Source organism: Andrographis paniculata, unplaced genomic scaffold (assembly GCF_009805555.1).
Source record: "Andrographis paniculata isolate CXL003 unplaced genomic scaffold, ASM980555v1 Contig46END, whole genome shotgun sequence".
NCBI lineage: Eukaryota > Viridiplantae > Streptophyta > Magnoliopsida > Lamiales > Acanthaceae > Andrographis > Andrographis paniculata.
In genome coordinates this window covers 1,014,114-1,141,226 of record NW_026137580.1, presented here as the reverse complement: position 1 = coordinate 1,141,226, position 127,113 = coordinate 1,014,114, and the positions used below count along the sequence as shown (strand labels likewise).

The window sequence follows — 127,113 nt, the reverse complement described above, 5'->3', positions numbered from 1 at the left end:
AAATACCCTTACTTTACATCACATCATTACTTTTATACCAAAAAATAAAGGCAAAAATATTATTATACTACTTTTACCTATCAACTATAATTAAAATATTATTATTTCTTAAACTCCGCGCCAAAAAGTAAATGTATACTTATTGTTTGGACGGAGGAAGTAGTATTTATATAATATATTGAACATTGTAATAATATTTCTTATGTTAGGTAGATTGTAAAATTATTAAATTAAAAAATGATATTTGAATTTAAGATGAACAAAAATAGAAAATAATAGTATCATTTCATTTGATGATCGAACTAGCTTCCCGACTCGGGAGGGAAGGGGGGAGCAAAATTATTATGTGGATTTTTTTTTACTATATTTTTAAAATTTTAATATACTTAAATTTTCAATTTTTTGTTTTATTTTATAAATAATTTGACTTTTTTTATATGAAAGAAAAAAATAAAACTGTAAGAACTAATTTTTTCCTTCACTTCGATTTTGAGTTACTTTATCTCATTTGATTCCCCTTGCTATTATAATGAATCATAAAAAAGAAAAAAAATATAATATAACTATAGTAATATTTGAAATAAAAAATTATATTTTTTATATGAATATTTATAATTAAAATTATTATATAGTATTGTAAATTAAAATAATAAAATAAAAGATAAATAGAGTAAAAAATTTGGATTGAATAAGGCAAAATTATATAATTGAATTAAAAATTTTACAAATAGTAAAAATATTAAATATTTAATAATTTTTTTAAAAAGAAATATTTTAAAAAAATTATTAAATATTGCGGAAACTTTTAGGGTGTGTTTATTTATGCTATTTTTATTTAACTATTTCAAAAAAAGAAAAAATTTTAAAAAAAATATCTAATCAACCATCTACTTTTTATTTATTATATTACATTAAAATTTAATTTTATATTTAAAATATCATATTAATATATATTTATATCATATAAAATAACTATTATAATTTAAAATTTTATTATTTAAAATCTGTCAATAAATAAAATCGTATTATATATAATATAAATATATATTTTTTAATATATATGTATAATATAAAGAAACTATGGATTTAATGTAATACTTCATCCGTCTCGTAAAATTAGTCCAATTTTCATTTGTTGACAATCCCATAAAAATTAGTCACATTTCTTAATATAATAATAATTAGTAAATACTAATTACAATTATAAATTTAACTATATTTAATTCAATTACTAATATCTCTAATTTTTATTGTTTGTTTTATTTTAAATTTAAAAGTAGGGTTAGAATTTTGGATAATAAAAATTAATAAATATTCAATATGATATAAATAAGCAATTATGTGATGTCTAAAATTTTTAATTAAGTTTTAATATTATACAAAAAATATTTGATTTGATATTTTACGATTGAAAATTAATTAATAACGAAATTTGATTTAGAATTTGATTTTTATATTTCATTAAAACAATTCATTTATCACTAAGATTGAAAAATATAAATTTGCTCAAATAACGCAGGCACTGTATGAAAAAATACTAAAGTGTCAAAAATTATTGTATATCGTAAATTTTTATATGGTATGATACCGTATCGAACATTTTCAGTACGACAATTGCATATACTTTTAGCATTGTTGGTTTAATATATACTGAAAATATCAATATAGTTTAATATTTTAGTATTTGATATATCGATCTATATCAATAATTTAGTATATTGATACTAAAATAATTAATCTTCTAATATATTCTTAAAATTGTAATATTATTTTTATTTTTATACATTTATAAATAAGTCATTATGTGTTATATTTTAATAGGTTAAAAAAGAATCAATTGAGGTGGCAGGCCATCTATAATGCGACCATTGTGTTTATTTTTTTTTTTTTATTTTTTTTTTATTTTTTTTTATGAGCATTATGAATTCATTTGGTTGTATTTTAAAATTAAATTTTATTTTATTATTATTATTTTTTTATATATAAATAGCATTACCTTCGTCCCACGTATCGTGTTTGTTACACTGTAGACACGGTATTTTAGGAGATATGTAATTAGTAGATAATTAAAAATGTATTAGTAAAAATAATTATTTTATAATATAAATAATCATTAATTAAAATTAAGATAACTAATTAGTTTAATTAAAATTTTAAAAAAAATAAACTTAAAAAGTGTAAAATAAGATTAAAATGTATAATCATTTTCCGAAAAAGGAAAGTAATATGGTATATAGAACTGACAAAAACGACAACGTGGACATAGTACGTGTGACGGAGAGAGTAATACTTTTTATTTGAAATAAAGAAAAGAACAACGCCTTATGATTAACCCCACTATGAAGCTTCAAATGTGCCTGTATTTTATTCCATGCCATGCACCTTGCATATAATATTTATATATATATATATATATTTTATATATATTTATTAGGTGCACTGCACATTCAATAACATAATATATACTCCCTTAGTCCCATATATTATGACCGAATTTCTCTAGCTACAGGAATTTAGATAAAGTATAATTAGTAAGTAATTAAAAAATGTATTAGTAAAAATAATTATAAATTAAAATTAAGATAATTAAATAATTTAATTAAAATTTAAAAAATTATAAAATTTAAAATTGAAAATAAAATTAAAATGTATAATTATATTTTTAAAAAATAAATTGACAAATTATATGAAGTGGAGGAAAATAAAAAATAAAAACGCATATAAATGTGTTAAATGTTAAAGTTAGTAGAGTAATAATGAAGGTCTAATATAGTTTAGTAATATCAGCCACTCATATGTAAAGTCTCTCACATGATGTGTCTTAATTAAATATCATGAAATCCTCTCAACCATCTAAAAATTTACTCATACTTTTGGGAATAAATTTTAATGTAAATAGATCATAATTGATATTTTATTTTTTTATAATAATAAAATAAAACAACGAAAAGTAGATATAATATTTTATTAAAAATACAAATAAAAAATTAGATCACAAATAAATAAATAAAAAAAAAACTAAATATAAATTTCGTTGACAAGGGAGTACATAAATATATACTTATATCTAATATGCTGTTTAAGTATAATAGACATGTTTTCCTATTTAATAAATATAGATTCATAATATATGTATAAATAGATTTATAATATTAATAAAATATTTCATTATTTCATATAAAAAAATATCAAACCATCTATAGATATGAACTCCACTTTAATAGTATTTTCGGGTGTATATTTTGTGAGATAATTTGAATATATATTTTTTTAATATAAAGTATAAAAAATGGTATAAAAAATATAAAATTAATAAATATGTGATATATTAATTTTTTGAAAAAATACATTTTTATTTTTAGTTGGAAGAACACACGTTTATCTTTAAATACTTATACTATACTATAAAATATTAAATACTATTATTTTTAATTAATATAAAAACATGAAATATATTTATAAATAAGCGACTGAATAAATATATATTTATAATATTTAAAAATTATTAATTATTCAAAATATTATACCATTATATCAATTTGATTTTTTCTTTTTTTACTACTAACAAATAATAAATTATATATCAAACTTCCATCCAAACTATTGGATTTCAAAAGAATTTCAAATTGTATATAAAATGACGAAATTATATGCATCATATAAAAATAGATATATTCAAATAATAACAAGGTAAAAATGCACGAAACTTATACGTGGTTTAGGTAATTGTACGAAACACCTCATAGTTTATAAATTGTATCAAATATTTTTGTAATTTTAAAAAACCTGCAAGTTCGCTCTTCAGTGTCAATTTTAAATATAAATTTTTCGTTATGCCCTTAGTATTTTAACCGAAGCTGTAAATTTTTAAAAACCCTTACGCGTTCCTCACCCCACTGCGTTCTTCACCCGACGACGAACAAGTCTGAAAAAAAGAGAAACAACCGTCCATGTCATTTTATGTGTTTTTTTTTTTTTGTTATATTGAACGATTGTAGTGGTTGGAGCGATTTTGGCGACAAACATGACCCTGTCGCGATTTCCGGCGAAGGAGGAAAGATATTCGGAATCAGAGTTTTTCCAACGAGATATCGTGTAAAGTTTGTAATTTTTCAGTAATTTTGAAGATTTAATTCAATAGAGTAGTGTTGGATTGATTTTTTAGTGTTAGTTTTCTCGCTTGGTCTATGATTTTAGGTTCTTAATATTTTGTTCGATTTGGTGTTTTAAAACCAAAAATCCTTGTCTAAGTAAGTGTTGGGACCAAAACTTCTACCGGTTTTATACTATTGAGATAAATTGACAAAGTTGTCAAATTTCCAACTGATGGTGATCTATGATGGGTTATTGTATAGTCCCAACTTATGTCGTTTATTTATTTATATTTAGTTAATAATAGTAAAAAAAACTATGGAATACGACATTCTACCCCTTAGATGACTAAAACTTATATGCTGCAAGGAAAAGATTTGAATTTAGGTGTTAACTAATAGTTACTTTTTTATTATTATATTCTACATCTATGGTCTCTTGCAAATGGATGAAGAGACACACGTGACTAAAGGACAACGGGATGCAATGTGTACTAATTTAGATAAATAAACGGAATGTGGAGATAGGTAAAGATGAGATTGCACAAAGAAATAAAAAGTATTGTCACGTCCAACATTGATAGAGACCGAATAGATGAGGAATGTGTGGCTGATGAGGCTGGTTTTGCCTTTGTGTTCACTCACATGAATGATTTAGAGGTTGGTTAAGACATAAGAAACGGCTAAATCTGTGTTCTAGGTTTGTTATTAAAATATTTGTGTTTTGCATTGGTAAGCGATGCAACTAGTGAGGATGATAAATTCAATAAGGATTCCGATTTTGATAGTGTGGATGGCGTATACTCTGACATTTATGTCGATATTCAAGATGACATTCAAAGGGGAAGAGACGTTGGAGGACCTGCTGACCACACCGAAACTGATGTTAATGACTGGAACAGTGATGGTTGTAGTGAGGAGGAAGGAGGACTACGGAGTCCTGTAGATTCAAATGGAAGCGTGGTCCTTCCTACGATTAATGAGATTACTCCACAGATCTAGAACAAGTGGACTTGAATGCGGGATTAAAATTTATGAACCTGGAGAAATTTCAGGAAGCTCTTAAGGATTAGGTTGTCTGAAGAGGTTAGGATTTGCGTTACATCAAGAATAAAAAGAATAAGGTTTCAGCGGTCTGTAAGAAATGGTGTGAGTGCGCATACATGCTTCATGCATTATGAATGGTCCTACGTTTCAAATTAAAACTTTGAAAGGGTTATCATAATTGCGCACATCAAATAGAGAATCCACAAACTAATTACCGATACTTAGGACTATGAATCAAGGACGTGGTGAGCGATGACCCATATATATCAATTCAGGCATTAAAGAAAAAAAGTAGATATGACATGCGAGTGGAGATTAATATCCATAAGGTGTATCGCACAAAAAACTACGCATTGGAGTTGATCAAACGAAGCACAAAGGAATAATACACTTGCCTTTATGACTATTGTGCCATTGTGTGCAAGCATAACTAGGGTTCTAGTTGTATATTGGATGTTGATCGTTTTTTAAACCTGCCTATGTTGAAAATGATGTACTTCTTCTTAGCTGCACTGAATGAAGGTTTTAAAGTTGGTTGTCAGACCATTATTGGACTAGATGGGTGTTTTTTGAACGGTATTTATAAGGAATAATTGCTAACAGAAATCGAAAGAGACATGAATGATAACATGTACCCACTTGCTTTTGCATTCGTTAAAATTGAAAATTTTCAAACATGGAATTGGTTCCTAGAGAGATTGTTGCGAGATCTAGGTCTACTATGAGGGAGTTGGGTTTTATTTTGCATAGATAGAAACAGTTGGTGGAGGCAATCGCGGACATAAACCGAACATTGATTCTGCCTTTGACGTATGGACAGCAACTTCAAGGTTCAATTTAAAGGTTTGGAGTTGAAAAAATTGTTTTGGGAGGCTACATCTACATATAATCTTAGAAAGTATGAGAAAGTGATGCAAGAAATTCGGAGATATGATTCGCCATCCGATGTGGGTCAGAACACATATGTTTGGTTGAGTAGGGTGGCTTAACATCATTGGGTAAGGGCTTTTTTCCCAACACAAACGAAGAGTGACGTATTGGTGAACATGTACGAGACATTCAATTACTACATTTTGGAAGCGAGAGATCTTGCATTAAAGAAAAAAAAATTATATATAGCATGCGATGGGAGGTTAGTCTGCATAAGGTGTATCGTACAAAAAAGTACGCATTGGAGTTGATAAAAGAAAGCAAAAAGGAACAACACGCTTGCCTTTATGACTATTGTGTCACTGTGCGCAAGTGTAAATAGGGTTCTAGTTGTATATTGGATGTTGACCGTTCTTTAAGTCTGCTTATGTAGAAAATGATGTACTTCTGCGTAGCTGTATTGAAGAAAGGTTTTAAAATTGGTTGTCGGACCATTATTGGACTAGATTGGTGTTTTTTGAACGGTATTTATAAAGAATAATTGCTAGCAGAAATCGGAAGAGACCCAAACAATAACATGTTCCCACTTGCTTATGCATTCGTTGAAGTTGAATAATTTCAAACATGGAATTGGTTGCTTAAGAGATTGTTGCGAGATTTTAGTAAACTGGCTGTTGGGTGAGAGTTGAGTTTTATTTCAAATAGACCATTAGGGTTGGTGGAGACGATCGCAGAGCGAGCGCCACAATCCAAACTCCTTTCCTCGGGGGAACCACCCCTAACCCCCCGAAAGAAATCCCACAATAATCTCCCTCTTCATCACGTTAGCCCTTTTACTCTTCACGGTTATTCTCTGCTATAGCGCCACTTTTCACTTTAATCCTAAGAAACTCTCTATCGTCGATAATGCATTCCAATATCTATCCGTAAATCGCTCCAATAATTCTGTGCCGGTCGCCAGAAACCACTCAATTGATAATTCGAAGACTCCTCATAATCGAGATATTAATAATAAGAATCCTGCTCTGGTAGCTGCCGGAGATGATAAGGGAAAGAGTGAAGAAGTGGTTATAACTAATATGAACTGCGACTTGTTGACCGGCCAGTGGGTGAGGAATATGGGTGAAGGACCGTACCACACAAACACGACTTGTCCCGCAATCCTAGAGCACGAAAACCTCCTCAACATCTGATAGTGTGGATAACGTATGCTCTGACATGTTTGTCGATGTTCAAGATAACATCGAAAGGGGAAGAGACGCTGGAGGACCTACCGACCATACTGAAATTGATGTTAATGACTAGAACAATGAGGGTTGTAGTGAGGAGGAAGTGGGACTATGGAGTCCTGTAGATTCAGATGGAAGACGTGGTCCTTCCTACGTTGAATGAGATTACTCTACAGATCTAGAACAAGTGGACTTGAAGGCGGGATTAAAATTTATGAAGCGGGAGAAATTTAAGGAAGCTCTTAAGGATTAGGTTGTCCGAAGAAGCTAGAATTTGTGCTACATCAAGAATGAGCATAATAAGGTTTCAGCAATTTGCAATAAAGGGTGTGAGTGGCGCATATATGCTTCATGTATTATGAACGGTCCTATGTTTCAAATTAAGACTTTGAAAGGTTCTCATAATTGCGCACATCAAATAAAGAATACACAAACTAATTACCGATACTTAGAACTATGAATCAAGGACGTGGTGAGCGATAACCCAGATATATCAATTCAATCATTAAAGAAGAAAATTAGATATGACATGCGAGTAGAGATTAGTCTGCATAAGGTGTATCACACAAAAAAATACACATTGGAGTTGATCAAAGAAAGCACAAAGGAACAATACACTTGCCTTTATGACTATTGTGCTACTGTGTGCAAGTATAAACAGGGTTCTAGTTGTATATTGGATATTGACCGTTCTTTTAAGTCTGCTTATGTTGAAAATGATGTACTTTTGCTTAGCTGCGATGAAGGGAGATTTTAAAATTGGTTGTCGGACCATTATTGAACTATATCGGTGTTTTTTAAACGGTATTTATAAGGGATAATTTCTAACATAAATCGGAAGAGACCCAAACGATAATATGTACCCACTTGTTTTTGCATTTGTTGAAATTAGAAAATTTTAAACATGGAATTGGTTCCTAGAGAGATTGTTGTGAGATCTAGGTAAACTGGCTATTAGGAAGGAGTTGAGTTTTATTTCGGATATACAGAAAGTGTTGATGAAGGCGATCGCGGATTGAACGCCACAAACCGAACATCGATTCTGCCTCTGACATATGTACAACAACTTCAAGGTTCAATTTAGAATTTGGAGTTGAAAAGATTGTTTTGGGAGGCTACATTCACATATAACCTTAAAGAGCATGAAAAAGTAATGCAAGAAATTAGGAGGTATGATTTGCCATCCGGTGTGGGTCAGAACGCGTTTGTTTGGTTGAGTGGGGTGGCTCAACATCATTGGGTAAGAGCTTTTTTCTCAAAAAAATGAAGAGTGGCATATTGGTGAACAATATGTGCGAGACATTCAATCACTATATTTTGGAAGCGAGAGATCTTGCAATAATTGATATGTTTGAATGGATTCGAAAAAAGCTTAGATCTTAGATGAATATCTAATTTCGATTTTATCATCTGCACAATTGAAGGATATATGTGTGTTTGGCAAACAATATAGTGAGCTAATTAATTAAATTGTTATTTATAATTTTATTTATTTATTTAACATTTATTGTATATGAATAGAACTAAGGGTATGGCTGATGCACTGCCATTTTGAGAGGCATATAAGTTTGGGAGATTGAGATAGTGTTCATTACCAGAAATGAAAAGAATGTTACAATATCTTCTCCATTTCCAGACTTCTCCGGATGCTGAGGATTTAAATTCATATAATTATTTTGCACTCAAATTCTCTATATATACAATATTGTATTTATATAAATATATATATATTAAAAAGGTCATAAAAGGGTGAATTGCATTAGTCCCAATTGCAAGTACAAGTACTGCAAACACTACAAATTTCAACATCATAAATCTTTGATTCAATGTTTTCATCTCTGCGTTCAATTCTTTGTTGTGAATATTAACTTCATTCAGCGCTTAAAGGTCGATGGATGACGAATTAAATTAGAAAATTGCATAAATGCATATATGTTTAGAGTTCTATTTTTTCATGGAAATTTTTTTAGGACAAACTGATTTGTGCTTGGATCAATGTTTGAACATTTTTTATTACTTATAAGCTGACAATTAATTCTTGCAAAAAGTTTTCAAGTATTTAGAAAAATAGAATAGAGTGTTCACACTATCTCAATAACTAAAGTTGATTGTGGGATTTCCTTAAAACCACTATGCGTACTACTTTTATGTTGTAATTATGATAATTTCTGGAACAACTATAAGATTTTACAAGAATAAATTGGTTTGGCCTGCAAAAATTAAAAAATATATATAAAAATACAATTGCAAACAATACTAAAATAATAAGTGCAAAGCGAATAACAATAAATGAGATTGGAAAAAAAAAAAAAAAGAAATATATGGTATCAATGGTATATTATTAATCTTATATATCTAATTGTAAATTCATTTTGCACATACAGTGTGTGTCGTCAACCACTAACGGAATAGGTTTAGAACATAAGTTTTTTAAAACTAAAGAGGTATTTGATGCAGTTTACAAACTATGAAATATTTGGCGCAATTACCTGAAATCACATGTAAGTTTCATGCATTTTATAATTTAAAAAAATATTAACAAAATATATAACTAAGTATGTATAGATCAACACTTATTCAAACTTAAGGTGGTGTGTTATAAAGTCGATTTGAATTTGCACAAATAGATTGAAATGAGTATAAAGATGAGATTTTGTAGGACATTCATAGTATGATCCTCATAAAATACGGACACACAAATGAACATTGATCCATACAACATAATAATGAACAAGATGTCAATCAATCTTGATATGTTTGGTATTTTTTTTAGAAAAAAAAAAGAAAAAAAAAAGAAAGAAAGAAAGATATCACTACGAGATATTGAAATATCATTCTTATTATTGTAATAGAGAACAATAAAATATTATTGAGTGCACCAAGATCAACAAGTAACCAAAGAAGCTATAGAAGCTATGATATGTGTGCAATATATTATTATTTTGTTGATGTATTTTTTCAACAATAAAAAGTAAAATCCGAAAATAGAAAATTATCTTCGAATTTGATATATTTAGTGCCTGAGACACTGTACGATACAGAAATAAACTGGAAATTAAAAGACTTAAAATTAAAGGATGATCCCCGAATCACTGACTTTGCTGTCGTTTGAAGATGATTGAAGATACATTGCCAGAATAAACTCGAATCCTTAAATACTCCTCAGAAACGGTATTTGAAACCGTCGTCCGAACGGTTACAACGCCTCCTCTCAACTGCCTACTAATTCTTCTCTTGCTGACACGTGTTTCCCAACCGTCTTACCAACCGCGTCATCCAGCCGACTAAACCACGATTCTCGCTCGCTCTCCGCAGCATCCGACCTCCACAGCAGCCGATTTACTCGTCTCCCTACGGACCAACCGACCTGCCTATCCGACCGCAAACAAACCGACCTGCCTATCCGACCGCAAACCAGCCGACCTGACCGTCCGACCGCAAACCAACCGACCTGGCCGTCCGACCGTAGACCAACCGACCTGACCGTCCGACCGCAGATCTTTCGACTTACTTATCTGACCGCGGGCCTTCCGACCTACGGACCATCCGACCTGTGGACCATCCGACCTGCGGACTATCCGACCGCAGACCATCCGACCTGCGGACCATCCGACCTGCGGACTATCCGACCGCAGACCATCCGACCTGTGAACCGTCCGACCCACCTATTTCCTTAGAAATACGTCCAGTTCACCTCATTATCTTGAAATACCCCTTAATTAGTCTAACAGCCCCAATTATAGGCCCACATCTTCATCTAATTTGGGCCTTTTAACCTAATTATAAATTTCATACGTAACATATTCAATGTTGAAACGAGAGACAATATATATATATATATTTTACATCAAAAAAATAAAATAAAATAACCTAAAAAGAAGTAGAAATCAATGTTGAACAACGATCCACAAGAAGACCCACCTAATCAAAATAAGAATAATCAGAGAGAATTAAGAAAGAAACTAATAGAGAGATGTAAGTCACACAATAGTTTGCCCTTAACAAAACAAAATAAATAATGAGCAAATAAATAAAGTAGTTGGTAATACGAAGTGTAACCATGAAATGACTAACAAGATGAACTTGTATAAACAATGTCAAAATGTGTGGCAGCCAAATAAACCAAATTCTCAATATGCTGATAAAATAGAGAATAATCTTCAAGAAAAAAACTTATATAACAGTGTAAGATGACAAGTAACATCAAGATGTGTCAAAGGCATCTTATAGTAAGTGAGGTTGATATAAGAAAGGAGATCAAAAGCATACTTGATCTAAAATATATAATACCATCAGAACTGTCAAAAATCTCAATATTGAAAAAGTACCAAAATTTTCAAAAACCCTTCATATCAAAATGATAGTGGAAGTAGGTTTTTATGATCATATCATCATAAATAAATAAAACAATTATCCTTAAAGCAATATTATGGAAATAAGAGTCTAGTGTGCAAAATAGAAAGCAAAACTAAATTGTAAAAGAACATAACTTAACTTGGCAAAATGAGAATAAGACACTTGCTTAAACTATAGAGTGCTTTGTAATTTACCGACCACAGAAAGTGAAGATCAAGAACATAATGTTTTATAATAAAATATATTACTCATAGCAAGCGATCCTTAGTATCCAACTATAAAAATGACCATCAACAAATGAATACAATGGAGATTAAACATCAAACAAAGATAAATCGTATAATAAAAATAAATATTTTCTCATAATCAATCACATTCATATAATTATCATTTTGAAACGGGACGTGCCTTATAATGCTCAATAGACCTATTAAAGTGATTTTATTTTATTTTATTTTTATTAGAAAGACTTATTTGCAACCAATAGATACTTTATCATATAAAATAAATTATTAGATCCGATGTATGTATTATAACATTCCGGTCAGCTCAAGTCGGAGTATCACTGTCATACCATATTAGAAGGTTCATTCATTCACTAACGAGCCTTGTATTGTGACGCTAAAGTTAAAATATCCAACACATGCAACTAAAAAGAAACTTAAAAAATAAAGTGCAAACTTATCACATAAATAAATAAGGTTTTCAAAGTTATAAGCAAAAGAAATAGCTCTAAAATAGTACTCTCTCTCTCTCTTTTGAATGTACTCTTGAGGTTTTATAGTAGATTAAAAAATAATAATATTTTATTAGTTAATTAAAATGCGTAAAATATTTTACATTTTTGTCATTTGACTTTATGTATAAAGTAATTTTATGTTTGTAGTTTAAGAAAAAATTGAAAATATTTTGATATTAGAGTATGATTATTTTTATTTAAATAATAAAAAAAGATACTTTTGAATAAAAACAAACAAAAATAATAAAAATTGTACTTTGTATTGAAACGGATGGAGTATAGTTTATAAGACATTAACAAGAACTTCAAAAGCATCATAAGAGATGAGACAATTCTATTTCCCCCAATGGATCATGCTACGTGAATACATTATTTAGACTTAGTTGGAGTACCCTCGTCTACAAAAAATTGTAAAACGGAGATCAGCGCAACAATTGAGTGAATACAATGAGTAAATTAATGCATAGATATGCCAAGACTCACATGTCAATATTACAACATCTTTTGTAAATGATAAACTAAATGAAATTACACCTAACACATAATGACAACCCAAACACACAAATCTTTTAGTGCATCTCTTGTATCTCTTTTTAATTCTCATGAACACATCACAGAGAAAACTCCACTAAGTCTTAACTAGGGCCAACTCGACCGATTTATCAATCTTATTACTTCGTTTCACACAAATACACATAGCAAATATAAAATTAATTATGAAAATTTCTTTATCTGTTAATTAAAATGATGCACAATTTATTTTTGGTAAAAATTTTATTTACTTATAATTTTATTATCATTACTTGAATAAATAATGTTAATCAATTACTTTTTTTTACTCTGTTATTTTTTATTAATTTTTTAATAAAGTTCACGTAATACTAATTTTATTCTTTTTATATATTTTACTTAGATATTAAAATTCTAGCCTTATTATTCTAATGTGAAAATTTCTATTTCATTGGTATTATATTATTTTGGATTTATTTAATTATTGTTTTCGCTAAAAAATATTTTGTATTTTGTATATGAAATAATCAATTTACAATAATTATTATAATTTTTTTTAATAAAATTAAAGAAAAAAACAAAAACAAAACGAATATATGAATGACTTATAAAATATGTTGATACCTACGTCGTCAAGGGAGATGGATGATATCAAAATTATGTTGGTCTAGTGGTTTGCATTCCATACTGAGTTTGATTCTAAAAGTGAGTATGTGTGTTATTTAAAAAATAAATAAATAAAAATTATTAAAGGTAAATATATAAGATGACATTCTATATATTGCCTATGAATTTCAATTTTCCTCAACAATCCTACGATGAAGAAGATCCGGGCCTCCAAACTCCCTTCCTCAGGGTAACCACCTCTAATACCCGAAAGAAATCCCGCCAAAATCTCCCATCCATCACGTTTTGCCCTTTTACTCTTTACTGTTATTCTCTACTACAGCGGCACTTCTCACTTTAATCCCAAGAAACTCCAATAATTCCTTAATCGCTCCAATAATTCTGCGACGGTCGCCGGAAACCACTCAATTGGTAATCCAAAGACTCCTCATAATCGAGATATTAATAATAAGAATCTTGCTCCGATCGCTGCCGGAGATGATAAGGGATAGAGTGAAGAAGCAGTTATAACTGGTATGAATTGCGACTTGTTCACCGGCCAGTGAGGGAGGAATATTGGTGAAGGACCATACTACACGAACGCGACTTGTCCCGCAATCCCGGAGCACCAAAACTGCCTCAGAATCTGATGGTGTGGATGATATATACTCTGATATGTTTGTCGATGTTCAAGATGACGTTCAAAGGGGAAGAGACGCGGAAGGACCAACCGATCATACCGAAACTGATATTAATGACTAGAACAGTGATGGTTGTAGTGAGGAGGAAGGGTGACTACGGACTCCTGTAGATTCAGATAGAAGACGTGGTCCTTGCTACAATGAGATTACTCCACATATCTAAAACAAGTGGACTAGGAAGACCGAATTAAAATTTATGAACCGGGATAAATTTAAGGAAGCTCTTAAGAAGTAGGTTGTTCGAAGAAGTTGAGATTTGCGCTACATCAAGAATGAGCATAATAAAATTTCAGCGGTATGTAAAAAAGGGTGTGAGTGGGGCATACACGTGTTGTGGGGCTAGGGCCGTCCCTGGGCCTGGGCGAAAGGGGCGACTCGCCCAGGGCCCAATCTAAATTGGGGTCTATTATTTATTTATGTTATATATAAATATTATTTGACATTAATGTATTTGTACATGAGCATGGTTTGGTGATTAAGTTCTATTTATATTATTTTTAGGGTTTTTTATACATTAAAAAGAATTAGACAAAGTTAATATTAATAGTATTAGTGATATTTTGCATATAAAAATATTAGAAAATTTATTTTATTTAATTATTTATATTTTATTATAGATAAAAAAAATTATTATTTATACATATTTATGGGTCCCTAATTAATGTTTTAAGATTGTTAATATTAATACTATTTTATCTAAAAATTCTAAAAAATTATTTTATTTAATAATTTATATTCTATTATAGGTAAAAAATGAAGTAGATCATTTATATATATTTAGAGGTTTTTTATTTTTGTTTTAATTATTTTTTTACACTAAAAAGATAATAAATTTTAGATAAAATTGTTATTATTATTATTATGCAAAATTATCAATAACATCTTTATGATTTCGAAACTCAGTGTAAATCCTCTATATACAATATGACATAAACTTTTTATACTTTAAAAAACGTTTCATTAAACTCATTTTTATATTTTTTTTATGTTGAGAAGATGATTTTTCATCTATATTTTTTATACGACGGAGTTTCATATCGCGTTTGTTAAAATATAAGGGAGTCTTACGCAATTTTTAAAATTTATGCTAGAAAAAATATATTTTTTTTATTTATATTTTATTATAGGTAAAAATTATTATTATTATATATATATTTAAGGGCCTCTAACTTTTATTTCACCTCGAGGCCTTCGAAAGTCTGGAACGACCCTGCGTTGAGCATGCCATACGGGTGTCACGCAGGCCATCTCCGATGCTGGGAGGATCAAATTTGCTAAAAATTTTCACTCGAGAAACTATTTTAAACCAATTACAAAATTAAAACAATAAAATATGGTCCGTTATAGAACTGAAAAATCAAATTTTTTTTAAAATATAAATAAATTACTAAACAACCAATATCTCACTAACTAGCTTAAAAACACAACACCACCACCACCGATACAGCAGGACTTTATCGTGCTTAAATTAAATAATTTCGGTACCACTAGTACAGTATCCATACAGTTTCTTTTTAAATTTCTTATTTATAATTTTATTTTTTTAATTAGTTAAATTATCGTGTATACATTAATTTTGCTTTTATAAAAAGCAAAAGTCTATTGAAACCCACGTATCACATCACATTGACACATTCACATCCAAACAAAGCATGCCCAAAAAGTGCATACCAATTTATTTAATTCTACAAAGAAACCAAAACAATATGACAAAAGAAATCTTTTAACAAATTACGTGATGTGACATGATCATTTAAATAAAAATTTAAAATTGAGATGATAGTAAAACACACACACCCATATCAATCAAACATATGTGGTAATTCATTTAATGGCAACAAACTCTGAAATGTATATTTGAAATTTGTGAAGCCTAACTGAACTTGGACTGAACTAAATGCAAATGAATAAATATATATATATATATGTATGTATGCTCTTCAAAGAACACAGCATACCTACCATATGAGACTCCAATGTTGTAAGAAAAAGGCTTGTTTCCAAAGGCAAAAAGCATGAATGAATATGGCTCAAGACTACTTCATTTCATTTCTTAGAAAATAAAATAGAAGAAATAAAATAAAAATACTGGCCTTCGCCGACGACCGTCCCGTTCGTTCGTCACCTCGGGTGTCCGAACCTGTCCCTTCCCCTCGACTTCGAATTAAGACACGCTGCGAGCCAAGGAAACCGCGCGCTGTTGTTCTTGCGCGAAGAACGCAGATGAGTCCCATGTTTAGCCTGTATTCATAAGCACACGACAACGATCATCGAATCGCATTAATTAACCGGAAAAGGTGTTTACTTGTGAGGTTTTGGTTTTGAATTTTGATTTTGAATAATAAAATCTTGAATTGAGATAGTTGTTTTGATGTGATATAAATATGTATTGATACGAATTTTGAATACAAAATTAAATTTTAGTGTAATAAAATAAATAAAAATTAGTTGTTTGATTTGATATTTTTGAAAGGAAAATAAAATTAGAATATCGTAAAATCAGGATAAAATCTCACAAGTAAACAGAGCCGTAAAACCCTGATTGTTTTACCTTTCCCCTTCGCGGATTTCTTGCATTGTTCCAGCATAAGCAACTCGAACCACCCGCCCCCGACTCATACCCCCTGCATCGAACAAACTTGTTAGATTACGGCGAAAATTCCTTACAAAGCGGAGGGATTGGTTGTAATAGCTACGAGGTTTGATGCTCACATGTTGTCCCGGTTGCAATTGTTGTTTCCCAAGCTGATGTTGTTATGCAGCAGGCTCGGTGAGATCGGGAAATGGTTGATTCCTTTAGTAGTCTGTTCTTCCGGAGGGGCCGTCCCGTCGGCGAATCTCCGGGCATTGATTTTGTCGCTTAACGGCGGTGTACCGGAATTCCGAGCCTCGACTTCGTTAGGAGGACATGTGACGTCCTGCGGCAGGACTTGGTTCCGCTCGGGTTTGGCCCCCGGGTGGGCTTTCTCCATCGTCTGCAGCCAAGCTGTTTCGAGTCGCTGCTCGCGGATGATCGAGTCCATTCTTTTTGCGGGTGCACTAGCCTTTCCGTCCTTTGAACTGTTGGTGTCGATTTTACCGGGTACGATGGGTTCGTCGCCGTCGGGAGCGTTTGATCCGGTCGTTTCGTTTTCCTGACGCAACTTTCCCGAATCCGGCAACAGTATGATCTTGACCTCCACATTTTGTCGTAAAACAATTTCGAACGCGTTCGTTATGCTGCTGAGGAAGCCTTCCGCCCTTCTCTTGATATTCCGGTCGTCGAACGCAATGTGCGCGACGAAACTGCCTGCACGGAGGAAGCACGACGATAAGCTACATTGCGTTTAGTTCCGAGATTTTTCGGAAAACGGTTTCACTTGCCTTTCGTTTCGGTTATCGACACGAGTCGTCCATGGGAATGGAGGAGTTGCCTAAGGGTCTTGGAATGGCACTTGTCGATGGACTGAAGCCAGGTTTCCGTCAACATTTCCGAGTTCGCGCATCTCAAAGACATCCTTGTACCTGCTCGAACGAGATTATCTTTGCTCGAAGAATTTCGCTGAGAGGTTTTCGAGAAGGATCTGTGAGAAGTCGATTCTTCGGTGGTCAACTGATTGTCGATTCTGTGTTTCTGAGCAATCGTTTCTCTGAGTGTGTTCGAATGATCCCCGTCTGCCGTCTTAGAGCTTTCCCGTCGGCTGCTTCCAGAGTGGGATAGTTCCGGCGACGGCATCGAACCTAACTGCAGTAGCGTTGCGGTGAACCACGTCGATCGTTCGTTCGAAACTCTCAGGTGCTTTTCAGCGTCGGAGAGAAGTGTCAGGGCGTGCTTCAGCCTGCCGAGCTCCCTTTCCGACACTAACAGAAAAAATCAATGAATTATCAGCCAGATTGACGCAAATTACACAACGTAAAATTCGGCATATACTCACAATTTCTCCCGCCGAGGAAAGAATCGAGCTTTTTGTCGACGTTCGAGTACGTTCCAGCAATAATATCCACAATAAGCGTCGCCAGTTGAGACATGAGAACTATCGGGTCGACTCCAGAATCCAACAATTCTCGAGCCCGTATCACCGTCTCTGTTGCATTCGACGACATGGCTAACTCCAGGAGATCGAGTAATTTCTCGTCCGAAACAACCCCAATCTACAGATGTTTACAAGAACAGAAAAATCTTTATAAAACGTAGATAAAAAAAAAAAAAATCGAAGGGGAGCGAACAAAGAAGAAAAGTATACTCACAAGCTCATTCACCAACGAGACCGTGATTCTTTTCCCGAACAAGCTCAACTGATCAAGCATGGTCTCCGCATCGCGCAGCGACCCATCTGCATTCGAGGCGATCAACTCCAAAGCATTCGAGTCGACGTCCAATTTCTCATCATCCGCGATCTTCGCCAAACAAGCCACAATGTCGCCGTGGCTGATCTTGTTGAAGATATGTTTCTGACACCGCGAAAGGATCGTGCGCGGCACGTTGTCAACATCCGTCGTAATGAGTATGAACACAACATTAGGGAGCAGTTTCTCGAGAAGCTGAAGAAACGTCAGCCAAGTCTTCGACGGCAGCAAGTGGCACTCGTCAATGACGAAAACCGTGAACTGCAAAACGGCGGAGAGGCTTTTCAGATGATTCTTAATGCTGTTCACTCCCTTTTTGTTCGAGCCATTCACTTCCACAAGATACCGACTCTTCCCCGATATGAAATCCGCGCATTGCCGGCAGACGCCGCACGGTTTATTCTCGTTAGAGCCAATGCAATTCAGGGCAGCCGCGAAAATCCTAGCCGTTGAAGTCTTTCCCGTTCCGCGAGGCCCCTGGAAGAGATAAATCGGGGCGATCCTCCCTCGGGAAATCGCACTCATAAGAGACTGAACAACTATGTTCTGGCCGATCACTTCGTCGAAAAACATCGGCCTGTATTTATGGCTCAAGCTTTGGGCATTCTCCGGGGAGCTTTCGCCGTTCGTCGCTATGTTCTCCAACCCTTCTTGGCTCCGGCAGCTCGACGACCACCGCCTCCCGTCAAGCCGACTCAAAGCTTCCAAATCGAGCTCCCCGAAATTCTCGGAATTTTCATCTTCGCTACCAACGGACGATCCTCGATAGGCGTTGGTAAGAAGAGGGACGCGGTATTGGCTAGCGATCCGAGAATTGGTCAATCCCCTCTTGTTCGAACCGAGAGAATGTCCTCTCCGATGACGTCCGCAAAAAATGGCGCCTCCTCTCCGACGTAGCGTATCCGAGAGCGATGGAGAGCAACAACTTCCATACCCACCTCGTGACTTCGGAGTCGACTTTCTCGACCAACAACAAGAGATTCCGCATCCCTGACGCCCCGGAAAATCGAATCGATCGTCGACCTCGTCATCGGCGTCATTCAACGATCCCGTCGCCACATCCCATGATCCGGCCACACTCGGATTCCTAACGCCGTACCGGTTGTAAGAACTCGCCGACATTGCAGGCGTGCTATGCGAAATCGAATCGTCCCCTTTCCTAACACCCCTCGATACCACTTTCGTCGAAGAACACGGCAAACCGCTCTTCTTTAGCCTCACGAGCAACGGCGAAAGCGTCGACTCCCTCCTCAAATCCTCCGAATTACTATAATCGTCGGTTTCATCCGATCGATCAACTAAACCCTCGAGAACTCGCCGCTGGCCTACGTTCAATTTGCTATTTAGCTTCAAACCTACACTACAGCCATTGCCCCTCCTCGACTTCCGCCTGACCGCCGCCACCGCGGCTGCGTCCCGACACTTTAAGATCCTCTCACTCAAACATGTATCACTCTTGGAATCATCTGCGGCGGCTGCGCCGCCGCCTACACTTAAATCAGAACTATTTCCCGCGGCGGCGTAATCCTCACTGCCGCCGCGGTCGGATTTCCGGCTCCTCCAATTGTACAGAAACACTTTCTTCTCCTTATCCCTCACAGTCACATTGTTTTTATTATCCACAACGCCATTGCTACCAATGTATTGACTATTATTGTTGCTACTATAATGAGAATAATTACTATGACCATTAATTTGAACTTGCGGAAACTGCTCATCAGGCGAAGAAGTAGAAGTAGATGAAGAAGCAGCAGCGTTACCGTTACCGTAGTGATGGTGGCGGAGAGATCTCGCGGAATTGATCGGCGACCGCCACGAAGTGGTGGTGCCGGGATCGCGCAACGCCCGCGCCGCCTTCCGGATTTGCGTCAGTTCCTTCTTCAAATGCAGCTTGCTCGGATCGATTCTCCCCCCGCCGCCGGAAACCGCAGCTCCTCCGCCTCCCCCAATCTCCATCGCCGCCGCCGGACTCACTAACCTTCCCCTGCGCAGAGAATGGACAGAATTGGAAAATTAGGCTACAGATCTGAGGGGCTTAGAACTCCATTAATAGGCGGTGGGCAGCTGGCATTAAGAACACACAACGAATCCAAAATTGGAGGTAGGGTTTCGAAAAATCGAAGAAATTACTGCTGCGAAAACGGTGGGTGAATCAGAATTACCCGAAATTACAAAATGTGGAACAATCAGCGGGCAGAGTGGAAGAAGAAGAGCGGGGAAATGTGGGTGAAGATTGAAATGGACATGGGAGGCCGCGCGGAGAATTTTGAGGCTCCAGAAATTCTCGTCTTCTCTTGCAGGCAGCAGTAATTATGATTGGATTTGTTCTTCTTTTCTTGGTCTCAAGAAATACCATTGTCCTTTTCCTGCCGTATCTCTCTTTTCACACTTACATTAAATTTATTTCATTTTATTGAATTGAATATAATAATTATATTCCCTAAAATATTATTTCTAATTACTCACTCGTAGTTACCGTCTATATATACATTTCAAATTATTTTACAAATATTATTAGTGTTTGTATGTACTTTGGAAATCGTATTATTTTTATTTCTAAATTTAGCTGTATTCAACATTTTTTCAAAATAACGAATGTATTTTTTCACTAAAAAAAATTTCGAAACAGCTTTTAAATTAAAATACATAATATATATTCTATCTATTTAAAAAAATAATGATAATTCAACGTAATATTATTATTTATATTAATAATATTTTCTTTGTTATTTTACATAAAAAAATATTTTAAACTAATAAAAATGGTTTTATGCTGTAATAAATAAATATTAATGTAATATTTTTATCTAAAATTTATTATTAATAGAATATATAAAATAAAATTTTAATTTGATGTTTTTTCAAAAAAAAATTAATGAACAATTTGCCAAAGAACACACCCTAAAAATACAACTCAAACACACCCAATATACATTAAAAATACTAATAGGATTTATATTAATAATAAAACTCTCAATTATATCTAAAAATGAAACATTAAAAAAAAAATTGATTTAACCGTAAGTTGTTGATTTATAATACCCTCTTCGCCCGCTAATTTTATATTTATTTTTTTTAAATTATAAAAGAAAAATTTGCATGTGTAAGAAGTATATAATATATACGTGTCATATTAATTGATATATATTTATTTTTTATTCATGTGCTCTAGGTAAATCATCGGTCGAACTTAATAGTATGTAAATTAAATCCGATAAGACAAGTCATACTAAGAGAATCATGTGTGATATGATCGCATGACGTCACGATCATGAGTCTATCCCCACGCCAACAGGCACTGACGGAACCAACAGTAAAAATTCGAGGGGTGCAAAAGATTTAATGTTGATTCAATGTTGCTTTTTTAATTCATAGTACACTGCGGCAAAAGATTTAAAAAAAAAAATTGGAAAATTTAAATGTTTTAGAAAAAAATTCAATAAAATTACATAAAATTTAATATTTTTTTATTATAAAAATAAAATTTAAAGACTAAAAGTATAAATCAAACGTACAGATAAAATTTTTATAATTTTTTATATTACAAAATAAAAAGTTAAAAGATGCAAATTACTATAAAATACATAGTTTTATTTTTTTTTATATTAAAGGACTGGGGGTCGTTGATACTCCTAGTCTCACGTACTTCCGCCCATACCAATCGGTCATCCTTTACCAGATTTTTTTATCTTTATATTTTAATGATATTGATGTAAATAACACAAGTTTAAGGATCATTGTAATATTGTCAAATTTACTAAAGATATATATATATACACTTTTACTCTAAATATTCACATAATACATTTTTTAACTTTTTTACCTCACACATCACCCATCCGGAAATAGAGAAAGAGAATAACGGATACATGTGTTTGCGTTTAAGCCAATAGTTTTAGTTTCATAATTTTGTGTCAAATTTACTTTAGACGAATGGACTAGCTTCTCACAATACAAATAATTAATTATTTCAACAAAAATCATCTTCAAATATATTAAAATAGATTAAATATTATTTCACATATGATTGAGTTATCCTTTAATATGACATGATTTAAGTTATTTGTTACAGAACATAAACAAAATTGTCCATAAATCCCACGTAATTTCGAAATTCAAAATCCCACGTAGTTTCGAAATTTAACGTAAATTTTCTCTGTACTTTAGAAATTGTATGACGTCCCCTTATATTTTAAAAAACGTTGTATAAAATTTTTGTTATGCAACGTTTTTTAAAATGTAAGAAGATGCCATATAATTTTTAAAGTATTGCAAATTTTAAGATGAGTTTGGAAACCATGTAGGAGTGCTGGACAATTTTGTTTGTAAAATATGCTTATTATATTATTATACTATCTCATTTTGATTTTTTACCTTTTATTATTCTAATTCTTATAATTTTTAGTAAAATATAATATTATTTTTTAAATAAAAATGCTAAATCAAAGCTCAAATTCAAATTTTTTTTTTCTTTAATGGCGCATGTACTCCGATAATTTATGTTGCTATATGAAAATTATTAACATTTTTATGTAAAACTTTAAGGGTGTGTTTGTTTGGGGTTTGGATTTTGAGTTGGGATTTGAATAGTAAAAATTTTAAATTTGAATAATTATATGATGAGATATAAATAGGTGTTGATGTAATATTTTGAATGGAAAAATTGATTTTTAGTATAATATAAAAAATGAAAATTGGGTGTTTGATTTGATATTTTTGAAGGAAAAAAATTAGATGAATAGTGTAAATACAATCCAATCCCCAAACAAACACGAAGATTTGAAAAAAGTTTTAACAAGATTATGATGTTTTTTGCTTATTTGTATTTTGAGTTTTGGAGTAAAATATATTTCTTGAATTTAATGTTGTATATAAAACATTAAATATATATTTATACATAAATATCCACCAGTTTCATTACAAATGACTTATTCTTTTTTTTTTCTAAGATTTCATAAAAGATGATTTATTTTTATTTTTAACAAATTTATTTATTTTAAATATGCTTAATAAATATAAATCAAATTAATTAAATTTATAACTTCTTACGTATAGGATGCACTCAAAACTCTATTATTTCTATTTTTTCCTCGGTAAACAAATAATTTTATTCATATTAAAAACTTCTCATTTTTTATAAAATTAGTTTTAATTTAATTATTACATAAATAAATATATTTTAATTTATTTGCATTATTTAAAATTTTATTATATTCAAAATGATATTCATATTATATATATTTTATTGTGATATAATTATAAAAATATTTTAAATATCAACAATATTAATCATATAAAAAATAATATATATATATAATAATTTATTATTAATAATTTACTAATTTATATTATCTAAAACATACGATGTTGTTAACTAAATGGGTCATCTAACCCGGTACGGAGTGAGTATAATATAGTAAAATTTTTGAAAAAACAATTTGTTTGTTTATTTTTTTATTTGAAATGATAAAAATATAATAAAATTTCATTGTTCTCAATAAATATATATTATTTAATTTCATAAAATATAAAATAAAAATATCATTTAAATCAATTTCAAATTAAAATCTCAAACTCAATCAAAAACCAAACAAAACTGTAAATGCAATAAATAATTTTTCCTAAATTATTTGGAATGCAAAATCTTCCAATTTTAAATGCAAATTCTAAAATTTGAAAAATCATATATAGATAGATGGTAACTATTAGAGTAATTACTTGTCATTATTATTTACTCAATATTATCAAATTATTCTAAATTTTAAATTTTCAAAAGTTAAAAAAATATCAATTTCTCAAGCATCTAATGTTTTCCACCATTCCATGAATGATCATTTAAGAATCTTGGTCCCTTAGAGTATGAATTTCAACAATATTTAGTTAGATGTAATTTAATAAATCTTATCTTTAAAAAAAAAAAAAAAAAAGGCAATTTTTTCATTTTCTTTTTAAAAAATAAGGTGTTAGTGATGTGTATACATTTTACTCCACATATACAATTTTAATATTATTTATTAATAATACTTTTTAAAAAAAAAATTATCATATTGTTTTTGTATATTTTTCATAAAATTCAAACCAAATATTCAATTTTTTGTTATTTAAAGAAAATTAATAATTCAAAACCTCAAACATCTCCAAGGAGATATTTGCAATGAGTATTTTATGTAATAGAAATTAAGCATGCCGCCCGCTAATTATAACCAATAAATAAATAACTTATTTAAAAATAAAATAAGGTTGTGTTTGTTTGAAGGATTTTGATGGATTTCCACTGTTCATCCAATTTTTTTCCCCCAAAAACATCAAATCAAACACCTATTTTTCATTTTTTATATTATACTAAAAATCAATTTTACATTCAAAACATCACATCAAACCCTATTTATATCACATCATACAACTATTCAAATTCAAAATTTTTACTATTCAAATCCCAACTCAAAATCCAAACCTCAAACAAACACACCCTAAATGAATTTATTCAATAATAATATATTACTATTATGAACATAGCAAACCGCATATATCAGAACAACAAACTCAATAATATATACGGCGGCAATTAGGATGCTAAATAATACATAGTGTGCCAACAGATAAAACACGATAATACTAGCACATCATGTATATTAATATACTCCCTCCGTCCATTTACAAGGTTTACATTTACTTTTGGCGCGGTGTTTAAGAAATAATAGTATTTTAATTATAGTGAGTAGTTAAAAGTAGTGTAATGACATTTTTGCCCTTATTTTTTGTGTAAAAGTAATGATGTGATGTAAAGTAAGAGTATTTGTGGAAAAAAGTAGGGTATTTAAGGAAATGTTAATTTTGCAATTGGACGTCCCAAAATAGAAATATGTAAATATTGTAAGTGGACGGAGTGAGTATTATAAACACAATATACTATCTCCGTCCCAGAACTATAGTTTGGGTTGTGTTCAGCACGGGATTTAAGGAATATTGATATTATATTGGTATTGGGTAAAAAGTACGGATAAAAGACTTTTTTGCCATTGTGAGTATATTAATGTAAAAAGTAGTGGCAATTGTGTAATAATAATGAAAAAGTAAGGGTAGTTTTAAGGTGATATGATTATTTATAAAAATGAGACTATTGTTTTTGTACGGATAAAAATGGTAAACATGACTATTGTATTGGGACGGGAGAGTATAATATAGTCTCACACATCATATGCAATATACTTTTTTACGATATATATTGTAATTATAAATAGACAACACATGTCTTTATTACGTGCAACGTAATAAAGAAAATGATGTTTGCATATTTTATGTTTAGTGATTTGAATATATACACACATAAATAAATAATACTCTCTCCGTCCCAATACAATAGTCTTGTTTACCATTTTGTTCGTCCCAAAACAATAGTCTCATTTTCATAAATAATCATATCACTATAAAACTATATTTACTTTTTCATTATTATTACACAATTGTCACTACTTTTTACACTGATACACTCACATGGGCAAAACTTTAAGGGTGTGTTTGTTTGGGGGTTTGGATTTTAAGTTGTGATTTGAATAGTAAAAATTTTGAATTTGAATAGTTGTATGATGTGATATAAATAGGCGTTGATGTGATGTTTTGAATGTAAAATTAATTTTTAGTATAATATAAAAAATAAAAAATAGGTGTTTGATTTGATATTTTTTGGGGAAAAAAATGGGATGAATAGTAAAAATCTAATTCAATCCCCAAACAAACACACCCTAAAAAGTAATCTATTTAATTTATTTGGCATAAATATATTTAATAAGTGGTTTTAAAAATTTATTTAGATTATTAATTGGATAATGATGCCAATTAATTATATATTATATATAAGGTTGTGACTTGCGACTCCAAGTCCAAATGTTATATACATACTTTTACCTTTTTCATATTTAAGTTTTTTCAATTAATTTGAAGATTTGAATTCGATTACTATTATAAAATTATGTTAGATTTATTTTATCGTTTCAATTATTTTTAACAAGTTAGATCTTGAATTTAGTTTAATTCCTGTGAGTTTGTAATGTATATGACTATTTCCAACAAATTAATTCGAAAACTGAAATTAAATTATATGACATTTTATTGCTTTGAATTAACATATTTTTCATTTTTAAAAAAAACACATGTCACATAATGAATTTAGGGTTAATTTGGTATAGAAAAGGGAATTATAGATAAATGATAATAAAGAATGAAATTTTAGAAAAAAAAAAATTAATAGTGAATTAAAGAATTGATTCTTTTGCTTGGTAAAATCGATAATTTAGTTGAAAAGGCATAATGAGAATACACTTATATTGCTAATCGAAAAAATAAAATAAAATAATTCTATTAATAAAAAATGATAAATTGAATAAGAAAAATATTATTGTATATTTTAGTTATATCTTTAGTTTGATAATTTATTTTTAACACAATATTTTATAAAATTTGAATAATATAAAAATTCTATAAAATAAATAATAATAAAATATAAAAAAATAACAACTAAACACAAATTAAATCGTAAAAGCTAAATATAAAGAAATAAATAAACACACATGGTATTCTCTCAATTTCATTTGTCTAAAAAAAAATAAAATTATTATTACTTTTAAATATTAGAATAAAATACTACTCCATTAAGCGCGGATTAAATGGTTCATTTCATTAGTAACTCCGTAATAGTATTTAATTAGTTAATAATATTAAATTAAGATATTATTTTATTATTATTTTTGTTATTATTAATATGCTCTGTATTTGATTAAAATAAATTTAAATATTTTAAATATTATATTTTAATAAATTACATGTAATATTATATCATTTTATAAATAATAAAATTTTAAGTAATATAAATAAAGAAAGAATTATTTACTTATTTATAATTAAAATAAACTAATTTTATAAAAAAAAATTGAGTTTTAAATATAAATAAAAATACTATCTCCGTTCCAAAATACTTTCTCCGTCCGCCTCTAAGGGTCACATTTATCTTTTGCGTCATTCTATTTAATATTAAAAATATTCTTATATTTGTATAGTTTTTGTTTTTACAAATATTAAGACACCAATGTAAGTATTTTTGCAATTTTTCTTAATTTGTACTATATTTTGATATACTAATAATTAGTATTTAAAGATCAACACAAACAAAATAAATGAAATAGCCGGACGGAGATAGTATATATCAGTGAGCACTGAATATAAGGAATAATAATACTATTAAATTTAAAATAGATATAAAGTATAATGTAAATTACTTTTACTTTATGAAATATATTAAAGTGATAATTTTATGAAAAGTAGAGATAATTTTATTGTATAATGAAAACCACATTTACTAAATAATAAAATAGAACAACTGATTTGATACGGACGAAATGGAAAAACAAAATAATTTTTTTGAGATAGAAATAATATTTATTTTATTGCACAGACGTATGATGTTATATATTTTAAAGGTAATTAAATTAATTTATATTTATCGATTTAATACATTTAAAAAAAATAAAAATTAATAAATTAAAATGATAATAATAATAAAAAAAAAAATGAACAAAGAAAAGCCAAATTAGAAGGGAAAGAATATATATATATTATATGTGATTTGATTATCTTCATTTCGATTTCGGGTGTGTTAGTTTGTAGGATTTTGTCAAAATTCTATTATTCATTCAAAATTTTTCTCCCAAAAACATCAAATTAAACACCTATTTTTCATTTTTTATATTATACTAAAAATCAATTTTACATTAATAATATCACATCAACACCTATTTATATCGCATCATACAACTATTCAAATTCAAAATTTTTATTATTCAAATCTCAATCCAAAATCCATACCTCAAACAAACACACCCGAATCATGTGGAGCCACGTGTGTCGATTGTACTTTGAAAATGCATGGTCAATCTAATTAAAAGTATGGTTACAATTTACTATATATTTTTCTTTTTTTTAAAAAAAAATATTTGAATTTGAGTTTTAAAACTTAAAATTAATTAGATTTAATATTAGAATTATATTTAATTTAATTAAATATATTTTTTATGATATTTTTATTTCAAATAAAAAAAATATTCATTTTGTCATCTACCTGTAATTTTATATATATATTTCGAAAAATAGTAATATATTTTTTATATTCTATAAAAATAATTTTTGTATGACAATTTTAAAAAATAAAAATAAAATTGAATGACATAAACAATAAGTTTTTATAATATATAAAATAATAATATATGTTTAATTTAATTGTATGAAACAATATTAATTTATACTATAAAATAAAAAGCAGAGCTAAAAATTATTGTTGCTATCACGATCGTTTTCACGTATAAATTAATAAATTATATGATTTATTTGTTGATTGCAACTCTGCCACTTTTCTTCACACATTATCATATGTTTTGACTTCGACAAAAACACAGATTACTATATTATATACAGGGATGGGCAAAAAAATCGAGCCGGAGCGTTGAATCGAATCGAATCGAATTTTTGGTTAATCGAACAAATTCGGTTCGAATACAAATATTGTTCGGTTCGGTTCGGTTTCGGTTTTTTATTTTTGTTTTTCGATTCGGTTAACCGAACCGAATATATTTATATATTTATGTTATTATATTTTAAAATTTATATTAATAATTATATTCGATTCGGTTTGGGTTCGGATATTTGAAATATTTGCAAATATTTTGATTTAATTAGAATTTTAATTATTTTTTAATTTATTATTTTTTTATCTATTTCATTTATATATACATATGTATTGTTATTTTGTTTGGCACAAATTACACATCAAATTTTGCATCACAATGGTTGAGCACAATACACTGAGTGAAACTCCCACATTTGAAGGTATGTTAATTGTGTTATATTGATGATTAATGATTCTATTAATCAAGGGTTTTCACCGCATTTAACAAGCTTAGCCTATGCAATTACTTAATAGTCCCTCGAATTATTTATAATTTTTAATTTTCACTCCTTTTAATCAAAATTATATTTTTCCCTCATTTTTTTAATTGTCTTCAGTCTTGTTATCATCCTTACATTTTTTGTTGTCGTATTATTTGCATCTCGTCTTTTGTTGTACGCAGTCATATTTAAAAAATAAATAAATAAATAGTTCTTATATATATATATATATATATATGGTGCAAAGTAATTTTTTTTAGATTTATTTAGTTTATTCTTAAATTAATGTCATTTATTTTGATTGATTTTAATATATATATATATATATATCAATGTATAAAGAAGAATAAATAGGTAATTTGTTTTTCGGAGGTTTGGATTTTAAGTTGAGATTTGAATAATAAAAATTTTGAATTTAAATAGTTGTATGATGTATAAAAGTACGTGTTAGGCCATCGGCAACGGTGCATCTCCTCCAAGAGAAGATGCAATTTTATTGCCATTAGAATGTATATATTGGGACACATGGCATTAGAATGTATATATATATTATATATTATATATATATATATATTTTTAATTTATATTGAATTTATTGTTATATTTAAATTTTGTAGTATTTTTATAATTCATAATATTTTATATTCTACAAATGATATATTTTATCAATTTGAAATTTAATATATATAAATACAAATTTGATATTAAAATTAAAATTTTAAAATAAATTAAAACTAAATTTAATTAAATAATAAATAATATAACTTTTTTTCATAATTTATTAATAAATCAAAATATTGACAAATAATAATATAATATAATATAATAATTAATTAATTAATTAATATTATAAATTAAAACTATAATTAAAAAATAATATATATAATATGAAAATAAAAATTTATTAAAAAATTATGATGAGTATCTTTGTTGTGAATATAAAATAGAAGAAAGTATCTTCGCTGACGTGGCAGGCAGAGAGAGAATGTGACGTGGAGAAGAAAAAGTAGTGGAGATATCTCAATTGCGGATGGTCTTAGATGATGTGATATTTTGAATGTAAAATTGATTTTTTTAAGTATAATATAAAAAATAAAGAATAGGTGTTTGATTTAATATTTTTTTGGAAAAAAATGGGATGAATAGTGTATTTAAAATCCAATTTCCAAACAAACACACTATTGATTTGTTTTGTTAATTCATGGTACAATCAATTTTATGTAGTTTAAATAGGATGCATTATTAGAAAAAATAATGGAGTATAAAAAATTATCACATGAACACAACTTATAATTTTATATTCCTAAACTTGGCTTTGTTTGTTTAATATTTTATTTTATTATATATTCTTTTATGTGTAATATTAAACAAACAATATTTTATAAAAAATAGTTGATTTTTTTGTGAATAAATAGACTATAAATATTATATACTTTGATAATGTGTAGTGAAAAAAATTAACTAGGTGAACAAATTCTCTATTTGTATAGATTTTGTTTCAGTGTTAATCTGCATATATAATAATATTATAAGATAACAGTAAATAATAATATAAATATTCTGCAACAGATATAATTATCTTAATCAAATAATACATACATACTTTTATACAATGTTGTTGTATCATTCTATTATGTACTGATTTGACTCAATCAATATTTTATCCTAATTGCGGTACTGATTAGACCCGATCGGCTCATATCATATGACATGGTAAGGGTGTGTTTGTTTGGGAGTTTGAATTTTGAGTTGAGATTTGAATAGTAAAAATTTCGAATTTGAATAGTTGTATGATGTGATATAAATAGGTGTTGATGTGATATTTTGAATGTAAAATTAATTTTTAGTATAATATAAAAAATAAAAAATAGGTGTTTGATTTGATGTTTTTGGAGAAAAAAATGAGATGAATAGTAAAATTTTATCAAAATCCATCAAACGAACACACCCTAAATGTATTGCTTACTCGGAGTTTTGATTATAAAAACTCTCACAACTTAAATTAATAAGATCAAAACTGCCAAATATTGCAAGTTGCAGAACTAAAGTTACAATCTTACAAAGTCACACAATAAAATGCCATAATCCAAAGTATATACAATTTTCCCTACTTTGATAATTTATTACGACATAAACAGGCAATTCCATCGTTTTCCAATAATCAACACACAACAGTTTCCACAAACGTACCTAGAAAAAGTTTAAAACAAAAAAAACAAAAGGGGGGTGTCGCCGCCCCGCCGGACAAGAATCCGGCGACAGTTGGTCCGCGAAAGATCAATATTCCACCATAATCTATAACTCAAAAACAAGCGCAAGTTATAAACTAGCTGCGGGGATTGCGCGAATTCGATGCATGTGAGATTAAACTCGGGCTCTTTTGCTACTGCAGCCGGGGCATTTGTAATGCTTGATGTGTTCGGCTTTGGCCGGAGTAATCTTCACGCACTTCCCATGGAACCATCTCTCGCAGATGTCGCAGCAGATCCAGAATTCGTCGTTTGCGTAGTTGTCTCCGCAAGCGCCGCACAATGTAGCTCCCTGTTCATCGTCATCTTCGTCGCCTTCCTCATCATCATCCTCGTCCTCTTCCTCTTCTTCGCCTGTCTCATCGCCCTCGTCCTTTGCTGGGCCTCTGGGCTGCTGTTGAGATTGCTAAAAGGAGTGAATAATTGTCGAGGATGAAATAGTTTTATAGAATTTAAATATATATATATATTTGGTTAAAACATGGTTTACCAATCTGCCGCCGGCCTTGTTCTTACTGCTGTTATTTTGAGCAGCAGACTGTTCCTTTGAAGGTTTGACGACTCCAGTAATGACCTCGAATATAGTTGGCAGTTCATTGATCATCTGAAAGAGCCTCTTCCTACAAGAGACCAAATGTCGATCAGCCAATATAGGTGTCTTGATGTCCAAAATGAACATGACATATTTATGACATTAAACAAAACAGACATCCATGAACAAGGAGAACAGAAGTTGACAGAATACTGGTGCCATATTTATATATATCAGGTAAGCAGAAGAAATCCAGTTAACACAAGACAACAGCGACTTAGTTATATATTTATCCTGCAAGAAAGACTCAGCTTCGTTCTTAGCCTCTTACTTTCACAAAAACGATGAATTCCTTGACGGCTGTTATAGAATGTCATAAATCTCTTTGTGGAGCTTAAACTATATAATATCTTCGGGATAAAATTTCCAGTGGAATCAAAGATTTAAATAAAAACATACAGCATTTAGCACTGACAGTACTATTTTTGCCTATGAACAGAACCCATAGAGTTGCACAGACGTCGGGGACAAACTAGAAAAAAGGCTACATGTGCAAGTCGGGACTTACCTTAATAACACCAACAAATCAATTGCACATACTATTAGGCAACGGAATAATAGTAGTTGTTCAGGAACAGGTATCTCAAGATTATTGAAACTTATGGATTTTAAAAAGGCATCTGCCGGGCAAATATTTACCTCTCACTTTTACCAAATCCAAATCGAGCACCAAAGTAGAAAGAAACAGCAAGTAGCCATGAGTCGCTGTGAACTGCAACGAGAGATAACCAGTCCTTCTCTTGCATTCCATCTCTAGCAAAGTTAATCCCAAGTGCTGGCTCAGGAAGCTCGGGAGGCACCTCCTCAACAGGAAGATTGACTTCCCAAGTCTCGTTTGGGAGTCCATACAAACAGAGGTTTTCTTTTTCTGCAAAAAAAACAACAAATGCAAGAAACCATTCATCTCCAAATAGCTCATGTACATCTGTCTTGGAGCTACTCCATATCATCCTTTGGAATGTTCAGATAATCCAATCATAATAAGTTAACATCAAACAATGGAAAATCAAATATTGTCAAACACCCAAATCTTGTTACCACTAGAACATTTGAAATTCAATAAATGACATTAATTCAACAATTGAAGTTTACAGAAGAAACGAAATCTTGTACAACTAGTGAGACCATTATCCATTCAACTATCAGTAAAAGTGATGATCAATCAATAGGTCTCAATCTTACCATGTTCATCAGCAGGCATTAGAAGCGACAGCACGGAATGATACATAACCATAGGAAGAAGAAGCAGACGATAGTTAAAAGCTTTAAACTAAACAGTCTAGTGGGAGGTGAGACACTTTACTTTTAAAAAGACCATGACCAACCTGTTAAGTTCACCCGACTAAAAAAGATGATGGAATTTACAATTCTTCAGCGGCAAAACCTTACATCTCTGTAGATTTTTTTACTGGAGATGGTGCAGGCCATGAAGATACTTGAGGTAACAAAGAGATTGGTGCAAGGAAATGCAAGTTTAAGGCAAAAATGTATTCTTTGCAAAGCACTCACACATGGTTGCATTAAGTTGCCAATGGTTCTTGTACCAAATTTAGAAGTTTCTCTCAATCAGATTAGCGACTGCATTGATCCGATAACCAAGCCTAAATAACAGCGGGGCCCAACAATCGCCACATTCGGGTATTCCAGCACAACATTGGGAACAAATCATAATGTAGCTAAAAGCCAAACTATCAAAGCAAAAGATGTCGGGCACCAACAAAGATACATTAAACTCTAACCACTCGACACTAAAGCCAACTGAATCTGTTTCAACTAAACGACAAATGATCGATCTAAGTTTCGACCAATCACCACTTCTAGGAAGCCATGAAAAAATCATTCTTTCACCAGGAATGGCACAACAGCACAGCACTTTTGATGACGTAGTCACGGCAGCATCGGAGAAGTAAATAAACAATAAAAACACTAAGAAACAAGAATCAACAGAGCATAGAGCATCATCCAATGAACCCTGAGGAAGTTAATCAGGGCAGTATTAAACCATAAAATAGGCAGCCACACTAAACCATAGCATAGCTCAAAACACATAAAACCGCCAATTAAACCTCGGAATGCAACTATCTGCACTCACAACTTTCAGACATAAAAACAGATACATACCAGACAAAGGTTTAATGTTAGGGCAGACGGCTCCCCATCACAAAAACACGCTTACAAAATATCACCCCAACTTACAACTGAAAGCACTAAATAAGTACTCACCAGGATCGCACAGCTGAAACAATTTCTCTACATCTGCAAAGGCCACAACAGAAAATCAACCATGAAACGCACCAAGGAACCAAAGACGCACAACAGAGACTCGACGACGTTCATAAACACATAATTTCGAAGAAATTGAACATGGTGTATGATTAAACTCGCGAAAGAAAGCAGGCTGATTGGACAAAGAAGAAACTCAGAGGAGAAGCTGAGAATTAAGGAGGAGAAATACCAGTGGTGAGGGCTTTGATGAGACCAGCTCTACGGCCCTTGAAATCGTTGAAGACTTCCTCCACAGTTCTCGGTATCGGATGCCCAGTCCCCTCCATTCCCTATCTGTTTCAACGCCAATTGGGACGACGCACGAAAGTACCCGAAAGTTAAACGACAAACTCGCCGCGAAACTGAAATGGGGATTCGCTGAATTAGGGTTCCAAGCGAGTGCTAGGGTTCCTTCTCCATTATCAGTCCAATTGATTTCAGAATTGAGAGGCGGAAACTACGATATTTGGTGTTGGGTACTTGAATTTGTATCAGATGAAAGAGAAGAGGACTGTGTATGTGTCTGAGAGAGAGGAGGAGGGGGAGAGAGAGAGAGAGAGAGAGAGAGAGAGCAATGGACAGATAGGAAAGAGGAAACAATGGGCGAACGTAAGGAGGGAGGAGGGGTTTTACTTTTATACTGACAATTTGCTGATGGTGATTATAAAGGAATAATTAATTTTGGATCTGTTTTCATTTTTATTTTTATTTATTTATTAGTTTCAATTTAATTTTATATACTTTCAATTAGAAAGATTGTCTTCGTCACAGTAAAATTAAATAAAATAAATTAACTTTTACAATAAAAAATAGTATAATTAAAATAAATTATTTATTTTAAAATAACTTTTTTTTTATTTTTGATTATTTAATATTTATAGATATAATAGAATGAGATTTTGTAAATTAGAAAAAAAAATTAAAAATTAAAAATTTATGAAAAAATTTTACACCTCAAACTTAAATTCAATAAAAATATATTATTTGCCTCAAATGTATTCATTTTTGTAAATAATTAAATATTAATATCAAAATATCATTTAATTTTTACATAATTTATAGATACACGTACTATTTTAATCATTTTCATATGTTTCATTTAAAGTACTCCCTCTGTCCCAAAAGAGTCGTCTTATTGGGTATTGGCACAGAAATTAATGGGTATAAAATAGAATATAAAAGACTAAAATGCCCTTATTTATTGAAAGATTTTAAAAAGTAAATTAAAGTAATAATTATGAGTAATTTGGAAAAGCAAAAATAATTTTGTTATAAAGTGGGGACCACGATTACTAAATAAGGAAACAAGACAATTATTTTGAGACGGACAAAAATGGAAAAGCAAGACAACTCTTCTGGGACGGAGGGAGTATATTTTTTTAAAAAATAATCATACACTAATATTAAAATATTCTTAACTATCATTTAAATTACAAGCATATCATTATACATACAATTAGGTTATACAAAACTCTTATACGTTTCTATCAATAGATAAAATGCGATTATTTCTTATTCTACTATAAAATCTCAAAAAATCTCATTGAATGGAGACGGATGAAGTATTATTTTTTAATTTAATAAAAATTCCAAAAGATCTTTTAGATTGAGATCAAAGCTAATAAATCAACACTTTATTTCAAAATAATTTTAAACTATATTTGTTTTGATTTGAAATTGGGGCAGTGGATTTGAATTTTGGTTTAAATAATATTTTATTTTATTGTGATATTTTAATGAAAAATTAATACTGCTTATATCCAACTAGAAATATATTGTATTTGTATTTTGACTTATCCAATTACAAAGTAATCATTTTATTAAATAAATACTCCATAAATATTTCTGCTTTACATAACATCGCTACTTTTATACCAAAAAGTAAAATAAAAAATATTTTTATATTACTTTTAACTGCTCACTGCAATTAAATCAGTAATGAAAATCATATGTCTACTGACCAATAAAATATTATTCTCTCCGTCGCACTTACATTGTCCACTTTAGGTTAGACACATAGTTTTAGGTATTGACTAATTCGTAAGTAATTAAGAAGTGTATTAATAAAAATAATTATAATTTGATAAAAATAATAATATATTAACATTAAAATGACTAAATAGTTTAATTACAATAAAAAAAATTATAAATTATTAATTTTAAAATGTGATTAAAATATATAACTATATTTCCAAAAAAAGTAAAGAACAATTTATTTAGGACGAATGAAAATACAAAGTGTGGATAAATTAAGTGGGACGAAAGAAATATTATTTTTTAATCTATTAATAAACCTCAAATGACCCATTTGAATTGTAACGAAAAAATATATGATATTATATATTTCATGCGTGTTAATTTTTCAAATCATTGGTCCATAATAATAAATACCTAATCATCAAATTACATTACACTACAAAAAAATAATATATTTGTAACGGAATTCCGTCCCTAAAGTTCACGTAGCTAACGTAATTCCATTCCTATTCCGTCTCTAATGTTATTAGTAACGGAAAAAGTAGATTTAGAGACAAAAAAGTTTTGTTACAAAAATGATTTTTTCTTATAGTGAAATTATAATGTAATTTAAGACTCCTTCCTTATATTCGAGGTTTAGCATCAAACAATTATAATGATTTATATGCACGGACGGAGCTACGCTGGGCTTGGGGTCACCTTCCAAGCTAAATTTTTTTATGATTTTTTTAGTATTAAAAATATTAATTTTTATGTATTTATATAAAATTTATCCTCCAAAATTATTTAAATTTATATATAATTTTGTTATTATTATTTATTTAAATTTATTAGTTAAATATTAAATAAATTATAACATTTTGTCCTCCGAAATTTAGATGTTATTTTCGTCATTGAATGACTATAATAGAAGAGTGTTTACTATTTATTTGATATTTATTTAATATTCAATTTCTCGATGTTTATTAAAAATATATATATATATCAAATTCAACAATTATTTATGAGAAAAAAAACAAGTAAATAAACTCTACTATAGTCACCCTTAATACAAATTTAAGGGTTGTGTTAATTCTTTGATATTTTATTTAATTATGCACCATCGTATAAAATATTATATAAAAAATATCAAATTGATAGAATATGTTTAGATGAGATGTGTTTTTCTTTTTCCTTAATTTTTTCTATTTATTAAAATTTATCTTTGAAAATATCAAATCAAATATATATTTTTTATTTTTTTATATTATATTAAAAATTAATTTTATATTTAAAACATTACATCAAAATTTATTTATATCACATAATATAAATATTCCAATTTAATATTTGTACTAATCAAATCACAAGCTCAAAGTCCAAACCATCGAACAAACAAATCCAAAGTGTTTGGTAATTTGATTTTTATTTTTTATATAAAACGATAAAATAAAAAAAAAAAGAAAAAAAACCTATCACTCTTTCAATTTTTACTATTGCTTGACCCAAACCCACTTCCAAAGTCCAAACAACTCAAAACAACTAACCAATGTGGGTTTTTAAAGTTTGTAATCAAATTAGTCTCTTATTTATTTTTTTTTAAATTTTATAAAATATATTATTTTTTTAATAAACTATTATATTAAAATACCATATAAATAATAATTTAAATGAAAAATAGAAATTAAACAAACTTCTTGTATTTAAATATATTTTAAAAATTAAACAAAAATGAGATACTCCCTCCGTCTTAATACAATAGTTTTATTTATTATTTTTGTTCGTTCCAAAACAATAGTCTTGTTTTCATAAATAATCATATCACCATAAAACTATTTATATTTTTTCATTTTTATTACACAATTGCACTATTTTTTACACTAATACAGTAACAAAGAGCAAAAAAAAAATTTTATCTATATTTTTTACTAATTACCAATATAATATCAATATTTTTTAAATCTCGTATTTGGTATTATATAATTAATATTGAATATAAAGATTTAAATAAAAAATATCTTTTCTATAATATTTTTAATACAAAATAAATTTTATATACAACTATTTTTAATAAATAACTAAAAATTAAAATTGGAAATATTTTTATTTGTCTTTTTAGTGCGTTAAAGTGTTGCCAACCTTTCGAAGCAAAATGGCGCGGACGAAGTGATGAATCATTTCTTTTCCGAGACTAGATTTTGGGTTTAATTTTGGTGGGTCGTGTGTGAGTGTGTGGGCTAAAACAAAATTTTTGGATACAAAATGACTTATCAAGAAAATAGGAATTTATTTATGCATATGACAATTTTGCCATTACATCAAATATTTTTTATTTTTAAAAACATATTTTTTTATACAAAATATCATATTTAACATCTAATTATATTATAACAAATACTAAAATTTATATTTATCATTTTGCTATTACCAAAACTTTCTAAAACTGAAAAAATCTACCAAAATTCTTATACCTAAATAAAACTTAAATTGTATACTATGATACACCACCCACCCACCCGTCCTCAATTGATTGATCTATTTTGTTATTTTGGTTCGTTTAAAACTAATCTATATATATATTTTTTAATAAATATAATTTTTGAATAACTTAAAAAAAAAGAAGAAAACTTTTACAATTTATATATATATTATTCCCTCAGTTCTAAGTAATATGAGCGTAGTAACGTAGATACGAGAATTTAGGTAAAATGTAATAATTAGTAAGTAATTAAAAAATATATTAGTAAAAATAATTATAAATTAAAATTAAAATAACTAAATAATTTAATTAAAATTAAAATTTATAATTTATAATGCGGTCAAAGTGTATAATTATTTTTTTTAAAAAAATAAAGATGGGATGGAGGGAGAGTACAAAATATTATCTTTATTATTTAACTAATCTATTTTTTTATTTTCCATTATATTAATTACATATAAAATATTAATAATTTAAAATTTACATATAAAAGATAAATAAATGACTTAGGGAGGAATACAAAGGGTTTGTCAGCGCTTAGATTTTAAATTGTGATTTGAATAATAAAATTTTTGAATATTAGTAAATTAATTTTTAATATAATATAAAAAATAAAAAATAAGTATTTGATTTGATACCGGAGAGGTGAAAAAAAAATGAATGAATAGTAAAATTTGGACAAAATCCCCCAAACAAACAAACCCTAAAAGGAAAAAAGAAAAATTAAATAAAAATAAAGCTTCATTAACTCCATGTCCAGAAGAACAAAGTTAAGAAACCTAAATCAGATGATATATATAAATATATAGTGAGTGAGTGATCGATGATAAGCATAATCAGTACTAATTAGACACATTTATTCAAGTATATATATATATATATATACATACATACACACACACAGATAGAACATTCAATCAATGATCATCAAACTTCACTTGAAAGGGATTCAAGAAGTCCTTGCAGCTGGCATCCGAGATGGCATTCCAATCCCAAAATCGATCACCGAACAATGCCGTCGATCGAGGAGGAACAATTTCAGGCGGCGGCGCCGCCGGAGGCTGCAGAAAACCGGCCGGAGCATTGCCGGCGTAGCGATGGAGATTATCGTTGTGTGGGAAGTCACTGATGTTATAATTCACGAGCTTGTGGAGATCATCTGCTGCAACATTTGATGATGAAGAGCTTCCAAACATGGGATTATTGGCGATCATGGCCTGTTTCGATTGCAGAAGCATCATCGAATGATCATCTTCTTCGAGAACTTGATCTACTGAAGTTAGAGTGTCGATTGACATGATTTGGGGGTTCGATCTGCTCGATTTTCCGGCCCACGAAGATCCTCCATAGGCAGTGGTGCTGGTTTGGATGTATGATCTTTGCTGCAGGTTCATCATACATGTAGTTTTGGATTGTGGCGGTTGTTGCAGAGGTCTTGGCGATGGAGACGACGTGGCGACACCAGGGCGCTTGTAGACTCGGCAAATCGCGATTTCGGAAGCCTAAAATGGAATGAAAAGATTGGAATTCTAAGGAAAAAAACATGAATAATTCAAGCTGAATTAAGTCTACTACTAAAAAAACAGTCAATAGTTACATAAAATTGTCGCAGATTTAAATTCTACGATAATTAGAAGTCACTGATAGTAATTTAGTGACAATATTATGCCATAACTTCTTTATTCTGAGTTCTAAATTATTTTTTACGGATGTTTTAAAGTAGCAATAATTTTCTACTACCCTTATTGAGTTAAATCGATAATTTTAGAGCATTTTTTTTCATACTCAAGCACAACTTGTGATTAACAAGTCGATTTTGAGCTATGTTAAAATGTAGATAAGGTGCCTTAATTACACTAAAATGAGTTAATTAATTTAATTCGAATTTTAAGTACATAAGTTAATTACTCATTATTGATCATGTACTCTAGTTAAACCAAAAAATTTGAAGCAAAAAAACCACAAAAATGTGATGAACTTTAGATCTAATCTATGGTGATTGACCAAAAAATGATGCATGATTATTTTTTTTTGTGTGTGTCAATACAAAATTTAGTTATAAGTTCAAAGATCCATGAAAAGATCGATCTTCAATTACCTTGTGGAGGAGGCGCTGCGTCTCGTGGAGAGGCAAGCGATACTCGTTCATGATCCAAGTGGTTCGGATTCCTCTCGGGGCCTTACCCGAGTAGAAAACAAGGGTTTTCTTGAGGCCAATGGGCATCAGATTAGTCTCTCCTCGGATAGTTCTATCGGCACCGGTCGCCTTCCAATACCCCGACTTTGTCACACGGTTTGGCCGATCTCCGTTCTTATATTTTCTATCTCTCGGCACATAGAAATACCATTCCTTCTCCCCTATAGCTGCCAAACCTGCAAATTCATTCATACAATACACGCAAAGATCATATCGAAATTCCAAATTTCATATTCTCTGTGTCCACTAAATTTACGTTCATTTATTTTTTTCAAAATATAAAGAAACAGAAAGATATATACATGATTGTCTTTAATTATAGCCCCCCTCCCCCCCCCCCTCACCCTCTCTCTCTCTATCGATATCTATCTCTATCTATACATATTATGCATATAGATTTTTAGGGTTTTCTTGATGTATTACATGAATCTATAAAAACCCTTTGAGGTAATTGAAGGAAATCCAAAAGGGTTTGGGAATAAATTTTTAGGGTTTTCTTGATGAATTAGATGAATCTACAAAAACCCTTTGAGGGAACTGATCAAGGAAATCCAAAAGGGTTTGGGAATGAACTTTTAGGGTTTTCTCGATGAATTAGATGAATCTACAAAAACCCTTTGGGGGAATTAAGGTAATCCAAAAGGGTTTGGGAATGAACTTTTAGGGTTTTCTCGATGAATTAGATGAATCTACAAAAACCCTTTGGGGGAATTAAGGTAATCCAAAAGGGTTTGGGAATGAATTTGTGTATGTATAGGTGTATGTATATGTGTGTGTATATATGTACCAGGAAGCTCCCAAGGGTCGTAGCTATAGAGGTCAAGAAAAGTGATGAGCTCGACATTGAAGGGTTTGCCCTCCACCTTACGGCGAAGGTAGAACTCCACCAGCTCTTCCTCTGTCGGATGGAATCGGAATCCCGGCATCACCATGCCGTCATCGTCGTCTTCATCTTCTTCTTCATCGTCGCGTTCTTGCAGCGGTTTGCTGCTGCTGTCTTCTTGATCTGCACTGTTCATGTAATAAAAACCTATGGTCGAAAAACAAACAAAAAAACAAACCCTAGCTACCCTCAATGATTGAGTCGATGAATCGCGTCGATTCTTGGATGGCTTGTCCTTATTAAGCTTCCTTTGCTATACGTACATAGTTACGAATGTATATACGTGTGTGCACGTGCGTGCGCACACGTTCTTCGTAATGTAATAGTAACTATTCTTCGATCATATCATGGTTCAATGGACTACGAGAAATGAAAAAGAGGGCATTAATTAGGGATAGGGTTTCCGAATGAAAGAGATGATATATCATGAATAGGGTCGAGGACAAGCAAATTGCTGATCTCGACATTTCGATGATCAGTTGTTATTAGAGCTGCAAACGAGTCGAATTCGAACTAACTTTTTAGATGGCTCGATCAAGTTTCAATTAATATATAAAAATTTGGAGCTAATTAAAGTTTGAAATATGTTTAATCGAATGTTACTTCAAAATTTTTTTTGAATGATATATATATATATATAATTGGTTGATTAAATGAAATAAAGTAGTAGTCGTTGATTCAAATTTAGGTCATATATATTAAATGATTCAAATTTGACGAGAGGTCGAATGAACCTTTGACTGAAACTATTGGTGAGCAACTCACACATACCTAATTAATTCTCATCATTCATTGCACGGTGGGTTTCTCTCTCTCTCTCTCTCTCTCTCTCTCTCTCTCTCTCTCTATATATATATATATATATTATAGTACAGTTGTAATAAATTGAATCGAGAGGTTTGTGTGGTGGAATGATTTATTGGGATGTATTTCAAAGATATATTTTAGGAGTTGTCGTAGATAATTTCAAGACAAGTAAAAGAATTGAATAAACACCGTGTGTTTCTTTTGATGAGTTTGAAAAAAAAAATTATTTGAATTTGGTAAGAAAATAATGTTTGATGAAATGTTTTGTGAGATAAAAAAATATACTTCTTTTAAAAAATCGTATAATTCAAATAGTAAAATTCACGGAAACTGGCTTAAAGAAACATAACCATACGTATTGTTATTTTCTATCCATATAAAAATATATATGTATTTTTAATATGTTTGATCATAAAATACATTATAAATACGGTTAAATTTACATTTATTCTCATTAATACAATTACTTTAAATATAAGAGTAAATAAGATATTACATACAGAACCCTCAAGTACTATTTAAATACTCCATCATTCGTGTAAATGTGTCCTCATTTGACTGGACATAAATTTTAATAAAAATGAATAATAATTGTTAATTTTTCTTTTATAGTAAAAAATAGTACAAAAATAAAATAATTTTTTTATTAAAAAAGAAATAAAAATATTTTTCGACGACAACCCAAAAAGAAAAGTGAGCATAGATTTTAACGACGGAGGAGTATAATACTAATTGTTAAATATGTATATCATGTGTAAACGTGCTAGCTATTGTATTTTGTATAGAAATATGTTTTTGATACAATGTTTCAAATGACTAAATATATATTTTTATTTGAAAAATATATATTATTAATGAATATTATTGAAAGTAATTTGAAAATATAAGTAATTTTGGATTGAATTTTTCAAATACAAAGTGAATGAACATAGAGACAACGTGAGATATTGTGAGGTGAAATTGTAACCTAGTCCTATAAATAAAATTATTTTATTTTATTTTATTTTATTATTATTATTATTATTTTTTAAGAATAATAATGTAGAAGACATAAAATAAGAAACCAGATATGTAAGTTGAATAAAAGATAGGGACTTGACAAAATAAGCATTGGCCAATGGCCACCTCTTTTCTTTAGTCCTTCGCTTTGCGGTGGCTTTTATTTCCACCTCTTTCCCTTCTTTAATGCACTTTCTATTTTATTTTATTTTATTTTATTTTTTCTTACTAATTAGTTTATTTTTAGAATGGATCATATAATTATTTTGATGCAAAATTTATTATTAATATATAAAATTTATTTTGTAGAGAACAAATTTATATAATGCAGATGAATAAAAGAAATTTATATATGATCACTATAAATCAATTTATAAAAATAGAAATTGTTGAATATATAATTTTTTTTAAAAAAAAACTTAAATGAGATAGAAATGATAAATTATAAACTATAAATTAATGTCTCCTAAAATATTTTTGAGAAGTATATAAAATGATTACTTTGTACTTCTGATTATGATTACATCATGATACTTTATTTTATTATTAGCGGATATTTTGTTTTCTGAGTATATTCTTTCGTCTTTTTCCGTGGACGAAGTCACCTAACCACATGTCCTTTAAATTTTTTGTCTTTAATTTTGTCATCGATAATGTTTTGGATCATATTTCTAACAGAGAAAATAGTAAAAGAAATCAAAGAAAATATAATCCGGAGATATTATTGAAAATTAATAAAAATTTAATGATCAAAGTCATAATATGATACTTTATGCAAGGAGGCTTTATTAAGACAAAGTTACAAAGGGAATCAAATTTCTTAGTTTATACTCTATTCTTCAGGATATTATGCCTTTTTTTCAGGCTAAATTTATATATAATTTATTTATAATAGACAACTTATCAATCATAATTTCATTCCTTTTATTTTAAAATATAATAATAATAATCAAATTGTAATTATTATTTTTTTATTGAAATTGAAGTTTTTTCATTTTGTATTTTTTTTAATGTTAGAAATGGAACATTATTTTGTTTTTTGAGTGAATATAATATATACTATTTATATTATATGAATATGTATTCTATATTTTTAAATATTTTATCAAAAAAAATTATATCACTAAAAAAATTATTGGGTGAGCACACTCTAATATATATTTTCTCTTATTGATTATTTTTAATGACAACAATAGATATATGATAGTCATTTCTTTTTCTTCTTCTTTTTATTATTACTATTATTATTATTATTATTATATTATTATTATTATTATATGAGTTTGTTTGGCTAATAATTTTTTTTCGATAAAATTTTTAATATATATTTAGTCTTTCCATAAAAGTTAACCTTCAATATAAATTTTTTATATTTTCTATTTTTTATATTAAAAAATTAAAAAAAAATATATACTAAACCAACAAATTCTATATTATATATATTTGAAATATTTTATCAAAAAATCATACTATCATAAAAGATTATAAGGTGAACATACTTAATATATATTTTTTGTTATTGATTTTTTTTTTTTTAATTGACAACAATAGATATATAGTCGTCATTATTTTATTATTTTTCTTATTATTATTATTATTATTATTAATTTTTTATTCTTTTTTGTCAACAATAAGATGATGTAAATCCACTACGGGTGTGTTTGTTTGAAAGATTTTGGTGGATTTCTACTATTCATTTCATTTTTTCCTCCAAAAACATCGAATCAAACACTTATTTTTTATTTTTTATATTATACTAAAAATCAATTTTACATTCAAAACATCACATCAAATCCTATTTATATCGTATCATACAACTATTCAAATTCAAAATTTTTACTATTCAAATCCCAACTCAAAATCTAAACCACCAAACAAACACACCCGTAATTATCACTTAAGTTTAAAGAAAATAAGACAGTTCTCCTTGACATTGATTCTTCCCCTTTAGACAAGAATTATTTTTTTCCAGCTACGATCGAAATAAACCTCTACTCAAACAATAATGGCCTACAAACTAAATAAGAAAACAACAATACCAATTCTCCATGTTTAGGTCATCTCCGACTCATCAACAGTTTTAACTTTAATATGCTGCAGTAATTTTACTCAACCATAACTCTAATTTTCACTGTTATTTTTTAAATATTCAATTTTTTCTATTATTTTAAACAAGTTTTTATTTTTATAATTTAAAATAATTTTTTTTTAATTTAGAAAAATAAAAAATAAATTTAAAAATAAAAAAAAAATTAAAATTAAAATTAAAAAAAAAATTGGATTGGAGATGCCCTTAGAGAAGAATCCTTCTTCACTTATAATAAAAATAAATTTTTCAACAATCAACACAAATGGAGAGAGTAAGAAAACAAGTCATGAAATCCTAAACTTCTGAGAATACACACACAACATTCTGTATAACAAGAAGAAGAAGAAGAAGGCTTTAGCAAGTAAACACACCCCATGCATGCATGCAGCAGATTCTACTTCGGCTCGACGACGGATTCCGGATACGATCCGCTGTGGCTAAACAAGCTTTCATTACTATACGGGTGCCGGACAGGTTTGGGTGCCTCCTCATAGCTGTTAGAGGTCGACGAAGATTCAGCATTAGGATTCAGCCCCGCGAACTCCATGATGCTCTCTATCTCCTTCGCCACTTCACTCATCGTTGGCCTGTTAATGCCCGAGTCCTCCACGCACTTCAGCGCTAGATCAACAAACCTCTCGACAGTTCCTGGCGCCGGATTGCTCACAACTATCGGGTCAAGAATCATCTCGAGGTTGTACATATCCTTGCCCTTGTCCATTGCTTCCTTCACTTCCCGCACGATGTATTTCCCTTTTTCTATCGGACTTCTCGCCGTCAAGAGCTCCAATAGCAATACTCCGAAGCTGTACACGTCGCTCTTTTCTGTCAGCTGCTGCGTCATGTAATACTCAGGATCCAAGTACCCCTGTTTTTATTTTTTGTTTTTTAGAAATGAATTGTTATTAATAGTTGTTTCACAAGTAAATGATTCGATGTATATTCGATTGGAAGAGTTCCAAAGTCTAGTACTGACCATGGTGCCTTTAACTTGAGTGGTTACGTGATCTTTTTCAGAGTCGAGCATTGACTTGGAGAGGCCAAAATCGGCGACTTTGGCATTCAAGCGCTCGTCCAACAAGATGTTGTTCGACTTTATATCCCTGTGTATGATAGGGGGGTTTGCCAGGTCATGCAGATATTGCACCCCCCGGGCTACACCGAGAGCTATGCGAAGCCTTCGAATCCAATCCAGCCTTATTCCAGACCTCCCTGCAAAACCAATGTATGTAGTTTTACTAATGAGCAATGATTATAGGACTAATTGCTGTATTCTTATTTTTTTGTTGAGCTGAAATTGTTTTGTTCAAAGATTATGATTTATGAGTACCTATAAGGCTTTCCTTCAATGTGCCATTTGGGATATACTCGTAGATCAGCATCTGTTCACCCTGATCGAAACAAAAACCGACAAGGCTGACGACATTTTTGTGATGGACCCTTGAGAGAAGCTCAATCTCAGTTTTGAACTCCAGTGCTCCCTGCATTGATCCTTGCTGAGCTCTTTTAATGGCCACCAGTTGTCCATTAGGAAGAGCTGCTCTGTATACCTGAGGCAATATTAATTGCCCAAACACAAATAAAATGTTCAATTGATGGATTAATTGTCTGGGAACTAAAGAGAACTAAGAATTTCTATTTGTGTTTCTGTTCTATATACCATGTAACCAATATCGAAACTTTTTTGTGAATCTTCCCACAATAAGTAAAAAACAAAAGTAAACAAAAGGGTCAGCTCAGAAAACAAGAAGTGATGCAGCAATGAACCTTGCCATAGCCACCAGATCCAATATCATTGTCGTCAGAGAAGTTTTTTGTGCATTTTTTAAGTTCATGAAACGAGAAAGATCTGGCCCCTTTTAACTGTGGAACACCGCCACTATTGCTATTTGAATCCCAGGTTGCTGCAAATAAGAAGAGAGTCCTGTATGTTAGAAATAATAATAATAATCTCAAATTCAAATAAATCTGTTGGAACTGAACAATCTACAATACCGAAAGGATTGCTCTTCTTTGTAGCTGTTTCAGCTCTTTTCTTCTGACGGAATCCGTAAACTCCTGCAAGAACTACTAACACCACAAGAACAAAGCCACCGACTGATGTTCCAATAATTAAGCCCACATTTGAAGACTTTCTTGATCCTACATTCGGCGACATACAAGTCCATGAATTTCGGGGTCAGAAGTGGTCGATTATCGTGCTTTTTTATAAAGTTGTTCATGCAAGCTAAGTTAAGTTACCTTCAAAGTAAGGATAAATGTTGGCCACAAAGTAAAAGGGACCAAATCCATGAGGGGGCTTAAAAGTTTGATTGCTTAGAATAAATCCAATGCCAGAAATCCCTGATCGATTGAAATAATCTTGGCCAGATGGAAACACTCGAACGTTCAGTTCCAGATTGCCGTCGCTGTTCTTTGTGGGATTACTTAGATAAACTGAATCCACAGGTTGGCCATGAGAGCTGAATGTCTTCATCATTTCCTTCTCTAGAGATTCAAATAGGCTTTTGTTTCCATAGCTTGAGAAGGAAGGAGAACGAAAGAAGATGTTTCCTGAGTAAGGATATGCACATTGGCAGGTTGGACTAGATATTTTACTTGAACGACAGGAAGGAGGTATGCAATTCCTCATAGGTGTTGAGTAAGAGGAATCAGACAACTGATGGGGGGAGCAGTAACTCGGTGTTCCTTCTCCATCACATACCGGATTGTCGACAAGTCTGTTAATAAAACAAAGGCACATGAAGAGGAAGTTCAACATAACTACATCACTTCATAGATTAAAAATTGAAGTAAAACACTTAACAACCAACCTTAACACAGGTACTAGATGAACATAGACTACTCTCACAAAATTGATACCCCGATACCCATGCTGTGATTTTTAGGATGTTATATGATCATAGGATGGCCACATATCAACCCCAAATCCTTTTCAGTCTCACTCACATTCAACTTGGAAAACTTCCTACTCAAAAAAATTATGCTCAACTTTAAACTTGTTTCTTGTTGACTTCCGAAAAAGAAAAAATATGCACCTTATTAGCATGAATACTCTAATCAAGGTTTTTAAAATTTTCTTATATGTTGAGTACTACAAAAAAACTGTAGTTGCTTTATGCCATTGATTCCCATGGTGAAATAGTTTAATTTACAATGATTTCTATTAAGTGACACATAACTAAGTCAACATTACACAAGATTCAAGCAGATTCATAATATACTATATACATCAACATATAGAACTCTCAAAATTATCTTTTTTCTTTTTTCACCTCGAATTTTCCAACAGATTGACCTGTTATTAGCCCAGAAATATCCTATCAAGTAAGATCCCCCAGTGCTACAGTAAGTGTTTCCCCAAGGAGCATCAGTTACAACATGAAAGGGCGTGTCATAGGATGGCTTCTTGTTGTTACATTACACCTTCCAGTCACTCTCAAATCTACATATGTCATGGTGTGTGTGTCCTGTGGTCTCCTTTGTGTTGATGAGATTACCCAACTCTCAGATAAAACTACAGCCCATGAGTGTGCCAATCATACTCAATGTTGAGCTGCATGGAGACATTCCACGAGCACCCTCACATTAGTCCTACTATGATTAGTGATTCTAATACAATATTGTGCCACTTCTAATGTCGAGAGAATGTGGCTAGTGAGTCACCTTACATGTAGGCCCCCTAGTGTCAGAAATTATAAAAAGCAACAAGGTTCCAACCTTATTCCCTCTTTAGGTGGCATACATTGTGATATATCTTAACATGGACAAGTGGTGAAAGTCTCCTATCAAATGCACACCTCATAGGCTCTCTACCACAAACTAATGACTCTCTACCACAAACTAATGATCATACAGAAATCTCAATCCTCTAGAGCATATGTGCTTTATTTCATTCCTCCCAAACCTCCCCCACATAAGTAAAAGGTGTCATCAATAATATGTATACTTTATGGCATCCTCTGTTTTAGGCATACAGTAACAATTGTGATCATAATAATGTCACCACTCCTTGGGGGATGAGCAGTGACACTTTTTGCGAGTCGCCTAACTCAAGTGTTGTCTGATTCCATGAATGATCATCTCACTTTAAAGCTAAAACTAATAAAGAATACATCACTTTATATTTATTTGCATATCAATTCTGCGAACAATTGACAACATTATAACATTGGATGTTACATTTGTTCTCTGATGGTCTATCACCATGTATGCAAACCACTAAAAGTTTTAATACTAAGAAATATTAGGCAGCTAATCATTATTGTTAGCCAAATTTTATAAGACAAGAAATGCAATTATGTATCACTGATTTTGTTACTAGAGTTTTTAGATATTTGCATACCATTAACTTTCATGAACTTGTATGATGGCTTGAGTTAGATTAAAAGTTTTAATACTAAGAAATATTAGGCAGCTAATCATTAGATTAATATGGTCTAGTAATGCTAGGAAGGAATTAGGGAAGAAGAGGGAAGAGCTTGGTATGGTATTCTTTGATTAAAACTTTCCAAAGAGTCGTAAAATCAATGTAACTACTGCTACTCTTTGAAGGTAGGCTCTAGCAGTAGTTCAAGTATTAGATTGCCTACTTAGTGAACAATTAGGGCCACTCCCTAAGATCCTCGTTAAGTGCCACTCAAAATATGCCTTCGGTGAGATTTAAGGTGTGTGCATCAGCTTTGTGGAACTGTAATTATGATCTTAATAGGTTTTGTTAATCCATTACCAAATGCCTGTTAGTATTTTCCATCATACTCCTAGAAGTGCTAATGAACCTGTCAACTTCCTTGCTAAATATGGTGCCTGGGGTGGTGAGGAAATTTCTTTCTAGCAATAGTTTCGATTACTAGAGCTCCAACTGCTTCTATAGTTTGCACAATCTCTCAAACTATACTTTGTACTCTATGCATATCATTACATAATATACATTTTTTTTTTCTCTCCAGACATAAAAGCAAGGTAGTCTTGAAAAGCTTAATCTAATAAGGATGTAGCCACATAAAATATATTTTCAACAATTCGAGTTCTCTCCAGAAAAAAAAGTTAATGTGCTCGTATGCACAAATGAAATTTCTCACACATATGAAACGTTAATATCCAGTTTAAATAAGAAAAGAAGAATAAAATAAAGAACATGTATATATGCCAAAAATTATACATTGACCAATTTTAGTGAAAAAAACAAATGATAATTTGATTATGTGCCATAGCAGCAAGCTGTGATGTTTCGATCATGGATCCTACAAGAGTCGTAACTTGAGAGGAATCTCAGCATAGATTGTTAGTACAACGATGTTGTTGGGACATTTTTCTCAAGTAAAAAAGAGAAAACAATATAAATCACAATATATGGAATGAGTTTGGAAATAAAATAGTGCAGGAAATGCTTCAAATTGAAGAACAACTTACACTATCTGCGCTGTATAACCACCTCCTCTTTGAAGAAATGCATCTATACGATTGTTTTGTAGATCAATGAGATGAAGGCTGCTGCCATAGCTGGAACCAATGTCCAATGTTCCATTGATTTGATTGTTCTTTAGATCGCTGACGAAGGGAGGAAATAAAAATTCAATTTATTATTGAAAAATAGAGACCAAAAACTAAAGGTGTTTATGAGCTTGTGTGCTCATGTTCCTAACATGCTTTATATTGACTATGCTATGCATGATCAGAATTTATTTACACTGTTTGCAATTGAGAAAGGGTGAATAAAGCAGGTGGAAGCTCCCCTTGAATATTTGCCTTTTCAATTATCCTGTCATTTCAGTATCTAAGTATCAACATTTTGATTGGTTCACAGATGCAGATATAAAGAAAAAAGAAACTGCAACAAAACTTACAATGAAGTCAAAGACTGCAAAGTTGAAAACCATGGGGGAACTTCTGTTAAATCAAACGAATTGTTGCTCATGTCCCTGCAAAATAGTCAGTCCAACGGTATCAGGAAAACGTGGATGTTCTGTTATAGGTTTGAAGAATGCTCAGTTGTCCAGGGAGAGATCAAGATCTACTACTTCCTACCTACAGTAGGGTTCAACAATTACAGACTTACACATAATAGAGAGCATCCATGCCAGTTAGATTGGGTAAAGGTCCCGTCAAGCGATTATTTTCTAAGTGCCTGAAAATTTCAATCAGTATTCATGTATAAACTTCACCACCAGATGTTGCATTCATCAAATGAATTAATCTCAGTATACTTACAGTTCCTGGACAGAGGTGAGGTTGTTCAAACTTTTGGGAACGTGCTCACTTAAAGAGTTCCGATCAAGCCGTCTATCACATAAACAAAGCACACTTAGCTAAAGATTCCATTGGGAATATGTTAAAATGAGACTTCTGGTGTGCTGTTACTTACACAACCTCCAGAGATTGCACAAGCCCCAGTGTGGAAGGGATGCTTCCAGTGAGCTGATTGTTGTCCAGAAGCCTGTTTGAATAAAAACCATTACCATAGAGCTAATATGGACACATCATGGCGGATAGTTAGGATCAACATTTCATTAAGGCAATGTTTGGAATAGCAAGAAAAAGCACTTCTGCTTCACTTTTTTGTTCCATTATTAGCGAAGAGTATTTGCCAAAAAAATGGAAATAATATTTTCCTCCACTTTTTCTGGATTACAGACACATATTGAGAGAGGTGCTTACAGATGGATAAGAGACATATCTGAGCTCAACAGCTGGGGTGGTATTTCACCAGACAGTTGATTCTTCCCTAAGTGGCTGCATAATGCCAAAAGGAATGAAGTGAATAAATATCAGTGTTACCCATGCAGAATTTACCACAACTTGATATGAATGTAAGAGTGAATACATACAAGTGCTTTGTGTGGAGAAGAGAATCAAGACCAGGCGAGACAGGGATACTTCCACTGAGCTGGTTATCAGCCAAATCCAGCCATTTAAGATTTGATAAATTGCCAAGTTCTGGTGGTATCTCACCAATGAATTTGTTTAAATTCAGAGACCTTGATATGCATGGAACAATGAATCAGATATGTGATCCACCAAAATAAAATTTTCCCAAACAATGTGTTGGATTGAATAGTGTATGTATTATAATCAGACTCTGTGGCAATGCAATAGAAAGTAATAAACATTCTAATATAATCCATCTCAATCTTCCCTGCTAGATCTGCAGTTCGATTTGCACAATTTGAACATTTTACCTATCTATATCACTCTGAAGCACCTGACTCACATAAATGAACTAGGTAAATCTTCGAAGCCTAACTGTATGTTTAAAACAACCAACAGCTTCAGCAATGCTCCTTCAAATATAATTTTGGTGATTGATTATCCTAAAGGCTTTAATTAATCGAAACATATCATTTTATATTTATCTACTTTTTAATTCATCTAACACACTTCTTCGCATGGATATGCTATTCTTTTTTGTCAACTCTTGCACCTGAAACATTTTCATATATGAATGGCAGTCGAAAGGATCTTTAAACACAGAGTTCTCCGCTTTAAAAACCATATTAATTGACCACCTCACTTATATACTTACAATAATTTCAACAGTATAACATGAAATACTTACAAAATAGCCAATTGTTCTAAAGATCCAAGAGATGCCGGAATTTTTCCAGTAAATCCACAGCCAACAAGAATTCTGTAATGCACACAATGGCAATTCAATTAAACTTGTAGAAGTATTAATATGAAATACTTAATAGCTAACTAGAATCGGTCACTGATTATGCTATAAACTTATAATATTTCCTCACAAGCTCTTCAGGTTCTTCAAGTTTCCAAGTGACGGAGGAAGTGATCCAGTCAGCTCTTTGTTATAGGACAGGTCCCTACAAGGAGAAGCTTTAATGAGTCCTACACATTATAGAGCAAATAAATAGATATGTGATTCTTATAAAAAATAAACACAGATTAAGAAATGATGCTCAGAAGGTCAAGCATTCACAACACATCATAGGCCACGGAGTGGGGAATGAATAGAAACTTACAGAACCTGCAATTCAGTTAATCCTGAGACATCCGATGATAGGTGACCTTGCAAGTTGTTGCTTGCCAATGTGCTGATAACACATATATTAAGTGAGTAGATGCACAAGAGCAGTAATGCATAACTAGCTGTTTTTGTTTGTACAAATTTACATGGAAATAACACGACTGTTGTTGCAGCTGATTCCATCCCATTTTCCACAAGGATCGTCACTTTTCCAACTTGGAGGTGCATTACGCCACTCATCTTTTAGAGACTTTAAAGCAACAACTGCATTTGATTCCGAGCATAAATGTATCAAGTTTGCAAGCCTATACATGAAGATACTGTCCAGACCTTTCTCAAGAGGATGACTGCACATACTTCAGATAGAAAATCCGGTTTTTAAAAGCTGGGAGGAAGTTTAAGCAAAAAAATGCATCTGGAAATTCTAATAAAGAGAATACCAGATTTTATTTTTGTGGAAGAAGAGGAACTACATGAACTAGTATGCCGAGAAACATAAATAAAGGATTGGAAGATCAAAAAGGAAAATATCAATAATGAAGTGCAAGGACAAACAAGCAAAGCAAACTTGACACTTAGAACTGCTAATTAAGCTGCTAAGTCCCATAAGCTTAGATCTGTTCTTGCAGCTCCCCATCAAAAAGACAACAGAAACCACTTCTCACATTTAGTATGTTTTACTTGCCCTGCAGCCTCTGTACACAGGCACGATGATCCCTCTAAAAAAATTTAAGAAGACCGAGACTACACACCAAATTTGTAGAACCAGCAGTAGTTCCAGGTCCTTTTTTGTATGATTGAAACACAAGAATAAATGCATACCTCTTTTGGAAAGCTGATTTAACTATGAATTCCCCTTATAAAAAAAAATAAAAAAAAAAATTCAGACCAAACCAGACTGAAAACTAGTAAGAACCTCTGACTTACAATCATCGTTGTTTGTGAATCCTGTAATGCCAAAAAGTTGGATTAAAGAAACCAGCAGAAAGAGGTAAACCCTCCAAGTCATCATAGCTCAACCTTGTCTGGAACCTTTAATCAAACACTACATAAATCTAAGCCCAAAAGAAGAGAAAGTACTTCATGAAACTACCAGAGGAGAAACCTCAAAAAGTCTACCTAAAGCACACCATTTGCTTATATCCAACTACTTAGATAGTTAAAAGCAGGCTGTCGTCTCTCTCCACTGCAAATTCATCCACAATGTTTTTTAACAGTTTCTGATAGCAACGTGAGACCAATTTTTACTTGCAAATTCCTTAGTACTAACGTGAATTGACTGCACTTGGATACAGTCTTCTCTAACATTCAATTATGACTCGTTGTCCTAAGCCCAGCTACATGACCAACTGGAATTACACGAATTATTAAAAGCTAAATATAATAAGCACAGCGGTCCTTATCACTCAAATCTGTACAAAGCATTCATTTGAAAACTCAACAAAAGCTTAGAATCAAATGCAAAACAGTATTGCAGGCGCAAAATTATGAAATCGAAGATTCGCCGCCCTAAGATAGTTACAGCAGAAGATTAGCCAGTCAATCGGTCAATCAATCAATCAATCAAATTACCGTTTCAAGACATAAATGAATAAATAAATCGAGAAACTCACAGAAAATATGCATTGATTAGGGGTACACTAACAATGCCCCAAGTTGCAGATGGTTAGTTGAAACCGTATTTAATTCGGGATGAGATATTTAGGAGGAATCATCAATACTTTGGGGTCCCTTTCTGATCCAGCTTTCAATGGCACGCAATTATAGCACAGCTAGGTGCAAGTCTAGACTCGGGAAGAAAGACTTTGAATCGAAGATGGAGATGGAGATGGAGGAGCCAAAATGGCCACTGTCAACAGCAACAGCAACACAAAAATACTAAGTGACAAAATTAAACGTAACGTTCAAGTTTCAACGGGAAAATAGTAAAAGCGCGCGTGAGTTTTCAGGTAGCCTTGGCGGCCAGTCCGGTCCGGTCCGGTTCAGCCCCGGGCTGGACAGAATTGAAATAGTCCCGGATGGATGGTCTCGATCGGGCTACAGTAACAATATTTGTAAACTAGTCTGGTTTCGGATTATTAGACTGCCCGTACAATTATATAATTTCATATGAAAGAAAAATTAATAAAATATTTCTTTCATCTTGAAAGATAATATATAATTTTTTTAAAATATTGTATTTTAAATAATTATTAATTAATAGGTTTTTTTTTTTTTGTTTTTCTGGTATAAAAGCTTTCTTCCTCTTGTATAAGTTTATGTAATAGTATTTGAATTATTGATGTAAATAGATTTAAATTTAAAAGGATTTATAATGTATAATAAAGGCATACCTACTAAAAATAATAAAATATATGTTTGTGTTTAGACGAATAAAAATGTTAAAATGTATAATTTTGGATTGGATGAAAGGTGAATAATAAATAAGAGTTTGTTTCTTTAAAAATATATATATTGTTAAAAAAAAATTAATATATTATATACTCATTATTTTAAAATTATATTTTGTGAAAAAATAATATATTTTTATTAAGGGTAAACTGTTTTTTTAGTCCCGACCCCTTATCATTTTAGTTCCGTAAGTGAAACATGTCGCAAACTAGTTCCATAAGTGAAAAATTTTCGTTGTTTTAGTTCTCCGACGCCGGAGACGCCCGCGTGGCTCACCGGAGATGACGTGTCCGCCAGGTCAGCGACACCTGGCGGACATGTGGATTTATTTATTTTATTTTATTTTATTTTTTTTTTAATTGAACCAAATAAAAAAATAAAAATAAAATTAAAAAAAATTAAAAATAAGTTTTAAAAAAAATCAAAAAAATAAAAAAAAATTAAAAAATTCACGTGTCCGCCAGGTCAGCGACACCTGGCGGACATGTCACCTCCGGCGAGCCACGCGGGCATCTCCGATGCCAGAGGACTAAAACAGCGAAAATTTTTCACTTATGGGACTAGTTTGTGACATGCTCCACTTACGAGATTAAAATAATAAGAAGGTCCAGTTACGGGACTAAAAAAACAGTTTACCCTTTTATTAAAAATTATAGAGGGTGAATAGTTTGAAATTAAAAAAAAAAAAAAAAAAAAAAAAAAAAAAAAAAAAAAAAAATCTAAAGAAAAAAAAACTATCAAATTTGAGTCTTAATTGAAAGTATACATGTGCCCATTTTGTACTAATACAAAAATTTATCAACAAAAGCAGGTCGATTTCAAAAAATTATAATTCATCAGGTAAAATCAATTTGAGCCTATTCAACGTGATCTTGTTAGCATTCCGTCTAATATACAAATTAATCTCACAATATGGCTTATTTAAAGATTTCAAGTTCAATAAAAACGATGATTCAACTCAAATTCAATCAATAATACTCTCTTCGTCCCATAACAAAGTCATGCTAGGGAAATTAATTATCATCTAGGTTGTTCGGAGCTCAAAATAACTCATCTTGCGTTTGCGGATGACATTATCCTCTTCTCTAGAGGTGGTGAACATACGGTGGGAATTCTTCTTGATTGCGTTACTCAATTCGGTCGAGTTTCGGGTTTGAAACTTAATATTGCCAAGTCTAATGTCTTTGTTGTTGGGGCCTCCCATTTCTTAAAAGATGATTTGATTAATGCCACTGGATTTCCTAAAGGTTCAATCCCATTTAAGTACCTTGGTGTTTGTGTGGCTCCCGGTAAACCCAAGGTTACTCACTTCGATGGATTAATCACGAAGATTGCTAATATTATTCGGGCCTGGGGCAGCTGCTCTCTGTCCTTTGTTGGCCGGTTAGAACTCATTCGATCGGTTATTTATGGTACTTGTGGTTTTTGGTTTTCTATTTTCCCAATGCCTCCGACAGTCATCCAACATATCATCAAATTGTGTCGGACTTTCTTCTGGCATGGTAGAGGAGCTGCTGTGGCATGGAAGGTTATCTGCTCACTTAAAGCCGAAGGTGGGCTTGGCCTTCGCTCTCTCCCGGAATGGAACGAAACTCTCTTCATTAAATATATTTGGCGATTTTCCTCCGATAAGGAGTCTCTATGGGTAAAGTGGATGCACAAAAAATACTTCCAGGGGCGCAGTATTTGGACTCGACAAGCTGAACAACAGGATTCTTACTTTCTCAAATCTCTGTTGCTGATTCGCGATAAGATTTTGTCTCATTTAGGGGATGTTAGCAGCGCACAAGCTGGTATTTCGCGTTGGTACTTCCCTACTAAAAACTCCATGGATGTATACTACTGCTTTAAGATTCCAGACCCTCCTTGTGACTATGCTGGTTCTATCTGGAATGCACCAGCGTTGCCCAAGCACAAGTTCATTCTATGGCTTGCTGTCTGGGGTCGATTGAAAACTAAAAATCGATTGTCATTCCTCGACATTGATCCCCTTTGTGTTCTATGCAAGGATTGTGTTGAAGACATGGACCATATGTTCTTCAAGTGCTCGTTTAAATCGAAAGTGTGGCTGGACATATGCGCTTGGCTGAAAATCCCGCAAAATCTCGACTCCATTCAGAAATCATTTATTTGGCTCCAAGGTAATCGAGATCCAGACCCTAGCCTCCAGTTTATAAGACAGGCTGCCTTTGCGGCTACTGTTTATTATATATGGATCGCTAGGAATAAAAGGGGTTTTCGAAAATTTCTCTTTAGAACCGAGTACTTCCTCTAAGAAAATTAAAATTTGTTGTTATCGAAATTTCTTAATGGTAAGCACCTCTGTGGCAAGAAAAAGAGGACCAGATCCATAATTCCTCTGCATTGGATTACTTCAGAATTTTTGCATTGTAATTATTAGTTTATGTTGGGTTGGATTGTAATTATTTATTCGGTTAGTGGACGCGTAGCTACAATTGAGGTAGTACCTCATTTTTGGTTAGTTTTTTTATTCCCCGGGGATGCCCGGCGTATTTGTATATATCTCTATATTTTATATTTATAAAATCCTTGATTTCCGATAAAAAAAAAATTATCTATTTTTTTCATTTTAATCCGTCCCATAACAAAGTATCCATTTATTTTTTTTAAGTAACTGTACTATCTATCTAACATTACAAATATCCTTACAACTTACAATATATTACACAAATGTCATTACATTTATATCACACATACTAATAAAGTTATTTTAGTCATTTTTACTTTATTCCTACTATATGCAAATATAATACTAATATTTTTAAAACTACATGCAAAACGCAAATGAATATTTAGTTACGTGACAGAGAGAGTACATGAAACATGAAAATTAGAAAATAATCAAGCAACTATGTTGATGATAGACTAGTTGATCATTTAACAAGATTTATTGTTTTGCTTCTAAAAATGTCATTAAAGGTCTTGGCAATAGAATAGAGATATTGAAAAGTAAAAAAATAAAAAATAAAAATAAAAATTACCAAAATAATATTAAGGCACTTGTATGTAAGTTGGATGAAATTGAATGAATCATTTTTCTAGTGTGCATTTTTGGGCAGCGGATGCGAATTCTCACGTTATAAAAAAAAAAAACAAAATTATATTTTCTTTTATCTTTAATTTTTCTGCATTTTGTCATTAATTTTTGTAGAAATAATGTATTTGGTGTTCAAATAGATTGCAACTCATTTGTGTCATTTGCTTTTAATTTTTTTTTACTCATCTATATTCCTAAATATATTATACTATATTGCTGAGCATTCGTATCGAGTTTTCCGAGAATGCATCAATCTTTTCTGATGAGAAATTCTAAATTAAAAATTGGTTTTTAAATATAACAATTGATACATCCAATAGAAATCAACAAAAAATAATCAACATTGCAAATCAAGAAAAGAATGATGACGAATTTTCCAATGCCATCCAAGATAATGCAACTGCTTTGCATGCAAAGGGCGATACATTGTCTTCATTCGTGAGGAGATATCATCGGTGACGTAAATTAGCTAACTATTATACCATGGCATTCTGGGTGACCGAGAAAATTCAACAAGATAATCATAATCAGCCAAAGGATCTCTACTACGTAATGCTCATGCTAAAAAAGACAAATTGCAAATTAAAATTTAGGGTAAACTGTTTTTTTAATCTCGTAACTGGACACTCTTATCATTTTAGTCTTGTAAGTGGAGCATGTCGCAAACTAGTTCTATAAGCAGAAATTTTTCGTTGTTTTAGTCCTCCGGCGCAGGAGACGCCCGTGTGGCTTGTCGGAGGCCACGTGTCCAGCCAGGTTAACGACACCTGGCGGACACGTGAATTTTATTTTTTTTAATTTTTTAATTTTTTTTAATTTGACCAAATAAAAAAATTAAAAAAGGCAAATAAAATTAAAAAAAATTACAAAATGAAAAAATAAAATAAAATCCACGTGTCCGCCAGGTGTCGCTGACCTGGTGGACACGTGGTCTCCGGCAAGCCACGCGGGCGTCTCCGGTGCCAAAGAGCTAAAATGGCAAAAAAATTTCACTTATGAACTAGTTTACGACATATTCCACTTACGTGATAAAAAAAAAAAACACTTTACCCTAAGATCTATAATGCCATGGACCTCTGAGTTCATTTGTCGAAAGCAGAAAATTTACAGGAATGTAGAGAGACAATGAGAAAGAGTGAAATTATTGCAAGAGTTTTATCCGCATCATACAAAAAAAGTAAATAGTATTACGTTAGATTTGATAATAGTATAAAAAATAATCAAAATAATATAATATAATAAATTTAAATTTAAATTTAAATTTAATTTTAATTATTTCATATTTTTTATAATATAATAAATTTAATTTTATTATTCAAAAATATATTTTAAAATATTTAATATAAATTTTTAAAAATATATATAATAATGATTATTAAAATTATATATTAATATATTGTTATTTTTATATATTTTTTAAAATATTAAAAATTGATTATTTTTTATATTATGAAATAATTATAAAAAATATTTTTGTTGAATTATAAATATATATTAAATAATTTTAACAAAGAAATGAAAATAATAATTAACATGACATACAATATGAACATGACCCAAAAAAACATGGTCTAAAATATGGTTGTGTTAACATTAGGGATAGAGAAATTTACCGAACATATCGAAATATCGACTTATCTTACCGTATCGTGTCGAAAATACCGAACATTTTGGTATACCGAAAATTTTGGTACGATATGAATATCGTACCGAAGTTTTCGGTACGGTATCGGTATGAATTTTCGGAAAGTTCGGTATTTTGGTATGATACCGTACCGATATTAGTTTTATTAAATAATTTAATTATTAATATAAATAATAATTATTAATATTTTTTTTTAAATCATAACAAAAAATATGTAAACTATTAAAAATTTATTAATTTTGTCATAATAATTTTGCGGTCGGAGAATAGCGATATTTATTAATTTTTTTAATTATTTTAAAATTTAAAATTATATTTTCGGTATAATCGGTGTATACCGTTTATACCAAAAATACCGATATCGTACCGAAATTGAAAATTTCGCTTTAAATAGTATATACCGGTACCGTACCGAAAGTTTCAATATACCGAATTATATTGAAACTTTCGGTATGGTACCGATATGTATTTTCGTCATATTGAAAAATTCGGTACGGTATCGGTATCGACCGGTATTTTCGGTACGGTATGGTATGTTATCCCTAGTTAACATGGGTAGGAACATGAACATGAATATAGTTGTGTTCAGAACACGGATAAGAACACGACCGTATTCAGAAGTCTTGGTTGTATGGGAGGCCCAATCACCTTCTGAGTCATTCAACACGGCGGTGTTCGAGCCAACACGGCCGTGTTCAATCCCAATTAACCATCTTAGACTAAAATTTATAAGTTTTCATTTGAGTGAGACCAAATTGATAAAACTATTTTGAACGAGACAAAATTGATAATGATATATTGAATGGACCAAAAATAATTTTTGGTCTTATATTTTGGATAAATAAATAAATAATTTTTATATTTTGGACGTAACCGCCATAGATAACTTCTTCAATTCATGAGCATTATCATGTACCCAGCCAGGTCCGTGCAGTGCTTTCTGCATGAATAAATATTCTTCACTTCCGTACGTCTCTCCACCATTTGCCTCTTCACCACTAACTCCAGCCACAGTCGTCTCTGCTCTCTCCTCTTTTTTCGTCTCATCTCGATCCTGCATAATGACTCCGCCGCCGCTAGAAGAACTTCCAGTTGATGATTGCTGCGGCAGTACTCTGCCGGAGATTCCGTTAATGGAACCTATTGAAACTTTTGACGATGCTTGGAAAAACATCACCCGCGATGTTGTGCGTTTTATGTCGGATTCCGAAATCTCAGCAACCGGTGGCGACAAGAGCGACAATTCCTTGACCGATAAAACGAACAGTAAGACGGCGTCGCCGAGTCTCGCCTGCAGTGGTGGAGGAGCGGAGATCGGAGACTCGGATGTGGCGCTAACTAACAAGATGTCTTCCATTCTCAAACCGTCTCCTAGCGTGGGGATTTGTCTGCAGAATCTTCTGGATACAAATAACGGTGTCTCCGGAAAGAATGGTGGAGCAGATAATGGCTCAAATACGTCAATCATGGATGAGGCGTGGAAGCAGCTTAGCATGTCCTACGTTTACTTTAAAGGACAGCGCGTAGGTACAATAGCCGCCATTGATACAGGAGGTGAAACCTTGAATTATAATCAGGTAGTAATGCATCATGCAATTTTATTTTTAGTATTATTATTGAATACATATTGCGATTCGTTAGTTCTATTAGCCATTGTTATCTGTTTATCTTTCGCTTTTGGAAACTGATGTGAAGCAAATGGATGACCGGGGACGACGATAAGACTTAGGGTCTTCTTTACTCCGTACTTAAATTTCATATCAAAATCATTCCATTTCTTCTTATTAGAATGGCTTATTTCGATTATACGATGTGTTTAAACATCATTTTCATTTATTTTAGCGTAGATCTGACTAGTTCTTTCCACAATAGTGATGTAAGTGCTGGAGGTCTTTCTTAAGAAGCATTTCCTGGTTAATTTTCAGATTCTGGTTGAGAAGCACCTGATCATCAAGTTATGATTCCTATTACACAATATACAATTTTGGTTATGCAAGTTATGTACATGGTGACTCTTGCTTCTCAAGTTTTGGATATTGTATTCGATAGTTCTCTTTCTTACCATTGCTGCTCTCTGTTTCATCACTGACTTGTTTGTATTCAGAACTTCACCTTAGCATTGTTGCAATTCTAACAGTTGTCGGTTTGGTAGGTTTTTGTGAGAGACTTCGTTCCCTGTGGATTGGCGTGCCTGATGAAGACCGACGCAGATGTCGACATAGTAAAAAATTTTCTGCTGAAGACTCTGCACCTCCAGGGATGGGAGAAGAGAATCGATAACTTTACACTTGGGGAAGGCGTGATGCCAGCCAGCTTCAAGGTTATCCAAGACCCTATCCGTCAGAAGGAGGTTCTACAAGCCGATTTCGGAGGCTCTGCAATCGGAAGAGTTGCGCCAGTTGATTCTGGTTTCTGGTGGATAATATTACTCCGATCATACACAAAATGCACGCACGATTATTCGTTGTCAGAATTGCCCGAGGTGCAAAGAGGAATGAAGTTGATACTTAACCTCTGTTTGTCGGATGGATTCGACACATTCCCTACATTATTATGTGCAGATGGATGCAGCATGATTGACAGGCGGATGGTAAACTCTTCACTTCTGCCACTGTCAATTTTCACTTATAATTTGCATTAGCTTCTAGATACTTGTGATCTGCAGGGGATCTATGGATATCCAATTGAGATCCAGGCATTGTTCTTCTTTGCATTGAGGTGTGCAAGACAATTGCTGAAACCTGAACATGATGGTAAGGAATTGATCGAGCGAATCGACAAGCGTATCACGGCTCTGAGTTACCATATACAGAATTACTACTGGCTCGACTTCACTCAACTCAACAACATCTACCGCTACAAAACTGAGGAGTATTCTCACACTGCTGTCAACAAATTCAATGTGATTCCTGAATCCATACCCGATTGGGTGTTCGAGTTCATGCCCTTAAGAGGAGGTTATTTCATCGGAAATGTAAGCCCGGCGCGCATGGATTTTAGGTGGTTCTTGGTCGGAAACTGCATAGCTATTCTAAGCTGTTTAGCAACGCCGGAACAGGCTACAGCAATCATGGATTTGATCGAGGAGCGATGGGAGGACTTAATCGGGGAAATGCCCCTAAAGATTGCGTATCCAGCACTCGAAGGACATGAATGGAAGATAGTAACTGGATGCGATCCGAAGAACACGAGATGGAGTTATCACAACGGTGGTTCTTGGCCGGTGCTCATATGGCTGTTGACGGCGGCGAGCATCAAAACAGGGAGGCCGCAGATTGCGAAGAGAGCGATAGAGCTGGTGGAGCAGCGGCTGGCGAAAGATGGATGGCCGGAGTACTACGACGGGATGCACGGGCGGTACATCGGAAAACAGGCAAGGAAGTATCAGACTTGGTCCGTAACAGGGTATCTAGTGGCAAAACTGATGATTGAGAATCCATCGAATCTCCTCATTATATCACTTGAGGAGGACAAAAAGATAGCAAAGCCAAGGCTCACTAGATCTGCTTCATGGACCTGTTAGAACTTAGAACAAGAAGAAGAAGAAGATCTACAAGTAAGCCTGGCATGACTTCATTTGAAAATTAAATTTGAATTGAATTTATTTATCATTAATTCATTTGTTCATTTTGTTTGCATATTTGGTGTTAAGATGATGCCCCAACAACCTGAAGCCGCTGCAACATACTACTGCTGCTACATGAGTCATGAGATTTGTGCTGGTACAAAGACAGACTCCACTATGAATAAACAGGTAAGTAAAAGGGGGAGGCAAATACAATTCAGTAATGTTTTTATCAGTTTGATCTTGCATTGCATTTGCATCTACTTTTATAGCTGAGGTAGCTGGTGGCCCTTTGAACCTAGCTAGTTAAAAGACATGTAGAACCAGAAACAACTAGTATTGCAGCCTCTTGCTACAATCATAACAACATCAATAATAATAAATAATAATAATAAAAGAAAAAATCAATTTTGGGCTCAATATAATCAAAATTGATAAATTTTGTTACAGGGCCATGTAGCTTTCTGTTTTCGTTTTTTGTTGTTATATTTTTTTTATATTTTTTGAATTTAGGTCATGTATAATTATACGTTGAATATATACATGGTCGTGTAACAATATGACCGTATATAATTGTATATGGCCGTGTAGTTTCTAGGTCAGTGACCACGTCACCTCCGTTATGTCAACGTCAGCAATTTTTATTAATTTTTTAACGATGGACCAAAATAGATTAAAATTGACTAAAATTGATGAATTTTTTATATTTGAACCAAAATTGATTAGTTTTGATTATATTGAGACCAAAATTGATATTTTTCCTGATAATAATAATAACAACAATAATGAAAGAGAGGCTAATATATGTGCATTATCTCTAATAATTATACTTCAACAGGATCAAAATGGAATCACACGTAGTACAGCCCAGCCTTGAGTTTTATACTAAGGTCGGACAGAAGTGAAGTTCACCTATAATTATATATATATACATATATTTATACAGAAATAAATATAAAAATATTATATGAATACTTTTTAGTAATAATATCAATATTAATATTCTTTAACAATAAAAATTTTACTATAAAATATATTTAAACTATAATAGTATTTGTTTTCTAAAAAATATATGACTATGAATAAATTCATACTAATTTTTGCCTCTAAATGTATTGTTAAGAAACACAAATAATTAAAATGTTTATATAGTGTTAATTCTGAAAAATTAACAAACTAGAGTAATTTTTTAATAAATATTAAAATTTGATTTTGTGAATCCTTGCACTTCTAAATTTAAAATTAAGCTACACTGGTGATTCTTATAACAAATCTTTTCAATTTTTTTTATCAATTTAAGATGTATTAAACCATGAAATTTAAGATCGATTTAAATAAGATTGGTATGATATAATTGCAAAATTTAACTCCTTTAAAAAAATATATTTTGTACGAAAGAATTATAAAGCTCTAACTTCTTCTCCGATTAAATCGAGGAACTCAGTCCTAAAATACTCGGCAAATGAGAAAAATATACATCAAATATTCAAACAGATTTTCTGTGAAAAAAAAATTCCAACTCTGTCTATGCAATTTCAAGAGAAAAACTTCAAATACTTAATCAAAAGCAGTGTCTTTTCAATCTAAAAGTCATTTAAAAAATGATACAACTTTGAAAGACACACCTACAATAAAATAAAAATATTTTGACAAGTTTAAATTGTTATAAAATCACATAAAACACTTATTCCCTTATCCAATTCTTTCTTGCACGTTAACATCATTTCCAACTACAAGCATAGTATCATCGTCCATCACAAATCCCCCGTTGTTGACCAAACTAACATCACTTAATTACTACCACCACCACCCCCCCCCCCTCCCCCCCTTATGGGTGGTCAAACAGACAAAATTAATTAAACAAGCATTATACTTTGCCCAAAATAAATTTTCAAGATGCATTAGGGATGTCAAGGTTAAACGGATAAGGTTAGGTAACTAACTTTCCAATAATTTTTTGTAGATAAAATGGTTAGGCATCCCCATTCGAGGGGTTATAAAACGGAAATGATCTAGTGTGAATGTGTATGAAAAAAGAAAAAAAAACTTTACCTCCTTACAATAACTTAAATACCAGTCACGTAAGGAATGACCTGGTGGCGTAGGGTTTGAAAGTGTGACCGTAAAATCATAAGTTCAATGGAATCTCGACGCCTCAGATCACCTGTCACATATGGTTCACCTAGTGTGACTTGCCTGGTATCAGTTACGGATTCCTACGTCAAAAAGAAAAGAAAAATTAAACACCAATGAAATACAATAAAAGTCCAATGATTTATAATACAAAGGTGAGAGTCTTGTGCCCTTGGTCGCGAAAATATTTAAATAAATTTAATTAAATTAAATAATTTTGAATTTCTAAAATGTTGTACACAAATATAGTACGTAGCACTTCGTTGGCATACACTTACCGTAGGTGTGGATGTTTGTGATTGGTTGGAAAACCTATATATATATATGTATACCACGATGTATTGAAATGAAATCAATTCTCCACACTTAGTCTTCCCCCTGCTCCTTCTCTCTGCACTGCATTAATTAGATTAGAACATATCATATTTAATATATATGCAAAGATAAATATAATAATATATACTTACAATATACATACATATACATATATTATATATATAATTACCAACTTATATATTACACTTATTATATAACATAAAATGCTATTAAATTTAATATTTAAACATTTGAATAATTTTTAAAAACATCTTAAGTTATATTAAATATAATATTTATTAATTTTTTCAAAATAAAGAATTTTGAATTTATTCCCACGAGTGCTATCAATCTAAAAGATTCTAAAGTTGTAGTATATAAATAACATTTTTAATTATCATTAACATTGGAGGTTTTCGACTTCATTCAAATAATTAAATTATCTTTTATTTGTATTAATATATAATAATTTAAATTAACAATATATTTTTTAATTAATTAATTTTTTTTTAACCTAATAACATTTCAACACGCAGCCGCCACTAACCCCTTCTTTCTCTTCTCCTTCTTCCTCTTGCTTTTCTTTCTCTTCGTTCCGTTCCTCCGTTCACCAACCGCCACACAGGAGATGTCGCTATGAAGTCCTCGACCTAAGCTTATAATTTTAAATTTAAATATATATACATATATATATATATAACACATAAATTAAATATTAGTCTACCTGTCTTTAATTGATATATTTTTCATTTTTGTTTATCGTATAACAATCAATACCTATTTTATTTTGTTTTGTAGTAAAATTTACTAAACCAAACATATTTAACAAATAATATAAATTAAATTAATTAATTAAATAATATATAACATCGAATTTATTCAAAAAAATTTTTATTTTATTTTTATCTTTTCCAAAAAAATAAATATTTTAAAAACATTACTTCTTCTATAAAATTAATTTAAGTTAATTATAAATAAATAAAAGTATTTTCAAAATAAATAATCAAACTAAATAACTACATAATAAATAAAAATATATAGAACACAATAAAATAAGCAAATTATACTATAAAATAAAATTAAAATTAAAGAATAATATTAACTTAAAACACACATTTAAGTTTGCCTGGGAGGGGAGTCATTGTGGGCGGAAGGACGAACGGTTATGTGGTTTTTGTGGAACAAATCCTTAGGGCAAGTGAATTTGGGCATGTTGAAAATTTGGAATAAATTTAGGGTGTGTTTGTTTGGGGGTTTGGATTTTGGATTGGGATTTAAATAGTAAAAATTTTGAATTTGAATAGTTGTATGATGTGATATAAATAGGGTTTGATGTGATGTTTTGAATGTAAAATTAATTTTTAGTATAATATAAAAAATGAAAAATAGGTGTTTGATTTGATGTTTTTGGGGGAAAAAATTGAATGAATAGTGAAAATCCTCCAAAATCCTTCAAACAAACACACCCTTAGTAATTATGTGAATTAATATTTTGTGGAAAAATAAAAATAGAATTTTGAAGTTAAAAAAAAAATATAATGATGTAAAAATAGACTTTAGGGAAAAAAAAAAAATAAAATAAATATTCGATAATTTAAGTTTTTATGTTGAATTAACCCGTTGAGAAAAAAAGTAAATGAACAAATCCATTTAATCCACGTCAGCTGGCCAAACACGCCCTAGTCATTTTGAAGAACGAAAACCCCCTCGCCATTCGCCATTTCTCCCTCCCAAAAACCCTTCGCCCCTTCATTTCCTTGCTTTCTCTGCTGCTGCCTGCTCTACTCTCAAATTTTCGCGATCTACGCCGGATTTTCTGCCGCCGGTCACCTCTCGTTACTCCGGCAGTGTCAATGGGGAGCTCTAGTAGATGGCGAATGGCAGGGATGGAGGCTCCGTTACGCAATACTGACTCCATCGAGTGGCGGCAGGTCTCCGTACCATCGTCTTCTTCAGGTTCTACACCCAGCACCTTGGAAAATTCAGTAGCCAAGGATTTCGCCTCCTGCTGCGCCATTGGAGATTCACCTACTTATGTTATCTGGTAGTTTGAATTTGCCGTGTGAATTTTGGATTCCGTTTTGGTCCGGATAGTTACCTATGGATAGCTTGCAATTGCATTTTTGTTTCTCTCAACAGGAAAACGAGTAAGGCTCAGCCAAATTTTCTGGAGATTATCGAGCTATCGAGTTCTAAAGAACTGTCGAGGAGTGGGCTGCGGCTCATCTTTCCTGACTCTATTTTCCCCTTTGCTTTTATCTACAGAGATGAGGTTTTGTCTATAACCTAAGTGTATTAATATTTGGTTGCTGAGATTGTTGTGTCACTGTTATTTTGTATATTGCATGCAGAGCAACTCTTCTGTTTCGAGAAATCACTTTGTGCTTTATACTCTGACAATCTCGGGGGTAGCATACTGTATTACATTAAAAAAAATTTTTGATTATGGAACTTCTTCACAAGTCTCCGCTGACGACATTATTGAGTACAATACACAAATTCAACCTGGTTGGGGTACAATAACAGCAGTTACAGCTGCAGAAGGATGTATGTTGATTGGGAGGAGTGATGGATCTATTGGTTTTTTCCAGCTCGGCACACTTGACCCAAGCAATTCAGGTCTATAACAGGGTTTATGTTTATTGTATTTTGTTTGGGTATCAGAATTTTTATTTCTTAGACTTAATTTTATCAAGTATCAGATTTGTATTTTTCTTATGAAGAAGAATGAAAAGAGGTCGTAATCATGTCGTAGTTATCATTATAAATTCCAAAGCTCTCTGTAGACGTCCAATATATTGGTTCCTGAATGTTTTTAGAAAAAATGTATAAATATCTTACTTCTATGATAGTTGCTGAAAATTTGTATCTGTAATTCATATTGCTGCCATCAACTTGGTGTTATTTAACGTATGAGTGTTTTTTATTTGTTAAATATAACCTTCATTCTTTTTCCTTCGTCAAATAAAGGCTTTGTTTATGAGTTACGGGATGATGCTGGCTTTGGGAGGCTATGGGGTATATTGTCAAGGTAATTACATTTTTTCATCTTTTTGGAGTTAAGGAATTTTGCATTCCTAATTGTGATCTTCTCTTGGAGGAGCATACACTGATTCTATATGTAAGTGGATTTTCAAATGTTCCTTACAAGGAGTTTACAGTGGTCCTGTAACCTTTCATTTCATTTTTTGTCTTGGTAAATGCTCATTCATGATCTCTTTCTTCTGTTCTTTCCATCTTGAGAATGCAGTGTTATTTTATTTATTCATAATTTTATTGAGAGGAAGACACTTTTATTTGTGTAGATGAAAGACCAAGGAAAATAGACAATAACTGTGGCTATATTGATAGATTAATGTTTCTGCTGGTGTGGTGCTTAGTGAAGTAATCTAAATATAATTATTGAATGCAGTTATTACTTCTAAATAAACGGGGAACTTCTGATAGAACTTTTTGATTGTTAGAATGGTAGGGAATGATATTTGTTTAAACTATCTGAAGTCTTTTTTTCTCCTCTCCTTTACTAGTTATTGTTTACCATTATGTACTTAGATTGTTTAAGCATTTGTATAATAAGCACACAAATTAAGGAGGTGTTATCAATTGTAGTAATGCCATTCGGATTGGTTGAAGAATATGTCATATGATGATGGAATGATAAAGGGGATAAAACTGGCATAAATCTTGGTCAGTACAGACCAGGTAGATGCTTATTGAAGATTGTCATCCTACATTGAGTGAAGTGAAAGAAATTGGTAGACAAACAAGTTGAGATATTTAAATAGATTCTATAAATGTATGCTTATGGATGTATTCTTGAAATTAATGAGAAGAAGGTGTGATCTGATTTTAATTTCTTTTAAAGCAGTTCATTTTATAGAAATTATATAGTTCGGTTAAACTCTTTGGATAATCTGATCAGTTCAGTGTCGTAATACTTCTATCAAAATAGTTGTTAGCATACTGCCGGCATTGATTCTTTTGTTGTTTATGGTGAAATCTGGAAGTCACAAACAAGATTAGGAAATCACTGTTCAGATAACTATGAATGGGATTAGAACCACATTAAAATCATTATGGTTTTCTCTTATAATTGTTTTCATCAATTTTTATCCAGGTCTCCGACGCTAGCTGCTGTACAGGATTTAGCATTATCAGATGTATTACAGAGAAAGCTGCTTTTTGTGCTTCATTCTGATGGAAGCTTTCGAGTTTGGGACCTCTCAAGCCGTAGTAAAATTTTCAGTCATGCAATGACCATCCCAACACCATCAGGCAAGTTTCCCATCTTATTTCTGATATTGATCTCTCAAAAATGACCTTTTGACTTGCTCTGTAAATTCTAATGATTACTGTTTTGATCTTACACTTGCTTTGAAAAAATTTCTTTCAAGCTCCTTGCTTAAAATGCTATTCAGTCATTTTTATTTGTTTCATTCCTATCCATCTTAAACATAAGTTTCCATGTCTACATGTCACCTACCACTGAGGCTTGATGGTTGTTTGAATGATTGATGTTGACTAAATAGATAAACATTCGTGTAGATAGAGACTAATAGGAGATATCCGATTAGGAGAGGTTTAACTCACATAAATATATATGTGTGTAACCTTACCTTGTGGGACATGGAGAATAATATTCACATAATTACATGTTATCGGAGCCATCATATCTTGAATTCCTGATTGCCTAGTGAAAGGCATTAGACTTTATAATGGTTGCTTGGGTTGGGGAATTGGGCAGGATCTTTTTATTTGGGTATGAGTTTGTATTTGAATTTGGCAAGCCGATTCTGATTTGCATAGTAACATCCTACTTATGCCTTTAATTTAGTCTCATCTCTCCTGTTGACTTGCCTACCCATCATTGACCTGCCAAAAACAGAAAATGCACCATTGGAAGTGCAAGCATGGTACACCCATTTGTTCAAGAGAAATTTCCCATAACACTGTCTCTTCACTGTCCTGCTTCCATCTCCACTGTCGGATTCATCTCCCCCTGTGAGCTTTGATGCTCGTCACCATCCCCAAATTTGTTAGTTTCATCTTCTGCATGGGCTTGTTCAATTGGTTGATCCAACTTTTCTTATGCTCTAGTCCGCTCAACGGTGTTTTGGTTTCCTATGCGTAGTTCGGATGTCTTAGATCATTTGGCTGCAGTTAGCTTTAGGTTCTGATTTGGGTTGCAGTTGGGTGATCCGACTGTGCAAGTTGTTTTGCACTTCATTCAATTTGGGTAGGGTTTCTTATTTGGGTTGCAGTTGAACGATCTGATTGTGCAATTTGTTATGCCCTATATTCGATATTGGGGTCACAATTGAGAGAATTTTTTACCCTCTATCAAGTTTAGGTAGGGTTTGTGATATGGGTCACACTGATCTCTAATTTGGGTTACAGGTTTTTATTTAGGCTACTATTGGTTTATCTGATTTATGAGATTTGTTTTCCCCTTTGTTCGATTCTACCAAACTAGAGAGCCAATGGCTGCATGGTTGCATCCTGTTCTAGTTCCTGGCTTTGTGTTTGTGGGATGATTTTTCTGTTCCGTGCGTTTGGGTTTCATTTGGTTAGATTTTTAGGTGAATTTGTTGGGAAAGTTGGGTTGCTTTGGTTGAGAATTTAGGTTTAGCAATCACTTGGAACAATTTTCATTTTGGAGGTAGGTTCCAATTTTTGGCATTGTGCTTGCTTTGTGCTATTTTGTTTTATTTGGTATGCTAGGCACATAAGATATTTGATTCTGACACTTTCGGAAAAATCTTTAAAAGGTCATTTGTTACAACTGCATCCCCCCCCTGGGACCGCATTATCTCGACATAAGAATATGTTAGACTTATTCGGGTTTTGCATACTCAATCTCTTGTGACGTACTTATTGTGCTTATGAAGCTGTGAAATGGTGTTGTGCTATTGTGTATGACCCTCTTGTGTTGTGTCACACATAATGCGAAAGAGGGGAGAGTGCTAATACTTAGAATATGTTGGTTTTGCATTATGTGTTCCATTGCTTGTTTGAAAGATGTTGTAGCACAACTGAAGTAGTTGAATGAGAAAAAATCAATATTTGAAACAAGTTCCAAGGAGAGTTAATCTCTAGTCTATACAATATGCCAAGTCTAAATATCAAATTTGATGTAGAGTCACCAAGGCACTAAATGGAGTACGGATAACAAGATGGGCATGATAAATTTATATGCTTCAGCTTGAAGAGTGTAGTCTACATGGATAAAACATTGGTGTAGAGAGGAGATAGAGTTGAATTGGGGTAGGATTATTACTCCCATATTTTTGTAACCTTACCTCGGGGAATATGAAAACAATATTCACTTATTTACTGTTGATTTTTCAATGAATTATAAGAGCTGAAGATATGATGCCGATAATATAGTTACTTAGTTTTCCCATTATACACAAATGTCTAAAGGGCTACACTTAGACATGTATATTCTCTCTTATATTTGAAACACAGTAACCATTTGTAATGGAATATATATCCATATAATCAAGTCCTATTATATGCAACTTGGTTTCCAGCAATTAAAGTGATGTACTTTGTGGTGGCATTGCCTAATCATTTTGCTTTTTGTAGGTACATAATTCATTGATAGTAATGCATTTAGGGCATCATGAAGAACAATTATAGCATTAAAATCGAGTATTCCTTGATCCATTTCCCTCAATAAATCTAGTTTTTACCATGTCGTTGTCATGTTGGTGAAAGACTAGTCATTGAAAGAAATAATGGTAATTTTTAGGCTTGATAAAAATCTTGCTATGAGCATCATATTTCAAGGAACACACTTTTAGCTTCTCTTCATTATCCTTTTAGGAACTTTAGTGACTTGATTGCTATAATTATCGTACATTACAAGTTATAACGAACATTTTTTTTCTCCACACATTGTTTTCAGGTGCATTCATAAATTTGTGGGTGGGTGAGACTGCTAACAATATTGACATAATTCCGTTTGCAGTGCTACATAAAGAAAATCTGGTATGCTGCAGTTAAGGACCACATATTTTTCTTTTTTAAACTAGTATTAATCTGCTTGGTATTAATTCTCATGCTTATTTTCCTTTCTATTAAATTATGATTAATTTTTTCGGTTTCTATGTTTACTGATGTCCTAGTCATGGAAAGGTGATTGCCTACATACTAGTTCTGACACGTAAATAGACCTTTCAGCTATTTGTTCTTTACTCTGTCTCTGTAGATTTATTTCTTCTTCCATTTTTTTGCCTGATATTTTGGCCCTCTATAAGATCATATTAATAGGGTGTGATTGCGTAATACCTTCATTTTAAACAGGGAGATCATATCATGTTAATGCATGTATGTTTTGTTCACACCTATCATATAAATCTGTCGTTGTGTATGATTGTTAGAAAACTATATATAAATGATGATACATTTCCCTTGTTAATGTATGCAAATTTTTTAGTTTGCACACCAAGTATATTTAATTATTATTATTATTATTATTATTATTATTTTATTTTATTTTATTTTCAATGAAATGTAACTTTAAATATAAGTATGTACAAATTTTGATATTTTAGCCTTTGTCATTTTGGTTGATGGGGTTTCATTAAGCTGCTGGTCAAATGGTTGTTTCTATTTGGTGATATGGCTCTTAGGAAATGATTTTGTCAGCTGAAATTGAGGTTTCAGATCATTGTAGTGCAGATTTAGAAGCTACAGAGAAATTGTGAGTTGTGACAGTTGTGATGTGCAACTACTATTTTTCTTGTGGTTGAGTGGAATAATAAATGTTGTACATATGATGGTGGAAAGGGGTTTTGTTCCATGTGAGCTTGATAACAATTGTCTTGCAAGAAGATCAAAGTCTTAGAGTCCAAGCACAATCTAAATTTGGTCCATTAATTCATGAATGCCAAATCTAGGACATCATGTTTGATGAGTGGTTCATGGTTAAACTGCATTGTGTTTTTTCACTGCTTTATATCGACAGTAAGATTTTTTCTAAAATAGCAACAGAGGATGTATAAGATGGAATGTTGAAGCAAAAAGGAGAGCATAAGAACACAAGGCAAGAAGTGAAAGAGAAGTTTGTGAAGGATTAGCTAATTACCCATGGAGCAAGAGTAAGCTGCAGCCAATTTCATCCTCTTAACTAATTGAGGAAGAATTTTCTAAATGCATCTTCTCTAGTCTTTGCCAAAGTTAGCGGGTTGGAAACACAATGAATTCATGGGAATCCTTCTGTCAGAGAGAGGGTTTGGTCCTTATAGTGGGCTACTGCTGCATGAATTTATGGAACAATACTGAACAACTTTGATCCAAATGAAATTTCTAACTCATAATAAAATAATAGTACTCTACGTTCCAAATTTTGTGTTGCGCTCGTGTGCTAGATTGCAACCAGTGGTTACAGTTTTGTGGTTGTAAATGTGAATTGTTGAATCTTTCTTCTTCTCTCTTTTATAGTTTTCCCTAATAGAATTCCCAAGCTGTGTTAGAGAGCATAACATGTATTGCCCTGTCTGTCTTGGTGGAATTCATGATGCGGGGCATTAAATTTGTGCAGTGGTTTAAATTTAGCCATTTCCATTATATTCATAGTGGCTGTAGAGTGTAGACAGCAAGGTGAAACATGATCATCCTGACATTGATGCTAAGTAGTCTGGTGTTATTTTCCGTGTCATGCAAAGACTGATAAATGAGAGCTAATTTATGTTGTTGGACTGAAACATTTTCATCATGCATCTGCATCTGTTTCTGTGATACTCTGCATTAGACCAGACAGAAGGATATTACATTTATAGAATCGTTTGTTTCCATTATCAGCTGCTGCACAATATATTTGTGGTTATATCTTTGTGAAGATGCTTGATTCACATTCTATAAGAATATTGTTTCTATAGTTTCTTGTATTTCATATTTTGATTGACTATTTTTTCATTTGGACTTCACTGAAATTAGGTACATTTTTAGTTTGGGATTATCTTTCTCTTCATCCTTTCCCCCCCTTTAATGTTTTATTAGTCATACACAGACAATATGAGTAACTGTAAGATGTTTGTTTCTATTTGTCCAATTGTTAAGGAAGTTAGCACTGCCACACTATTTCTATACTGCCTTCGTTGCCATGTGGGGAATAGAGTACCATTGTCACTTGAGACTTCTTCAAGAAAAATCTCTTTGGGAGAGGTAACTGGTCAAGTTATCTTTCTTTGTACAGCTTATAATTCACCTGCTTGTTTCAAAATATTTCATTAAGTCTGCTATTTAAAATTTTAAGGGTGAACTTATTGATGTCAAAGTTACTTCGGACAAAGTGTGGATTCTCAAAGAAGAGGGACTCATAATGCAGGATCTCTTTTGTGATGATACCACAGAGTAAGCCACTCAATGCTAGATGGATTTCTCTGTTAGATCCTGCCTTTACTGATTACTTTTATTTTAGATAAATATTTTCTGATGTACTTTGGATCTTTTTGTTACTTTTAATGATGACTTGTTTGTGACCTTCCACACTAGTTCTCCTTGGACAGACTCTGCAATGGTTTGAACAAAGCTAGTTCCTGTAGCACTCATCACTTTATTTGATTTTGAGGAGTTTATCAAGCTATTTCTCCATGTTGACTAGTTTTAAAATTTTTATTGTAGGGGATTATCACATTACTATGCTTTGCAAGAAAATTTCATTGCCGACCTGCTATTTCAAAGTTCTGAGCATTCTCCAGATGATCTTCTTTGGCTTGCCCATTCCACATTTTCATCTTCAAAGGTGTGCTATTACTGATTTATTCTCCTGCCTATACTCTTATATATTATGAATCCTTTCTATTCATCCAACTGCAAATGCAATCTTGTTGCACAAAGTTTGAGCTAGTTGGAAGAAGGATTAAAATTAGAAAATATTCATGTGAATTGATGTTTTTAAGTCTCCTGTTAATAAGATAAGGGTAAGTTTTTTTGCATTTGCCATGCTAATGGGTTTGGTACGTGAAACTACCAAATTCAATGTGAAGTTTTGAGATGGAATGAAGCTAAATACAGCCAAAAGACACTTCCTAGGCTACTTGGTTTATTTATTTTGTTTGTAACACTGTTCTTTCAAAAATCTAATAATAGAGTGCATGACAGTTCGAATTCTTTAGGTGAAATTTCATCCCCGTCAAACCCACCCCCTGGCCCTTACTATTTTGTCCTATTTAAACTGTAATTGCGAGCTTTGACCAGGTAGAGTATTTATTTAGTTGAGGGAAATAAAAGTTACAGAGATTGTGATTCACTGATAATGCTGCATGGTTTATTTTAGTACTGGGAAATGGTATATTGTTAGATTCTTAGATTGTGAGGTTTAAGTTCATTAAACACATTAACTTACACTTACGAGTATATTTAGTTCTCCTGCATGTAAATGTATTTGGTATATTAAAACACATTCTTCTGCAGGAGGAAGTCATCCCATTTATATCTTCAGTTTTTATGCGCGTCTTGCTTTTTCCTGGGGTATATTGTGGAACTGTGCTGAGGCGAACTTTGGAAGATTATAACAAATATTTCACTGATTCAGAGTTTGTTTCTTTCACTATTGGTGGTCTGAAGGCTGAGATTTTGTCAATCATTGAACATCAGGTACTTTTTCGGACATCATGTTAGAAGTAACTATTTTAAAATGATGGTTTTCTTGTGGTTGTGGTGGAACTGCATGGTAGACGTGACACCACAATGCTTTACCTTTCAATGTTTTTTGTTTTCTAAGCTTAGTTTCCTTTATGGTCTTTCTACTTGGATTGAATACATATTCAAGAATGTATTGGGAGCTTATAAAATGCCTCTTCTGTTGTAGAGTGGAATTGAAAACCCTGTTGCCATTCTTCAGTGTTGGAAAAATATGTGTTCCCGATACATTAATAATTGGCTCAAGTACAATGCATCATGCGGTCTTCTGATGGATCCATCTACGGGTGCAGTTGGTGTAGTTCGGAACAACACCATCTCTCTCTGCCGTGGCTTAGAGGATGCTGAACATATAATCTACGGTAACCTGATTTTGTATTGAAGTCAATTAAGCCTGGGCTTTTTAGAATCATATGTTTGACCTGTCCATTTTATTCAATACTTGATTTTCTCAACTTATATTCTTCCAGGTTCTTTTGAAGAGAGAAACAGTTATTTAAGCCCTGGATTGGTTTTCTCTGATGATAAGTTTAACCAAAAGATTCTATTTGAATTACTACAATGTGTTAGGAGTGTAAGCCAGCAGCTGGGCAAGGCTTCATCGGCTGTATTTTATGAGTTGCTTGTTAAAACACCTCAAATGTCACCTGAGGATGTTGTTGTTCGTGTTCTTAAGGTCCTAGAAACTGGACATGGGTCTTCAACTTCTGTACGAATATCTGAACTTGGTGCTGATACAGCTTGGGAGAAAGAATTGTCAAATCATAAAAACCTAAGAAAATTTTCCGCAAATATGTTTTTGTCACTTCATGCACTGTGCCAGAAAGCTAACTCATGGAGCAATGTTTTGAATGTGGTCGAGAGCTACTTAAATTTTTTAGTGCCTCAAAAAGTTGTACTTAATGTCGATGCTGAAACAATTCTGGGGGTAAATTATTCTGCAATAGTGCAGTCTGTCTCTCAAATCTCAAAAGTGATGTTTGAGTCTGTATTGGACGTTTTAATGCTGTTAAGCTACATGACTGGCATCAGCGGGCAGGTAAGTTTAATATAATATTACATTTTATTTCTAGGGAAACCTAATGCATTTTACATTTTTTGGCACCTGGTTGGCTTAAAAAGTTCTCATTGACTTATATTGTTGTGTGGTAGAAGCCCCTAACCATGAGCCCTTGAACAATGTAACTTGTATTTTCGACCTCTATAAAATATGAAGACCCACTACACTAGGATGCTTAATGCAAATTGCGTTTAATGATATGTTTTTGGTTAAGATGTATAGTAAAGTATGAAAAAGAATCTATGTTTTATTATTGACCACTAAATATTTTGATGTTCTGTTCTGGATTAGCAGATCTGCTTTATTTTCCTGCCAATGCTTGCGAAACATATCTGAGAAAGTTGGTGCCCCCTTTCATCTTTATATATAAATATGTATATATATATATTGGTGTTAGAGTATACTTGTTTTTCAGTTTATATTTTTCAGATAGGGTTTCTATTTTCTATACTTGGTTCTCTTGAATTCCAAATTCATCCAGCCCTTTAATGGATGTTGATAAACTGATTTTGATTTGTCACTTATTAACCATGGAGAGTTAAGGTTTTCTTTTATGTGATTTTGTTGAAAGATTGAAATCATGTATTAAATCCTGTAAGATTTTTGTTCTCCAATGCTCCCTGGATGGGATTAATACCCCTGTATATTATTTAATAAATTATTTATCTATTGTGTTTAGTTTCAAACTATTTTGTTCTTTAAAAGCACCTTTAATGGGATCTTCCTTTTTCATATGATTTCTGAAAGTTTCAGTAAACTTTTTTATGACTTTGATTTTAATGTTGCAGATTAACATGTCACAGGAGGATGTTTCTAAAGTTAAACTTGAGTTAATTCCGATGATTCATGAAATTGTTACAGAATGGCACATCATCCATTTCTTTGGGACGACTCCTTCAGAATCACTTGCAATTGAAGATTTTAGTTATCAGCTATCATCCTTACAAATTGGTAGGTCCAATATCTATATATATATATGCATTTACTTATTATCCAGTTGGCAGCTTGACAATCTTTTCACTACCAGAATGATAAACTAATTTTTCTACCTTGGGTTTATTAATTTATGGCTGATGTTATGCACTATATTCAGTGTTTTTATGCTTTTTTGCTTTTCTTTTTTGGTCAAACATAATTGCTGTTAGTCATGTAGTGACGATGGATAATATGCTACTCAAGTTGCTTTTCTCCTGCTTTATAGCTTACTTTTGAGCACAGCTCAATCTACTTCCACATTGTTTCCTTTCTCATGCTTTATTAATTGTTTCTTGTCAGACAGCAATGTGGACAAGCGATTGTGGAATGGAAAGCTTGGGAAATGCGAATATCCATTGGCATATGTCCTTTTATTGAGCATGCAAAGTTCTTGTGGACAAATGAGGACCCTTCCCGCCAATCGATTTCAACATCCCAGCACTCTAATTAGCCTGACTCGAGAGTTTTCCAGCTGGATAATTTGGGGAAGCACAGATGATTCTTCCGTATTCTTCAGCAATGCAATTGATCTTGCACTGGTGTTACTTAGACATGGCCAGTACAATGCCACAGAGGTTTCTTGCATTTATTTCTGTTGTTACTCTGGTGCTTATGTTCTGTTTTGGGAACAGGGCTCTGAGGTTGCTGTGTTTTATTCTTTCCTAGTATTTGCTTGCTTTGGTGGATGCATATTCGCGCAAGGAGAAAACATTTGGAAGCCTACAGTCTGTGGATGACAAATTGTCTGTACTTCTACATCTTCTTGGATGTTGTCTTGTCGCTCAGACACAACATGGGTTGCACGGTCCAGTTAAGGACAAAAAGGTTGGGGAAGCACTTCGCTGTTTCTTCAGGTTTGTAAAGATCTTTAGACATGATTTCATGACATTTATAGAATTTGAATGCAGAGGTGTAAAAATTAATAGAACCTATCTCATTATAATAAAATTAATTGTCCAAAATTTAAGGGTGTTTCACATTTTATGCTTATCACTTTATTTAGTTTGCAATTATGGTTACTTGGGTCTGATTTTATATTTCTGTGATGTATAATAGTGAGACCTATTCAATTTAATTATTGAGTTTTTTGTATAATTTTGTAAAATAAATTGATGATGTATAGGGGTTTTAGTGGTGATAGTTAGGTTCGGTGATGTATAGGTACAGCTTGAATAGAGGATATTAATTGGATGATTAATAACTTGATATATGATTAATGTAAAAGATAAGATTATTTTTGTGCAAGTTGTTTTGATTAATCTAATACTTCTCGTTCATGAGTATGGGTGTGGATGACTAAACAAGCAAAAGTCCATAGGTTTATTCTCTCAATTTAGTTACCCATCATTGGGACATTTTTGTGCAAGTAGGCTGATATGGCTGGATCCTATTTGTTCATTATTACATCTACTTATCTGAATACATTCTGTAAAATGATGGTCTAAAAGGTAATATCATAGAACTTCTCTTTGGGATCAAAATTTCAATGGCAACCATCAACTGTATAAAACAAAAATAATGTTAATCTCTTGTAACATTTCTTTTATATTCTTTATGCAGAGCTGCATCAGTGGAGGGATCTTCTGAAGTTTTGCGGAGTTTGCCACATGAAGCAGGATGGCTGCGAATTGACTTCAGTTACTCATTCTGTTAATCATAATTTTGTTAAGTTTTGCAGTTTCTGGAGTTATTTGTGAGTTTTTCTCTTTTCTGAGTCATTTATTCCATCAACAGGCACTTCTGCCTCAGTTGCAGAATGGAAACTCCAATACTACCAATGGGTGATGCAGCTTTTTGAACAATATAATTTGAGTGATGCTGCTTGCCAATTTGCTTTAGCTGCGCTTGAGCAAGTAGATGAAGCTCTTTCCACTATGAATAGTAGCTCCAGTGAGGATTTTCTGGAAACAGTTACTACTGTGAAGGGCCGGCTTTGGGCTAATGTATTTAAATTCACCTTGGATCTCAATAATTACCATGATGCATATTGTGCAATCATTTCAAATCCAGATGAGGAAAGCAAGAATATAAGCTTGAGGCGTCTTGTCTTTGTGCTCTATGAACGTGGTGCAGTTAAGGTGGTTTTCCATTCTTTTGTTTGCCATGTTTGATTTTCTTCCAGGCCTATTATGTCCATTGCATGTGTTATGTTTATGATCACAATCTTTTTGAGGGTTGCAGAGAGAATAGACAAATATCAAAGCTGCGAATCTTATTTCTAGAATTAGAGCATTGCTCCAAGTCCATATCTTTCTGTTATTGTGCCCCTTGAGTGTATGCTTCCATTATACCGGTTTTTAGGTTTATGATTCTTGTGATCTCAAACCTCTTGCATCAGCCAAGTTTCAGACATATGTTCTAGTATAAGCTACCTTGAGATTTGAGCATAACATTGAATTATATTATGTACTTCAACATTGAATACTGCCCATTTAAATATGGTAGGTGTTAATTCTCCTCTTGTTTGCAGATACTATGTAATGGCCAGTTGCCATTAATTGGTTTAGCTGACAAGGTAGAGCGAGAGCTTGCCTGGAAGGTTTGATATAATTTCTTGGACATATTTCAATCTATTTGATTTACTACAGTAAATTGATGATGTCATCAACTTGCTTTGCAGGCAGAGCGGACTGATATTTCAACGAAGCCAAACCCTTTCAAGTTGCTTTATGCATTTGAGATGCATAGACAGAACTGGCGTAAAGCTGCAAGTTACATATACTTGTATTCTCTGAGGTTGAGAGCTGAATCAACCATGAAAGACCACCAAACCAGGTCTTCTATGCTGCAAGAGAGATTAAATGGGTTGGCTGCGGCTGTTAATTCTCTGCAGCTTGTCCATCCTTCGTACGCTTGGATTGACTCTCCAGTTGATGAAACATTACTTGGCACAGAAAACTATCCAAATAAAAGGGCTAGGATTACAGAGCAAGGACAATGTAAAGCATATTCATTTACATGGAATTTCTGTTAATGGTTGATCTCATTGTAATTTTGTTATGCAAATCACTTATCACCTCCCTGTCTTGTGCTTCAGCTACTGATGATATCTCGCCACAAAAGCGACCATCTTATTTAGATGTTGAGAAACTTGAAAAGGAGTTTACTTTAACATCGGCGGAATATGTACTCTCATTGGCAGGTGTCAAGTGGACTTTTTCTGGTAAGATAGTATGTTGACTTTGGTTTGAACTTACCATTCTTGAAGGATAATTGTTTATGTGATGTAATTAATTTGGTGTTACAATTTAATGATGGTTTGATTTTATCTTCTGCTGGACATGATTTTTAAATCCATTCCATGCAACTAAACTGCTGAATTATCAGGAACTGAGAAACCATCAGCAGAGCTTATCGATCAATTGGTTGAATCAAATTCATATGATATGGCCTTCACGGTGATACTCAAATTTTGGAAGGGTTCTGGCCTTAAAAGGTTATGCACTGTCTTCTTGGACCCATGTTCTTAGCTATACCTTAATTATATTCGTTTTTCTTATTAGCCAATATGATCACAATTCAGGGAACTTGAAAGAGTCTTTATTGCAATGGCATTGAAATGCCGCCCAAGCCGACAAATCTCATCAATGTATGGGTAAGTACAAATACGTCTATTGCTGCTGTTACAGCCTGTAAACTGCATGGTGATTCTGTACTGTTTATCCCTTATCTATACCTAGACATAGATTCTGGATATTTCTGTAAATCCACTGAAACGGAAGTCTTTGTTTTTCTCAGGAAAAATCGTAAAATGTATGGGTTATTGTTGACTTCATCAGAAGATGAGGCAGTTCATGATTCGCTTGATGCAGCTACAACTGCGCAACAGTTTGAGGGCAGTGGCCACTGGGAGACACTTGAATTCTACCTTGTCCGTATCTTTTAAAGCCCTCTTTTTTGGCCTTAAGAGAATTCCATACTGAGTTGCAATATATATTTTCCCTAGAAAATAGTTTACTGTTTGCTTATTATTGTTCCAGTCTATGCTGTCAGGACTATAACTATATGTTCTATTCATAATTTCAGTTTCTTTCCACCAATAAATTAATGATTATGAGACTATGATTTCATGTGCTCTGCTCTAGCACTCTTAGCCGCATCTTGTTGGAAGTTAGAACCTCTGTATGTTACCTTGTATATGTACATTTACTGTTCTTTGCACAAGCATTTTAATTTTCTTGATTCAACTGTGAAGGATTTGAAAGAGGCACAAAATTGGTGTTCATCTTCCTACTTAATGCGTTTCAATTTCCACATATTGTATTATCTTCGACTCCCTTATGTTTTCATTTTTAATTTTTGTTTGAATTTGAGGTACTAGTTGTATTAAAGACGGAAGTATTTTGCTGCTGTCAATAATTTCAAACACTATTTCTGTGTCCAAGGTGTTTATTATATTACTGGTTCAAAATTGCAGGATAAATACAGGCTATTTCATCCCAGGTTGCCTTTAATAGTTGCTGGAACTCTTCTCTCAGCAGATTCACAAATTGAGCTGCCGCTTTGGTTGGTTCGACACTTCAAGGTAAACTTTAGTGTTCCATCTTCTCATAACATAATTAGTATTTAGAAGCTCTCACTTTTTTCTCAGGCTTCTGATGGTAAGAGTGCTATAATATATTAAAGCATCTGTATTGGACAATGCTTTTCTAGCTACAGAAAATAAGAGTCAAGTTGAGGAAGCCATCATGTAAAATTGATTTTCACTTAAGCAGATCTTTATCGGGGGTGTGTGTTTGTTGGCTTAAGCCCAAATCATAGTTGTCTGGAGTAGCTGGAATTTTTGCATCATGTCAGGATGTAAAATGAGTGCCAGTAGATTTCTACGCCTGACGCAAAAAAGAGTTTCAAAGAAATTTCAGCATAATAAACTGGTCTTGTGGTTGGCTTGTCCTCACTTAATTTTGTTAAATCACTGATTGAAAACGTTCCCAAGGGATGTGTTTTCCAGATTTTATATCACCTTCAATGTCAGTTGAGACCTGTAATTAGCAATGGCCCATATAGCTTCTGCACCTCTTGATAGCTCTTTTGATATTTGCATTCCTCACTACCAAATACAGTTAATTTTGGCCATTTCTAATTCTTTACTGGTTCTCATAGGGTGATCGGAGTGGGAGTGGTTTTGGAATGAGTGGTGGCGAATCCGATCCAGCTTCCCTTTTCCGCCTGTATGTTGATTATGGTCGACATGCAGAGGCTACTAATTTGCTGGTTGAGTACATGGAAAGTTTGGGAGCACTTGTAAGTTGTGTCTGCATATTCTTCTTTGCATGTTGAACTTTAGAAAATTGTTGTAAATTCCAGAGCTCCTTCCATCTTTCGATCCTCTTTTCAGCATGCCATATTGTTCGCTTTTATTAGAAACAAAATTAATTAATGTGAAGGAGTAAGACAACCCAAAATTGATAAAAGACACCGATTGTGACCTTGGTACAAATTGGGAGTCATATATGATCATGCTTTATGGTGCGTAACAGTTTTAAGTAATTTTTAGAACTAAGAAGAAAGAACAGTAGCTGATTGCATTGATTCGGTGTCATTATATTTTTGGGTACTTACTGAATATATTACCTGCAGCGACCGGCTGATGTTATAAGACGTAAAAAGACATTTGCTGTGTGGTTTCCATACACATCAATCGAACGCCTGTGGTGCATGCTTGAGGAATCAATCAAAGTGGGCCACAGGATTGATCAGAGTGAAAAGCTGAAAAAGTTATTGCATGGGGTTTTGTTAAACCACCTCAATCTGGTACATTACATAATTCCTTTACATATGTTATCAAGTCAATAATGCATGGATAAAAATAATGAACCATTGCGCTTTTTCCTCTCTTTATTGAAAATCCAGCTGAAAGTGGACTCTGATGATATTCGATCCTCAGCAAGTTAGAGCTACATATCCGGTGTAAGCTCGTAGACCTATGAGTGTTTCCATTCCAGGTTTCATCCATTCTGGGGTACCCTGTTGTGCATCAAAATGCTTTAATCAACTCCCACTATCAAATTCAGCTAACGTTACCAGATTTGTTGCTTGCAGAAAGTAAAAAATCGATCCGAATCCACTTGTCTGCTCGTTTGCCTTATTTAAATCTGATTGAAGGCAATATGAAGATGACCCTGATGGGCAAGTAAGCAGTATTCGTATTTCATGTTTGTATTGGTTGCTTTGCTGTGTTACATTTTTGTTGTGTATGCAATGCAATGCAATGGTGCAGGCAGAGCTGAGAAATAGTCTTTTTATTTTACAAGTGAAGTGAGTGGGGGGGGTGTAATATGATGATATGCTAATTCTATTGGCTATGAGCATGATATGACTAATTACCAACTGGTATTGGTAATAATTGACCTTTGGGGCTGATACAATTTACTATTATTCATTCTTATTATTATTGGGCGATGTGCTTTGTGCTTTTGATTTTATCATCTTATATTACATTTCCATATGTAGTAGAGTATTGATTTTGTCATGACAGGCAGGATTGATTGTGGCTAGTCCTTATGATTATTGACCATATTTGTTTTAGGCAACGTTGAAATTATGGTGTATGGACGACGGACATGTTAGTTAGGGGGCTGATTGGGGTTAGTTAATACAGATAATACATGCAAACAATTCATATAGTATTTGTTGGCTGTTCTATTATATATATATGTGTGTGTGTGTGTTTTATTAATATCTTTTGTGTTCAATTAATTATAATGCTTTCTTTGTTGGGCAAAATTAGCACACTTTAGTTCTGTACGGAAACTGATAAAAAAGGTAATTGGAGGTTTGGAAATTTGGTTAGAAATTAAAGAATATGAAAAGAGAATGTGTAATGTGGGGTATTTATTACATGTGTTGTATTCTTGTTATATAAATATATATGTCGTTGTCAATTTACATGTCATGATACATTACCTGTATATTTAGGAAGGAAGAACTAGAAGCTATGCGCCAATAGATCAGTCACCGTTCAATTTTATCATATTCTTGTGTATGTACTTCTCCCATAGTACATAAAGTGTTAAAACTTTTATGGATGTGAGTAGAGCTGTTAACGATCCGAGCTGAGCCTAGCCAAATTTTAAGTGTTTATTAACGTTCGCGAACAAGGCTCGTGTTCGTTCGTTAAGTTTACGAGCTCGTTCGTAGTGTTCGAGCTCGACTCGTTAAGAATTTTTTTGTTGTTTGAGCTCGTGTTTGTGTTCGGCTCGTTTAGGTTTGATTAAGCTCGGTCGAGCTCGTTTGTCTTATTTTTTTTAAATTTATATATAAATTATAAAGAAAATTTTAAATTATTTTATTTATATATTTTATATTAATATTTTATTTATTTATAAATTATAATTTTATATGTATATATAATATTTATAATGAATATATTATTTAAACGAACATTTGTGAATAAAGCTCGGGCTCGTTTGTTAACTAAATGAGCCTGTTTATGTTCGGCTCGACTCGTTAACGTTCGCGAAGGAGCTTTAATCGAGTCGAGCGGTTTGATTTGTTTAACAGCTCTAGAGTTCCACAATGTTTTTTTTTTCTTTTTTTTAAATAATTATATAATAAATTTTACATTCTATATCTGTTTTTAAAAAAATTTAAATTAATTTAATTATCATAATTTAAAGTTATAATTATTTATATTATATCATAATTATGTTTAATAATATATTTCTTAATTATTTATTAATTATAATTTTTTAAAGTTTTTTAGGGCGTAGAGAATAATATTTTTGTATATTATAATAACTTATTTTATGTAATTGATTTATATAGATATATATATATATAAGTCTTTTTCAATAATGTCAGCAACTCGTAAAATATAGACAGATAATGAGGATGTGAATCAATGGGCTATATTTGTTTTACTATACAAATCTTAGTAAACTATATAAATAAAATCTATTTAGTCAGATTTCTAAAAAAAATGCCAAAAATTTAATTCTAATCATGATTTTTAATAATAACTCTCTCAGTAAATATATATTTTGTCATTTTTAATTGTTAAAAAAAATACATTTCTTAATTTTAGTAATTATGTACATTACATATTACAAATATTGTCATTTTTATAATTATTTATATTAGTAATCTCACAATCACTTTACACATTATATATATAAAACTATCTTTGCATACAAAATTATTACAAACTATCATTAAAAATATAAATACATAAAATAAATGTATAGTTACGAAGTGGGAAAAAGGAGAATTATAGTATTATGATTTTTAATAATATTATCATAATAATGAATTAATATAATTTTAATATTATACTCTTCAAAAATATATAAAAAATCTATTTGTTAAACCATACTTCGTTCGGATTTGTTCTTCCAAACTAATATTATTTTTTATATGATTCTTAATATATATATATAATATATTTATATTCTATTCTATCAGAAAAATTAATAATTTAATATAAAATATTAATTTTTAATAGATATAACCAAACACCCGTAATTTTAAACTTGTGAAACATAACCAAATACACCCATAAATTTTGTTCACTTTGTACTTCTTCTATTTTCAAATCTTTTTCCATAAACTTTCACAAGTTGGTATGGTTCATAAAATATCATCTCAAATAATTATTTAAATTAATAATAAAAATTAAGAAACTATTTTATTTTTTTTAATTATAATCCCACAATAACTAAATCTTGTATTGGATTGGAAAAAAATAGCCTTTGACACTGATTGCACCTAGGAGATCCTGCCGTTTTTTTTTTTTTTTTGTTTTTTTTTTTTTTAAAATTATGAAACTAATATAATGTAAAATCCAATTATAATTCTTAAAATAGTTCTCAAATAGATATGTTCACATGTAATCTTAGGGTGGGTTTGTTTGGGGATTTGGATTTTGAGTTGAGATTTGAATAGTAAAAATTTTGAATTTGAATAGTTGTATGATGTGATATAAATAGGTGTTATGTGATGTTTTAAATGTAAAATTAATTTTTAGTATAATATAAAAAATGAAAAATATGTGTTTGATTTGATGTTTTTGGGGGAGAAAAAATGAAATGAATAGTGAATTTAAAATCCAATTCCCAAACAAATACACCCTTAAATGATTTTTGATATGCTACTCCGGACAATACATGATCAAAACAATTTTCTCTAAAAACTAACCAAAAATAAAAATAAAAAAATAAAAAAAAATCCCAAAAAGAAGACAACCTAAACTTTTACATGTTACACACATAAGAATTACGTGTACAATAGATGCTTTTACATAGAATAAATGTATGTAGTGTGTGTTTGAACAGTGCATATTGATTGCCATAATTTTATTTCTGAATTGCCTATAAATATGAATGAAATAAAGGACAAAACTATTTACCTCTCATTTTTTGTCGCCTGTCTAGTCTACGTCTCTCTCCTTCACTCCTCACTCATCATTATCTGGCTCATTGCATAATATTTTACTATATACAATAAATATACCTTTACATATATCATAACATGTATTTGCTCGTAAAATTTTGATTTTTTTTTTTAATAGTCAAATTTTGAATTAAAATAATTGTTTGAAACGTAATATAAATATGTATTGATGTAATATTTTAAATGTAAAAATAAATTTTAATATAATATAATAAATAGAAAATAAATATTTGATTTAATATTTTTAGAAAAAAAAAATTAAAATAATAAAATTAGATGAAAAATTGTACAAGTAAACACACAACGTAACTATACATAATAGAAATATAAACACAAGCTATATATATATTTAGAAATATAAACACAAGCTATATATATATAAATATATCATGCATACATACCTACTATCTTTCTATATATATATATATATTATATACTAACACATATATTAGCTAACAATTGAAATAATTAATAATTCTATTGAGTACCTCCTATCAAATTTGATAGATAAATATTAATAGTCCATTTGTCTCGTAAGAAAAGATACTATTTTTCATTTTTATCCGAATACAATTTTCTTATTTAGTGATTGTACTACTAACATAATTAATATCCTTAAAACTTCTAATATATTACACAAATATCATTATTTTTACGTCACACAATTGTCTTTTTTATTATAAACCAATATAATATTAATATTAACAAATTTACGTACAAAAAGTAAATGTTACCTTTCTTGCGTCGGTAAACATTACTCTTCCTCCGGACGGAGGGATTGTGAATATTACCTAATCATTTTTGTATCAAGTTAGCAATCAATATCCAATCTCCTACACAACACAACAATGGTCCTTAGTTTGCTGTGTGTGCATCCAAGTACAAGTTTAAGGTTGGATATTCTATAGAATATGCCCTAACAATTATCACAACTATACATACAAAATATGCCTCAATAAGAGCTGATAACACCACAATCCTCAACCTTCTACATCGTATAATCGAAACACACATCAGATGTCTTATGTAACCACAACTAAGGTAGATCAAAACTATGACTTCTCCAACCCCAATCTCCAGAGGTTTGAACAAGAGGCATCAAATCAAGTGAAAAAAATGGCTCCATGTTCAAAGGGGTCTTATAGCTAAAAAGCTAAAAACAGAATTACAAATCAATTTGAAACAATGCGCCACACACGACAGACAGACGACGGCTGTTTTCGCGAAAATTCTAAGATTTCATAATTTTCCATTTACAGATTGAAGTATGATGATGACAGAAAAAAAAGCCACTAATTTTGCCCTTATCAAACAAACATGCTGCATTACTGCAGTTCATATCCTCAACCTAAGACAGAGAGAGGTTTCTCTAACGACATAAAATTACAGTAATACAAGGACTGGCGAAAAAGCATTAGTACAGACTCCTATCGGCATCAAAAGGTTAAGAAGCATTACCAGCACCAGAACCAGGCTCGTCTGACTATCTTTCATGTTCTGCTGTCGCCATTCCTAAATTTTCAGCCTACCTACAGCCAAAAAGAGACTGCATTTGTTAAATTTTGATGAATATAAATCCCAACATGCTATAAATACTAATCACCTTGGATCATTGATGTGACGAATGTCGAGGTTTAGGTGGAGCATATAAGTTGTTCCCACAGCCATTTGGAGTATGCATTAGGGGATTCCACCTGTCGAAAATTATCCTACCACCTCTACCGATTCGTCCACGAAAGTTCAACTGGCCAGCAAATGCTTCTTTGGGAATTGAAGAATCTGATGGAGGTAAAATTCCTGCAGCAGCTAATTTATCTGGAAGCACTGGCTTTGTGAACAGCATTACCGGCTCATTCGGATCCTGCAAACAATTAAAATTACATCCGGCATAAGCACATGTGACAAACAGTATCAAGATTCAAATCCATGGCAACATTCTTCATGGCAATTATGTTTTCATACAAGTATTTAACTAAGGCACTATTCACTCAACCTTTGTAAATCAAGTTAAAAGGGAAAGAAATTGCTCTATCAAAAAGAAAGGTGACAGATAGGTACCAGTTTATTCAACCAACTGTGAGGCATGAAACGCCTCCTAGCTTCCGGCCTTGCAGTTCCTACAGGTACTGTAACCAGCTTTGATTCAGTGAAGGGTGGATTTTGCACCATTATAGGTCGACCGCGTGGACGACTGTTTGCCACATCGTCAGAATCAAAAAACTCTTCTTCACTTGACTGAACCTTGCTTGGAAATGATGGCAACCCATGGAAGGCCATGGAATCTTCAAGGAGCTCTGTTTCATGCTATATGTCCACAGCATAAATGAGCATTGGTCATATATCATAATAGACTGAAAGGTCTGATTGAACTTTGAAGTGAAGATGCATCATTAACCCATTGAAGCAATGGGCAATATTAACGCAAACTATACATATCTCGGGACAAACTCAGATCATGAATATCAACAACATGATATGATTTTCCATTCTAGTTACCACCGAAAACCTTATTAATAATAGTAAAAACATAAAAAGAAAATAAAAACACACTGTATTCGACTCACAAACACAAATAATTATTCTGAGAATCATTTTCTGAAAAACAAAATCCCTAACAAACTATCAGAGAGGTATCGTTATAGGGGGTCATTGAAATGAAATAGTGATCTGAGCAATATATTGCAAACATGTTATCTTGCCAAGTATTCTTCATGATGCAAACTTAAAATATGAGACCATGTAAATGAAGGATCACTAAATGATATTATCAAGTCTACTGATATGTTAGCTGAATAGATATGAATCAAATATTAAGCACAAGAATGGTATAACTAAACATAAAAGCTGAATAACAATCTAATTCTATATTTGGGATTAAATAATCATTTCGAACAAATTCCATCAACTAAAAGAAAACATGGCTTGCACTGATAGGACATTTTGCTTTAATTTACTTAAACAAACAACTCTTTTGTAGCAATGTGCAAGACCTATCTACTAGTTTCTCAAAAATTAAAACTGAAGGCAGTAACAAATCATCCATAGCAGCACATGACAAAGAAGCAAACCTTATATTTCAATTGAATTCTTTGGAGAGTGACCTCACTCTCTACAAGTTCTCGCTTTTTCTCTTCTCTCTACACAAAAACACAATGAAGGAATGAGCATTAAAATTACCATTGCAAAATTCCACTATATAAGATGGAAAGCTAATCTACTGTATTGAGATGACAGGATGTGGCAATACCTTGATCAGAGCCTCTAAAATGGTCTTTGCCTGGTCAAGGTTGCGCCTAACCTGAGGATAGAAATAAGAAAACCCAACGAAGTGATAAAATACTCCTGAGAAGTATAAATCTATATATATAAACTCATCATTTCAGTAAGACAACTCTTAGCTGTCAAACAGGTTGAGGTCCAGCTAATGCTCGCGCTATCAGTTCACAATAAAGATTAAATAACTTGTGATGAGTAACATTTCAACCAAAGAAATGACGATGAATCAGAAAACTAAGGGTGTATTCTTTTGGAGTTCGGTTTTGTTTTTCTGTTTTGGCTTTTGGGTTGAATAGAAGCTTGAATGTGATGTTTTGTGAGAGAAAAATAGTGTGTTTTTATTGGTCATCGCTATGGTTACATGGATAAAAAACTGAAACCAAGTCCAGAAAACAGAACCCAAGTGCAAGAATGGCAATCCCTAGGAGATGGCATTGATCACCAGAGTTTATTCCACAGAATACTAAGCATGTTGAAAAAAAAAAAAAAAAATCTGGTGAAATTACATGGAAAATCAAATACCAAAACCTGATTTTCAATTGTGGTTTTGAAGGTACAAACTCACCTGACGAAGCTTTTCAAATGACTGGACGTTATTTTCCCTCCGTTGCATCTGTTTGGAAGGAAGTGATCATATAGAAGAAAATAAGTAGGCAATTTCCATGATCAGTCTAGTACACAATACCACTAAAAAAAGTACAATATAGCTGTTAGATAAACCATCTCATACCCTTCTTGTGTGAAGTCTGTGAGCTTTCTCCCTTGGACGGAATACATTGTATGGATTGGTATCGTTAACTGGTGGAGGTGGCTGTAAAAGCATTGTAATGAACCGTCAATAGCAGGTAAATAGTACCTGTTCTAAGAACGAAATCATTTAACCAATATGACCACTGGAGATAATGCTTGGACAACGATGGTAAGGCTAAAATAGTTTAAAAATAACAAGCAAGAGGCCCTGATCCTTTCAAGCTTGCAACAACATTTTTAGCATTGGCAGTAAAATTGTTGTCAAACACATCTAAAGAGACTAAGATGGTGAGACAAGATGAGAAAGAAGTAACTCATCTTTCAAGTTCACAACAACTCTAGACAACAAATGAAAATGGTAAAACAGTGAGACAAGATGAGTCAATAAACAGAGGTCTTTCAAGCTTGTTTCAATTTTTGAGCAATTAAATTAAGAAATAGGGAATGGTGAACAAGATTTTTCACCATGATGCGGAGAAACATCAATTTATAATTTGGAAGCAGCAGGAAAAAACAGTGACTATCAGAAAACCAAGATCCTTGTACTACAGAAAACTTCAAACTAATCAGAACTCTACATACGAATCCAATCAAAGAAATACCCAAAACTCACCTGTAACCGTCGAAGGACCGGCTTCTGCCAACGTATACGCTGTCAAGAAATGAACATGAGAAAGCTAGAATGGCATAATTTACTTATGAGAGCATAATTTAAAGCATTCTCTACTTAATGAAAGAAAAGTTAGCTATAAATCATAAAGATACCTGAACATTTATCTCACTCCATAATTCCAACTGAATGCAAAGTTTGGTTCCACATTGATTCTAACAAACTCAGTGGATCAAGCAAAAGGTTTTGTTTATATTTTTCTAAATTAAGAGCACAAAAGTGCACACTTAAATGTCTGTGTGGTGACAGGATACAAACTCTGCTGCAATAAAATTTCTTGGACAAGTTGGTCTAGTTATGTTATCAGTTTTGCTTCGCAATGAATATACATAGCAACTTGTGTATTTAGATACAGAAAACACTTCATGCATAACAGGTTGCAGGTCTAATTAAAAATTATATATTTTGAGGTTACAAAATAACATCAAATTATACCTGTAATTTAAATTTGCATCAGCTACCAGTCTTTTATTTACCATGTCAAGCAATCCTTTAAAATGTACTTTACTAAAATAGTATATAATCCATGCATGCTCGTTTCTGAAGCAAATGCAATGAAGGTGAGAGTTTAGTTTCCTGTTTTTCCTATGGTTAAGGTGACATTCTGCAAATTGCCAGTACTGATCCAGTAATTTTTATCTAGCCATTAGAAGTTAGAGATCTTGAGCACATCAGAACCCTCTACACCATCTTTTAGAAAGTCGATCTCACTTAAAAGGTGTCAGCACACAAATTTGCAAAGAAGCTTATGAGAAAAGAAAATGGTATAAGATCATTTCATCACCCCAGAAGAGCAATGTTACCATATGGTTGTGGGAAACATAATATAAGGCCGCTGCATACCTTTTCTTTCCAATAATTATAAATGGACTGGAAAACTCCATATTTGATTGAAAGATCTTGTAATGCCTGTCACATAAACGAGGAAAAAAGTGCAGTTGTAAATATAGTAGACCAAATGAACATAAACCAAGAAGAAAATCAATTTTACATTCAAAACATCACATCAACATCTATTTATATCACATCAAACAACTATTCAAATTCAAATTTTTATTATTCAAAAACCCAAACCAAAAAATCAAATCCACAAAAAACACACTCCTAGATGTTGCTCTGCTTATGTAGTGGTATGCATAATTCCATAAAAATGTCATCCAAAAAGTCGGACCAATTGACAGGACGTAGGGAAAAACAATAACAATAAACTTTATTGAGAATTAGATGGATTAATCATGCAGAGAAGAACCAATTCTCTCCGCTACCAAGCAGGGACTGTGAAATAATTCTACAGAGGAAAACAAATTCTCACTACTACCAAGCTGAAGTCAACATAAAAAAAAAAAAAAAAAAAAAAACTAATGATCCCCTATGACCGAGATAAACCCATATATATAGATGGACCCTTGTATATATATGGGCGTATTTACATTATTGACTCAAGGCACATTAAATAAATAAAGGACTAAAAAATAAATTAAACTAAACTAAAACAAAAACCCAATCTAAAGTCATCATCGTTGACCCTAAATGAACTCAGTCTTTCTTTCTTCCTGTAACATAATCCTTAATATTGGCTTACCTCATATCACCTTGCAAAGAGCAAAATATCAATTACATAAAGTTGGTTGTACACAGTCTATACCTATTACTTTGTAAAGTGATATGAAACTTCCCTCCATGTTGCATCTAACACAATGTTCGATTACTAAATCCAACATTATGATTATTTTGAGAAAGACAATAGAAGAGTATAGTCTTGGAATGTAAAACTAGATCACGGGTGTGTTTGTTTGGGGGATTGGATTTTAAGTACACTATTCATCCCATTTTTACCCCCCAAAAATATCAAATCAAACACCTATTTTTCATTTTTTATATTATACTAAAAATCAATTTTACATTCAAAACATCACATCAACGCCTATTTATATCACATCAACACCTATTTATATCACATCATACAACTATTCAAATTCAAAATTTTTACTATTCAAATCCCAACTCAAAATCCAAACCCCCAGACAAACAGACCCCACAAGTAAATGTCTTCACAAAAGCTCTCATTGGGGCCTGCACTCATTATAATATGCGAGTTAAGCATAACTATCATTAATGCTTGAAGTTGAAGAAGAGTGCAATTCATGTCCTTTCCAAAACTACGGGTTTGTTTACTAGTGTTCTTTTAATAGGTTGTTTTTAAGGGGAATTAGTTATTGAATGCGATGTTTTGTATGGAAGATAAGTGTGATATGTGACGGTGCAAAAATGGAAACAAAACACAATTAAACAAAATGCCTAAAGGTGCTTGCACAGATCAACCACACGTACACTTAATAACACTTCCCTTCCCATTAACCTCAAATAACACTTGAGAAAGGTAATGTTGCTTCCTGCACGACCAGCTATTTTTCCAGCAATCAGTAACTCCATCAAGTTGCTATAACTTAATTTCATCTTCTGTAAGTAATGTTGCTTCTTACATGACCAGCTATTTTTCGAGCAATCAGTAACTCCATCAAGTTGTTATAACTTAATTTCATCTTCTATGAGTATGGCATCCACTAAAAGATCTTTTCATTATCATATTCTTTTAATGATAATCCCTGATAGTTAAGAATTAAACAGCCTTTGAACACTCACAAGCAAAAGGATCAGTTATGCCACAGAAGTTTATCCCTATCTAATTATACACATACATGGATATCAAACAAGATATAAAATGTCCAACATTTAAGAATCGACATCATAAGGTGAATATGTAAAAGCAAGCTTAACAATAAGAATAATTGAAATGCGATGGTAAAGAATGAACTAGTATAGCAGGAAACATAGAAATATGGAAGTGTCACTAAGAATCACAAAAATACGCAATACAGTAGAAATAATCAGTAAAAAATTGTAATTGTAACTTTCACCTCAACAGCAGCATCAAAAGTTAGTAGCACAGGAATTGGAGAACCAAGAGTTGGAGTAATAACTCCTGCTCTTTCGCGAGCTTTATGATCTAAAACCTCCAACTTGAAAATAATTACCTCTAATCTGCAAATAAAAGTAAAAAGCATCAAACAACCCAGTGTGCACATGGAAATGCATATAAAGTAGAAGGTCTAAATAACACAAAGCGCCCATGTTGAAGATGGGAAGAATAGATTAGATTATCTAATTTTCAAACAATATAATTATCACGAGCACCACATCCATCTCAAAGTGAAATTGTGGGCATTACATTGCTTTCCATCTAATAATAAAAGAAAACTTTAAAACTCCCACTCCAATACAAATCAGCTTTTATGTATCACATTCAAAATGAGGAATCTTTTTACATACCCCCTACCAAGAATTCAACACTCTGTTTACATATGCTTCAAACTTATTTTGACACTATTCATATATATATATATATATAATACTCTCTTAAATATCTCACATTCACTACCTATTTTTTCATTTAAAACAATATATCAAAAACCAATTTTCTATACACAACGTCATATCCACACCTATTTACATCACATCAAAAACCTATCTTTTACTCAACTTATTACGATTTCCAAAATTATACAAAACTCCAAAACCACATCTAAACACAAATCAAGTATTTCAGTACAATCAGAACTTGTGGTGAATGAATACAAAGGACATAACAACACAGAGAAAATAAAAAACGCTGTGAGCACTACCCAACAGTTAGGTTGATAAAAAAGACCATTATACAAAATAGTAAAGAGAAAATGAAGGATACACGTGCAAGATAATCAGTAAACCATCCACAAAGATGAAACACAATCATAAAGAGTATTACTTTTCTGAAGCTAGTGTTTTTCTTTCTTTGTTGAAGTCATGAAGCCAGTCTTCATCTTCATTATCAAGATCGTACTCAACAAAATCTCCAATTTCAGCGCGGGCTGTCAACATAAATATTCAATTTGAATTCATAACTTTGAGAAATGAAGGTATTGGAGGTCCGTGCAAAGAATTACCTCCCCTGGCACGCAGGTATGACGTCGTTTGGATAAAGGTGCGAGAATAATCCCTTTCATATGTATCCACAATCACAAACTCAGGAATAGGAATTTCTGATGTAACTTTCCTACCAGGCACATGCTGTACCTATAAATTTACAAGTGTGGTGCTGGTTCAGCAATGTATATAGATTCTTACAAGCTCATCAGATTCACCAATTACATTGCATCTCATGTTTGAAGCTGGATGCATTATTTTAATCAAAAGATAAGAAGCAAATTTCCGCACTTTGCAAAACTACTAAGTTGTGTAAAACTCACTCAGACCTAAATAGCAACCAAATTCTATGTAAAGACTGACAATAAAAAATATATTTTTACATAAGAAAATAACAACTACAATTTAAACTGGTCTGATTTGTTGTCTGTGTGGTAGATGCTATTACCTCCTCTTGCTTCCATTACTTACTATTTTGGAACAAAGTGAAACCGAAAAGAACATTTCCAGCGAATTTTCCCTGCTGCATCAGACAGCTAGAAGGATAGAAACGTTTTGTAAAACCTTTCAGTTCATTTATTTGCAAGTTCAAACGAATGTGGCCATACCCACCCTCTCTTTCGTAAACAATAGCTCTACACCTCAAAAGTGGAAAAAACAGCCACATAAATACCAAATAAATGACCACTAGAATAGTACAAGTTAAACCATTCAAAAGTGCCTTGCTCAACAAATCAGAGCCAAAAATAAAAAATAAAAAACCTTATGGCTAAATAATGAAGGAAGCCATAACAATTAATGAATTGTGGAAATAACTCAACACAAAACACAATTACTTAGACGGTAAAAGAACAACTGGCAACATGACAAATGCAAAATCCACATTCATTGATTCTTCCATCTAGGATTAGAACCAAATACCATAGATCAATAATGTTAAGTAGTCGGTCATTCCATTTCAACTCATATTCTCAAATCCACAGCAAAGCAATGAATGACAATTAACATAAAAATTTAGGCAAAATTCATTACTATAGAATCCTCTAACTAGATCTATATCCAAACTTTCAAAGGAACCCACTATATATCAATAGACAGAAAGATATGGTGGATTTCATAAGCAAAATGGCCAAATCATAGCCTAAGAAAACAATAGACATAGCTTCTTGGCAATTGAAGAAAATATGCCACCTCAGTATCAGCCTCTGCAGCAAGTCGGAGAATCTGGGAATTGCGGGTAGAAGTTGGGACCTCATCATCTTCAAAGTCCTTAACAGATTTTACAATCGGGAGTTTCTTGTTGATGTCAAGGGGTCGAGGCCTAAATGAGAGCCTACTCATAGCATCAAATCACCTTCTAGTTCACTCACTTCTCTTTTCTCTGCCTGCTACCATGCCAAGTACCACAGTCGCACCCAAATTTACAATTCTGAAAATCGAAAGGAACTATCATTAATATTGGTGTGCAACATTGATACTAACGCCCAACATCGGTACCATCGCCTCTACGTGTCCATGTAAAGTAATAAATAACATCAATACTACCGCCCAACATCGGTATCATCGCCTCTACGTGTCCATGTAAATAAATAAACAACACCGATACTATCGCCCAACATCGGTACCATCGCCTCTACGTGTCAATATACAAAAATAAACAACTACATAAAGAATAAAAGCAAAAATATATTAAATTACAGCAGAACGCAAGTAGAAATGAAAGCCAAGCTGCAGGTTTAATAAGAGATTTCGAAACTGATGCTCAAAGCTTAATTCTGCACGTTTTTACCTTCCTTAACTCTACTTTTAGCTATGGTTTCTAAGCACAAAGTGACAATGAAAAAGTTTTCAGAAATCCCCTTACAATTAGATGCTGCCACAGCACTCTCCAGCTAAAAATTCATCATTTCTATTTTGATCCTGATCCTACTTAAGGGTTCACAACTTCCATTCATTTTAAAACACACCAAACAAAATGCAGGACACTTCAAATTCTTCAAATTTGAACAAAGCATAGAACTAAACAACGCATTACGTCAGAAACCCTATTTTTTTCCAGCTACATATTTAAATTGCAATTCATTCGCGCCCTAGAAGCCTTCCCAGAGCCCACAAACACCCCCCCGACCACGCAAACCAAAACCCCCATATTTATGCAGCGATATACGTCCAAAAGCAAGTTAACACGCATCCGCAAACCACAAAAAAGTCCCGTACGGCGAGACCAACAGAGAAACACACATACCAGCAAGAGGGAGAACAGCAGGTCAACAGAAACACCTCGAAATTACAGCAAATTGCGAATTAGGGCTTGTTCAATCGCAGGAAGGAGCAACGTTTGTGCCCGAATGGCCGAATGGTGGAAGAGATAGCAGCAGCAGACCCGAATAAACCGACCCGACCCAAATCCAACTGCGTGAAGAATTGGGCGCCAGAGTTTTTTTTCTCAGTTTTTGGTTAATTGTTAAGACAAACGTAAGAATAAGAAGAAAGTGTTATTGGGTCAATTCTGGTTGATGTGCATTCATAGGTATTAATACATGGAGGCCCAAATAGGCCCAGCAAACTCTAGTAGAAGGTTTTATTATTATTATTAATATAAGATAAGATGGCGTGATCATTCCGGGTTTGTCGAGTCATAGTATGAAATCAATATGGAATAAAATGTTAATTTAAATTTTTATTAAAATTATATTTTAAAATTATATTTTATAAAAAAATAATATATATTTTTATACTGACTTAATTGAATTGGGCTATACATTGGAAATCTATAAAAAAAAAGATAGATGCATTGAAAATCGTAAATAGTATTAATTTTAATTTAAAATAACAAACAACAAACTCTTATTTATTTTGAGTTTTTCATATTTATTATTTTTAAGTAAAATAATTGTCAATATTGTATTGAAAATAATTATATTGCAAATATAAATTAAAAATGATAGCGGGCATTGTTGTTATTGTGAATTTATTCTGGAATTTATTGATAAAATATCGTATATGTATTACGATGAATTAGCGGAAATGAATTCTAATAAAACCAATACAGAATCAAAATGAAAATTAAACTAATCAAACACAGATTTAGGCTAGGAAAGACATTATGGGAATCAAAGCAAGAAAAGCTAACAAACAGGCTTAACAAATTGGGAATTGAATTTCAATACTCCCTGGTCGTTGTCCTCTCTGAAATTGGGGAGAATCGTATCTTCCAGCCGCTAAACTCGGTACCAAAATCGACGCCGACGACAATCGATGAAACCTTCGGCAATCCTTTCACTTCCGGCCACTGGGCGACCCGACTGAAACTTTGGCCAGCAACTCCAGCAGTCGGCGGCTAGTTGCTGCGGGACAGCGGCGTCTTCTCTGACGGACTTCCTCAACCAGCAGCTTCGGTCATCTCCTCCGACTAGTAGCAGTGGCGCTGGCAGCTCCGGTCATCTTCCTCAAGCGCCCGGCGATGATGCGTTCAGCAACTCCTGCGACCAGCTCCCTGCGATCATCTTCTTGGAAGCGCGCGACCAGCGGCGGCTCCTCACAACGAACAGCTTCAGATTCTGTCGATCCGCACTGAAACAGCCGTATCCGGCAGCAGTGACGCTCCGGCCTTCATCTCTGGCGGTCCAGCGTCTCCGCCCATCTTCTCCGGGAGTCCGACAACAGCTCCGTGAACCGATCGAACTGACGAACATCGATCTTCTTTCACCCAATTTTTCCTCCGATCATCGCAACGGCGAAGGGACGACGGTTTTCGACTCAGCCCCATGGTGTGCGATGGCCTATGATAACTACGCCGCCAGGTGGAGGTACAATCTAAACCTCGATACCCACCATAATCGGCACTTGAAAATGCTCTAATCTTACCGGAAAATATTCGTTGGAACTCACCAAGAATTCGTGGTTTTCCTCTTCGTCTATCTCACTCGACTGTTCTCCGCCTAACATACAACTCGAGTCACACCTTATATTATCTCCCTTGAACACCGCTGCCTATTTCTATATTTATATATCTAGAAACTTTCCCTAAAACTAACTCTATAACAAACCCACAACTTATTAACTAAATTGATTAGGGCAAAGGATTAATGGTTTTGGCTTGAACTTGTAATTAGGTTAAAAAGTTTAGGCAAAAGAGGATTTGGCCGATTCGGTGGGTTAGGCTAAAGAGTGAATCAATTAATTATTTATCGAGTGACTCGTTGAGCTAGGCTTCGAACTGCCAAAATTCCCAACAGTTGCAAATAATTAAAGTATATCATTATTATTAAAAGATATATTTCCTCCGTCACATAAGAATGATACAATTTTTTATTTTTGTCAGTGTCAAAACAATGGTACTATTTTCTAATTTAGTAATTGTACTACCTATCTAATATAATAAATACTTTTACAACTTACAATATATTACACAAATGTCAGCACTTTTATAACACACCATACTAATAGGGGCATTTTTGTTTACTACAAATTAATATAATACTAATATTCAAAAATTTACGTGCAAAAAGTAAACAATGTTCTTCTTGCAGGACAGAGGGAGTATAAAGGTTTGTTTGATTAGTGTTTTGATTTAAATTTTGTATATGATGTATATAAATTTATGTTGATAATATAAAAAAATAATAATTTATATTGAATGTTAATTTTTATAAAAAAATATAATATATATTAAAAAACGTATCGAAAAGACGTGTATAGACAAAGAAACCCTAAGATTTTATTAAGTAAATTAGTGAAAAGCATATATTTAGTTGATTGAATAAGAATGTCACTTGATTTATGTGAGTATAAGTTTGGGGGTTTAAATTGTGAGTTGAGATTTAAATAGTAAAAATTTTGTATTGAAATTGTTGTATGATTGTGATATAAATAGGTATTAATGTGATGTTTTGAATGTAAAATTGATTTTTAATATAATATAAAAAATAAAAAATAGATGTTTCATTTAATATTTGAGAGGAGAAAAAAATTGATGAATAGTAAATTTGGGGAAAAATCCCCCAAACAAACACACTCTAAGTTTATTCATATAAACCCTTCCTACCTCTCCGCATTCGAACATATCTATTTCCACTAGTTGTACCTTCACAAGATGCCTCGACGAGGAGCAACTCCGCGGACACCTTGCGCGAATTGGACTTATCAAACTAAGCAGTCCTTCACACACATTATATGGTTACATTGGTTAGCAGATGGATTATGTAAGACATAGCTTTGGCCCAGAGATTTGGGATCAGATACTCACGCAATTCTATGAAAAAATCGGATGTGCATTCGAGTTTGAGCGGCTACAACACAAGTTCAGATGGACGAAGTTATCATACATTCTATTACGTGACCTTGTGGTTCGAAAGACAGGGTTTGCTTGGGATTGGATGACGGGACAAGACTAATCGATGCAAGTGATACGGAGAAGGATGCATGGTTAATATTAAGTGTTGATTTCATTTATCTATTATTTTCTTCTATATTGGAGATGACAATCATGAAACTATGTCCTCAACAGGCACACCCCGAACACCCCGAACACCGGCATCTTTTGACGCGTCCATTTGCCCATTTTGACTAATGTCACGATACGTGGAGCTCTACAAACACTTATGGTTGATGGATGAGGTGGCGTGTCCATCCCGTGGCGGGATTCACCATGCCTGCATATTTTCGTCGTAGACCGTCCGAGTATCGTTCCTTATGTTTGACTTTGTACGTTCTCATCTCACATTAAATACGGGACCTATCGTTTTCGGATTATTTTGGCCTTACATTTTACAACGTAGTACCCATATGTGTCGGAATGTTATGACTTGTAATTTGTATTATAATATAAAAAAATATTTTGAATATTTATCCAATCGTATAACTCATATAAATTTTTAAATATTTTTATCTGTTTCATTCAATTTTTTTTTTATTATTTTAATAAAATTAATTATATAAAATTAATAAAATTAGTAAAATTGTAAAAATTTTATACTCTCTCAGTAATTAATAAAATACTACATTCGCCTGTATTATTTATTTTTTGCGTCTTAATTATATAAAAATAAAAAATGACAAAAATATTATTATAATAATATTTATAAAATAAAATTATAAATATAAAAATATTTTTAATATTAACGTAAAATCTGAAAAAATCCGTTTTTTAGAATGGGACTGAGAGAGCGTAATTTTACAAAATATTTTGCCCAAAAGTGGCGTATTTCCACACCCTCCAGAAGTTTCCCCTCCACCGGGAGTCTTTCTTCTTCTTCTTCATTTCACTCCTGCAACTCTCTCTGCAACTCATTCTTCAGTTGCTGCCGATGGCTCTTAAAGCTACAATTTCTCGATTCTTATCCCTCCCTAAATGCAATGCTTCTTCTATTCCTCCTCTCCCTTGCCTCCGCATTCCCTTCTCCGCCGCGAAACCCTCCCTGCTCAGAACATTCTGCGACCCCTCAGACCCGCCGCCGCCGCCGCCAAAGCAGCGTAACCCTAAATTAGTGAATTTCTCCCTCCCCTCAGACTCTGATTCCGATTCCGAGTCCCAGCCTCAAACCGCGAAGGAAGTCGACAAATCGAAGCTCCCCCCGCCGTACAATCCGTTCGACAAGCGGCCGGCGGCGGCGGAGGACTCGCCGGAGGACCCGAAGAATCTGCAGGAGGTGTTCGCGAAGATCCGCGAGGACGGGCTGATGAGCAGCGCAGCCAAGATGTTCGACGGATTGTCTCAGGACGGTCTGACCCACGAGGCCCTGGAGCTCTTCTCCCAGATCAAGGACCGAGGTCAGATGCCGGACGTGGTGGCGCACACGGCGGTGATGGAGGCGTACGCGAACGCCGGGCAGGCGAAGGAGGCCCACAAGGTGCACCTGCGGATGCTGGCCAGCGGGGTGCTCCCCAACGCCTACACTTACAGGGTGATCATAAGGTGTCTGGCGGAGAGCGGCGACGCCGGAATGGCTAATCAGGCGGCGAAGTACGTCGGAGAGATGGTGGGGCGGGGAATCCGGCCGAATGCGGCGGCGCTGGTGGCGGCGTTGGAGGGGCTGGTGGAGGCGGGCATGGAGGAAGAGGGGAGGGGAATGGTGAAGATGGTGAGGGAGAAGGGAGCGGCGCCGGAGGAGAGTAAGGCGAAGGAGGCGTTGAAGGGGAAGAGAGGGGCTGTGTACAGGACAGTGATGGCTGTTTTGTATGGGAAGTAGATTCGATTCGAATTATGGATCTCCATGGCTTTGCTGTTTCTTGCTTTCTTTCTTTCAGGTTTGCTTTCTTCTTCATCTTGAGAAATTGGATAGAAATGGCTATTGCCTAGGCAATGAATCAATCAAGAGAAAGAAAGAGTGAATAGATCGATAGTTTGAAATAAATTAATTGTTGAAGAATCATCAATACAGTTCTTTAGCTCTGCGTTGTTGGTGATTTTATGTTATTTGGTCTCTTTAGTTAGCATGAAATTGAGATGGAAAAACAGCGTTGTGCAGTTTGATAATTTAATCGAATAGAACAGTGCAGCAGATACTGTTTAGTAACTGTTGTTGTTAAAGGAAGTACGTCGAAATTGATTTGTTCTTAGGATTCTCTGGCTACCTCAAAAAAGTAAAATAAACAATGGCGAAACTGAAAATTAAATTCGAATTAATTGAAGAAAACTGTAAAAATTCGAAAAAAATTACATCAATGGAAAATGGTAGAGAAGATGAAGATCACCATTGAATGGCGTCCCACTATTTGGATCTTTTTTAAATAGTTAATTTTTTAAAATTGTTTGAATAAAATCTTATCCATTTTTTTTCCGAACAGCTCTGACAATTTTCTAACAATTTCTTTGACTTTCTTACCTTCGTTTGACTGCTTCCAAGTCGAACCGAACTTCCTTGATGTGCTAGACGGGTCAGAATGTACGCAAATGTTCTTGGACTGCACCAATGTTGAGCTGGTTCCAATTAATTATTTGGGTGTATACCGGTTGTTTTTAACTATATTTTCTTGAGAATTTATTGATTTTGGATAAATATAATCTAAATATATATTAATTGGGGTTGTTTTTTTGGTACTATAAAAATTATTAATATTTTATGTTGAATTGTTGTTTTATAAATTGACAAAATATATTGTGTCGATTGTATATTGTATATTCTTTTAATAATATTTGTAGGAAATAGTTTTACTTAAAATTTTTAGTAGTGTCTCATTCTAAATAAAGGGAATAAATTTGATAGCTTCAACGTGAAATAACACTTATAAAAGGATGCCAATTACTTGCTTTTAACTTCAACATGAACATGAAAGTTGTTGAGGTGATCTTTGTTATGTTTTCCATCTTAGCTCTAAAGAGAGGCTATCCTGAATGTGTTTATTTTGCTAAATTTTTAATTTTTATTATTTAAATTATGTATTTTTTTATTCTTACAAAATATTTTTTAATATAAAATCCAAATCAATTGTTAAAAAATTACATAAAATAAACAATTGTTACATTTCAATTGTGTTTTTTACTCTCTATCACTTCAAACTAAACTCTTTAAACCACAAAGAAAGGCACTCTTGTGAGTCGAGTTTGTGTGCAAATGAATAGAAATTTATAGATATAGGTGGAGAATCAATCCCCAGGAAACCCGTGGCAGCGAAATTAGGAGCAGAGTGACCAAGACATTTAAAATTGATGAAAAAATGTGATGCTGTTTGTGTTCTTGCAAGACTGCAAGAAGGGGCAGAAGGGGCTTTCCAAATCTACAGTTAATTTTCGATCGAGTATTACACACGTACGCAGACCACACAACTGACAACTATGGAGCGAGTAATATAAATAAATAAATAAATAAATAAGCCCTTCCAAGATTCGGTGGGACTGACTGAGGATGATGACGATGATGATGATGGTGCAGTAAGACCCAAGAAACGTCAATAAATCAACGACAGCCAAGGGGGGAAACTATCACTGCAACAAGCCGCCATTGTTGTTCCCTCACAATTCCGACGACTCCATTTTTGCGGCGCCATCGCCTAACGCGCGTAATTCTTCCAATTCTCTAACGGATCTGTCCGAATTGCCATTTCCAAGTTGCTTTCCGGTTGCGAGAAACAGCCGGGCGGGCCTTTGCCCCCGACACACTCCGCAATAAGGTGAGCCCTAATTTTTCTTTCGTAATATTGATTCCTGCCGTAACATCAGAAATTATGTCGAGACAATTTGAAGTCGTAATTAATTTTCTTTGTGTTTCGTTCAGGATCGAAGCTTTCTTTGATTGCTGTGGAATTACGTTTGCCCTGCTCGTTGCGGGGTTAGGGTTTTGATTAGGAATTCAGGGGGTAATTGACGGAGATCCTTATTTTAGCATTTGAGGTTTTGTGCTAATTTTATGCACTAGTAGTCATAATTGGCAGTGGATAATGTGTGATTTTGGGTGTAATCTGTAATCCTAGGTTTCAGAACAGTGGCTTTCAGTCTGGGCGGATAATGGGGTCTATTTATTACACGCTGATAGCATTGCCTTGCACAATTGCGGCTATAACGTTGGCGATTCTCCACATTTACAAGCATCTACTGAATTACACCGAGCCGACGTATCAAAGATACATTGTCCGAATTATCTTTATGGTTCCTGTGAGTATTGTAGAGTTTCAATTATGAACTTATTAGATTTTGTTCTTTCTATGCATATGTTATCGCGATGTTCTTTTTGCTCACTGATGCTGCCTCTTGTGTGGTACTTAGACTTATAATTAGATCATGATTTGAAATTATTGTCTCTAATCGTTTTAAGGATAATTCATGTGGTAATAGACAGAAATGCTTTCAGTTGTCGGTTGTATTGAAGTCAAGAAAGGTTCTTCTTGGATATTCAGCACTTAAAACTTAGGATGGGACATTAGGCAAAAGTGTTAGTTGTTGCTTGAAAAGATTTGGTACCATCTTTTATTGTATTTTGTGTTCTTATAATGTGATACAATTGTTTAATTTTTTGATTATTTTCTTCAGTTTCCTGTGCTTCGCTACTGTAGGAAATGCTTTGCATTATTAAAATGTATCTGTTCTTTTGGCCTTTCCCCTGAACGTTGTGATCTCTTTTAATCATGTATGTTTGCATGGATCATTGGATGATTCTAAGATATTTTGCTTTATATAGGACACATATCTTGGTTTTTCTCTTCATTGGCTATTAAGTGACAAGTTCTGGTCTGAAGTGACTGAAAACGAATGATTGCATGTCTTATATAGAATGAAGTTTGTGGAGAATAAACAATGCCGAGACTGCTCTTAGTTGCAACGAAAATTGTTTAAAGTCATTAAAAATCTCGAAAGAACATTGAAATAAGAAGATGAAATGTTCGATGAAAATGAAAATGGAGGGATACACAGAACATCACCAAGTAAGATCATACTATGTATTGACACACACACACACACGTGGAGTCTGCTCTAATCTTATTGACAACAGATGACATAAGCATAACATTAAAGAACTAATAGAGCGAACTGCTACCTGAACCGGGATCTTCTTAAGCCTTAAGAGAGTTGTGCCAAAAACCGTAATTCCTATTTACTCTGAAAACCTTCAGATGTAAATCGACCTGGCTTCAATTTCTTGACCATAAGTAGTAAAGTGTCAGCAGCTTGATTACATGTGTCCAGTTAAATTTCACATTTAATCCATTGTGGACATTATGGGGTGTATATATATACATATGGAAGTCTCTGACACATATTCTGCATTAAGTTCTCTTTTGTTTGTATCAGCAAATGTGAATGGACAATGAAAAGTATGGGAAATGTTTATTGCCAATGTGTGAATGCCTGGATGTGAATTTGTCCTTAACATTTGAACTTGGTAATCAAACAGGTTTATGCATTGATGTCATTCTTATCCCTGGTCCATCATGAAAGTACAATTTACTTCAATTCAGTCAGAGAAATGTAAGTTTTTGTTTTTCAAGAAATTATCATTTTTTTTTTTTGGAACAATCCAAGTTGTTGTCTGTGCTCCTCGTTTTTCTTTATATTATTTAATTTGATGGATATATAATCGCTGTCATCTTACCCACTTCTTCTTTGCATCATTTTGAAGGGGGGAGATTCATTCATGCTATCAACTTTTGTGTTTCTTAATGATAAAGGGGACTGGAAAAGTTTCAATCCCGAATGCTGTTTATTACTTTTATTAAAGTCAATTTATAGCATTAGTACATTACATCCTTTGGTTAGGATTAGAATTGAGTTCCATCTTTTTCTATTGATTTGGAAGTTAAATGTCATGAGGCATTCAAGATTCGAGTTACAGGCACAGTTAGTCTGGCGAACAAAGTCCAATGTTATCTGCTTGGATCGATGTTCTCCTTAATAAATGTGAGAGAGCAGTGTGCAGATAATTTTTGATTTGTTGGTAGAATTTGGTAGACGCTATATATATATATATATATATATTCTACTTAGAGAGTGGCACTGGGATGGGCCACTGAGTACAAGTTGCATGTTATTTCTAACTGTTCTACTGATATTTGTGTAGAATAGTTTTGCAATCTTTTTTTTTTTGGGAACTGCTTAGTTAGTTGAGGGAGAAAAAGCTCCCGTCATTTCTAAATCAGTATTAATCACCCTCGGTTTTTCATATATGTGACTTAGTTGAAGTCTTATTCTATCTACTAATGTTTAATTCGGTTGATTGTGTTCGCATGACAGTTGTAGTGAATGTGAGTTTCACCGTAATACAACGTCATCTTTTAGTTTGTCTGCTCATTTCTGCACCTTCAATGAAAGTTACCATCGGTACCTGAATTACCGTATAGTTAAGTATCTGCCTTTTGTCGAACTAGCTTTTGAATTAACATGTCAGATAAGCGTGCTGTTCTGTTCTTACACGGCAGTGTTGAATTAATTTGCTTAACTATGATGCTGTGCCTCTCATTGTGCACTTATTTTTCTTCATGAATATGAAGATTGCTGTTTAATGGTCTTTGCAGTTATGAAGCTTGGGTAATCTATAATTTCTTGTCGTTGTGCTTGGCATGGGTGGGTGGTCCGGGAGCTGTTGTTGTAAGCCTGTCTGGCAAGGTTCTGAAGCCAAATTGGTGCTTAATGACTTGTTGCTTCCCTCCACTTCCATTGGACGGGTAAATCATTTTTACGAGCAATTACCATCCTCTTGAACGTAAATTCCACGGCTTATGGATCCATATGTTTTTCTCCATTACTGTTTTGGATTGCCCGTTGAGTCTTCTCTTTCTGTTTGCTGCACTTCCAAATTTGGTTTCGGCTAAAAGTTGATTCAGTGTTCTTGATTTTATGCAGACGGTTTATTCGAAGGTGCAAACAAGGTTGTTTGCAATTCGTGTTCTTGAAGCCCGCCCTAGTGATAATCACTCTCATTCTCTACGAAAAAGGGAAATACGAAGATGGGAATTTCAACCCGATGCAGTCATATCTCTACCTGACCATTATCTACACAATCTCATATTCCGTCGCACTTTATGCGCTCGTCTTGTTTTACATGGCTTGCAGAGATTTGCTCCATCCGTATAATCCTGTTCCGAAGTTCATCATCATAAAATCCGTAGTATTTCTTACATACTGGCAGGTAACACCCCGGTCGATCACCTATTTTCTCGTTATCATAAACGATTACTTAATGCTTCAAAAACTCGTTTTGCAGGGAGTTCTAGTTTTCCTCGCAGCAAAGTCGGGATTCATAAAAGACACGCGCGAAGCTGCGGAATTTCAAAACTTCATCATCTGTGTCGAGATGCTCGCCGCAGCCGTCGGACATCTCTATGCTTTTCCGTACGGAGAATACGCCGGGGCGAATATAGGCGCCAAGATTTCCTTTATCTCAAGCCTCGCGCACGCGCTAAAATTAAACGACCTTTACCACGACACCGTACACCAGGTAAACGCTCAATTGTAAATCATTCGTCATTGCCTTCTCTACCTAAATTCCAATTTTTTTTCCAACTCACTGTCCTCATATTATCGAATCAAACAGTTTGCTCCAACCTACCACGACTACGTGCTGTACAATCCCAGCGAGGGCGACGACGGAGCAAGAAAGTACCGGTCCCGCACATTTGTTCCGACGGGTGCAGAAATGGACTCGGCGAGACGGAGCAACAGCATGTTCGGCGACAAGCTGGAAGATATAGAGTTGTCTAGCATGTCGTCATCTTCCGGCGGCAGCAGCCCTCCATGCGGAGGCGGCGGTGGTGCAATTGACGACGATTTAATTCGATCCAAGGCTTCGAGCCCGTCGCCGCTGATCGACGTGGCGCCAGAAACGGCGGCGGTGTCTCCTCCTTTAGACGGCTCTCTGATAGACATCAACATGGCTAATTATCCAGAAGAAGTGCCTGCAGCAGAAGTAGATGGTAATGAAACTGGGATAAGGTAATAATAGCACAGCATATCCATCCATGTCTGTATGTAAGTTTCTTCCCTTTCTGGACGTTCGATTTTTTTTTTGGCGCTGTACATAAAATTGGAGAGAACTCACTGCAATTCAATTTAATTTAATTCAAGTTGGGTTTGTTTGGTTTTTAATTTGAGTTTTGATCTATATATATTTTTTAAATTTATACTCATTATTTTCTTATGTATTTATATAAATGTCACTAATGTTTTGGAAAAATAAATCCAAGGTCTTATGATATGTTCTTTTAAAGGTTTGAAATATTTCATAAAATAGCCAATATACATCCTTCCGTTGTAGTCTAGTTGGTTAGGATACTCGGCTCTCACCCGAGAGACCCGGGTTCAAGTCCCGGCAACGGAAATTTTTTTTAATTTATTTATTTATAATTATTCTTATTATCAGCTTATACATTTTCGTTTTTAAAGTAGTTTGGTTGAATAAATAAAAAATGATTTTTTTGGCAATTATTCTTGTTCAACTATCTTATGTCAAATATTTTACAAAATTTGTTAATAAGTTAGAATTAAATAAACTAGATTCAATATTTATTTTGATGGATTAAAATCATTATATATATTTTTTCTTGAATAGATTTTGTAGCCAGTTATATTTTAATCCATTACGACAAGCATAAATATCTAATTGCTAGCTACATAACCAAATTGATCATTAAAAAAGTTTCAGATTACAATCTCGCTCTCATGTGACTAAGTAATGACATTTCTATGCGGGTTTTAATTAATATAGCCACCAATCATTGCTTGCACATGTTGAGGACATAAACAAACAAACTTACATTCATACATATATTCTTTGATCCTTCAATTAAATATATATAATATATCACTATTGATTGGGATTAATCTTCATTTGTTGACAATATATTAAATATAAATTGACAATACAAAATGATAGCTTCGATTTTCATGTTGACCGAGTCAAATAATCAATACGGTGTTAATTTGATCTAATCAGTACAAATCAATAAGATGGATAACATATACTTCCTCCGTCCCATATCCATCTGTCTATTTACTTTTTGCACGGAGTTTTAGAAATATTAGTATTATATTGACATGGAGTAGAATTAATGGTAAAAAGACTAAAATAACTTTATTAGTATTGTATGATAAAAAGGTAATGACATTTGTGTAATATATTGTAAATTGAAAGGATATTTGTAATGTTAGGTAAATAGTATAGTTACTAAACAATGAAATGGATATTTTGTTATGTGACGGACCAAAATAGAAAAATAGATAAATTGTTAAAGGACGAAGAGAGTATAATATATACAGTTCATAAAACACAATATATTATTGATTTAGCACAATAAATATATATAGAGTATAATATATAAACTGCACAACACATATTTCCATACGACACAATATTGTGTTGTCTTATATATTTACATGCACGGCCGGGTTGATTTGTGTTGACAGGTCAAATCAATATCATGTTAATTTGATCCTATCAACATACTAGCCACCGGCTTCGGACATATCATATTTGATCCTTAATTACATATACATATATAATATATATATCAGTATTGATTGAGATCAATCATCCATTGTTGATACAACAATACATGAAATATAGATCGACAATATAATGTCTATGTTAATGTTATACAAATAGAATATATAAATTGACAGTAAGTTTATCTATTATATACTTCTTTCGTCCGTAAAAATTAGAACATTTGGATTAAGAAAATTGAATATTTTATTGAAAAAATGATAAAAAGTAAAAAATTAGTTTGAAGTATTTTTGGAAAGTAAGTTAGAATTTAAAAAATGAGGAAAAAGAATGTAATAAAGGTAGTGACATTTTGTTATAAACAAGTGTTGAATGTAGGATGATACTTAAATGTTGATTTGTTGACTTCGCCAAAATTAATAATGAGGTAAATTTAGCGGAAAGTGAGAGTAAATTTGGCCGACGGAGAGAGTATATATATATATATATAAAGTGATTGAAACAAACAGAGCACTAAAAGTTAGAAGATGAGTACACTTAGCTGGTAATAACTTGACAGCCATGTGTGGGATCTCAACAAAACATCAACCAACAAATTACATTACATAACAAAACACACACCACTTGCTACTCACAAATTAACAACTTATATATATATATATATAATCTCAAGAAATACAATGTATACATACATATATATATACACATGTGTGTGTGTGATGTTAGCCATGTGTTGAGAGGAATCAAAACCTGGCAGAGATATCATCAGCAGCCTCTTTTCATTAACAAGTAATAAGTTTGAATCTATACTGCGAAAGCCAAACCGATTCTCCATGTGCTTCCTTCACAACCTTCCAATCTCCAAATAATTCTTACATCTTCATCCACCTATATATACACACATATATACATATATCTATCGATATGTGTGTGCGTGTGTGTTGCAATTGGTCGAGGTTCTTCGTTCTTGCAATGGGCTTCAACAAGAATAAGGGAAGGGGTAAGTATTACAAGCTCGGTAATAGTGGAGATCACGAGAGAGTTTTTAGGACAAGGCGGTTTAGGACCGGGAAAATTAAAGGGGTGAAGTTATTGCGGTCGAGAAGGGTGTATTGGAAGCCATTCTTGATTACTTTGATGTTGTCGAGGAAGTTTGTAAAAATGTTTGCTAATTTTGTCGAGTGGATGATGATGATGGACAACGAGGAATGCCCTTCCATCGTGTTCTCGTCTCAATGGGGCCTCCCGGTCCTCTCTCGCCCGACTTTGAAGACAAGGAACAACAACATCGCTTGTTATTACAAGAGTTTCACGTGGTTTTAGCGCTTAAATTAAATAAAATGTCGTAACAAAAAAGAAAAAAAATGTAACTTTCGTATTGAAAGTTTTTCTAGTAAGTATTTTTTTTTTAGAGAGTTTTCTTGTAACATTTGATGTTTAATATTTATGCAATATATATATTGAGGTTATCACTAAGGGTGTGTTTGTTTGGGAGTTTGGATTTTGAGTTGGGATTTGAATAGTAAAAATTTTGAATTTGAATAGTTGTATAATGTGATATAAATAGGGGTTGATGTGATGTTTTGAATGTAAAATTAATTTTTAGTATAATATAAAAAATGAAAAATAGGTGTTTGATTTGATGTTTTTTTTTGGGGGGGGGGAAATTGGATGAATAGTAAGAATTTTGCAAAATCTTGCAAACGAACACGCAGTGTGTTTACTTGATAATTTTTTTAAAGATATTAATTTTTGTTTTTAGTTTAATAATGTAATAATATTTGATGAAAGAAAATAGTATATTATTTATTTTAATAGAAAATTGTATATATTTTATAAAATAAACTGTAAAGGCCTAAAAATTTCAAAGAAGTTAGATACAAATTTATTGTCATAAGAAATTAGAACTATTATAGTTAAACATTTTTTTTTTACTTATTTTTTGTTTAAACTTAAATTTAATTAATTTATTAATGATACAAATACTAGTATTGCTATTGTTATTAATAATGTTGCAGTATAAAATTTAAGTATAAAAATATATATTTTTTTAAAAAATTAAAATTTTAACAAATTTTGAGAATAGTTAAAAATATTGTATCTAATATAATAATTTTTAGTTGAGAAAATATTAATAAAAAATTAATAATAATAAATAATTAGTATTAACATTTCAATATATGTATATATAAACATAACAGTTTTACTTTATTGTGCAACTCTACTAACATACACTATAAAAAAAATTATCAATTTTGTAGCGAGATTTTTTCGTTCTTAAATTTATTTTTTCTTGTTACTAATGATATTAAAGATGGAATTAGAGATGAAATTACGTTAGCTACGTGAACTTTAAGAACAGAATTCCGTTATAAATATACTATTTTGTTTTAGCGAAGAAAGAGATATGGTATGAATGTTAGTTTGACTATACAAGTTGCCATATCAATAAATTTGCATGGAAAAGAAACATAAGAGCGCGGGCATATATATATATAATATAAAAAATAAAATTAAAAAAACCTCCACATGCACGTGTCTCCGACGTGTCCCAATTCAGCCAACACTATATTTTTTTATGACTTGAAAATCAGCAGCTGAGTATACTGGATAAACTTCGGTCGAATCTAATACCCTATAAATTAGGCTCGATAGATAAGTTACACTAGACGAACCATGTGTGGCAGGTGATCTGATGCGTAAAAATTTGCTCTAAAAGACGTATAAACAAATATCATTGTATTTGCTCTAAAATCACCCACATAAAAATAAAACTTTGTGTTTACTTGTCAAACTTTGATTTTGATTTTATTATTTTAATAATTTTTTCTCTCCAAAAATATCAAATCAAATACCTAATTTTTATTTATTATATTATACTAAAATTTAATTTTACATTCAAAACATCACATCAATACATATTTATATCACATCAAACAACTATTTTAATTCAAAATTTTATTATTCAAAATCAAAATTCAAAATAAAAATCTCACAAGTAAACAGATACATATTTCTTGACATCTTCATTTTTTTCTTCTACTTTATTTATATCAAAATTATTATTTAAAAAACAAAATTTACTGAACACATGGTAAAAATTAAAGTTTCATATAATAAATATGAAATAAATAATATATTGTAAAAAAATATACTCCCTCCGTCTCATTCAAATGTTACTATTTTTCATTTTCGTTCGTCCCAAAACAAGGTTATCATTTCCTAATTTAGTAATTGTACTACCTACTTGACATAATAAATACCATTTCAACTTACAATATATTACATAAATACCATTATTTTTATATTACACCATACTAATAGAGATATTTTTGTTTTTTTACTACAATTCAATATAATACTAATATTTAAAAATTTACTTATAAAAAACAAACGTCATCTTTTCAACGGGACGGAAGGAGTACAATAATAATAATAATAATAATAATAATAATAATAATAATAATACTTGCTGTTGCTATGCAAAGAAATTAGAAATTTTTTTTCATTTTTTATTTTTTATTTTTAATAAAATAATCACACTGTCTGCCACGCAGCAGAGAGAGATTTTCCATACAAGATACGAATGGTCTGAGTATTTCATTTCCAACACTTGTGTTTGTTTACAATTTCACTTTATTTATTTTTTAATAATGATTTAAATAATATTGGCTGACAAAATATAATATATTTATATAAAGAATCGTTATTTTTTATATAGTAAAAAAAGAATAGAATAAAACTTCGAAATAACATATCTATTTATTTATCTTGATGTGCACCTACATTTTCATATACATTCCTTAATTAATATATAAACACTGGCAACGGTTACATTGCTAAATGAACACACATTATGTGTTACAAGAAAGAACACCACTATTTATATTTATATTTATATTAATATAATATAAATATAATGTATGAACTAATATCACATGACATATTTCTATCGGATACATTCTGTATTTTTATATTATACATAACATATTTCTATAGAACATTCATTTTAAATATGAACAAATAATATATGCTTATATTTCATACTATTTGTGTTAAGAGTATTTACATAGTTAATATGTTTACCACTTTAAATCAACGGCAAAGATAGCAAACATACTTAAAATTTAAAAACATAAAAATATTATTGATCGTTAGTCCGACCCGTTATATTTGCAAACATGGCATATGTATGGATGTTGTAGATCGAAAATTGTTGCTAAATACGAGCAAACGGAGCTCTAATCTCCATTTACAAATCGCCCATATCGTTAATGGATGCGGTAACTTCAAGCAGCTCGTGAATTTGTCTCTTTAAATTAATAATCTGACAAGGCAGCTGCCGGAGAAGCTAGGTTCTTAGTTGAAATTCAATTTCATAGACGTATCAGAGAATTTTGACGGAGCCAATCCCGCCGGATGGGTAGGACGAAATCATTGAAATATTTAGCGGTGGATCTCTCTATGACAATATTGTCTAGTCCCAGATAGACGAGGAAACGAAAAATCCCCCCTCCACGTTGGATTTCATTCTTTACAGATCAGTGTCTTTCGTTACAAATCAGTGTTTTAAGTTGATTTTAATTGTGTGATCAAAATTGATTAAACTAATGAGATTTAAATTAATAAATTTTTTATATTAAAAAATTGATAAATTTTGATTTCAATAGAGTAACTTTTATTTTTTCCCATATTTATTATATATACATATTTAAATATTTATTATTATTATTATTTATTGATAAAAATAGCTTTTATATATATATATATATATATAGGTAAATAAAAGTTGCGAAAGGGCCTTGAAAATTTGGGAGCCTGGGCCGGGCCTAGTTGGCGGTGTTTTGTCAAAATACAAAAAAATACAAAAAAATATCCAAATAATATATAAGTAACCACATCTTAATTTATCAAAATGATCTTACATTCATAACTTTGTTATCAAACAAATACAATTTTTAATAACAATTTTATTTTTATCAATAATCAAATCGATAATCAAAGAGTTGGATCAATTAGCTAGGATTCTCACTAATCAAAACTATAGCTAGCTAGGCAATAATAATAATAATAAAAAAAAAAAAAAAAAAAGGAGAGGTGAAATTAATGTTCTCTAAATCAAATTGTAGGCACCAAATATATATACACATAAAGATTGCACACAGAGGTTAAAAAAACACACTAATCAAATATCCCTATGCGCGAACACCATTCGACACAATCAAAAGTTAGTATCGAGGGAATCCACAAAGGCCCCCTTTCGAAGCAAATCCGGTCATGAAGAGGACATACGACTCTTTGAGCGTCAATTGGGACGTAAAAATCTTCGTGATCTTGACCTTCAAATGGATCCTTTTAACCTTTTTCGATATGCTCATACTATGCTTCACTAAAACCCCTTTTTCCTCGCTAATTTCCGGTTCTTCTTTAATTGTCTCGAGCTTCATCTTGAGTATCTCCTCGATGTCCATCCTTGACTCGGTTCTCATTGAATTTTTCTTGTTCTTGCGCGACGCTCCCCACCACATTTCGCGCGATTTTTTTCTCATTCTCTACGCGCAAATTTTGGCGATTCGAAGCCAAAAAGGCCCTCTTGGTACATCAAGAAGAGCTCTATTTTGGAAGAAGAACAATTTGAGATTATGAAGTTGATCTATACATATATACAAGTATGTGTGTGTATATATATATATATATATGTCTTTAAAAAGGGGTTTACATGTAATGGTTGGAAAGTTAATAAAAGGGAAGAAGAGGGCCATGGCTTTGTTTTAAAAGGATTATGCTTTTTAGCTTTACAACTTGACTTGATCATGATTGAACAAACAGGGGTTTGTTTGTTTGGGATCTTGATTGTATTACCCATTATTTTTTTTTTTTCTATTTTCTTTTTTAAAAATATTAACTATATGTTAATTATAAATATTATACCAAAAGCTTTTAAATTATGTTCAAAATACTAAATGCTTATTTACATTATATTTAAAACCATTTTGATTCATTTTTTTATTATTCCTAAATTATCAAACAAAATCATAGTTCAATGTGTTTGGATCATTGCGGTTTGAAGTTTAGTTTGATGTTAAAAATAGTTAAAAAATTGCATTAATTATTTTTAGTGTGTTATAAATAAGTGTTTAGTGCAATATTTGAATATATGAATTATTTTTTTAGTGTTTTAAGTAAAAAATAATATTTGATTTGATTTTTTATAATTTAATAAAATAAGAAACATAATGGAATTATATATATATTCATTAATACTAATCATCCAAATAGTTAATCTTAAAATTTATTTTTATTTATTATATTACACTAAAATATATTATTATATTAAAAGATAATATCAATATATACTTATCACATCATATACCTATTTCAATTTAAAAATTTACTATTTAAGAAATATAAATATACTACTCCATTTTTTTAGAAAATAATTTATGTATTACTTTTATTTCTTACATGATAAACAATTAATAAGTCAATTTTATCATAATGATTATAAATATATAAATAATAATACTATCTTCATTCCATCATAAGAAGAGTATACTTTACTTTTTGTGCAATTGTATTTAATATTAAAAAATTCTTATATTTATATAATTTATTTCATAAATATTATTGTATTTGTATTATAAGAGACTAATAACAATATTTTTTTTCTCTTAATTTGTACTATATATTAATATAATAATTAATATTAAAAAATTTACACGTAAAAGGCGAATATAACCTTCTTTTAGGAGGGAGATAGTATGCATAATAATTTAGAAAATATTAATTAATAATAAAATATAAAGTTTGACTTGTTAATTTAAATATTGATTATAATGTTTGCTTGATTTTTATTTGAAATTGATTTGAAATGAGATGTTAGATTTGAATTTTTGTTTAATATTTTGATTTGATATTTTATAAAATTTTTTTTATTAAAACATCTGTGCAAAATAAATAGTATTTTTTTAAAAAAAAATGCTAAAAAGAACGAACCATATATGTAAAAATGTCCAAATATAATTTTGTTGATTAATATTAATTAATATAATGTATGATATATATATATATATTTGAAAATTACTTAATAAATAAATTTTAATTAATTTTCATGAAATTTTCTATGAGAGTATTCTAATGAATACTTACTGTTAGTTATTAAAAATCCTAAAAATAATTTAGGAAGTGGTAATGTTGTTTGAATATTGAAGTAATTTATTATTATTATTATTATTATTATTATTATTATTATTATTATTATTATTATTATTATTTTATATGAGTAAATAGTATATTTTTATTAAAAATATTATAGTAGTATTTCTTTAATTTATTGAAAATAATACAATATATAAAAGAATTATCTTTTAAATAAATAAAAATTATAAATCAGGATAAAGAAAATATTTTTGGTTATAGATCACATGCAAAGCTATTTTCATAGAGGGACCATTTTCAATGATTAAAATAATAATGAGTACTGTATACACTTAAAATTATATATTTATATATATATTCTTATTAGTATACAGTTTGTACTACTCCACACAATAAATTAAAACATTTTTATTCAAGAGTATATCTCAATTCTAATTTTAAAAAAAATGTTTTTATATATAATGCAAAAGATGAAAGTAGAGATCAATGATTAGGAGCATGCTTTATGTGCAATTGCATGTAATCATATAAATCAATGACAATTGAGCAAAGCAATATATGGACCACAATTTTGTGACCATAATTCACCAACTTTGTTTTTGTTTAATGTGTATACATATATACAAAATATTATCTTTTTATAATAAACATTTTGTATAAGTAAAATATGGTCGAATTGATGCGGTAGGGTGACTAGCGAGTTCAAACACTGTCGACTTTTTTTTAGTAGGCTATTGGCCGTCAGTTCGGGGATCTATTTGAAGAGTACTACTTCAATTACTCGCATCATAAAAATAAAAGTTAATTTCATTAACGGCGTGTTTAGCGCACTCGGAAATAGCATATGCTAATTCTTACGTTATAAAAAAAGATATTTAAGTGTTTATTTTTGACGTTTTTATGTACGTTTTTTTTTTAAAATGTTGGATATAAAATTCTTATAATTAATATAATTTTATGTTAAATTATTAATATTTTACAAATGAATAAGTTGTTTTTGGTAAATTGTTATAGGAGTCTAGAAAGTATATATATGGAATCAAAAGAAACCAAACTTATATAGTTTCGATATTTGACTAAGTGCTGAGTAGTATTGCACAAATAATTATAATGTTTGTTAGAAATATATACTTACTCAAACTCAATTTGCTGCTTGTTTTTTTATTTTTTTTCAGTAAATTAAAAATTAATAATATTTCATTAATTAATGAAGGTGTATAAATAATATTGACATTTTTATTCTTACCAGTACAATAAAAATGAATATTTTTGTAAAAGTTGAAAGAGTTTTAATATCTATATATATATATTTATTTTATTATAACAAAAAATTAATACTTTTAAGCAATACATATAAAACTTATAAAAAAAAATATACTTCAAGTTAAACTAGAAAAGTATTTAAAAAAACATTATCTCTCTCTTATTCATTAATGAATGGTAATCACAAAAATGGTATAGAGCTAGTTTTACACAAGGGCGGATACAACATTAAGTAATTAATTCACAATAATAATAATAATTATTATTATTAGGGCCTTAGCTGGTGATCCGGGCTGTTTCAAATTGGATCAGTAATCAATTTCTAGGTTAGAGGCTAGATAACAAGTCTCTTTGACTTTTACATAAGGTAAAAAAGATGTGTTGTACTTCACTGTACAATATATATAAAATATATATAAAGATCCATCTACGTCAACATGGGCTATCAAGAACCTAGAGGAGGTAGGATGGGCAACTGCCTTGCGAACAGCTTGATGCACTATCTCCATTTAATAATAATACTAATTATCACTAAAATTATAAATACACTCCTAAATATTAGTGCTATATTTATTTTATGAATAAGTGACACTTGTAGTATTTGACAAGACCCACCAAAATAGTTATTTATGTCTTACTTTTTTTTTCTTCAATAAATTTTCCTTTTTCAATAGAGATAAAGATTGTAGCTACTTGTAAAGTTATATCCTACTTAATTTTTAGAAGCAAAATTGATGATTTTCGAATTATTATTGGATAATTTCATTATTGATGTTCATTGTAATGAGATATTTTGGAATTTGAAAATTTTAAATGAAATTTCTATGAAATTTGTTGAGACGGAGAAAAATGAAACACTTTTTATAAAACTTCTTATATCAACTACAATAGTGAAAAGATCATTTTTAGCAATAATTATCATCAAGAATAAATTACGGAATAACATGAAAATTAATTATTGAATGATTGTTTTGTTACTTTTCTAGAAAGGTATGTGTTTACGAAAGTTAATATAAATACTATTGTCAACCAATACCAAAATATAAGATCCCATTGTGAACATTTGTAGTTATTTTGATGTATTAATATTGTTAATTTAAAATTTTGATTTTTTTAGTGCAAATTTTGGTGGATGTATTTATTTATTTTAATTATATTATTTTGTCGACTCACCAAATTAAAAATACTAGATCCATAGTACTAATAAGTACATAAATATAAATTAACAATTACACTATTTGCCTATTATAATAAAAATACAACAAATAAATTTATAATACATGACAATGATTTATATAATATATGCTGTCATTAAATCCAACACAAAAAATTTGTAAAAACTAGTCATAAATAATCAACATCCTAAACAAGTGAATAGTTTAATATAATTACCTAGGAGTTGAAAATTTATTAAATATATAAGTGACACTCTAATATTTCGGTACTCCAACAAATAAAATAATGACAAAAAAAGAAAATGTGCCGAAAAGCTAGAGAAAGTAACAAGTTTCCGGAAACTTGCCCTCGTGGTAGTGTTTTTGGAGTGAAACGCTAAAAGCCTTTTATAGGCATTTCCACCGTTGGAATGATTAAATTTCCACGTCGAAACCTCCGGCGATTATAATCCCAGTCTTCAATCCCGACAATCAATCTGCTGCATGATATCGCCATGCATACGTTGGGCTGAGTAAAAAATACGTGCCCTTGCCCGTTTCGTGTTTGATCGAAACGGGTGATGCACTTGTGGTTAGCTTCCCGACATACTTATGCCCTACAATTATTTTGTATATAAACACATAATGATTATGTTTAGTTTTTTTAGTTAAATACCTTCATAATTAGTCCAAATTGATTACACCAACTAATAAATTTGTTTTTTCGAAGCTCTACTCATTGATTCATTGGTTTTAATAATTTCGAATTTTATTTTTAACCAATCAATTTACCATTAGTTATGAAAGTTAAATATATACTATAGTTTTAATCTTTTTGAAAATATTAAATAGTAAAAGAAAAAGTGATAAACTTACTTTATGATTAGCACATGAATACAAGACTTAAGTGAACGAGAGCAATTCTTAAATAAGAGCATCTAACTCAACTCAATAACCATTTTTACGTGTCTAGTAAAAATGAATTAACATCGCAACAAAAAGGGTCAATTACGTTCCGACAAAAAAAAGATAATAATAATGAGATGATCGATGATCCGAGGATATAAGTAATTTCCTTACAAAAGCTGGTGCTAAGTTTATTTTTTTGGCGCCGCAATAATCTATAATTTTCTTAGTTTCGCCTTCTCTGATGCAAATTCAAAGGCAAACTAACCATCGAAGCCACCATATTACTCATCTGATGGTTTATTGATCCGAGCTATTAACGTTTTTAAAAAAATGCCGATGATAATATCATTTATATTTCATAGATCTTTGTATAGTTTTTATACCTACTAAAAATATTGTAATTTCAAGAACAGCAGCAAAAACTTGTCACAAAGAAGCAAAATCGACAGGCATATTGAGATAGCTTTGATTTGGTTTCACAATTCTCATATGCTAAGAACCGGACAAGGCTGGTTCCTGACAGACTGCCCTAATGTTCATAGTAAGTACATTACAACACTAATCAAATTATTCGTAGAAAAACATCAAGTTTCGAACAAAATGAGCATCAAAAACCCCAAGCTTATAAATTTCTAATATGTTTTCTCATAACAGCAGAGCATTGAAAGCATTTTAAGTCGCGATTGGCAAAAATGAACATAATCAGATCAATGAAGAGAGATGATATTATGAGATCAGCAAAACAATAGCTTCAATCAACTCACTATTATCGATATATTGATTTCTACAAAAGATGACCATTAAACTAAATAAACATCTTACGCATTCAACACTATAGAAACTTACTATTTCCTTCACTAAATATGTCGGTCACTACGAAAAATAATATTCTCGTTAAACTCTATAAACAACTTACGATTCCCGGCATCTGATCACGCCGGTTACTACAAAAGACAATCTTTTCAGATTACAACAAACTTGCTATTCCATGAATTTGATATGTCTACTACTGAAAGGCAATATTTTCAGATTGATAAAAGGATTAAATCCGATCGAAAACAACTTACTATTCACTGAATACGATTTCTTGGCAGAATGTAGGTCCAATACTGTCATCATCCATTTGTATCTATGGCATCAAATAGAGCTCTGCTCTGCACAAGTCTACAATGGACGTGAAGAATGAACAACTGAATGTAAATTCATTGGCAATAAACATCCTTCGAATTTCGAACATTTCATCACTCCTTGTATGCAATAATTCATCTAAATTTGCTAAACGATTCACAGTTGTATAATCAGGCAATTTCTTGTAAATGCCGACATGGAAAACAATATATGATTTCTATACAGCTCATCACGCTACGGAATAAATAATTTCGAAGAGTTCTTCACCTCGCTATTTCCTCCGGTTTATTAGGTTTCAGTTAATCATCGGCGGCGGCGGCATCCAAATGGGGATTGCAGTCTCTCGAGTAGAAATTGTTCTTCTCAATCAAAGTCCTGAGCATATCGTAAGTGAATTCGGGGCTGTTTGGATCACTGGTCGGCGAATCACCGGCGGATTCCGCCTTGCGCGGCGGCTTAGGGCAGAAACAACACCCAATCCACAAGGACCGGGACTTCGCGGGAATGCCTTTCTGCTTCGGCCTTCGCGACCTCTCCAGAAGCTTCTTACCTCTTTTCAGCCGAAAGAAATTCGACTTCTGACCCTTCCTGCCTTTCTCCCCCAATCCATGGCGCTTCTCCTCTTCTGCGTCGACATTTTCCCCAATTTCTTCGTCAATCCTCCCATTATCGACTCTCGCCCGCTCTCGATCGGACATCAAAATTCGATTGCAACAACGGGTCGTCTAATCGGGCAATCGATTGAATTACATGGCACCAAAACGAGCGGCATACGTTTCCCGAAGCTTTTTCGCGTTCGTCGACGCGAATGAATTTCTGTGTGGTGAATCCGACGGCCCGCCCTGTTGATGGAACAATCTGTGGAGGATATTCGGGAATCGAAGAATTTCACCCCGACGATGATTGGGACAAATGAAATATGGGCAGAAGTGGTTGAATCGGAGGGGGAGAATTGAGTTTACGTCATTGTCGAAGGGCAATTTAAGAGATGTAAGTGGGGAGTGAAATCTGAATCACAGCTTTGCGTAAAGGCGGACAACTTTGGTACAGGTTATGAGTTCATCGCTGCAGATATCTGGCCAGGGTGGGCGACCCACCTGGGTGTCCGCCACGTGTCCTTCTGGTTTATCTAATGAGTAGTTTTGAATTAATTTTTAATTTCAAATTTCAAAATGGAAAATAGGATTGACCACACGTTTAAATTACATGCTTTGTTTAATCGGACTGTTCGTATAAGATTTCTTTTTGAGCTTTTGAAATAATAGGAAAATAATAAAAAGGGAAAAAATTAATTTTGATCACAATATTAACAAAATTGATATTGGTATCAATGTAAAAAATTCATTAATTTTAATTCTGTTATAAATAATTTCAATCAATTTTGATCCAATTATAAATAATTTTAATTAATTTTAGTCTCATCATTAAAAAAAATTAACGAAAATGACTGACGTGGATATAATAAAGGTGGTGTGGCAGCTGACCTGAAAACTACACGGTCTGTACAATTATACACGGTCATATTGTCAAATGACCATGTATTTCAATGTATAGATATACATGACCATGTTGTTACACTACCATGTACAATTATATACGACCATGTAATTTTCAGTATATAAATATACATGGATGTGTACCTTTCTGTTTTTGTTTAAAATTTAATTATTTTTGTTATATTTTTTCAAAAAATATATATTTTTTGAATTTAGAATAGTTAATATAGTTAAAAAAAACAATAGTAATCATAATATAATTAAAATGTATCAATTTTAATTAAAATATAAAAATTTGTAAGATATATCATTTTGAAAGGTTTTGTTTAAAATTTTATTATTTATAAAAAATTTCCTCTTACAAACATCCAATTAAACAATTATTTTTTATTTTTATATATTACAGTAGTATTAAAAATTCATTTATTGTTTCAATACAATTATTTATGTCTATGTTGAAATGGTTTGAAATTGTATTGAAATATAAAATTAATTTGTAAAACTACTATAACATACAAAAATAAAAAATAATTGCGTAATTCAATGTTTTTAAGAGAATTTTTTTTTGGTAAATAGTAGAATTTTAGACAAAATTTTTTAAAAAAATATACTCGATAAATATTTATATTTGAACTATAATTAATATATTTTAATTATATTATGATTATTATTAATATATTTTATTTTTCTATTTCAACTATTTTAAATTCAAAATATTTTTTTTTTTTAAAAAAAACTATAACAAAACTATTCTAAATTCAAAATATTTATAAAAATATATATATAACAAAAAAATAAAATTTTCACACAAAAACAGAAAGGTACACGATCGTGTATCTACATGGTTTAACAACATGACCATGTATATTTATACACTGAAAAATACATGGCGGTGTGACAACATGGCCGTGTAGTTTTCAGGTTAGCTGCCACACCACCTCTGTTATGTCCACGTCAGCAATTTCCGTTAGTTTTTTAACGGTTTGACCAAAATTGATTGAAATTGTTTATAATGGGATCAAAATTGATTGAAATTGTTTATAACGGGACTAAAATTGATGAGTTTTTTTTATATTGACACCAAAATTGATAAATTTTGATTATATTGGGACCAAAATTGATTTTTTTCCGTAATAAAATCTAGAGTATTTAATGTGATAATTTAGGGATTTGATTCTCGATTTTACTATTTCAATTTTTTTGTCTAAAAAATATCAAATTAAATATATATTTTATTTATTACATTACACTAAAATTAAATTTTATATTTAAAATATCACATTTATACATATAAATTATTTTACTATTTAAAATCAAAATTCAAAATCTAAATCTAAATAAATAGGTAGAATTTTAATACTTATTATTTTAAATAGAAAACCCC

The 127,113-nt window shown here is 32.0% G+C and overlaps 10 protein-coding genes and 1 non-coding gene across 18 annotated transcripts; 5 read left to right on the top strand and 6 right to left on the bottom strand.

Annotated features, from left to right (window-relative positions):
- Positions 1–15,907: 15,907 nt before the first annotated feature.
- LOC127252568 (protein STICHEL-like 1) lies at positions 15,908–20,833 on the bottom strand. The gene is made up of 7 exons (XM_051276798.1): positions 20,638–20,833; positions 18,377–20,459; positions 18,064–18,280; positions 17,509–17,989; positions 16,862–17,434; positions 16,701–16,773; positions 15,908–16,390 (listed from the first exon to the last, which is right to left on the bottom strand). The coding sequence occupies exons 1-7, from the start codon at positions 20,829–20,831 to the stop codon at positions 16,271–16,273; spliced, it is 3,741 nt and encodes a 1,246-aa protein (XP_051132755.1). The 5' UTR covers positions 20,832–20,833; the 3' UTR covers positions 15,908–16,270.
- A 10,669-nt stretch (positions 20,834–31,502) lies between these two features.
- Positions 31,503–35,133, bottom strand: LOC127252579 (PHD finger protein Alfin1-like). Of its 2 annotated transcripts, none has more exons than XM_051276812.1 (5): positions 34,707–35,133; positions 34,475–34,507; positions 32,891–33,119; positions 32,150–32,279; positions 31,503–32,050 (listed from the first exon to the last, which is right to left on the bottom strand). In XM_051276812.1, exons 1-5 carry the CDS (start codon positions 34,801–34,803, stop codon positions 31,775–31,777), a joined length of 765 nt encoding a protein of 254 aa, XP_051132769.1. In that variant the 5' UTR covers positions 34,804–35,133; the 3' UTR covers positions 31,503–31,774. The 2 variants fall into 2 exon arrangements, with proteins under 2 accessions (XP_051132769.1, XP_051132768.1); XM_051276811.1 differs by having other exon boundaries at positions 31,503–32,053; positions 34,707–35,132.
- Positions 35,134–39,697: 4,564 nt separating this feature from the next.
- LOC127252349 (NAC domain-containing protein 35-like) lies at positions 39,698–42,513 on the bottom strand. 2 transcript variants are annotated; one of them, XM_051276498.1, is made up of 4 exons: positions 42,219–42,510; positions 41,936–42,154; positions 41,050–41,324; positions 39,699–40,453 (listed from the first exon to the last, which is right to left on the bottom strand). In XM_051276498.1, the coding sequence occupies exons 2-4, from the start codon at positions 42,078–42,080 to the stop codon at positions 39,869–39,871; spliced, it is 1,005 nt and encodes a 334-aa protein (XP_051132455.1). In that variant the 5' UTR covers positions 42,081–42,154; positions 42,219–42,510; the 3' UTR covers positions 39,699–39,868. The 2 variants fall into 2 exon arrangements, with proteins under 2 accessions (XP_051132454.1, XP_051132455.1); XM_051276497.1 differs by having other exon boundaries at positions 39,698–40,453; positions 41,936–42,513.
- A 3,617-nt stretch (positions 42,514–46,130) lies between these two features.
- LOC127252582 (leucine-rich repeat receptor protein kinase HPCA1-like) lies at positions 46,131–55,052 on the bottom strand. 3 transcript variants are annotated; one of them, XM_051276818.1, is made up of 19 exons: positions 54,835–55,052; positions 54,054–54,171; positions 53,903–53,974; positions 53,669–53,743; positions 53,482–53,553; positions 52,754–52,903; positions 52,584–52,658; positions 52,291–52,362; positions 52,137–52,208; positions 51,985–52,053; positions 51,773–51,847; positions 51,616–51,687; positions 51,339–51,476; positions 48,168–48,646; positions 47,922–48,068; positions 47,694–47,830; positions 47,257–47,476; positions 46,903–47,138; positions 46,131–46,794 (listed from the first exon to the last, which is right to left on the bottom strand). In XM_051276818.1, exons 1-19 carry the CDS (start codon positions 54,917–54,919, stop codon positions 46,321–46,323), a joined length of 2,838 nt encoding a protein of 945 aa, XP_051132775.1. In that variant the 5' UTR covers positions 54,920–55,052; the 3' UTR covers positions 46,131–46,320. The 3 variants fall into 3 exon arrangements, with proteins under 3 accessions (XP_051132775.1, XP_051132774.1, XP_051132776.1); XM_051276817.1 differs by having other exon boundaries at positions 54,054–54,263; positions 54,835–54,967; XM_051276819.1 differs by lacking the exons at positions 53,903–53,974; positions 54,054–54,171; positions 54,835–55,052 and having other exon boundaries at positions 53,482–53,555; positions 53,666–53,682.
- Positions 55,053–61,963: 6,911 nt separating this feature from the next.
- LOC127252589 (probable alkaline/neutral invertase F) lies at positions 61,964–64,905 on the top strand. The gene is made up of 4 exons (XM_051276828.1): positions 61,964–62,578; positions 63,154–63,591; positions 63,667–64,557; positions 64,654–64,905. Exons 1-3 carry the CDS (start codon positions 62,063–62,065, stop codon positions 64,522–64,524), a joined length of 1,812 nt encoding a protein of 603 aa, XP_051132785.1. The 5' UTR covers positions 61,964–62,062; the 3' UTR covers positions 64,525–64,557; positions 64,654–64,905.
- A 3,800-nt stretch (positions 64,906–68,705) lies between these two features.
- On the top strand, positions 68,706–86,119 carry LOC127252452 (nuclear pore complex protein NUP160). Of its 2 annotated transcripts, none has more exons than XR_007839087.1 (28): positions 68,706–69,058; positions 69,154–69,286; positions 69,366–69,633; positions 69,985–70,045; positions 71,132–71,289; positions 73,925–74,007; positions 76,081–76,185; positions 76,277–76,374; positions 76,645–76,765; positions 77,437–77,619; positions 77,834–78,026; positions 78,135–78,703; positions 79,513–79,675; positions 80,000–80,274; positions 80,366–80,553; positions 81,260–81,336; positions 81,434–81,777; positions 82,170–82,238; positions 82,320–82,638; positions 82,737–82,862; positions 83,027–83,135; positions 83,223–83,294; positions 83,438–83,570; positions 84,117–84,224; positions 84,803–84,943; positions 85,280–85,453; positions 85,553–85,644; positions 85,742–86,119. XR_007839087.1 is itself a non-coding variant. In XM_051276627.1 (28 exons), the coding sequence occupies exons 1-27, from the start codon at positions 68,868–68,870 to the stop codon at positions 85,592–85,594; spliced, it is 4,503 nt and encodes a 1,500-aa protein (XP_051132584.1). In that variant the 5' UTR covers positions 68,706–68,867; the 3' UTR covers positions 85,595–85,609; positions 85,742–86,119. The 2 variants fall into 2 exon arrangements, 1 of the variants encoding a protein (XP_051132584.1); XM_051276627.1 differs by having other exon boundaries at positions 85,553–85,609.
- A 4,172-nt stretch (positions 86,120–90,291) lies between these two features.
- LOC127252447 (uncharacterized) lies at positions 90,292–100,202 on the bottom strand. Of its 2 annotated transcripts, none has more exons than XM_051276622.1 (14): positions 99,994–100,202; positions 98,940–99,177; positions 97,769–97,898; positions 97,591–97,693; positions 96,704–96,827; positions 94,629–94,694; positions 93,729–93,767; positions 93,096–93,176; positions 92,931–92,978; positions 92,337–92,387; positions 92,158–92,226; positions 91,148–91,393; positions 90,693–90,950; positions 90,292–90,614 (listed from the first exon to the last, which is right to left on the bottom strand). In XM_051276622.1, the coding sequence occupies exons 2-13, from the start codon at positions 99,087–99,089 to the stop codon at positions 90,699–90,701; spliced, it is 1,359 nt and encodes a 452-aa protein (XP_051132579.1). In that variant the 5' UTR covers positions 99,090–99,177; positions 99,994–100,202; the 3' UTR covers positions 90,292–90,614; positions 90,693–90,698. The 2 variants fall into 2 exon arrangements, with proteins under 2 accessions (XP_051132579.1, XP_051132578.1); XM_051276621.1 differs by having other exon boundaries at positions 90,292–90,618; positions 99,994–100,201.
- Positions 100,203–103,946: 3,744 nt separating this feature from the next.
- LOC127252448 (pentatricopeptide repeat-containing protein At4g38150-like) lies at positions 103,947–105,178 on the top strand. The gene has a single exon (XM_051276623.1). It carries the CDS (start codon positions 104,057–104,059, stop codon positions 104,936–104,938), a length of 882 nt encoding a protein of 293 aa, XP_051132580.1. The 5' UTR covers positions 103,947–104,056; the 3' UTR covers positions 104,939–105,178.
- Positions 105,179–106,280: 1,102 nt separating this feature from the next.
- On the top strand, positions 106,281–111,243 carry LOC127252672 (uncharacterized). Of its 2 annotated transcripts, none has more exons than XM_051276952.1 (8): positions 106,281–106,859; positions 106,964–107,079; positions 107,160–107,340; positions 108,578–108,651; positions 109,695–109,844; positions 110,023–110,308; positions 110,384–110,617; positions 110,714–111,243. In XM_051276952.1, exons 3-8 carry the CDS (start codon positions 107,194–107,196, stop codon positions 111,113–111,115), a joined length of 1,293 nt encoding a protein of 430 aa, XP_051132909.1. In that variant the 5' UTR covers positions 106,281–106,859; positions 106,964–107,079; positions 107,160–107,193; the 3' UTR covers positions 111,116–111,243. The 2 variants fall into 2 exon arrangements, with proteins under 2 accessions (XP_051132909.1, XP_051132908.1); XM_051276951.1 differs by having other exon boundaries at positions 106,283–106,859; positions 106,964–107,045; positions 110,714–111,242.
- A 180-nt stretch (positions 111,244–111,423) lies between these two features.
- TRNAE-CUC (transfer RNA glutamic acid (anticodon CUC)) lies at positions 111,424–111,496 on the top strand. Its single transcript has one exon. It is a non-coding gene; the product is annotated as a tRNA-Glu (tRNA).
- Positions 111,497–124,172: 12,676 nt separating this feature from the next.
- LOC127252340 (uncharacterized) lies at positions 124,173–125,258 on the bottom strand. Its single transcript, XM_051276479.1, has 2 exons — positions 124,501–125,258; positions 124,173–124,269 (listed from the first exon to the last, which is right to left on the bottom strand). Exon 1 carries the CDS (start codon positions 124,929–124,931, stop codon positions 124,533–124,535), a length of 399 nt encoding a protein of 132 aa, XP_051132436.1. The 5' UTR covers positions 124,932–125,258; the 3' UTR covers positions 124,173–124,269; positions 124,501–124,532.
- Between the last annotated feature and the right edge of the window lie 1,855 nt (positions 125,259–127,113).

Bases quoted from the DNA above. Each gene is read 5' to 3' on its own strand.
- LOC127252568 (XM_051276798.1), bottom strand. From the start codon at position 20,831: ATGGTATTTCTTGAGACCAAGAAAAGAAGAACAAATCCAATCATAATT. The intron at 18,281-18,376 runs GTGAGTATACTT...AAACATCTGTAG, and splicing joins TCTCGTTGGTGAATGAGCTT to ATTGGGGTTGTTTCGGACGA. The intron at 16,774-16,861 runs GTGAGCATCAAA...TGTTCGATGCAG, and splicing joins AATTGCAACCGGGACAACAT to GGGGTATGAGTCGGGGGCGG.
- LOC127252349 (XM_051276497.1), bottom strand. From the start codon at position 42,167: ATGAACAGTGCAGATCAAGAAGACAGCAGCAGCAAACCGCTGCAAGAA. The intron at 41,325-41,935 runs GTACATATATAC...ATGAATTTGCAG, and splicing joins CGACCCTTGGGAGCTTCCTG to GTTTGGCAGCTATAGGGGAG. The intron at 40,454-41,049 runs GTAATTGAAGAT...ATTCCATTTTAG, and splicing joins CGCAGCGCCTCCTCCACAAG to GCTTCCGAAATCGCGATTTG.
- LOC127252579 (XM_051276811.1), bottom strand. From the start codon at position 34,803: ATGGAGGGGACTGGGCATCCGATACCGAGAACTGTGGAGGAAGTCTTC. The intron at 32,280-32,890 runs GTAAATATTTGC...GGTCTCTTGTAG, and splicing joins GGATTTGGTAAAAGTGAGAG to GAAGAGGCTCTTTCAGATGA. The intron at 32,054-32,149 runs GTAAACCATGTT...CAATCTCAACAG, and splicing joins ACAAGGCCGGCGGCAGATTG to CAGCCCAGAGGCCCAGCAAA.
- LOC127252340 (XM_051276479.1), bottom strand. From the start codon at position 124,931: ATGTCCGATCGAGAGCGGGCGAGAGTCGATAATGGGAGGATTGACGAA.
- LOC127252582 (XM_051276817.1), bottom strand. From the start codon at position 54,262: ATGTGCAGTCATCCTCTTGAGAAAGGTCTGGACAGTATCTTCATGTAT. The intron at 52,363-52,583 runs GTAAGCACCTCT...TTATTCAAACAG, and splicing joins GATATGTCTCTTATCCATCT to GCTTCTGGACAACAATCAGC. The intron at 47,139-47,256 runs GTACTCATAAAT...TTGGTTTTGCAG, and splicing joins ATTGAAGGAAAGCCTTATAG to GGAGGTCTGGAATAAGGCTG.
- LOC127252448 (XM_051276623.1), top strand. From the start codon at position 104,057: ATGGCTCTTAAAGCTACAATTTCTCGATTCTTATCCCTCCCTAAATGC.
- LOC127252589 (XM_051276828.1), top strand. From the start codon at position 62,063: ATGACTCCGCCGCCGCTAGAAGAACTTCCAGTTGATGATTGCTGCGGC. The intron at 62,579-63,153 runs GTAGTAATGCAT...TCGGTTTGGTAG, and splicing joins AAACCTTGAATTATAATCAG to GTTTTTGTGAGAGACTTCGT. The intron at 63,592-63,666 runs GTAAACTCTTCA...TGTGATCTGCAG, and splicing joins GCATGATTGACAGGCGGATG to GGGATCTATGGATATCCAAT.
- LOC127252447 (XM_051276622.1), bottom strand. From the start codon at position 99,089: ATGAGTAGGCTCTCATTTAGGCCTCGACCCCTTGACATCAACAAGAAA. The intron at 91,394-92,157 runs GTTTGCTTCTTT...GTGGACATATAG, and splicing joins GAATTCAATTGAAATATAAG to CATGAAACAGAGCTCCTTGA. The intron at 90,951-91,147 runs GTACCTATCTGT...AATTGTTTGCAG, and splicing joins ACAGTTGGTTGAATAAACTG to GATCCGAATGAGCCGGTAAT.
- LOC127252452 (XM_051276627.1), top strand. From the start codon at position 68,868: ATGGGGAGCTCTAGTAGATGGCGAATGGCAGGGATGGAGGCTCCGTTA. The intron at 74,008-76,080 runs GTATGCTGCAGT...CCAATTGTTAAG, and splicing joins TGCTACATAAAGAAAATCTG to GAAGTTAGCACTGCCACACT. The intron at 83,571-84,116 runs GTCCGTATCTTT...TCAAAATTGCAG, and splicing joins AGACACTTGAATTCTACCTT to GATAAATACAGGCTATTTCA.
- LOC127252672 (XM_051276952.1), top strand. From the start codon at position 107,194: ATGGGGTCTATTTATTACACGCTGATAGCATTGCCTTGCACAATTGCG. The intron at 107,341-108,577 runs GTGAGTATTGTA...GTAATCAAACAG, and splicing joins GAATTATCTTTATGGTTCCT to GTTTATGCATTGATGTCATT. The intron at 109,845-110,022 runs GTAAATCATTTT...GATTTTATGCAG, and splicing joins CCTCCACTTCCATTGGACGG to ACGGTTTATTCGAAGGTGCA.